The sequence below is a fragment of the Triturus cristatus genome, chromosome 1_1, assembly GCF_964204655.1.
Source record: "Triturus cristatus chromosome 1_1, aTriCri1.1, whole genome shotgun sequence".
In the NCBI taxonomy this organism is placed as follows: Eukaryota; Metazoa; Chordata; class Amphibia; order Caudata; family Salamandridae; genus Triturus; species Triturus cristatus.
Window position 1 is genome coordinate 383491173 of NC_140579.1, and position 144179 is coordinate 383635351.

The following is a 144179-nucleotide window of genomic DNA, read 5'->3' on the forward strand; positions in this document are numbered from 1 at the left end:
CAATACACACCCTGATTTCATGTCAACAGACTGTATAGTCATGTAACTGCATACAAAACTAAGATAGCCAAAGGGAACACACACTGTCACGCACATCCCAGGACTGATAGGAATGTTCAGGTGCTGGTCCAGCCACCAAGATGTTGTCTCTCATGGAAGGAATAGGGTTCAATTCCACCAGATACAATGCCCACAATTGTGAGTCAGGTGCCCAAATACCCTGCATAACATGTACCATTTGTGTGGTAGGCCGTGATTACACACATGCATAGTGCTGAAAAGGGCCAATTTGTCCCTGAAGGCATTCCTACATACCCAAAACAAAAGTACAGTGACTAGCAAGGATGGCACAGACGATTCAGCAGGAGACATCGGTGAGCAGGCATGGCCATTGTTGAAGGGATCCGTCACCAACAAAGAAAATGTGGACACAGGTCAGCACAACAATTGTGCAACTGTTTGCAGGGAAGATGTCAGGTGCCACAGAGGAAGGGACACTCCTTGGGACAATGTCTCCAAACTAAATGAACACACACTACCAATGATTCTTTGCAGAGACATTGTGATGGCACACAGATACCATGGACCACCTCATGACCATCATACAAAAACATTTCTCAGAACCCTAACACATTACCAGAACACCAACTCCAGGAGCCTCATCACCAACATCAAGTATCTGAAATGCAATAGTGTTGAAAGTAAAAGAAAAGGCTTTATTCAGCACCAATTTTTTTTTTTTTTTTTAAAGAGGCTATGTACAAAGGCCAATGGCCAGTCCATTTCTCAAGTCCAAGGGTGGACGTAGGGGACCGCATCCACCCCTACCTTGCCTGCACAACGGAACCTCAAGGTTTGTCGACCGGGGGGGGGCATCAGTTGTGACAGGACCAGGCACCGCAGGGACATGAGGGGGATGGGTAGGTGTGGTGGGTGCAGGGGTGGACGTCTCCACCACAGGGGGTGGGGCAGCGCCAAAGGTGGAGGTGAGCTCGGCCTAGGGCCTCCATCCGAACCCCTGCATCTGAAGATACCCCAGGGCCAGGGATGGGGTGGAGCGCTCTTGGGGGAAGGGGTGGACATGGTGGGGGACTCAACTCCTGTGCCCGGGGACATCCTCACCCGCTTGTGGGGTGGTGGTTCAGTGGGGGCGAGGCCCAGCTCAACCATATAGGTCTCCTTGGGGGAGAGTTTGGCAGGGGAGCTAAGGGGAGTGGTTTTGGAGGAACAGGGTTGTGAGGACTGCGGACTGCGACTGTGGCTGCATGTATGTCATCTGCCCCCAGACCCTGTGGGTGTGCCTACATCCCCCTGAGTGTGCGTGCCAGGAGGCGTGCGCTGTGCCTTACTTGGGGGTGTGCTGGATGTGTCTGGTGGGGTGCGTGCCTGTGACTGTCTGGGTGTGTGTTGGGCAGGCATGGGAGAGGGCAGTGTGGATGGGTCTGGGGTAGGGGGGAGACGGAGCGCTGCAGGAGAGAAACTGCTGCTGTCAGACAAGAGTCCATGGACAGCAGAAACCTGCGTTGGTCAGACATCGTTGCTGACATGCCCTCCATGAACGACACCATCTGTGTGAGCAGTTTAGTGTGTCCATGGAGGACATTCAGCACCGATGCCTGCCTAACCTGCAACTGCCGCAGTATGTCCACAGACTCTTCACTGAGGGCAGCAGGGGTGACAGGGGCAGGGGGTGCGGTGCCTGGGCCGAAAGAGACATGGTGGGACTCTGCACGGACAGAAGGGACGGGAGCAACTGGGAGGGCGGAGATGGTAATGGAGGAGGCGTGGACAGAAGTGGGGATGCTACCAGTTGGTGTTGCAGCCTCCACCTCCTCAGGGAGGTCAGCCTCTGACCCGTCGGCGTCGTAGCTGCTCTTGCCTCCAGACAAGTCCTCCGACTGACTCCCCTTGCCCTCCGTGCCACTAGCTCCTTCTGACTCTCCAGCACTGGTGGCACTGTCGCTGGGTCCCTCCTCCAGGTCCATGCAGCTGTCTCCCTCGGTTGCGGATGATGATGCTGTGGGCAAGGAGAAGAAACTGAAATGCATCAGTCACCTGTATACATCTGACACATGAGCACAAAAACAATTGGTCACAGTACATATCAGGCAATGCATAATGAGTAACAGCTAGATAACTCCGCACATATGTAAGCCCTGTACTGCCCAGTTGGTAGACCCACTATGCCACTTGGACACCAGGAAAAAAAAGAACACAAAAGGCCACAACTTGAATGAGAAATACACTAAGAAGCTGGTGTCTGTGAACCGGTGAGCACAGCAATACAATGAAGTCATGCCACCTCTTGTTTACCCTGAAAGAAACAGTAGTGGTGCACCCAACGTAAACTGACACACCTCAATACTCAAGGTGTCACCACACTCAGAGACCTGTAAGTACTTTTGAACACAAAACGAAAAAATGTTGCTACCTTGGGACTCACAATACTTTACACAATCTACATGTTTTGAATGTGCCAATTCGCCATTTCGTGAAAAGAACACTCATGTGCCTGCATGAAATATGTCGCACAAGGCAGTGCACACAAAGTACATTTACACTGTCATTGAAGAAGCTGGCACCTTTTCTAAGAAGCCACTGTTAGAAATTAATGGTGTTGCAGAAAGTACATATACATGGGCCACGGAGGTCTTGATTTCTTGAGACTCGTCAGTTTGTATCACCAACAACAAAGGAGTATCACAAAATCAAGAGCACTGTGGGAACATGTATATGGAGAATCTGCAACACTGTTTTATTCTAACAGTGGCTTCTTAGAAAATGTGCCAGTGTGTTCCATGAAAGTGGAAATGTCGTTTGGTGTGCACTTCCTTGGGAGACTTTTTTCATGCAGGCACATCAGTGTTCTTAACACAAATCATCAAATTTCCACATTTAAAACATGAAGAACTGTTGACAAGTGCTGTGAGTGCCAAGGTACAATTTTTTAAGAGTAACAACTTGAATTATGTCAGTTGTTACATGGCCATCCGTCACCTGATTACACAGTTGGCTACACATATGACCTACTGCCTGTCATCTTGAGTGGCACACATGTCCACACCCAGGACAATGCATAAGCTAATGGGCCTGCAATTGAGTTGAAAAAAAGCCTAGCTGTACTGTGGGGACACGCTCATGGCACACAGATGTCAGCACACAAAGTCCAAACAGCGTTGCATCTGAACCACACACAGGTGCTAAAAATGTATGAGCAGGAATCATGTTTTTAAAAAACTGACACAGGCTACAAAGCACGAACATTAAGCACTGGCCAGCATCACAGGGGCACTGCACAGTGATTCTTTGTACAGCCAAGTCTCACACACAAGTCAGACCTGGCAATGAAAAATCAGGGTTGCACATGTATGCCTCTCCCGCACACCCCACCCCATGCCTGAGTCAATGTGATTGATACAGATCAAGAAGTGACACCTCTTATTCAGGGTTACAATAACTGTGCTTGAAAAATAGCTTCATTTACACAACATCACCTCGTGGGGCTGGCAACACATATTTGTGACAAACAACCATCAACAGATTGTTGTGAATAGCCACATAGGCACTGCCCAGTGTGAGTATGCACAAGCAAAATAGTGTATCCCTGTCCAGAGGACACATGTAGCACACATTTGCAAAATACTAACTAGGCCAGGGAACAATGGCACAGAGGCAGACCTATGCTGAACCCACAGAGAATGTGCACAGTGTTGGATGACACACACGATTAGGAGGCCAGAGTGTCTCAGGGGACTGTAGTGGGCACACTGCTCCGTGGTCCTGGAATGAGCTGACTGTACCATGTTCAACCGCCATGGCAATATGCATATCTCCCACTCATGCACATCATGTCTGAGGCCACAACATTGGTCATGCATGCTGCAAGCGTGTTCAGTTGAAAGCTCATACTCCTATGTTGAGAATCATCATCAGTGACAACAAATATGGACCCCCAACATAGTGAACAGGTCATGGCACAGGCAAGGTACCAACACAAGTCACAGACCACCCTCCCACATGATGCAGAAAGCAATGTGCACTTAGATTTACTGGCACCCTAGATGACCATGTGCAAATGTGATTAAACACAGACCAGGGGACACATGTCAAGGAGGGGAAGGGATGAAAAAGAGCACCAGGTGACATTGGGGAACCGAAAATGCACTGCACATATTAACTCTGGGAGTGTATCCAGGCTACAGAGCACTTCCAAAAGCTGGCGACACATAACACGACAAACAGCCATGTACCTACCCCCTCCTTGCTGCAGTCTCTCCTGTAACTGCCTATCGAGCTCAGGGAATACCACCGCCAGGACACGTTTCATGTGGGGGGTCAGGCATCGGTGGCCACAGTGGGGGCGAGGACTGTCGATCCGCTGCTGGACCCGGGCGATCCGCCGGGTCCAGCAGCGGATGTCCTGCCACCTCTTGCGGACCTGTGGCAGCTGCCGACTACGCTCCCCCTCAGATCTCACGGCCCTGACGATGTTTTTCCAGATCACCCCCTTCTCGTAGGCAGTTACCTGTCAGGATGACAAAGTGACACAACATCAATACACCTGCTCCATGTCCCAGAGACACACATTTGAACATCATTTAAATGTTGAACAGGGCATAGGATGCAGACAGGAATTACATCATACACAATAAGAAATTGGCCTGTGTGCAAGCCCCAATGCACTACATGGCATTGAAAGTCAACAGGTTGGCATGAGGGGTGCGACACACTCACTGATCATGCCACACACTGTGCAGCACATGCAACAGCAGGCTGAAGGCCAGCACGTGCCAAGCAGTCACATGTCCCACTCCACTGACGCACCATCAGCATACTAGACAGACACACCCAAGCACAGATCACTCGCCTGTCATTGACAACAGCGGATACAACCCTCACTCTGCACATGTGCCACTTGCCAGTGGGGTGTCACAGGTGTCATGCTAGCTCTGCAAGTCAGACACACAGCACGGCTTATTTGTCACATCAGATGGGTTGATCTGTTGCCTCCTCCATGCAGCTGTGGTGCAACACTTCACATAGACACTCACCCACATAACAAGGAACATTCACACACATCACTGTCCATGAGGTCGTACACATCATTTGGACACTTTCACCACAGGGCCACTCAACTCATACACATCTGTGGGTACAGTCACCTGTCACACCGGGGGGACCACTGAATCACCTCAGGACAATAGGAAAAAAAACCACCAAGGATTTGCCAGGCTGAAAGTGCCATGCACTATGCAGTGAAAGTCACAGTGAGCACAATGCAAGTGAAGAGTGCACACAGGAACTACATCATGCTCTGCATGAGAGACATCAGCATGTCCCCCCCCTGGGACCCATTCTAAACAACTTTGCATGTCTGTCCCACCTGGACACAATATTAACAGTCACACAACAGGTGCATGGGCAAAGGTAGTGGACTCAGCACTCACCTGCTCCCTTGGTCTCCCATACAGCTTGGTGTACTGTAGGAGGAGGATGTCCAGCAAGGCTTCATTCTCCTCCTGGGTGAATGGCTGGGCCCCCTCCACAGTATGTGACATGGTCCAGAGGAAGCAGAGACAGCAGCAGTGTGGTCGACTGGAAAGTTGTGCAGGCAAGTGCCCTCTCATGGGTTCCTGCTGCCTTATATCTGTCTTGCTGAGGGGCATTCATTTAGAGGAGTACATAGTGATTGGTCAGACTCATTCGCATCCTACGATTACTCCAATCCCTTTAAACATACACCAATGACTTTAAACATACACCAATGACAGCATTCGCATCGTTCAAATTTTGAGCATCATGTCAAGTCAACAACCACTTTGCAACATTGTATTTTGTGGCCAACTGACTTTTCCAGGACACATGACCGACACTTTTCAACTGAAAACTCTGTCTCCATGACAACCAGCATGCATTTAGGGCCTAATACTTGTCCCTTATGTGTCCCCTATGTAATTTTGAAATCCACACACAGGTACGGTGCTTTTCAAACGTACCCCTACGGCACAAGTACAATGGTGAAACGAATCATACACACGTGATGATAGCGGGTGTACGGTGCGTTTCACCGCTCCCCCTACGGCACAAGTACAATGGTGAAATGAAGCGTACACACGCAATGATAGCAGGTATATGGTGCGTTTCACACGTACCCCTATGGCACAAGTACAATGGCGAAACGAATGGCGTACACACGCGATGATAGCGGGTGTACGGTGCGTTTCACATGTACGGGTACGCACTAGTTCACACGTACGGTTACGCACTAGTAGTAAAGTGCGTTTGACACCTACGGGTACGCACTAGTTCACTCGTATGGGTACGCACTAGGAGTACAGTGCTTATGACACCTACGGGTACGCACTAGTTCACACGTATGGGTATGCACTAGTAGTAAAGTGCGTTTGACACGTACGGGTACGCACTAGTTCACACGTACGGGTACGCACTAGGATTACAGTGCGTTTGACACCTACGGGTATGCACTAGTTCACACGTACGGGTACGCACTAGTAGTAAAGTGCATTTGACACGTACGGGTACGCACTAGTAGTAAAGTGCGTTTGACACGTACAGGTACGCAGTAGTTCACACATACGGGTACGCATTTCACACGCTTACAATGGTAATACAGGCGCACACATGCCAGGAATGGAGGGCTACGAGTCGCACAAGGATGTCCATCAAGTACTTGTCATTGCATACTGTCATGTGCAGGCCCTAGGTGTGGCAGCCAGTGATATTGCACAGGTCATCTCATCTAGTTGCACAATTGATGTGTGATGACCTGTGGACACATGTCATGTGTGATGGGGCACTATGTGGCACACATCACCTTGACACTTGCCACATTTGTGTCTGTAGTCCAACTGTGTCATGCACAGCAGCAGTGGGATGGCACAGTCATCAACACCCGCACCTGTCTCCTGATGCCTTTCTGACTATGTCAGGTGTGTGTTATGTGTTCCCATGAGCTGGATGTCAGTGTTCCGTCAACTGCATCTGCTGTTGGTGCATCCAACATGGGTCTGTGTGGAGATGGGCATGGAACACATCTACGCACACCATGCCACATGTGGATTCCCACCGCCGTAGGGTCTGTGTGCATCGGACATCATATTTTCCCAGTCATACATGTCTGTGTTGTCTCAATGGCTGTGTCTTTCTCTTGTCACATGTACCCCTTCATCGCAATGTGTTTGATATGTACATTTGACATTACATGTGACCTGTGCGTGTGCCTTGCAGTCAGCTGTGTGGATGAGATGACATCCTTCCAATGCAGCTATGTGGTTGTGTGTCACTCCGGTGATATCTGTGGCTCTTCACTCAGACTGGCCACCAACTCATTTTAGGGCATGTCATGTAGACTTGACAATCAACAGGTGTATCTGGCTTTTTGTAGGAGTGCCAGCAAGCTGGCATATGTGTCCTGTATGTATTGCACACACCCGACTCCATAGTTACCTGATGTGTATTAGCAGTGCAGCATGTGCTATGTTCATTGACATTGATATTGGAAGACTCTCAATCTTCATTCTTACAAACAATGTCTTGCAGGGCACGGCCTGTCCCAAGAACAATGCCAGACTTGGGTGCCATGAGGGAACGTGCCTGCATCCGACGTTACAGATTCACTCAACAGTTGATTGAGGACTTGACCGACAGGCTGGCACCACACGTCCAACCGCGACACAGGTATCCTACTGCGCTGACCCCAAAGATGAAGGTGATGGCAGCCCTACATTTTTTTGCCACAGGTACGTTTCAATTCACTATAGCTGATGTTGGTGGCATGTCACAGACAATGTTCAGCCGTGTCCTGTGTGATGTTTTAGCAGCCATGTTGGAGCACCTTGATGAATTCATCACATTTCCTACTCCTGAGGAGTTGACAGATGTCAAGGGTGATTTCTATGCCCTGGGATGGATGCCCCATGTAATTGGGTCCATTGATGGTACACATGTGGATTTGGTACCACCACAGGCACAGGAACAAGCCTATCGCAATAGAAAACATTACCACTCGATAAATGCCCTTGTGGTGTGTCTTGCTAACATGCTGATTTGCCATGTCTGTGCACGTTTTCCAGGATCAGCACACGATGCCTACATCATGAGGCGTAGCAGGGTGCCACAAATGATGCTGTGGCTGCACAACGAACGAGCATGTCTTGTTGGTGGGTATACTCTGTTTGTCCTGTGTGTTGCGGTATTTTTGGCTCTTACGGCATCTCCTGACCCACTTTTTTACATGATGTTTCCATGTAGGGGACTCTGGCTCTCCCAATATGCCATGGCTGCTGACACCTCTCCGCAACCCAAGAATAGCTGCAGATCACCGGTACAACAATGCACACGGGCAGACCAGGCGAGTGATTGAGATGATGTTTGGACTCCTGAAGAGCCGATTCCGGTGCCTGGACAAGACAGGCGGGTCCCTCCCTTATGCCCCGGAGAAGGTCTGCCGAATTTTCCTCGTGTGCTGCATGCTGCACAACATGGCAGTTGATAAGGCAGTGCCAGTCATCCTGGATCCGGATGAGCAGGAACATCCACCCGTGGAGGATCAAGGGCTTGCTCACGAGGCTAGTGATGAGGAGGAAGAGGAGGATGATATCCGGAGTCAGCTCATACGCAACTTCTTCTCATAATGGTGAGTCACTGGGTATGAGTGTGTAAGCTTGTTGCATTGAGTGGCATGTGTTGCAATGTGTGTGTCCAGCTGACTGAATGCAAAGGGACTTTGATGTGTGTTCTGATGTGTCACTCGAGTGATGATGTCATGCCACACAGTTTTGCGGAGAGACTTTCTTTGAAATTTACATGTGTCCAACATTGTTCATGTTTTGTAAATGTCCATGTGTGCGGCGAGAATTGTTTTAAGTGACTTCTTGTGTGTCTGTCATTCCCAGGTTTTTGCGCATGTTGTCTGCTCGTGTCATCGTTGTCCTCCTGCCATTCCTCATGAGGATTACAATGTGTACTGAATCAGCGTTCCATGCACGGACATGTGGAAATGTCAGTTTGGGTAAGGATTGCAGCAAGGTTTTTTGGTGGTGGATGGGTTGGGAATGTGTGGGCCTGCTTCTGTGCATATTGTGGTAGCATGCATACATGTCTCCTCACCATGGAGCATATAACATGTAGCATCACTCCCATGACATGATAGTCACCCTTCTTGACTGTCATCTGTAGTGGAGTGTGGCGTCTGATGAAGGCATCAATTTGTGTTAACCTTGCCTCTGAAACATTGCGGATGCTACGGGTGGACATAGTGTGGGACATCAAAAAAACAGGCTCTATGGGGAATTGCATCCTCTCCGTGTACAGCAAGATGTGTTTGGCTCATCCCCTTGACTTGTGTGCCAGTTCATTGGGATTGACATCATCCGTGTCATGAAGGGGGGGTCCAGCGTATGTCCCACATGTTCTGTCAACTGACCTGTGAGTCTATTCACATGGATGCATTTCCTTCTGTGTGTGTATGTGGAATAAAGGTGTTCAGCACAATCCAAAGTGCCTCATCTCTGTCACTGCCGCTCTCTTGCCAGTTTGCATGCGTCATCTATGGCATACTTGTCAAATATTGAGCATATATGTATGTGTACTTCGGCAACATGCATGCAGTTCTTCATGGCTAATAATATCTATTGTGCATGAAGTCCCTGGTTGTGTAAGTATTTGTGCAGGTTGCTCCCCACAACGGGACGTGAACACATGCTGATGGTGTGTCTCCTGTGCGCAGCTCGCATTTTGTTGCCTGACCCTGTGAACGTCATTTTTGGTGATTGGTCATACATTTTCTCATAGTGATCCATGAGTTACCTGACACTCCTTCCTTTACATACACCTGTTGCACTGTGCCTTTCTGACCTCCTTGTCTTTGTGTGCTACTTTTTGCATAGTTTTTCACCCCTTCCGCCTGCTGCTGCGTCACCTGCGGCACCGCCCTGCCGAGTGCCCTGATTCTGCAACCCTCACGCCTCCAAAATGCTCCTCCCTTCCCCCCTCCACCCAATCTTAATGCAGCCAGCAGCTTGTCTGTGCCACTGTTGCGCCAACGCCATGCCAAAGGCAGGACCGTCTGCGCCTGCAACGTGCACAGTGCACAAGCCTCTGGTCTTTGCATGACCCACGTCACACAGCAGGCTCATGCTGCAGCCAACCTCCAAGCAATGTCCTCCAGACAATCATCCGCCTGCTATCAGGCAACCCCTAAGCGCACACACAACACCTTTGCATGCTGAGTGTGCAACTCCAACTGCCTACACAGCGCTGCCCAGCCTTCCAGACCCTGTCAGAACAACCAGGTCATGTGCCTCCTACTCCACACCCTTTCCGTCCACCAGCACGCCATTGGACTCTGTTACCTCCTCAACACAACAGCCCCACACATCACCTTCATGACAGTAACCTGGACATAAGCATCCTCAGTACACGACTTCTTCATTGCCATCTCAGACGGATACAAGATCACCCGCAGGGACGGCACCAACAATCCCGGAGGATGAATTGCAATTTATTCACAAGTACACCCTCAGAGTCACAAATCCGGGTTTGCAGCAACTCCCTGGCAACCCTCAGAGTAACACTCATCTACAGATATCCAGGACTACAGCCACAATTGTGCTAAGCCATCAACACGTACATCTGCACGCACGCCCTCACCTCCACAGGCTACATGTGGCTGGGGGCCAGTAACTTCTGGCTGGAGGAGAACCACACCACCATCCATCATTGGTCCATCAACATTTTAATCGACGTCTCCGACAAGCAACACACTGACCCACACCCTGCTAACGATCCAGCAAAGATGCTTGATGTAAGTCACCACAGACAAGCTGTGTGGGACACTCAAAACAACACCAACGCAACACCCTGAAACCTCACGCACTGGATCAGCAACTGATCCAACAATCTTGACACATTGACGGACTTTCCTGTGAAGCACAACAATAGTTAAGGCACCTGGGACAAGGCAGACCTACTGGACTCCTACAGACCTAGCCGGACTCTTGTGCACACCTTGCAACACAAAGAGCCATCATTTACCTTACAGGCCTGGAAAAGACCACACACAGTCATCACCATATCATCAGCAAGGACAAGTGGAGATCCTTCAGATAGTGCCTATACATCAAAACACACGACATCAAGGAGCTCATCAGCATTGTGAGTGAACTGACAGCAGATCTCCATCCAAGACACCCCACCCTTGCAAGGCAGATCACATCCCTTGCAACTTTGTACCACTGCTAGCTCATGGCCATACACAACAGTCTTGGCACACAGAGGCAGACAGCACTATTATCCACAGGACAAACCACCCTCAGGTTCTGGACTCCCGTCAGCAGCAAGTACACCACCTGGCTCATGTGCACCATCCACTCTGGCTCTCCATCAGGCCCCTTCCCACACAACATCTCAACCACATCATTCCCCATCCTTGAAGCCCACGTCCAGTGTGTCCTGAATGTCTCCTTTGAGTTAGCCACATTCCATGGGTGCTGGAGGCATGCAGAGACCCAGGCCCTTCTTAAACAACGGACGGCAGTACCGCAGGATCTCCTGGTACATCACCCTGTTCCCTACCCAGCAAATGTAATCCGGAAGACACTCAACAAGCAACTGACAAATTTCCTCCACTCAACCAGCTCCAGGCAACCGGCACCAGACCATATTCCATAGTAATCACACCACTGCAACCGTCATCATTGCCACCACCAATGACAACTTTGCCCTGCTCAACAATGGTGAGCCCACCCCCCTTGACCTCTCAACGGCATTGTACACCATGTGCTACCACACTGTCAGCTCACACATCTCCAACACTGGTATCCAGAGGAGGGCCCAGGATTAAATCAGAAAGTAGCTCACCAGCAAGGCCCAGGGAGTCGGCCTCCACCCTGCAGCATGTAGTACACTGGGGTCATGTGGCACATGCCCCAGGGCTCTTCTCTCAGCGTGACGATCTTCAATGTCTCCATGACCCCCCTCTCCACCATCACATGCGCACACGACCTCATTATCATCTCGTATGCCATTGACACCCAGCTGCTCCTCAAACTCACCAAAGAGCCAGCCATTGCCAGATCCAAACTTCAAGAAGGCATGAAATCTGTTGACGAATGGCTGAACATCCACCACCTGAGGCTGGACTTGGACAGGACTGAGGTCATCATCTGAGGATTGTCCCCTTACGGCTGGGTCAACTCCTTGTGTCCCACTGGTCTGGGCACCGCACCAGCACCCAGTGGCCACGCACGCAAGCTGGTGTTCATCATGGACCCATCGCTCACAATTACCATGCAACTCACCACCATCTGTACCTCATGCTGCAACACCCTCCGCATGCTGCAAATGATCCACAGATAGATCCACTACAAGGCAAGACAGACCGTCCCCCAGGTCCACGACACCAGCCGGCTCAACTACAGCACCGGCCTCTACGTAGAACAACAGCAAAACTGCAGGAGAACTTGTCCACATCCAGGGTGCATCCGCACACCTCATCTTTAACATCCCCAGCCCCAGCCACATCACCGTCCACCTGAGATAGCTAGAATGGCTCACTGTCTGCTGCAGGATCACCTTCAGACTCCTCAACCACACTCAGGAGGCAGTCCCCAGACCCAAAAAAAACCTTGTACGTCTGTCATCCAACACCCCGTTGTCCCAACTCCATGCAGCCCACCTTGCCCTGGCCACCATTCATCACATCCACATAAAAACTGCATGCAGGAGATAGTTCTCCCACCTCGCCAAACAGACCTGGGACTCCCTCCCCGGGCACATCAACATGACCCATGACCTCTACACCTTCATGATACTCTTCCAAATTGGTCTGTCTGAGCAGTATTGCAAGCCCCCCCCCCTCAGCAGCTTGAGGCCATCACGGGTGAGTATTGGGCTAAATTGTCTGTATTTGGTGATACATTGAGACACATGTGTGTCCACGACCGGACTCAGATCCAAGTGTATGGATGGCTGGAGTTAGTTCCACACTCAGGCATACTTTGACATATCCCCACACGTATGTTGTGGACTCATGCTAAATGACTGCAACATAAAATTTCACGTATTAGTTATATAAGTATAGCTCTGTGGCGTGATTTGTGCACTGAAAAAGGTGCAATGCAGGGACCATAGAATCCAAAGTTCACAGGGGGAGATGGGATCCTTGCCATTTGAAGTCATCAGAGTCCAGACCACAGTGTTTGGCATTATTAGTCATACTGTGGCCAGCAGGTCCATGTGGCAGATGATGTCAGTCAATGAGGTGATGCTGTCGCACATGAAGGCCAGGTGCCAGGCCAGGTGACCTGGGAGATCTGGATGTGCCGCTGCCTCTCACGGTCTTTTCCGTGGACGACCCACCTTCCTCAGGGGACCCTCAGATGCAGGCCTTGACGATGCTTGGGATACTCCGTCGGATGAATCCTCCTCCTCCTCCCTACCTGTGGCTGGTGGTGGTCTTCGCCTGGTGGCACAGGGAGGGTTGGCCATGTTGTCGGCGATCCGACGGAGTGAATGGCTTATGTCCCTGTGCACCGCCAGGAGCTCAGCCAGTCTTGCCTCCATCCATCCTTGGTGTTGTGGTTGACTGGTGTGTTGCTCGGCCTGCTGGTTCTTGATCTCTGTGAGGGTCACCACTACCTGGCTGAACTCCCTGGTGTCACGCTGGTATGCCACCATGATGTTGTGTATGTGTGACATACCGGTCCCTTCAGCTGGCTGGTCAGGTTCTTGCCTCCACCTGCCTCCACTCCCACCACCCCTGCGCACACGAGCCTGGCCTGCCGTTGTGAGTACATCGGGTCTACGGGACCCCTGAGGGATGGCAGTGGCAGTGTTGTCTGCCTCCTCCTGGGTGCCCGGCGCTCCTTGTCCCTCCTGGTCAGACTGGCTCAGTTGTTCACTGTGGACAGGACTCCTCGGTGTCTCCTGGGATGTGGCAGGAATGGGGGTGTTGGTTGGCACAGATGGTCCTGAACCAGGTTCTGCAGGGGCTTGGACACCAGAGGGTCCAGGTCGGTCGGGGTCATCCGCGGAATGTTGAGAGGCGTCGCTGCCGGTGGGATCAGGTTCCTCCCGGGCCAGGGACTGTGAATCTTCACCCCCATTGTTGGGGGTAGATTCATCACGTTGCCCTGTGTGTGAGAGACAGACAATGTTAATGCTGTTTCATGCAACATGCATGTATCATACACATTCAAGTTGGCACTGTTCCTCCAGGAAGTTGTATGTGCCTAGCATTCTCCTCAATGTTCACTTGTGGATGGGTATGTTGCGGGGGACAGATTGATATGTTCTCATGAGTCTTTGACATGTAGAGTTTTGGCTTGGATGCTTCTTTGGCTATGTATTGGTGTTGTTGTGTTACATGTCCATTGTGACAGTGGGTAAATCCATTGCCTGTCCCGGGGGTGTCTGCTTGGGGTGTGTGTGACAGGGCCTGCTGGTGGGTGTAGTGTGATTTGGCACTGGGGCTCCCAGGTGATGTAGCTGTCCCCCCATGGAGCATGCTGCCATGACAGTGAGTGTGAGTTTGTGCCCTAGATATCTGACCTTGTTGTGTTGGTGTATGTGTTTGCACTGGTCACAGGAGAGCCTACACCCGGGCCGAGTGTGAGCTATCTTGTCAGTACTTTCCCAATCCCTGTGCATTGCGCATGGTGCATGGGTATGTACCTGGGCCATATGGGATGAGGACAATTGTGTCTGATTTGGAGTTCAACAATGTCTTTTGTGCCACCCACCCTCCCAGCATACCGGACATCCATTCTTGGGTTGCTGCTTCATGTAGCATGTGACATAGCATGGCCTTGCTTTCTCAATGGAGCATACACATGTTAGTGGCATTAGCGTTATTTTTTACTGTGGTTCTGGCCGGTGAGGGCTTGGGGGTAGTTGCGTGCATTTGGTGTAGTTGGGGTGTGGATGCCATTACCCCCATGTTACCTAAGTTGTTTGTGTACTCACCAGGCTCTGGAAGTCCTTGCAGTCCATGTACTCCCACCGGCGGAAGCAGGGCCATCACCTTATCCTCCCAGGGATGGAAATGTACTGGTCTGCGGGGCGCACCACCTCCAGTGATGTTGCTCTGGGCGTAGTCATCATTCATTTAGCGCTTGACCGCCCTCCGCAGATCGTACCACCTGGCTTGGCATTCATTCCTGGTCCTTCTGATGGGTGCAACAGCATTCACCCTACCGACGATCCTCTGCCACAGGCATGATTTTTCAGCTATGCTGGTCTGTCTGACCAATGTTCCAAACAGCTGTGGCTCGACTCTGATGACTTCATTGACAAGGATCTCCAGCTCCTCCCTTGTGAACTTTGGATTCTTGTCTGTGGGCATGGTGTGGGGTAAAGGTGTGGATGGTTGTGGGTGTGTGGGTCTGAATGTGACGGTGTGGGTGTGAATGTGACGAGGGGGTATGTGTGAAGGAGGTTGTGTGAAGGTGTATATGTTCAGGTGGATGGGTGCAGTTGTTGGTGTGTGCTCTCTAGCTGCAGTGAGTCTGTTGCAAAGGCTCATGGTTTGTGTGTGTGGGCCATTTTTATTGTTCCATTTGTGGGTGGGCCTCAGTTTGAATTTTTGGTGGGTGTGTTATAAGGGGTGGTTGTGAGTTTGCCCCTCTGTTTGCCTGTTTGGATGTGTCCAGGTCAGTCATTTCCATTTTTAGTGCACTGTAGACGTGTTTTGTGGTGTTGTGCGAGTCGAATAGACCCTTCTGAGAAGTTGGCCTGGCATATGCTGGTCACTAGTTATAGTGGCCACCTTGCACCAGTCCAATTCGACTCTTGGTAGATAGGTTTAAAGACAACCTTTTAAAGAAAGCTATCCTAGTGGTAGCTGTGGAGAGCAGCCTTCAGGCTAAGTCTCTGAGGAATGTAAAGCAGCTTGTTTTACCTTATAATCTCTTGAATTACCAAATGAAAAGATACCACACAGGTATATATATCAAATATATATGTATTTATTTCTAAATATACTCTACTAATCTCTTTTTGAGATTAGAGCCAGGTAAACATTCAAAAGATCAACAGTTCTCAATAAATTAAGCACAAATATGGCTGTAGCCCTAGGGGCGTACCAGACCATATACTAAAAAAATGGTGTATCAAACTCGACTTGCAAAATGAAGAGGCCTAGGGGCCTTGGGAATCGCTGGGGCTTCACTTCTGCAGTGTTAGCAGGTAAGTAATCAGCCCACGTGAGACGCGTGCAGTGTCTAAACACACATGCGGGTTTTCTATACGTTTCAATGGCAAATGTTCGCGGTTTGTAAATTACAGTTTCAGGGCACTTCGTAAAAGTCAACAAGCAAGCAACTTACAGAGTAAGTATTTCGAGGGCCAACACACACTTGGGCACCAGAGTGCACGAGTTACCTCACCCAGGGAAGCCGGGTGCATAGGTGTCCTTTGGTGTCGGGTCGCGATGCTGTTTTCAATAGAGAACACTGAAGACTTGCTGCTGGTGACGACTGGAGAGGTGTCCGTTCGAATCCGAAGATGGATTGGAGTTACAGAAGACCTAGAAATTGAGGGGACAGAGATCAAAGTCACTTGCCAGTGACCGGTGGCCAGCAAGATGGATGACCACAGCTGTCGCGTCTCTTCAGGTCAATGATGGTGTTTTGTCTCTTCGCTCACGAGGACCAGGAGGGATCGAAGATGACCAGCAGCTGGCTTCGGAGGTTCCCACGACGTCTGCAGCTGATGACAGTGTTGGCACCCGGATTGGAGCCAACAAGCCTTGGCAACTGCAAGTCTCGTGTAGAGTGAAGATTGGCAATGGTGCAGACCAGCAAAGTCTGATGGACTTACCCAGCAAGGGTAAGTGAGGGAGGCCCAGAACAACCAGGCGAGCCCTTGAAGTCGATGTGGAAGTCTTCAGGAGAGTTACTAGCCAATGGGCAAGCAACCGCAAAGACGCCTTTGCAGGAAACGTTTACCAACAGCCCACGGTCACTCGGGACAGGGTAGGCCGCTGATTTTTGGTACTAGACCTGCTCGGGACTTGGACAACAAATGGTCCAAAGCACAACTTCGTTGGACGTAGATTAGGGCTTGCACTCGAAATCAGTGCACGGTTCCCTGGTATTGCTGTTCCTCGTCACTCGTGGGGTCCAGACGCCACAGCATCGCTGGGGACTCAAAATGGCTGTCGAGAGGTCAGGAAATCCACTTCAGGGGACGCAGGGACTTCGGGCTCCGGCGGGAGCAGTAAAGTTTGCAACCGTTGTTGAAGAGTTTTGGTGCCTGCCGAGCAGGGGAGTCACTCCTTGACTCCAAGGGAGATTCTTCAGTCTTCCAGAGATAGTGGAACGTCGAAGGGCCAGGATTCTTCTATGTAGAGTGTCGTCCAGGTGTAATCTAAATTGCATTGGCAATATGTGGTATCTTATAGTGAAAAGATGGGAGGGACTAGCTCTATGACCACTCCTCTAGGAGGGTCAGGGTAGTGGGTGGTTACACCCACTTCCCTTTGTCTAGTTTCACACCAGAGCAGGGGCAGGTAGCCCCTGAACCGGTTTGAGCTGGCGTATGCACAGGGGAGCCTACTGCTCCCCCAGTGCAGGACTTCAAAGCACTCTAAGAGTGCACCCACCCAGCTCCAATACACTAAATCCTGTCTGGGAGGTGGTGACACCTCCCTGTGACAGGAAACCCTCTGTTGGGCTCCCTCCACTGCGAGTTTCGGTCTACAGCAAGAGGGCAGCCCGGTGTCTGTGCTGGTGGCATCCATTTTGTGATGCTAGGGCTCTAGATGATTTCTACCGTGTAGTACAGTGGGTACATGTCGTCCCCTCTAGAAGGGTGGGATCCTACTCCCACACCAGTTACTGGTGTGGGGGTAGGATTCCAAGTTGTTTGACACCAAACACAACATGTTTTGATGCAGTCATTCCAAAGTTAGCATTTACCGCGAGGTTATAATGCACTTAAGAGTATATGGTTTAACCGCATCCACAAACAGCAGCAGAGAATAGACTCTGCCAGCTGCAGAGGGGTCCTGCTCAGGCAGAAGCACCCCCTCACATAGTAAACCAAGCACCCTGCCCTTGGGATTGATAGGGCCTACCATAGGGGTGACTGATAGGTTTATATGTGTGTGTATGGTGAGATATAGGAACCTATACCTCAGTGAGGAGTGCTAACACTACCTCACACAGGCTGCAGTAGCAGGCCTGTGGTGTCAGATTGTGAATGCTTCCCAGGGGTGGCATAATACATGCTGCAGCCCCTGGTAGGCCTGTGAAGTACCAATGCCCTAGGTACCTAAGGTACCATATACTAGGGGCTCATAAGGTACCACAGTATCCAATCACTAGTGCATCTAATATGCACACCAATCATTTAAGGGAGTAAGCAGATAGGCTGGGGTCCTGGATAGCAGGATCCCAGCCAGACTCGTCAAAAACCATTCAAACACCAGGAAAAAAGTGGGGGCAACCATATAGTCAGATTCCACCTTCCTACATACCCCCCCCCCCCAAACGAAAGGAGATAAGGCTAACCTTGCCCAGTTAAGCCTTTATTTCCTGAGTGGCCATATAAGGAAGAACCTGCACTAGCATGGTTGCTCCCTGTCTCATGGTCCACTTGGGAAATCCTACCCCAAGGGGTTTTGGAGTTCCTCCAAAGTCTAGGGAAATTACCTGTATTGTTTTCTGGTACAGAAGTAGGCTGGTGGGGTGTCTGAGTCTGGAAGTGAGGCCCTATTTGGGGTGGTCTCAACTTCCTCAGCACACTGGTCACCATGGAAGCCTTTCTGTCCATGACTGTGTCATATCTGGCCCTAAGGGTCAACCTCTGGCTGCCTACAGCTGGGGGTTGGGTCCCTCTGGTTGGAGTAGTGGAGGGCATTGGAATGTTTGGGGCAACTATGCCCCAGGTTTCCCTGTTCCCAACAAAGTCCATCTGGGGGGTACCTGTACCTAGGGGTAAAGGGGATCCCTCAGTTTGTAGAGGAATATTCACCTGGCTAGAACTACTCTGCTGGGTGTCCCTAATCTGCTGATGAGGGGGTTCCTCTGGACAGGGGCCCGTTAAGGGTCCACTGACCTCCCTGACCTCTGCAGCCCTGGGCTGACTGAGGCAGGGTAGAGAGGGGCAGGGTACCTGCTCCAGACTGGGTGCCACCGTGGAAGGATCCCCTGCCATCAGAGTTGTGGCCAGGACAGGCCTGACCACTTCTGGGGCAGTTACTTCACAAGGGGCAGGGGCAGTTCCCTTAGAAAGCTGACCCATACCTTTAGTCTGGTAGGGGGAGGACTGTTCCTCACCCCCTATGCTCTCTGTTTGTGTGGAGTGATCCATAGTTTCAGGCTTCACTCCCCTTAATTTCTCCTGGGGTGGAGGTGAGGCCCTCAGGGTCTCATCCACTCTCTCAGGGATGCCTAACATTCTTAAATGGGCATTGTGGTCTACCTCAGCCCAGGCTGAGATTTCCAGATCATTCCCCAGTAGACAATCCACAGGCAAGGTTGGGGACACTGCCACTCTCTTTGGGCCAGTGACCCCTCCCCAGCTGAGATTTCCCACTGCCATGGGATGGTCTGTCCTAATTCCATCAATATTGGTCACCTGGTAGCTAAACTCAGGTAAAGGCTGTTCTAGGGGCACTAGTCTCTTTGTCACCATGGTGACACTAGCCCCTGTGTCCCTGTAGGCCACAGCCTTCTGACCATTGATCATGGGCTCTTGTCTGTACCTGCCCAAGATGTTGGGACTCATGGTAAAGTTGGCAAACCCCATGCCACCATCACAGATTAGAGTAGCTTGTGTAGGTCACCTGGTTAGGCCAGAGTCCACCTGAGTTCCCCAAGAAAGCCCAACTAATTTTTTGGGTGCACTCCCACCACCTGGGGGATTACTACTGGTAGTAACAGGAGGTGTTGGAGCTGCAGAGGGAGGAACATTTTCTTTATTGCCATTCTTTGGACAGCTGGAGTCAATTTTCCAGTGTCCAGGTTGCTTGCACACATGGCAATATGGTTTCTTATTGGAAGAGGAAGGATTTTGGGACCCACCCCCAGAACTGGGTTTTTGGGGCCCTTCAGAGGACTTTTCTGTTTTATCATCCCCACCTTTCTCTTTGGGCTTAGTGGAATCGTTCTTCTGGTCACCACCTTGGTTCTTGGGCCTAACCCTGGTTCTGACCCATTTGTCTGCCTTCTTTCCCAATTCTTGGGGAGAGGTCAGATCAGAGTCCACCAGGTACTGGTGTAAGAGTTGGTTTTGACAATTATTAAGGATCTGCTCTCTCATAATCAAATGATACAATCCTATAAAGTCAGTGACTCTACTGCCAACTATCCAACCCTCCAGAGCCTTGGTAGCACAATCTACAAAGTCCACTCAATCCGGAGTCTGTGCTTTCTGGGTGTCTCTGAACTTGAACCTGTACTGTTCAGTGGTTAAGCCAAACCCATCTATTAATGCACTCTTCAGGGATTCATAATCATTAGCATCCTCTTCTCTAACAGTGAGGAGCTTGTCTCTACCTTTATCTGAAAAGGAGAGCCAAAGGATTGCTGCCCACTGTTTCTGGGGGACCTGTTGAACTTTACAGGCCCTCTCCATAGCAGTTATCCATTTGTGGATATCATCCCCACTCTGGTAGGGAGGAACAACCTTGGACAGGTTCCTATGATCTGGCATGTAATCTCTGCCTCTAGGGACACTGTTGCTGCCACCAGGGGTATCTAACCCCTCCTTCTTAGAAGCTCTTTGGAGCTCGAAGGCTTCCCTATCTAAGGCCAATTGCTTGGTTCTGAGGGCAAGCCTAGCTTCCTCATACTGGAGCATCTTGAACCTTCTTTCAGAGGAGGACTCCCTGGGAAAGTTGGAGTTCCTCTGGTGAACAGATTCTCTTCCAGAGTGGTATGAATGGTCAGAGTCCCCTGAAAGGGACCTAGGCCTCCCTCCCACTTTGTCAGTTCTCTTAGGGAGAATTCCTCTGTTCTTTTCAGACCCTTCTGGGTCTGGCCCTTCACCCACAGACTCCAGGTCATCTTGATTTTTATCATCAGACCCAGAGACTATGTTTGAACCGCCCCCTGATGCAGACCCACTTGCTCCTAGAGCTTGCCTCAGGTCATCTGCTACTAACAGATCTATCAGGTGTTGTGATGATGGACTCCTGCCCACCCTCAGTTGTCTTTCAAAGCATAAGGCCTTCAGTTCAGTGTAGGCTATATCTTTGTACTGAGATGGGGTGGACCCACTGGCTCCACCATGGTGAGACATACTAGTGTTGTGCAGTGTTGTACTACCTACACTAGTTGAGGCCTACTGGACCTAGCTTGAGCTGTAGCAAGGGTGTGCTTATCCCTTCACAAACAGCTCTAAGTTCAGTAGAACTTATTGATACTAGCTTGACTTTATATGTACCTTGAGTACCTTTAGTGGTTTTCAGTTAGTAATTCAAATAGAGATTTTCTGGTAAAACAATGGCAAGCTGGAATCCCACACGCTGCCCACCAATGTGAGAAGTTGGCCTGGCATATGCTGGTCACTAGTTATAGTGGCCACCTTGCACCAGTCCAATTCGACTCTTGGTAGATAGGTTTAAAGACAACCTTTTAAAGAAAGCTATCCTAGTGGTAGCTGTGGAGAGCAGCCTTCAGGCTAAGTCTCTGAGGAATGTAAAGCAGCTTGTTTTACCTTATAATCTCTTGAATTACCAAATGAAAAGACACCACACAGGAAATATATATCAAATATATATGTATTTGTTTCTAAATATACTCTACTAATCTCTTTTTGAGATTAGAGCCAGGTAAACATTCAAAAGATCAACAGTTCTCAATAAATTAAGCACAAATATGGCTGTAGCCCTAGGGGCGTACCAGACCATATACTAAAAAAATGGTGTAACAAACTCGACTTGCAAAATGAAGAGGCCTAGGGGCCTTGGGAATCGCTGGGGCTTCACTTCTGCAGTGTTAGCAGGTAAGTAATCAGCCCACAGGAGACGCGTGCAGTGTCTAAACACACACACGGGTTTTCTATACGTTTCAATGACAAATGTCGCGGTTTGTAAATTACAGTTTTAGGGCACCTCGCAAAAGTCAAAAAGCAAGCAACTTACAGGGTAAGTATTTCGAGGACCAACACACACTTGGGCACCGGAGTCACGAGTTACCTCACCCAGGGAAGCCGGGTGCATAGGTGTCCTTTGGTGTCGGGTCGCGATGCTGTTTTCAAGGGAGAACACTGAAGACTTGCTGCTGGTGACGACTGGAGAGGTGTCCGTTCGAATCCGAAGATGGATTGGAGTTGCAGAAGACCTAGAAATTGAGGGGACAGAGTTCAAAGTCACTTGCCAGTGACCGGTGGCCAGCAAGATGGATGACCACAGCTGTCGCGTCTCTTCAGGTCAATGATGGTGTTTTGTCTCTTCGCTCACGAGGACCAGGAGGGATTGAAGATGACCAGCAGCTGGCTTCGGAGGTTCCCACGACGTCTGCAGCTGATGACGGTGTCGGCACCCGGATTGGAGACAACAAGCATTGGCAACTGCAAGTCTCGTGTAGAGTGAAGATTGGCAATGGTGCAGACCAGCAAGGTCTGATGGACTTACCCAGCGAGGGTAAGTGAGGGCAGTCCCAGAGCAAACAGGCGAGCCCTTCAAGTCGATGTGGAAGTCTTCAGGAGAGTTACTAGCCAATGGGCAAGCAACCGCGAAGACGCCTTTGCAGGAAAAGTTTACCAACAGCCCACGGTCACTCGGGACGGGGTAGGCCACTGATTTTTGGTACTAGACCTGCTCGGGACTTGGACAACAAATGGTCCAAAGCACAACTTCGTTGGACGTAGATTAGGGCTTGCACTTGAAATCAGTGCACGGTTCCCTGGTATTGCTGTTCCTCGTCACTCGTGGGGTCTAGACGCCACAGCTTTACTGGGGACTCAAAATGGCTGTCGAGAGGTCAGGAAATCCACTTCAGGGGATGCAGGAACTTCGGGCTCCGGCGGGAGCAGTAAAGTTTGCAACCGTTGTTGAAGAGTTTTGGTGCCTGCCAAGCAGGGGAGTCACTCCTTGACTCCAAGGGAGATTCTTCAGTCTTCCAGAGATAGTGGAACGTCGAAGGGCCAGGATTCTTCTATGTAGAGTGTCGTCCAGGTGTAATCTAAATTGCATTGCAATGTGTGGTATCTTATAGTGAAAAGATGGGAGGGACTAGCTCTATGACCACTCCTCTAGGAGGGTCAGGGTAGTGGGTGGTTACACCCACTTCCCTTTGTCCAGTTTCGCGCCAGAGCAGGGGCAAGTAGCCCCTGAACCGGTTTGAGCTGGCGTATGCACAGGGGAGCCTACTGCTCCCCCAGTGCAGGACTTCAAAGCACTCTAAGAGTGCACCCACCCAGCTCCAATACACTAAATCCTGTCTGGGAGGTGGTGACACCTCCCTGTGACAGGAAACCCTTTGTTGGGCTCCCTCCACTGCGAGTTTCGGTCAGCAGCAAGAGGGCAGCCCGGTGTCTGTGCTGGTGGCATCCATTTTGTGATGCTAGGGCTCTAGATGATTTCTACCGTGTAGTACAGTGGGTACATGTCGTCCCCTCTAGAAGGGTGGGATCCTACTCCCACACCAGTTACTGGTGTGGGGGTAGGATTCCAAGTTGTTTGACACCAAACACAACATGTTTTGATGCAGTCATTCCAAAGTTAGCATTTACCGCGAGGTTATAATGCACTTAAGAGTATATGGGTTAACCGCATCCACAAACAGCAGCAGAGAATAGACTCTGCCAGCTGCAGAGGGGTCCTGCTCAGGCAGAAGCACCCCCTCACATAGTAAACCAAGCACCCTGCCCTTGGGATTGATAGGGCCTACCATAGGGGTGACTGATAGGTTTATATGTGTGTGTATGGTGAGATATAGGAACCTATACCTCAGTGAGGAGTGCTAACACTACCTCACACAGGCTGCAGTAGCAGGCCTGTGGTGTCAGATTGTGAATGCTTCCCAGGGGTGGCATAATACATGCTGCAGCCCCTGGTAGGCCTGTGAAGTACCAATGCCCTAGGTACCTAAGGTACCATATACTAGGGGCTCATAAGGTACCACAGTATCCAATCACTAGTGCATCTAATATGCACACCAATCATTTAAGGGAGTAAGCAGATAGGCTGGGGTCCTGGATAGCAGGATCCCAGCCAGACTAGTCAAAAACCATTCAAACACCAGGAAAAAAGTGGGGGCAACCATATAGTCAGATTCCACCTTCCTACAACCCTCCTTGTGCTGTTTTACAGTGTCCGTGGTTCAGTACGGTACAGGGGTACGAGTCGTAAAGGCACACACCCCAAGGTGCATACACGGCCATTGTTATGTACGGTGCGTACACCGCCATTGCATATGTACGGTGCGTACACCGCCATTGCTATGTACGGTGCGTACACCGCCATTGCGTATGTACAGTGCGTACACCGCCATTGCATATGTACGGTGCGTACACCGCCATTGCTATGTACGGTGTGTACACCGCCATTGCGTATGTACGAGGCGTACACCGCCATTGCGTATGTACGGTGCGTACACCGCCATTGCTATGTACGGTGCGTACTACAACATTGGTGCGTACAACAACATTGCGTATGTACGGTGCGTACACCGCCATTGCGTATGTACGGTGCGTAATACAACATTGGTGCGTACAACAACATTGCGTATGTACGGTGCGTACACCGACATTGCATATGTACAAGTCATTCCCCGTGTACGGGACGTTTTCTGTACGATTCGTAAATAGGAAAGCCGGTCCGGATCGTACTTGTACGCTCATACTGTATATTTAAGATTCGTACGGAAAAGTGTCCGGGTCCGTCTCGTACAACTTTTCCCGCTACGATTCGTACGGATAGGGACAATCCAAATGTACTTTTTCCCGTACGAATCGTACTTCACGGGTCGGACGTGACTTGTACGATTCGTATGGAAAAAAATACGGATACGAGTCGTACGGGAAAAAAAAATACAGGATCGGAATCGACCCCTCAGTGTCTTCAACACCGAGACAACTCATGTGTAAGATCTCGATTTTCGGCTACAACATACCCGTTTACAATTTCAGCTTTGCATCAAGCGCCACAATCATTCATGGACTTTAACCACTTCACTCCACTCAATGACACACAGCCATTTCAAAAACTGAAATCTTTGCAAATGGAATAGCAATATGCATCCCTATTAATACTCACACTCCTTCACTGCTACACATTGACTTCATCAGGAAGCATACTCCGTCAGCACTCCATCAAGCCTTCTCTTTGCTGAACAAAATATTTGGGCTCTTGGGACTTTGACAATAATTTAGTTGTCTTTTTGACACTCTAAAACTTCACTTCTGAAGGCAAAAAGATTTGAACTATTGTAAGTGGTATAAATACTTCAAGTTTAACTTCCACTTCACTACTTACTCATCTACGCCTCTAACTGCACTAGGCCCCCTACAGTTAGATGGATTACAGCATTACCCTCACCACAGAGGCAAATGGTACTCTGGCGTATGTTTCTCTGCTGATAGGAGAGGTGGGAATTAGAATGTCCAAAACACAAACGCCAGCCAACCAATGAGGACCACTTATGGGTTTATAACTAAATATTTGAAATAAGGTTCTAATACACTACTCTGAGGACCATACTGTAAAAATAGAATATTACAATGGGGAGACCCAATCGCCTGAAAGAAATTAAGTCTAACCAGTATGACACAAACTGCAAGCTCTGCTACTGTGACACAAAATAGGAGAAGCAGAACTTGATATTCTGAAAAGATTTACTGATTTTCCCTACAACGCATTTAGATTAATAAAGTAGTTTAACACAGTTGAAATAAAGAACATCATTAAACGTTAATAAATTTAGGCAATTTATTGTATTAATTGTCAAAACTTTCTACAAAAAAGCAATTTCTAAAGCATCTCAATCAAAACATGAAGTTTTAGACCTCACATTTAGTCAGAACTTCCAATCAAAAGAGGATAGTTTAAAAAAAACATCAGATACGAGATACAGGCTTCTTCCATCATTAGAGGCAAAGGAGTAGGTTCACTGATAGAATATCGAAGCCCAAAATATCCCCATACACAAATATCAATGCAAAAAATGTCGATGTCAAAAATATCGGCATCCTATATTTAAAATTGTAAGTACAAAAATATCGAAACAAAAATATCGATGTCAAAAATATAGATGTACAAAATATCGATTTTTTTATTTAAAAACAAATGAATGTTAGATATATTAAATAATAAAATGAGCTTTTAGAAAAATTATTCAGATTTAAAATACATTTAACAAATATAATAAAATTAATTTAAAACATATTTAAATATTCATATATAAAATGTAATATATATATTTCCTTTAAAACAATTAATAAACTAATTTTTTAATTTATTTTTTTATTTTATAAATATATAAAAAGTTACAAATAAATATATATATTTACATACACTTATAACATAAAATCTAATAAAAACATTATATTTTAAATTAAAACATTGAAATATTTAATAGTCTTTCAAATTGAATTTTTCACTCCTTTGAGTGCAACAGTAGGTAAAGTGTTGGATATCGGAGGGGTAAAAATTACTATTCCCACTCCAGTAAGTGCAACAGTAGGGAAAGTGTTGGATAGCGGAGGGGCAAAAATTACTATTCCCACTCCAGTGGTTGCAACAGTAGGGAAAGTGTTGGATAGCAGATGGGTAAAAATTACTATTCCCACTCCAGAGAGTGCAACAGTAGGGAAAGTGTTGGATAGCGAGACGTAAAAATTACTATTCCCACTCCGGTGGGTGCAACAGTAGGGAAAGTGTTGGATAGCGGATTGGTAAAATTTACCATTCCCACTCCAGTGAGTGCAACAGTAGGGAAAGTGTTGGATAGCGGAGGGGCAAAATTTAATATTCCCACTCCAGTGAGTGCAACCGTAGGGAAAATGTTGGATCGCAGATGGGTAAAATTTACTATTCCCACTCCGGTGGGTGCAACAGTAGGGAAAGTGTTGAATAGTGGAGAGGTAAAATTACTATTCCCACTCCAGTGGGTGCAACAGTAGGGAAAGTGTTCGATAGCAGACGGGTAAAATGTATTATTCCCACTCCAGTGGGTGCAACAGTAGGGAAAGGGGGGATAGCCGAGAGGTAAAAAATAATGTTATGAAAATCTATTAATAAGCGTTATAACTGTTGAGCAACCTATTTTCTCCTTTTCTAACTCGTTCAAGCATGCTTTTTCAGTGCTGTTACTTCAATTGCCTCTATTTTTGTATTACTTTGTGTATTTTGTGCAATGTGCACATTCAGGTTTTTGTGTCTAAATCGATAAAGTGTCATGTAGGGTGGTTTTGAAATATTTGCGGTATCAGAGTCGATTCTGAAAACACTGTACAAAACACAAAGTGAGACAATTCTCACAAGTCCTAGTTACTGTGATACTATGGCACTGTACTGATTTATCCCATGGTGTTTTAGTTATTGTTAAATAGCTCTAAAATGACTTCGCCTTAGAACAAAGCATGGCATAAACTGTGCATGTAATTGTGCTGGAATATTGCTAACTGTACCATAACATTATCATTGCTGAAGGAGCCGAGGGGTATCGTGAGGTACTCCAAGCATGGGCTCGGTAGGCAGATGGAAATTACAGCACAAATGCACACCTTTTGCTATTCTTCCTCCACCTACAATAGGTAAAAGAAAGGTAAACTGTAGTAATTCAACAATAGTTCACAGTCAGCTGCAAAATTATTGGTTCACAGTGGTTTGCAATTTTGGGACATTCTGTCATTTAAGCATGCTTGAATTGTAAATCCACATGTTACGCAAGTTTGTCTGCAGAGCACATTTTGGGTAATACTTATTCCATTTTTTTGTGAAGGAAAACTCAAAAAAGGGCAAGATTATGTCATATATTTTTGACAGTTTTATCACCCAACCCTAAGTCCAAGCACCTCAAGATGCCACTGCTCTTCTTGTGCACAACACAATGGCAGCTGATGCCAATGCTGAAACAGATACAAGGTCCTTGACTGCTGAGGAAGGGACGCACCATGTAAAACCAAGAGTTGGTGAGCTGTGGCAAATCCCTGGGTTCTTGCCTGCACCGGCTCTGCTCCTCCCAGGGGCTAGAGACTTCAAGTCAGTGTTCAGTTAGATAGGTAGAGAGAGAAGATAGGTAGATGCTTTAAAATATTTTCCCAGCCCCTAGTGCATCCACTCAGAGTACTTATCAGTGCAAGACAACTGGCATGATCATGAGGCAAAGGCTCGGCGACTTTGCACATTTGAGATACCCAGCTGGGTTAGGGCACCTGGGATTTGCTGCTCTCTTGCTTAAACTAGGGCAGCACCTAAGACATCAGTTGAACTTAGTTGAGAATCAAATGGCTCAAGAGTAGAAACAAAGTGGTAACAGAGCCTCAGAGGACATGGACAAAACACAGCTGGAGGGTCAACCCAAGAACAACCAAAAAACAAGCGAAGGCTCCACACTTGATGAACAGTTTTCTTCCGCCATGAACATATTCTGTACCTGAATGTCCTTCGAAGATGGAAGACTTATCTACCCTAACAAGGGGTGAAAGGATGTAATTGGCTTTTAAAGAGAGAGTTCATGATATGGTAGGTGCAGTAGAGCAAATGATAACAACTGTTGAGACCTAGATGAAGAGTGCTGACCTGCAGCTGGTAAGAGGGACTTTGTTTACCACAATTAAAAAGTGACTTATCAGAGACTTTTGTTTTTGTTTTTGTGCTTTGGCTTAAAATCTTTGTCTCTGACACCAGGTGAAAGGCAAGACATTCTGCATAGATTCAGAATGTACGTGGTTGTGGGATGTCTCCAAATGGATAACAATGTGCAGGCCAGTGAGACAAAGGATAACATCCCATTCTGAAAGACCATTAGTACCCCTTTTGTTAGACCTGTCAGTCTTAGGGTGCTCTTCCCCCAAAACCATTTGCCTGTTTACCTCCTCTTTTTGTTGATTCTTTTTGTTGGCCTTCGGACTCTTAGTACTTTACCACTGCTGACCATTGCTAAAGAACATGTGGCCTTGGTAACATTAGTGTATACACAATTGGTGTATTTAGTTTACGTGTAAGTTCCTTGTAAGGTGTTAAGCCATATACCCAGGGCCTGTAAATTAAATGCTAATAGTGGGCCTGCAGCACTGATTTTGCCACCCTCACAAGTAGCCCTTTAAACATGATAAAGCCTGTAACTGCAGAGCCTGTGGGTGCAGTTTTACTGCCACTTTGACTGGGCATTTAAAACCCTTTGTCAGGCCTTAAACTAGGGTAGGGCCTAGGTAACTCATAGGTAAATTGTAGGACATGTACTTTTAAGTTTTGCATGTTCTAAAAGTGAAAAACACCCATATTTGTGTTTCACTATTGACTCTGTCAGGCCTAATTCTCTTATAGGTTAACATTGGGAGTTCCTTAATACGCATTGCAGCTGTAATTCCTGATTAGAAACGAGTGGCGGTATCATGTTTTATATCTTTGGACTGATAATGATAAATCCTCTTTACTGTTAAAGTTGGATTTAACATTACCATTTTAGAAATGACACTTTTAGAAAGTGGACTTTTCAATACACACCTCTTGGGTGGGTAACAGCTACATTTTGTGCATTTCCTCTAGACAGCTATAATGTTTTGTGAATTAGTAATGACTGTACCCTTTTGGTTCCTGATGGACTCAGTAGAAGTATGACGTAAGTGTTCAAGTATGGTGAATAGAGGTCTTGTTTAGAATGTTGAGTTTGCAGTTACATGTACAGGAATTAAGACGTGTAATACTAAGCTCAGTGTGTGGCGTATTCATTTACTAGTACCCAGGCTTGGGAGGATGCTACAACTGGTGATAAGATAGCGGATACGAAACTAGGGGTGGGCAGTAAACTCCGCTCTGTTGGCGGAGTTCTCAGAATTTTACCACTCTGCGTTCTGCTTGGAGTGTGGAGTTCTGAAAAAATCTGCCAACTTCTGTGTGGCAGAGTTTAGCAACGATCACCTATTAGGAACTAATATTCTATTGAAATACATTGGGTTCAACATCATACTGTGTTACCTATCACCGTCCTTGTGTGGGTTGTCCTCATTACAGACTATTTTTTTCACATGTTGCTCTTTACTTCCGGGCAGCACATGATTCCAGGTTTTTTAGTAGAGCAGTTTTGTTTCTCATTAGCATTGTGTACTTTGTTAATGCATTACGGTTAAGAAGCTTGGCATTTCACCCCCTAATAATGGGCTGGGAAATGTGTTGTGAAGAATCGGGCCCGTGTGGTGGAGCACCTCCTGCCTGTTGTACGCTGCTGCCTGACACCTGCCTGTGGATCTTTTTTTTTTTTTTATACCCACTACACCTGTAAAATCCTTCCTTTGTCTGTTCCTCATTCCTTTCTTATTGCTTTCTTTAAATTTGACTTCCTACCTACCTCCCCTTCCTTCCTTCCCTCCCTTCCTCTTGGCATATCTTCATCGCTTACTTCACCCTCCCCTCGTTCCTCCCTTCCCACCCTTCATCTTGGCAACCTCCATACTTTTCTTCAGTACTCCCTCTCGCTTGAATTCAAACGCTCACAGCCTTGCCCTTAGAGACCCTAGTGCTAATAACTCCATTACATTCCCCTTGTCACAGAGCTGACATACATGGAAACAGTGCAGAACTCTATGTGCTCTCGCAAAGGGCCACCTTTAGAGGGCTCATACTTATCACTTCTTAGTCCATACCTTCTCACAGGTTCGGACTTACAGGATCCAGTATTCTTTTCACCTCATATGCCCCTGCATTGTTAAATTTGGCAGCACTGTATGAAGAGGTGTAACCCGTGGCCCTGTGGCCCCTGCTGTGCAGAGGAGCCCCTAACCCTTCAGGTGTCACTGAAATCTTCTTGGGGGTCCCATTCAGCTCCAAGTTAATAAATATCATAGACATATGGGAGACTCAGAGACTGTTCTTCACCTTCTGCAGGGTGGGAGGTAAGTTTGCGTTACACCACAGGCTGAATGTTGTTTGTGTGCACCAATAATTATTTCTTAAATTGTGCCCAGAGTGAATAATGTACATGACTTTATATTTACCATCTTTCACACAACATAATTCTTTTATTGGTATATTTCAATGTTTTAAGGGACTGTAGTGGTACAAGTGGTTGACATTGCCCAATGGCATATTCTTCTACCACTTTAATGCTCTAAATGTAATACTGATACCTCTGCTTTTTTATGCTGAATAGAATTCCACCTCTTCCTTATTTTGTAAACTCCTATCATACTTTTCATTACTGGGGCACTCTCATCTGTCTAGAATAGTGTCCCCAAAGATGAAACTGACACCTCACTGTAGATGTGTGAAGAACACTGGATTGCACATGTAATCACTAATTAAAAGTTTAACTCAGCAAAGAACTACAATCGTCTGCATTTCCACATACGTTTTTAGTTAGAATTCTCTGAGGTAAACTGCACGGCACGATCATATGAACCACGCTATTTTCTAAACTGTCTTGAATTTGGTAAACAACACAACTAGTAGCCAAGACATTTGTAATGGTACATTTTCAAACATATTCTTAAAATTCAAATTGCGTGTTTCTTAAAAGTTGTAGTCATTGTCTGTATAATGAAAGCTGGGCTGCGCCAGTTTTCTATCAGTTGTATGCATCGTACAGCATGCCGTGCAGCATTATTGACACTAAATCCAGTCAGACATGCTAGTTTATACTCTGTTTGAAATACAAAAGAACAGAAGTTTTGGTGCTACAGCAGTTAGTGCTCTTGGCTGGGAACTTCAGAAGCTATGTATATGCTGCGGGTTTGGGGCATGCAATCAGACTAAGCCACCTTTAGCAAAAGGTTTGCTCACCAGTGCCAACCAGGTTATATGAATCGCACAGGTCTTCTAAAGCTGCGCCCTGTCTAGGCGGAGAATTACAGGCGTGTACAGTCCTCCACAATAGAAGGGACAGGCAACCCGTTCACTGGCAGAAGTGGGAAACGTGCAGTACATGCACACTCCTTCACATCACAACCAATGAACAGCAGGCAAACATTCAACTATCTAATTGTAGGAGAGTGGCATCGACTGCATAGTTGCCCCCAACTTTTTGCTGATGTTTGGACTGTTTTATGACTCTAGCCAAGCTGTGGCCCTGCTATCCAGGACCCCAGCCTATCTTCTTCCTCTCTTAAACAATGTGAGTACCCTTGGTACAAACCAATTGGATACTGAGGATGCCCTGACAGTCCCTTGTAGATGGTACCCTAGGTACCCAGGGCATGGGTCCCTCAGTAGGCCTACCAGGGCTGCAGCACTTATTGTGCCACCCTGGGACAGCCATACAAACTGACACCACCAGACCACTACTGTAGTCTGGGTGAGGTGGTGCTAGCACCCCTTACAGGGATATAGGTACCCTATCTCCCACCCCATTACAACACATATACTCTCATAGGTCACCCCTATAGCAGGCCTTGCTAATCCTACAAGGCAGGGTGCTGAGGTATGTGTGAGGGGGGACCCCTACCTGAGTAGGGCCTCTCTGCAACCTTTGTAAAATCATTGCTGGGTTGTTTGTAGTGTAGCCATACCATATACTCTTAACCGCATTATAAGTCTATCGCGATAGCGTGATAACTTGAGAATGGCTACACAGAACCATATCGTGTTTGGTGTCAAACATGTAGGAATCCTACCCCCAGTCCAGCCATGGGCATGAGGGCACGATTCCCCCCTGCTAGAGGGGCGATATGGGAAAAGCAGCAGAATTTAGACACCAATTTAAAAGTGCACACGTAGTACAAAATGGCTACAACCCGCCACCCACACGACTCTGGCTGGCTGTTGCTGGGGAAAATCCCAGCCTCGCCAGCTGGACAATAGGGCTCCTGTGGCAGGGAGGTGCTAGCAGCTCCCCAGACAGGGTATGTGGATTGGAACTGGGTGGGTGCACCATCTGTTGCCTTTCAGAGTTGCACGTAGGCTGCTACAGCGCCTACATTCTGCATACACCGCCTGGAACCGGTTCAGGGGCATCCTGCCCATCGCCCAGGCGGGAAACACACAAAGGGGAGTGGTTGTAGCCACCCTTTCCCGCCTCAACTCTCATTGGTAGGCTCTGATCAGGACCCTCCCCTAATCTTGGGGATAAAGGTGAATACTGTGTCCCCAGAGCCTCAGATTAATCTTGGACTTCACAGACTTGACCTTCGATGAGCTGCTGCCCAGCTGACTGAAGAAATCTCTATGGGGTAAAGGAGTTACCCCCCTGCTTGGCAGGCACCTGAAACACTGCAAGTGACCCGGTTGGACCTTCGCTGCTCCTACGGACTTCGTCGACTCCCAGTAACCTTGAGGTGGGTTTCCTAAGCATCCCAGAGGCCAGTGAATGTGCACAGCAAGTCTGAGCACCGTGGACCGCGTGGGTGCAGAGATTCCCAATACCCCAGGACACCCGCCCCCTCTTGCATAGCAGACGACCCTGACCAGTGGGGAAGTTGTGCTTTGGCCCAATATTGAGCCAACCACTCAGCAGCAATTGTACCAAAGATCAGCACCCTAGCCCCCTCCGGTGGCCCGTGGGCTCCCTTTTATGCACTCCATTTTGCTGCCTTCCACGGTCCGTTGTTTCTCGACTTGTGGGCCCTAGCAGAGGACAATCTCAACTTCCAAGAATTTCCCTGGTTGCTTCAGGCCTGCTCTATAGTCTCTCCAAAAGAGAACTCTCACAGACCTCGTGAGTCTGCACCAGTAGCTGATTTGTTTATCTTGCGTGGGTTGCGGTTGCCAAGGCTTAGTGGATCCAATCCGGACACTAACACAGCAGCGATCCTCATCTGACATGGGTCTGTTGCTCTCCCAAAGCTGGCCTTCCTTGAAGCCTCTCGAAGCCCGTGGCTGCAGATCCAAGCTATACCTCTTTCCACTTGAAGCACCCGACATTGAAGGGCTCTTTCCTTTGAGCTCCCTGGTCACTGTGCCGTGACCCAGACTCTGTCCCCTCTGCTTTCAGGTTCTTCTCTACAATATCTACAACTTCAATCTTCACGGCATCATCGACGCTTTTGGCTAGCAGCAGTTTTGTAAATGTTCCCATTGAAAATCAACCCGCGACCCGACATCGAAAACGACCTATGCACCCGGCTTCCCTGGGGCAGGTAACAGTGGTAACTCGGTACTCCCGTGGTAGTGGGATCCTCAAAAGCTTAACTCTAAGTTTTTAACTTTGAACTCCTGCTAGAAGTGTCTTTAATCTGTTTAAATCAAACCGCGACATTCTCCATAGGCTTTATTAGAGATCCCGATAGCAGCTATATCCACTGCACGCGCCTCCCGCGGGTCCCCTTCCTCATAACCTGGGGTGGATTCTTAAGGGGCCAGCGATCCTAAATGCCCTAGGCATTGTCTGTAGAATTGTCGTGGTTCTTATACCACTTTTTTAATATATGGTTTGGTCCCCCCCGGGGGCCCTTTGATTCCAGTGCTATTTATTGTATCTATCAATGCTTGTTTGAATTGTAAATTTGCCTCAGCCTCATAAAGAGACTTGTGGGATTCTGTCTAGAATAAATACATATATTTTATATATATACCTGTGTGGACTACTCTTTCATTTGGTCATTCAAGAGGTTATCTGTGGTAAAACAATAAGCTTAACACTCCTTCAAGACTTAGCCTGAAGGCTGCTCTCCACAGCTACCACTAGGATAGCTTTCTTTAAAGGTTGTCTTAAATCTATCATCAATAAGAGTCGAATTGGACTGGTGCAAGGTGTCCCCTATAACTAGGAGACAGCATATGCCAGGCCAACTTCTCACACTAATCACAAGCCATAATACAGTATCTAATCCCCAGCAGCCAGACAATATTGAGGAGTACAGGGCTCCCACAACTTTTCCTCGCTTCATGGCTTTTTATCATATATCTTGGCAAATTTGTCAAATTTCGGCAAACAATGCATTGGTAACTCAGAAGGGTATGCAAACAAAACCCTAGCTTTTAACATGTAATCATGCAAGCCTACCTTGCTGAATGGAGGGCTCTAGTGTAAGGGTGGGCAGAAGTCCACGGAATCTTGCAGAGTTTTTATTTAACCCCGCAGAATTCTGCTGAGTAAAACTCTACAAGTTCTGCCCACCACTATACATAACCTGAAGATTGACAGTGCACTTCCAGAGAGTTTGCCATAGTCCACCAAACTGCTCGTGCGTGCGCATGTGCCTCAGTCAAAGTGAAGATTGAAGTTTGCTGTATGTGTAGTCAAAGTGCCAGTCCAGCCAATGTAAAGTATTTGATGATAGCAAAAGCCTCACTGAGAAGGTTATTCATTGTTGGCCAGAAACCTGCTGTCAAGGCTGCAAAAGAGGTACTGCACCATGATGCAACACAGAGCCATAAGACCTACAGAACTTCAACTCTAAAGACAGAAACAGCAACAGACAAGGGCCAGAAAATGGTAGCAGTAAAAATACCCAAATACAGATTAGGGCTAAAGGCAGTGAAAACTAGGTTGAGAATGATTGTGGTACTTACCAAGAGCAGAGTAAAGAGAGCCATTATACCACAGCTGTGGGAACCATGACCCAAGTAGAAGACCCAGGGTTGTGAATACAGAGCTGTTGATCCCTGAGGCGGACACCACCAAAGGTGCAAGGTGATTTCCGCACAACTCGAAAGTCCTTCAAGAAATGAAAAGCTCCGATGGCTATGCGAAAAGAAGCTCTACCCATTTTGATTGGCCATAATTACCCTGAACTAAGCATGTTGCAAAGACTTGCCGATAGTATCAATGGTGCAAGTCCTGGTGAGAAGCGCAGACTCTCAACATCAGTAAGTTCCAACTGGTTATACAACCACCACCTCAATTTAATATTGCTAAAAAGATATACATTGATGACAGATGGAATGCCTGGATAGAATTATTTGATCATTTTATTGATGCACTGGAAGAAACAGATAATAACAAGATTGCCAAATACCTTTAAAATCTTGCCGATGAATGAGCAAAAGAGGTCATAAAGAAACTGCTGGGAGCTGATGAAGTCACATACCGTCAAATCAAAGAATAAAAGATATATTTTCAGTCAAGAACAACACAAAGCTGGTGAAACAATTGACAACTTTCTTGAGAGACTCAACACACTCATCAAACACTGGAAGTTCAATTAATTCAATGATTGAAGAAGTTATTCGCCTCCGAGCCATCAATGGAAAAACAGAAAAACCCTTAGTCTAGAGTGAGTTCTCATGGTTGCTAGAGCTGAAGAACATACTGATCAACAAGCTGCTGACATGGAGGCCGGAGGTGCCCAGAATGAGTCAGTCATGAACGTGAAAAGTAAGCAGAAACACAAAGCTGAAGGACACTTGGGGCCATATGTATCAAAGGGTTTTACCCATTCTGTGTCTATGGGAAAATGTGTTCATACATATGGCCCAAAGTGACATCTCTAAAGAAAAATAAACTGTGCTTTAGATGTGTATTTTCATTTCCACACAAAGGTGAATGTCCCACCAATGGACAAGTATGCAAAGGCTGTGGAAAGGAGAACCATTTTGTAACGGTTTGCAAAACGAAGGAAAAGCTCAGTGCATCACGACAAGAAAACAAATTGAACCCCGGACGTTTTCAAAAGCAACATTTTACACATGCTCACAAGGGCAAGCAGCAACATCTGCTGAGTCAAATCAACACTAAACAAAGTCGATTGTCATCTAAATCTTCATCCAAGAGTTCTTCAGTTTCACTGATCGCTAGAGTGGTGAAACGTGAAGCTGGGGAACCGGGTTCGAGTCTCGGCAGGGATGCTCAACATCCAGTGATTCTGCGCAAATCACTAAATCTCCCTGTGCCTAACAAAAAAAAATGTATCTGTCCATCTGTAACGCAACTGGTGCTCATGTAAAGCGCCCTGTTACTGGTCACAGAAATGTGAAAAAAGTTTTAAGAAAATCATGCATGCAATTGAGAACGCCATCGAAAGGGTCCAAAACTTTATACAGAGGTTGTTGTTGATGCCAGCTCGGTTGGGTTAGCATGATCCTTGCCCGAAACAGTGGACACCCAAATGCTCGAAGGCATGTTGTGGCATGTGCAAGCAGAAGTTTGTCACAAACTGAACATGCCCATTCACAAACAGAGAAAGAAAGCTTAGCAGTGGTGTGGGCTTGTGAACATTTCCACGTATTTCTAAACCTTTCACTCTTGTAAGCGGTCATCAAGCATTGCTTACCATTTTTGGAAGCCCAAAAGCCAAGATGCCTCCTAGAATTGAACGTTGGGGTATGCAACTTCATGAATATGACTACACTGTCCTGCACTGACCAGGGAAAGATCAAAACCCTGCAGACTACTTTTCACTAGTGCCATTAGAGTGCCTTGTCAACCCTTCCAAAGCAGCTGAAGCCCACATTAACTTCATTGTAAGGTCCAATACACCTGCCGCTATTTCATTAGAACTAATCATTGCTGCAACAAGCAGAGTTAGTGACATGTTGATGCTAAAAGACAAATATTGCACATCAGTTTTGGAAACATCACATTCAACCTCTCACACGTGACAACGAATATCAAAAGTTCAAAAATGTGAAAGATGAGCTGTCCATTACTCAAGAAGGTATTGTCTTTTAAGGTTAAAGAATTGTCTTACCGGAGAGTCTACAACAACAAATTACTGAAGTGGCCCATAAAGGACAATAGTGGAATTGTTGCCACAAAATGAGCTCTCCGAGATAGATGAGAGAGTTGCGAGGGAGTTGAAGGCCGGTAATTTGTGCAATTGTGTATATCCCAAAACTGCTCAACATGCCTTGAGTATGTCTGATTTGCCAAAACATATATGGGATAGAATCGCTGTTGATTTCTTTGATTCTCTTGACAATGGATATCACCTGATGGTGGTCATCAATGAATACTTCCGTTTTCCATTGGTAGAAGGCCTCTCATTGACCACTCAAAAAAGAGTCATTGAGAGGTAAAATGGCATTTTTGCAACATGGGGTGTTCCTTCAATTCTAAAGTCTGACAATGGCCCACCATTCAACAGTCAAGACTTCAGAGACTTTCTCAATGTGAAGCATCAGAAAAAGCAAATGGCAATTCGAACTCTTCATAAGCACACTTAAAAAGACCATCCAGAGTGCTACACTGGAGAAGCTTAATCTGAAGTCAGCTCTCTATGCTGCACTTCGAGCTTACCAGTCGACTCCTCATTCAACAACAGGTGAAAGTCCTGCCACCTTGATGTTTGGGAGAGCCATGACGACCAAGTTGCCACAATGGACTAACATAACATAACTAAACATAATATGTATTTGTGAAGCGCATGTTCACTCATAGGCTTCTTGGTGCTGAATAATACAAGTTTATTGTTACCCGAAAATCTACAACAGATGATGAACTTTGTCAAACAGACTTGTGCCGTAAGCAAAAGATGGAAGTATATGCCAATAAACATTGATGTGCCTTGAACATTACTTTCAATAAAGGTGACTGAGGATTGGTGCGACAACAGGCAAAACACAAATCTGATGCTCTTTCGAGGCTGAACCTTTCAAAGTTGTGACTAGTAAAGAACACATGGTGACTGATCATCGTCCTGGAGGAGATGTAGTGTCTTGTTAGTTATGGATGACGGGACCCTTTTGTTTCCTGATGGACTCCGAAGAACTATGACGTAAGTGTACGAGTGTGGTAAATAGAGTTCATGTTTAGAAATTGAGTTCCCCGTTACACACACAAGAAAAAAATGTATAACACTAAGCTACGAGTATGGTGTATTCGTTTCCAAGTGCCCAGGCTGTGGAGGACACCACAACAGCCACAAAGACAGGAAGGTTAGGTGTTTCTGAGTACTCATCTGCATTCTGATGGCTCTTCCTACGCAAGAAGGGAGGTAGGAACTGACACTTACACCTGAATAGGCAGTGCCCTGTCCCCACACAAAGGGTTGATTACCCCCTATTGATAGTCTTGAGTCAGTGCAGGGAAGAAAGGACCTCTGTTCATTTCAAAGACCCTTCTGTGAAGTCACCCCTTCTTTAAAGGCACAACTGGGTATAAGTAAAGGACCTCTGACCCCACCAAATCAGACACTTCTGGACGTACAACTGGACTCTGTCAGAAGAACTGCTGTGCTGCATCAAGCACTGACAATCTGCTAGATAGATAACCTGTAAGGCTTGCTTTTCTTTCATGCTCGACATCGATGCATTGCTCGCCTGCCCCTCGCATCTCGCTATTGCGACCCAAGAACAAGGTACTCTGTTCACCAGACCAGCGTGGTTCTTATCCCTGGCCAGTTCTCCATATTGCATCTAAGCTCTCGAAACACTTTTATTCTTTGAAAATGAATATCTCAACTTCTACTTTTTGGATTTTTGTCATTTTGGTCTTGATCAATTTATAAATTGTTGTCTATTTTTCTGAACCAGTGTGGAGTCTTTTTGTGGTGTTTTCATTGTGTTACTGTGTGTGCCTTGTACAAATTCTTTACACATTGCCTATTTAAATGAGCCTGGCTGCTCCGTGCCAAGTTATCAGAGGGTGAGAACAGAGTATGTTTTAGTGTGTATCTAGCTTACAATGACTAGAGTGGTGGTGCATACCTCTGCCAACTAGAGACCCAATTTCTAACACCTTTCCTTAGAGATATGTGTGCATCTAATCTTGAGAGTTCAATTGTGGCAGAGGCATGGGTGGATCATTTCCGTTCGATCTTTATGCCATTCATAGATTCAGACCAAAAGGGAGGGGTGCTGATGGATACAACTCAAGCTTGTATTACTTTTACTGTAGAAGAGGTCCATAGGGCACTTGCCAAATCTTCACTGGGCAAGGCACCAGGCCCATATTGAGTTTCTGTAGATGTGTAAAAATATCTCCCGGGCCTAGGGGCCCCTCGGCCCACAATAGTCGTAATGCAGTTGGGCCGGGCAGTGCACCCTCTACATGGTCTGAATCTTTAATCATCCCAATATTTAAGAAGGGCTCTGAACAAGACCCAAAATGTTACAGACCCATTTGACTGCTTGATTACCCAGCTAAAATCTTAGAAAGGGTCCTGCTGGAAAGATTAGAGGAATGGGCTGAGGAAAATAACATTCTCTCACATGTGCATTAGAAAAGGCTTAGGGACCGTGGAACAGTGCCTTAATTTAAATCTTCTGATGGGAAAGTACACAAAGATGAAATGGGTAATTTATATCTGGACATAAGCAGTGCTTTTGATATGGTGAACCTTAACAAACTGTGGGAATGTATGTTTGCTCTAGTGGCTCCAAACGATTTAACGCTAGTGCTTGCCCATATGTGTAGTTTCTGTAAGAGTACGGTACGGATCACCGGGTGAATCAACTAGACCATTTAGGATATATAGAGGAGTGAGTCACGGATGTGTTTTAGCTCCCTTTCTTTTCTCAATGTATATTACTTGAATAGATGAACAAGTGCAGGCACTAGGAGTTGATACCCCCAGAGTAGGAACTCGCCCCATACTGATTCTGCTATAAGCAGATGATGCTGTTCTCCTACTCCTAAACTCAGTGAGTTTGTAGGCTTTTATTAACTCATTCAATAATATTATGGAAAGTTTTGATCTAAAGAGACATTTGGGTAAACTTCCATTATGTCATGCTTAGGTAAGAAAGGAAAGGATTATCACTTTTGTCTTAAAAGGCATCAAGATCTCAAGTACGAAGCAAATCTCTTACTTAGTCTTGCGATTCTCCACTGATGGGGGTTGGAAGACACATAGTGGAATCAGTGCTTCCAACATGTTAAGGTATAACAAGGGGATTTTTAGATTCACTGCTAAACTGAGTACCAAACCGATACAAGAAATCATAACTCTATATACAGCCAAGATGGCAGCTGCCACAACATATGGTGCTAGTGTTTGGGAGTTGGGGGACATTAATACTTTGCAAAGGCAGGAGGATACATTTGTGAGAATGCTGCTGGCAGTGCCATATTCAACCCCTAGAACTATTGTTCATATGGAACTGGGCCTCCACCCCATTTCGGATATTATAGAGGTAAAACAGTTACTATTATGGCGCTCGGTGTGGTCAAAACCAACGGCTCAGCTCACTCATGAAATTCTTCAAGACTGTATGGTAATGAACCAGGTTCAGAAAATTCCTTGGAAATTCTATATTAAAAACCTACAACTTTTAGTTGATATGGAAAGGAACTTGTGGAAGATGCCAGAGAATATAATGCAATTCCCTAAAACTGCCCTTAAACAATACGTTTAGGATAGAAACTCGAGAGCAATTGAATTCAGGGATTAGACTTTAAGTACTGTGATGTATTGTATCACAGATTATAGTTACCCTGGATAACAGAGTTATCCTAGCAGGGTTGGAAATGTTCATCATAGATTCAATCTGATAAGGTTCCGATTTACCATATTTTATCACCTGGTAGCCTTTCTAAATGCGACAAAGTGGGCCTCAAACGATGTTAAAAGTCCATGTAATATTATCACGAAACAATCAACTCTGCAAGTAACTTTGTTTTGTAAATTTGATCTTGAATGCAGGAAAGAATATCTAAAGCCTTTGTTGTTAAGTGAAGGACTCTACAACTATCAAAAGTCATATCAATTTCTGATGGACATAAATGACATTAAGGTTAGCAAAGTATTTTGTAAATAGAATAAGAATTAGGAAAGGACTGTAGAAAAACGATGTTATTTTTATCGTTATCATGTGTACGTTCTTTAAACATGGGAATCCAGTTTTAAAGATGAGAAAGGTTTTTAACTTTATTATGTGTGCTTCATTCAGAAATAATCCATTTAAAGAAGATGATTTGAAAGTTTTATACCTCAACTGGACCTGTTACTTAATGGGAACGGAGAAAGTTTTTAGTAGTATTATTTCCATTATATTTAGAATTAATCCATATAAGGATGATGTTTCAAAGTATTATGAGGCACCCTGATTGGAGCTATTACTGAATGAGAATGGAGACCTGATTAGTTTCATGTTATCCTCTTCTTCTATTATGATTGGTTGTATTAAGATGATGTGCTTTATGGTTTATTGACGTTATGAACCGAATAAAGTTTAATTGAATGGAATTGGATAACAGTGTGGACCTAGCGATGGCGCTTGTGTCATTTCTCTGCCCAAGGGTTCACCTGATTTAGAGGATGCTCTTCTGGCAGTAAAAAAAATCACAGGAACGTCAGCAAAGAACCCTTGCAATGGAGATAGAGTAGGGCGTATAATCATGGTGACTCTTAGAAAGGATGACTTGTGAGAGAATATCATGAGCAGCAGTGGAGAAATGAACATTGTTATATTAGGGGAACCACATTCCCCATCATATGACCATCACCATGGTGCAAAAGTAGAGGCATTATGAAAAAGCATTTTAGAGCGGTCTCTAGAATCCATCCATCCAATCCTGTCTCATCTGAGGATGACTGCAGAAGGCAATGTGTCCTTCTGTGCCCTTGGACATGTAAGGAACGGGTGTTGAGACAGAAAAAGGGAGATATGCCCAATTTGTTGCACTGTAGATTATACGCTAGGACATTTGTTGCTGTACTACATCTGTAGAGGATCTGAGGCATTTTCATTCTATTGGATTCGGCTGAACTGCCACGCACTCCCTCTTCCCCACTACTGGATAAAATATGGAGAGCATGCCACATTCTCTCCTATCCCTCTCCCTTCTACAGCCCGCCTCCTGTACGTGGATGTGGGCATCGTCACTGGAGACTGTCCTGCCTTTTAATGTGCCCTCCATTACTTCCCTGAGGTTTGGTATGGGGGATGGGCCCTGGATGCTACTAGGTCACCACAACCCCGACATTTATTATCGCATAGGTCTACTTCTGTGGGGATTCTTTGCCACATAAATATACTGTACTCCAATTTGGCGCATAAATATACTGTACTTCAACGCTGTTGCAGAAAATTGCTTTTCTCTTTAGAGTTTGCTAAGTGTGTGCCTCTCTTGGTACGGATTGTGCTTTTCTTTATATTGTTCTACAAATGAAAAAAATAACTTTTCGGAGCACTGCTCTGAAGCAGCATGAACTTGGTGCTCTTGTCTTTCTTGTAATTGGGTCTTTCCTCGTTTATGTGCTGTGCCATAGTCTTCTGCTTCCTGGTGAGGTGCCCAGATCTGTGCCTTGTTTTCTTCCTTTGTTGCTTCTAGCACTGTTTCCTCTGCACGGTACCACGCGCTGTGTCATATTCCCTTCACCTCACCCCACTGCTGTAGTTTTAGCTCCTTCTCCTGCGCCTCACACCAACATCCTGATCCGCGATACACTGTGGCCTGCGGCCTTGTGAGAAGAAACTATCTGACTGGTGAGTGAGACACGTGAGTGAGGAGCACTATCCAATATTGTGTTGAGCATGGCAGTCAGACACTCGCTCGCTCAGACCAGGCTCAGTGCTTTGGCTCCATCCTTACACTGATGCTCTTGCTGCTGGCCCCTTTTGTACGCCTGTTCAAGGCTAGAGGCTGCTAATGCGATTGGGGAAATGTGTTTCTCTGTATCTCTTTCCTCTAATTAGCACTCTTAGGCATTCCCAAACGTTGGCATGTATGATGTCATGTGGGAGGTGATATGTGCACTGGAAAAAGGAACGTGTTTAGGCGCTGGCAGTGTACAGAGTTGTGTGCTTGGTTCTTCATTCAACATCTTCCCTCACATTCAGGCTTTGAACGGAGACAACATGACTGCTCTGCCAACAAGTGCGCACCAGTGTTGCTACAAATAACAAATAAAGTTAGTGGAGAAAAGGAATGTTGTCTGTTGGAGGGTCCTGAGTACAAATTACAGCATTTGTGAACATAGAGAGATTGTGTGATGGGAAGAGGGGGGGTCAATAGATGCTCTATAGCTTGCATTGGAAAGAGACATATTGTTTAGAAGGAAAAAGTAAATCGGTTTGCAAACTCGACATTTTGCCTAAAAAGAATGAGTCGCCCTCCAAAATAAGAGGAGTCTACATGCATAGTGACTAAGAAGGAATTCGACTGGAGGAGAAAGCATGCCGTCAGTGCCTTGGCAAGGGCGCTCGCCGCTGTTATGCTATCAAGTCCCTGCCACTCCATTGTGTAGCAAAAGACAGCCATAGTTGGGTGCAATGGGAACCTTTCATCCAGAAGCCCCACTGCCACAGCACCTGATGTGCTACTGGTAGCCTATACCCCCATGCATATAAATGAATGAGATTAGTGAGAGAACATGTGAGGTGGCATGCAGCGCTGACATAACAACTGTATACAATATAATACTGTTAACTCAATCTCAGAATTAATATTGGTCGTGCCCTATGACCTTCATAAACACAGGCATTCAGAATTCTTTGTTAATGAACAATATACACACAACACACTATAGCTATTATCAATAGATGCTTTGGTAATCTTTCAGCCTATACTGGTATTTGAACCACCTATTAGTTTTATATCTGTTTTATTTAAGTCAGTTCTATCCAATTAATTTTGTTCACAATCATTATATTTTGTCTTTTTAGGTCTCAGCTACAGCCAGAACTCGCTGCCTTGGCCACACCCATCGTTTCCAATTTAGTAGAGAGGGTTTTCGGTAAACCCCTTTCTCGTGATGGACAGCTTTGTTCTCTATCTCACTTCTCTGTCCTCGATTTGATGGTTTTCCTCCCTACTCTTCAGTTTGTCCCACCAGGAGCATTTCAGTATCTCATTGCTCTGATTGTTTGACTTTTATATTTTCACAGCTGCTGTTGCTTGCATTGAGGGAGCTACATTTTTCTTTTAAGAAATACTAGTTAATGCATGTGTTGTCTTGTATTTGTAAAGCGCAACATTCATCCCAAAGGATATCACGGCGCTGGAAAAGCTATGACCTGAAATGAGGATGGTGTGATACTGGGGACATCTGCGAAAAAAAGAGCCTAGGCAATAGGCTACGAAATGTCGACAATTACTACCTAGGGAACAGATGTGTTTTCAGGTTCTTTCTTGACCACTCCCTGCTTGGTACATTTCCTTCTCACATTTTTCTGCCCTCAAAGCCCATATGTTGCTTTACTCGCCTCTCCTGGCATTTATGTTTTTACTTATATGTTTTAAAAAATAAAAAATAGAGATCCTCCATTGTGCCCCATTTTACTCTTGATGCTTAGCTGCATTTCCTCCTTCACATCTGCGCCCACTCTACTGTTTCCTCCATCCCTGTAAAATGTTTAGGTCTCGGCTAGCGATAGCAGTGCATGCACTGCTCTCGGCATTCGAGAGCTTCTTGAAATCAATACAGTTGAGGAAGAGGACTTGAAGCCCCGCCCCCTCTTCCCTTTGGCTCTCTTCATTGCTTAGACTAAACGCTGGCATTCTATTTTTAAGGAGGCTTTTTAGTCCCTCCTTGTTGCCGCCATGTCCACTTTTGGCCCCGCCAACCGGGACTGGATCTTTTACTGTTGGCGTTAGACTATGGCCTTTAATTACTGGGTAAGCACTATTTGTTTCCCCTTCCCTCTGTCTCTCTCCCCGAGCAGACCCTTCCCTTTGTCTCTCTCAGAGACACAGCTGCTTGTTTTTCATTGGTATTTACTTAATTGCACAAGCGTGGTCTGTTTCAGCCACCCTTGTAACATTGTGACTTGTTTATTTCATTTATTTGCCGCGCGGGCCTCTTTCACCGCGCTTGTTTATTTTCATTTTCATCGGGTCATGCACAAGCAGCGGTCCGCAACGGCCGCACTTGCTTATTTACTTAATTTATTTTTTCTTTCCTGCCTTCACTGAGACAGTGTGTGGATGCGAGGCCTCCATGCCCCCACAGAGGGCTTGCACAGAATAGTAGCAGCCGCCAGAGCCGTGCTGAGGCAGCCACAGGAAGAGAGCTATGAGCAGCCATTTTTAAGAGCTAAGGGAGAGCCCTGCAAACAAAGAGAGGGCTCGCCGCACCGTGCACTGCCCCCTGACGGCAGAGCCCCGCTAGGCCTCGTCTGAAACCTCCTCGCAGGCTCGGCTTTTCTGAGAGTCTTGCAGGCCACTGCACAATGGAAGCCTGGCCCCTCCTACCCTCTGCAGAAATCTGCTTACAGGCTTCCTCCTTTATTCCCCGTGTACCTCCTTTGTGTGCCTTTGTTTTGTTTTTTAACCGGCTGAACACTTGTGATGTTTTTTAATTACAGGCAGATATAATGAAGCGAAACCTAGAAGTTTTCACGGCTGCTGGGACTGTAGGCAATTAAGTTGTATGTTTTTTTAATTACTATAATGAGCGCGGCGCCCGCTTGGGACACCACGCTCACTTTATTTGCAATACACGTGACCTCATTGATTTGTAATCGACGTGTGGGAGTCACCAGATGAATCGTTTATAGATATTGGTCCTTGGTTATTTAATTATCATTGCTTTTACGGACTTCTCCGACCTCCCACACGGATTGATCGAGTTACGTTATTAGATACTGCCCGAATTCATCCGCTTCTACTGTTGCCACATTGATCGGACACCTTTTTCCAATCGTCAAATTACTTTGGGCTGCCTACTTTGTGGCGGATCTAACTTGAGTGCAGCGTCTAACGGATTGTTGATCCTATTTGATTTTTACAAAGGCTAATCATTGGATTTACTTCTGCCATTTTGTTGCGGATTGATTTGAAAATTCATATATTTTTATACAGAAACATATGGGAATATTTCAAGCACCTCAGATACGACGACAGGTATACTGCTGGACAACGAGCAATTACATATCAGATAGAAATACGCTGTGACTGGTATATTGCCAAATGCCACATTTTTTTCGCCCTGAGGAAGCTCCCTATGTGGCAGCGAAACGCGTTGGCTGATGATTTTGGATGGAATGTTTTTAAAGTGAAACAATTTCAAATAAAGAAGTGACTTTTTCTTATAATCTGGCCTATTGGACTTTGTGAGCTGCGCACCCCCATTTGTAATATTTATTTATTTATATTTTCTCGGCACTTTAGGTAACGCGCTTGTTTATTTTATTGATTGGCCGCGCGGGGCGCTTTCACCGCGCTTGTTATCCTTACTACGGTACTGTGTAAATATAGTAATTCCTATGGAGTTGACTACAGCGCGGGCTTCATCACTGTTACGGTGAGCGAGGGAAACACGACCTCGGAAGACCCCGGGCTGGGTTTGAGCCTCGTGTTAAGATGTCTCGACACTCCTCTTTGCGGGAGTTCTGGCGAACCTGGAGGGACAAAATGTAAACACATATCAGGCAGCCTGGAGGGGGACCTCTGAGGAGTAGAGACCGGTAGGGGAGAAGGACAGAGGAGCATCGGCGACAGGAGAAGGGCCACATGGAGCCAGTGCGTGAATGGAGCTCCTTACCCGTGGCTTTCGTCAGGTGCCCCTCCTCCAGAGGCTCTGCTCCTACCTCTGTTCCATACGTGGGGCCCCTGCGGTGTCTTCCTGTGCAGTTCAGCGGAGGCGACCGGAGCGTCCCCGGCCGGGTTACTTGGAGCTGGCCAAGAGCCTCATGCAGGGGAGCAGGAACATCAACAGGATGGAGGCTCCAAAGGATCCCATACCCGAGATTAGAACCAGCCGAGGAGTGGGACTAGTGGAGCAGCTCATCAGTGATCTGGTAAAAGGCCTTGGTGGGCTGGGGTCATTACTTTACATTCACAAGAAGGGTGCAGTGGATCATGACAGGTGCACTTCCTAATGATAATCCACCTGACCCCATTACTGCTAGTTTAAACATTACTGCACGCCAACTCTTCATTGCAGCTACTTAGAAGTGCTGCACTGTAGGTTGAATGGCTCATTAAATTGACTTCAGTGCACGCTTGAGAGTGGACATGCACACTGGCAGAGATGCTAATCGAAGTTACTACCATCAGCATGTTTACTGTCAACATACTTATTTAGATTAGCAAAGTGTCACTACGCACTGATACTATTTAATGCTGTCAGATGTTTCTGTCAAAACTGTACTGCACGGTACGTTGTCCCCAGTACTGCTCACTGTCTTACCACCAACGTGATCACAACTTCTTTATGGGCATTTTAGTACCATTCAATTATTACCAGCAACCACGTGGACATTCCTGAATGTTAACCGCACAGTGGACAGTACGCTTACGTCACTCTAACATTTCATAATGGCAGTGTGGTTTCTCTTTCATCAGTTAGCACGTAGACCCCATACACAGACAGCTGTTGTCTGCTGCACGAACCACACCAGTGCCCTCTAACAACCACTAACTTTTATTTGCCTGTGGCAATGTGTTACATTATCTTTTACGCGAAGCGCTGTCTCTGCCTCCTATCCTAAGTAAACAATTAAGTTAAAGCCATTTGCTTTGCTATACAAAACCATTAGCAGAGCAAACGGCTTTAACTTAATCAAAGGCGAGACCTATTGCATTTTCAATGCTTGTTTTTTTTTTTGCTTTGGCCCAGGAGCTGCAATTTGCTGTCAGCCCTCTCCTTTCTCAACATGTATATATATTTTTTACCGCTTCCAGATATGTGTCTGCCATTCTGAAATGTTAAGTTAAATAAAATAAAACAAACAAACAAAATAGCGGTCCTGTCGTGATGCATGTGCATGCACACATCACGATGCATGTATACATGCATGTTGTGATGCGTGCCTGTGCATGCACTTTGACGCATGCGTTCGCGTGCTTAGTGCAAAGAAGCACTGGCAATGCCGATAGATAGGCAATTTAAAGCTCGGACTCATTGTCTTTGCTAATTCTTGCTTGCAGCAGTGGTTGAAGTACACCAGGCGACTGGACTCTCCAAAATAAATGTGCCTGACATTTATGTTCACTAGCTTCACAAATCTTGTTTTAGATATGAAATATTATAACTGCATTTCTAGCAGTCGTATGAAAAGAAACAAATCCCTTGCCATTATTGCGGTGAACATCATGGCGCAGCTATAGCTCATGGAGCCAGACAATGACTGAGCACAGAGGCCATTTCAATAAGTCATTTGAAATACCAAAATTCTGCTTTAATAAATTCCACTTTCATTCCTTGATATGTCCGCTGAGGTTGCCTGGGCAATTTTATTTTCTGCTGCTTGTTGAATGATGCATTCCCTTCTGCCATATGCAGTGAGCATCAAATCCGAACAAGGACCACTCATAAATTCTTAGCAAATCCAATTATTTCGATGCTAGCTGTTTGACTGCACGCTGTAAAGAAATATGTTTTTGTTCTTCCGTCCCTCGTACTGTGAAAAGCGTAAATGGGAGGCGAGCTGATCTGAGCCATAACCCCAGTGAAAGGTTAATTAATTGCCTTCGCGTCTGCAGTGGCATAACGAAACTTGAGGGGCCCCCCCTGCAAAGCACATGGAGGGGGCCCCCCCTCCCCCGGCGGCGCGGCCCACCATCTACCACTTTGCTCTAGCGTATTTTGATTTGAAACCTCCAACATTTAAATGAAATGCCTCTATATTGTCTTTCTCTAAGTTCTAATGAGAAAGTGGGAAACACTCTTAACATACAAGCTAAGCCATTTGTAACAATACTGTCAAAAGCAGATTATTTAACTGAGGCAGCAATCAGAACAATGCCAAGGAGCGATCCTATTGTCTCAGGAAGTGCCTATGGCTGAAGAACAAATAACAACTATAAAGGGTCTGAAATAGAATTGACAATACCTTGAAACTTTGAAAGACCAACCCAAACCTGCAATTCCATAAAAACTCGACTGACAAAATACCTAAGAAGTACACAAGATATAACTTAGTATCCTACAAAAGTCAAGAGAAATAGACTGGTGAATTATATGCATGCCACACACTAGCGACTGTCAAGGGTTGTGCATGATAATAACGTGAACTGAGGAAGCTTCAATTTCTACCATCATGTCTTTATTAGTAAGCACTGCAAAACAGGCAGGCAAACAAGGCTGAGGAAGAAAACTGTTTGGATGCTTCAGAACATTGATGCAGATGTTTGTCTGTTTTAATTTATCATTTCTGTAGTGTAAACAATGCTAAATGCAAGATTTAAGGCACACATATTACAGACAAGTGCAAGCAACACCATAAATAAGACTGCATGTAGAATAAAAACAGACCATATCAGCAAATACATAATGACAATCTATACAAACTGTAGTTGGAAAAGAAAAAGAAAAAGTGCACATACTTTCAAAGTGCAAAATAAAGCAATCACCTGACCAGCAATATACAAAAATCAAGCATGTTTTGTAAAAAAATCCAACTTTCTTCTTTCATCAAGGTGAAAATACTTTCAAGGTGCATGGTAAAAACAAGTCCAGCAGCTTCCCTCACAAGGACTGACCTGAACCACCAGACTGGGCCTTACTTCATAACAAACAGAGGCCTCAGACCTCAGTGTGTCAACACTGGCGGTATTTACAATTGACTAAGAGTATAGACACGCCTGCTAAATTACAGATTCACCATTGCCTCCTAATGCCTCTATCGTCACGTGTGACACCACCAGGCAGGCCTGGATTTTAAGCCAACAGCGCCTTGCATTCTGGGAGTTGTGCTGTGACCATTTAAGTAAGGGGTTAAACATTCCAGCATGCAAAGTGTTGTTGGATAAAAGCTACGAATGGATACGACATGGTGCCAATGTCACTTGGCAGCTATGTTTTATATAAGCACAAGGGTATGTTTAATTTCCTCAACACAAGCCGCAGAAGTCTGGCGTCAAATAGCAAACGCGTTGTGCGGAGAACCCAGAAACGTGCTGTGTTTAGCCCCCTGTGTATGGACCTGAGGTGTCATTCTCTAAGAGACCCAGTGGTAAAAGCCCACAGTTGTCTCTAATGCATGTTAGTGCCAGGCAGTGGACGAAGCGGGGGAAAAAAAGTAGGGGAACTGTGGGAGGAGAATCAGAGGGCGGGAATAACCAATGGATTGGGTCAGTGGGCGGAGTGAGACGTGTGGCAGAAAGAGCAAAATATCCCAATTTTTAGTATTCCTTTCCCATTTCACTGACCAGTTACAGCCTATTACATTATTTAATTTAACCAATAGATACACATGTTTATTTAAGGTTAAATATGTGTTATTGACATTAAAATACATTCACAAAGTGGGATACGTTCCCAATCACAGAATGTCCCAAATATCCTTAAAAGTGGAATCGCAAGCCATTTGTCTCCCAGCAATGGAGTTTCTGTCATCAGCACTTCTCCTCCCTTTTTCCACAAGAGCAGTTCAAACATGAATGGCAAATTATCCTAGTTTGCAAATGTTTTTCACATAACTATGGCTTTGCCATATTTGCCACATAATACATCATCTGCTGCATAATCTGACGATTTTAACTAATAAATTGTTAATAGCTCCAACACATCATGTTACTAAAAAATGTGACTTGTGCTGCTGTGAAGTAGAGGGCCCTTTGCAAAGGTTGACTGGTCACCTTTCTCATTGCTGCAGTTGTATGTTCCACAAGTACTAATAAGGAAAAATCTTCGCAGAGACTGTTAGCATGTGTAAACAAGTATCAGCAAATTTACAGCACCACTAATACCAGTGTAGGGTGTCAGAGCACTTTACATCACACATATTACACAGAGACAATCATTCATATGTGTGTAAATCACTGTGTAGGAAATGTTACATAAGACAAAGGACTACAAGGTGTAGGAGTCACATGACAAACATACTAGTAAGCAGCATAGTTTAATAGTGATTGGTCTGCAGAAAAATAAACTCAGAATTAAGAACATAATACCGTGGTTGGGGGTTCTCTTTAATAATCAGAATTGATTTCTACCCAAATGAACCCTTTTTTGCAACATTAGGATAATCGAAGACTGGGGAAAAAAACATAACGCTGTAATTTATACCTTGGAGTTTGCATGCAGCTCTTACATGACAGTAAATAGCTCACTGTTCTATGTTAGGATTTTAACTTATTAACTGCAAGTAACAATAGGGTCTCTCTGACAAAAGCAGTAACCCACTGACCTATTCACATTATGTGCACTTTGTGATCTGCATGGCACATTTTCTTAGCAGCATGCACATTACACCTCTGCCATTCCTTTTCATGAGTCAAACCTTCCACTAGACAAAACACCATCTCTTTCTACTAAGAACATTAATCACTGGAATTGTCAAGACATTTTCATTGTTGCACAAAAATGTTGGAGGCCAGGAAGAAGGCAGCAAGGGCATTTAAAACCATATTATACTTACAAACACGAAGCCCCCACCTGAAGTTAGCGCCCAGTGTGGTCGCACTGCCCTAGAGCCACCCTGCTCAAGGGTCCTGTGACCTCAGTGACAGAGTCACCGCCACTCTATGGTGTGCTGCTTCATAGGTCTGTCCCCAAGACTGGAGGTGAACTTCATGGATAGTGGTGGACAGGCCTCCAAGGTTAATCCACACTTGGCACCGCTAGGGTCCACCTGCTGATGCTAAGACACCAGGGCTTTTAAGATCTTGCGGCGCCTTCTAAGGTGTAGCACAGGAATGTGCTCCCTCAGGAGAGTGGTCTGGGAGCCTGGTCATAAAGGCTGAACCTGGTTCACCAGTTCCACTTCAGCAGCTCTGACCATAGCGCCACATCCTCTCCCCCACTGAACACCATACTGCCCCACTTAGAGAAACTTGCACTGCACTGACCCGCTATAAACACCTGGATGTGACTCAATTCTAATTACGCACTTGACAAGAGCAATATGTTGCCTAAAAAAAATTAACAACATCCTAGAAAAAGCAAACACTCATAGGGAATGCAAGATTAAGTAAAGCATGTGAAATGTAATCAGTGAGTGCTTTTGCATGAAAAGGTAAGGCCATGAATACAGGTTCCGGAAAGGACCCGTTTCAGTGCCCATTGCTTATATCCTTTCAAAACATGGCAGTATGGTTTAAAAAGACCACATTTGTAAACACACAGTCGCTGTACACATTTTGTTTTCCAATTCACCCATCAAGCAGGGATTTCAGTACCTCCAGGCAAGGTGCACTTTCCCACACAGGGAAAACTATGTTGTTCAAAGAGAGAGGAGTAAACAAAAGTATCACTTCACTAGCAAACTCTGTAAAGTGGCGCTAATGTGTTTAGGTGTAAATAAATCAATCTGGCCACCGTGCAACCACTCTGTCTTGCTTTAATAAGTTATTTATTTTTTACATTTGGAATGTTTTATTTCTGTCCACCCCGAGGCAAGACAACGTTTCCTGGAAAAATGTTTTCATTTTTGGATCCATTTCACAGGGGAGCAAATAAATGAAAGGAGGAAAACGAAGGTAATACCTTTTTCCTGAAATCTTGGTTTTCACTAACTGAGGAGCGAAACAGAAAGAGAGGGAAGACGCGGAGGCTTAGAGGCCGTCACCGGAGCATGCTCTGGCAGTTTAATTTATGGGGACTTGGGGAGGCCGTGCGGGCAGAAGCACCATTTTATAAGAGGCTTGCTTGCAGGCGCAGCCGTCTCCCTCTGCTGAGAGTGAGGGGGCCCCTGGAGCGTGGGGGCCGCCCGCACCGCGGGGGCCTGTTTTACGCCCCTGCGCGTCTGAGAATGTCACTGCAGTTTTTTGAAGAACCTATCATTACTCACATGCACTCAGTACTTACAAACCCTTCCGCGTGTACATATTTTTGTTGTGGATCAGGAGGCATCTTATTGGCCTGTGCTGAGAGGAGCGTGTGGACTGAAGCGAGGTTTTATTGTGCATTAGGCAAGAAAGTGGGAAAGCTATCAAAAGCTGTGAGTGAGTCCTATCTCTTCAATGCCAGCGTGTGTGATCTTTGGTAAATCCTTAACTTGCTGGGACTTAGATGCTCAGCTGCCCCTTCCCTGGGACAGCGAGGAAGGAGTGTGCACGCCTGAGACTGTAGTACACAATCGACCTCGACCCTATGAAACTATCCCCCCTCCAAGCACTGCATTACTGTGTCTTTGTGGTGACATGGGTCATCGGTGAGCTACCTTCCGGCTAGGTTCGCACTAGAACATACTCTCATAGCAATGCATTTCAAAAAGCTTTACTCCACCCACAGATTCATAAACGGGACTCACACTGGACAATTGACTTCCAACATCAAGGCTCTGTAAAGTACTAATTCGTATTCGTATAAAAAATGTGGAACTTAGCTATGGAGCTGTTTGTGTAAGTTTGTTTATAATAAATGAACAAAAATGTAGTACAAACATGATCCAAGTGTCTTCTTAACCTAGACCCAGAGCAAACATAGGAGGCAAAACGATACATCTAACAAGCAATAGGCAGCATGATGTGGGAGAGTGATGCCCCGATTACTTTCATTACTCCGAGTATAGTCTTCCTCGCCATATGACTAACACAGTGAGCTTCAGCTCCACAACAGAACCCTCCAAAGCAAAAAGTCAGCATCCCATGCCTCCCATCCCTTCCCAATATGGCCGACCCATTACACCCATGACCCCTATAAGAGGCGGGCCGGCCCAACCCATCAGCCTGAAACTACCAAGCACAACATGAAGCCGATAGCCAGACAGGGAGGGAGGGATGGGAACTCATGTGGCGAGGAAGACTATACTCGGAGTAATGAAGATTACCGGTAAGTAATTGGGGCATTACCTCCACGTTAGTCTTCCTCGCCACATGACTAACACAGTGAGCACATACCAAAGCCAAATGGCTTCATGGAAACTCACAAGAAACCAACAGACCAGAAGGGAATGCCCACGAACGAGGGTCAAACCCAACAGGCCAGAACGAGCGGAAGGACCACCCAGGGGAGAGGCAACCACGAGCAGGAAGAACCAGCCCGGGACCTAAAGACACCGGGAAGGACAAAAACCCGGACCCCAGAGACACGAAGTGCCGGCAGGAACCATGCCGAAAGCAAAGGCCCAAACGGGACAGAGAAAAGCTCCAGACCAGACCGCACGGAGCCAAAGGCCACAGAAATCAGAGCCCAGAGATCAAGCCGGCCAACGGACATCCCGAAAGAGGGCAACAAAAAAAAAAACCCTTAAAAAAAAGGGAAACCGAACAAACAGAGGGCAACCCCACCACAGCGACCCAACAAAAAAGGCACAGCAGAAAGGGAGAAGCCGAATGACAAACACAGCAACCCCGCAAGGGAGAACACCACTCGCGAGAGAGCCGAAACCACAAGAGGAACGGGGCAGCGGAACCAGACGAAAGCAAACTGGCAAGTGCCGCAAGAAAGGAAAAGGGGCGCAGAAGAGAAACAGAAGGGTAAATAAACCCCAGTCACACAAAGGACCCCCCGGAAGGGACCGCGACCCCAAGGAGAGAACCCAGGCAGGAACAAGGGAACAAACAGACCCAGGAAGGTGACAGAAACGACACCGAAGAGACCCGGCCACCAAGGGGACTCAACCAGGCCACCGCAGAAAGCGGAGAACCCACAAGACCACCCACGCACAGAAGGCAGGGAAAGGCCGCGCCACGGACCCAGCCCGCCCCACACAGGGACCAAGCGAGTCGCCGAAACGAGCGCCCACCAAAGGCGAGAAGGGCAGAAGGGCAGGGCGATCCAGAAACTCCGGCAGAAGAAGGAATGAGAAGGCCGAAGAGCCAACACCGGAGACCCAAAGGGAGCAAACAGCACCAAAGGGACCCAGAAGAACACCGTCACACAGGCAGCCACAAACAGGGGCGAACCCAGCAAACACCCGGGAGCACAAGGCAGGGCAGCAAGGCAGGGGAAAACCCCAGAGCAACCAAGGAACGGCAAACAGAAGCCGGACTGGATAAAATCACCCAGAGTGAAAACCACAGACCCAGCCCAGAACAAAAAAGCCCACGACAACCCATACGGGAATCGGAGAGCAGAACAGCAGAAGTGCGTCGCCAACCAACAAAACGGCCTACAATGCAACAACCACAAACGGACGAACGGCAGAGGGGACTCAACAGGATCAGCATCTGCGACTAAGAAACCGAACCCAGGCCCCTGCAGGAGACGCAGTAGTCCATAGCAGCACCAAAACCTCCCAGCCGTACCAGGACAGAAGCGGGAAGAGGCCGGGCAAACCGAACCAAGGAAGGACCAGAGGCACCGAGACCAACCGGAAGGAGAAATACAGCCAGGCAACAAGACTGCAAGGAACGTCACACGAAAACGCGTGGAAACCGAGTGCAGGGGACAAGCGAAAGGCACCGAAACGTACCAGGCGGAGTACACCAGCCGCCGAAGCGAGAACCCAAAACACCACACTAGGAAGGCCCCAACCAAGTCAGACAACCTCAAAAGAGAATGACAGTGTGCCAACTCATGACACATAGACAGCATGAGCGTGCCACGAACCCATGTCCTGCGAGAACCCATACAACCACAGGCACAAGACAAACCACTGAGCCACAGCACCTGGTCCAACAGAAAAAGGGGGGCAAGAACCAACCGCCGAGACAGGGAGCATGAAGAGGAGGGAGCAGCACAGCCGCAGACCCGAACACGACAGGGAGAGTCCAAAAAGGACCCTAAAGCCCACGGCACCCGGAAGACCCAGGCGGGCCCCCAACCGGGCACAAACCAGGCCCGACCCTGCACAATTAAAACCTACCCTCTCAGGTCACATGGACAGCATAGGCAGGACTTGAACCCTAGACATGGGAGAACCAGCGCCACCAGAGGCACAAGACGTACCATTGAGCCACAGCACCCTTCGCAGAAAGTAGACCAGGCCATGCGAAACCAGGGCGGAAAGGGACGAAAGAACCGAGGGTACAGAGCGGACACCGCCGGCAAGCCGAAAGCCAACCGAGCCCCGCGCCCCAAACAGACAGAGGGGGCCGAGGGACTCACACGCACCTAGGCACAACAGTCGGAAAAACCTAGAAGCCCACAGCCGCCCCCACAGAGAGGGGCAGCCAAACGCCAAAACCCAAACCCCAGAGCCCGCTATAGCAGGGCATCAAGCACAAGGCGGCGGGGGAGGGGGGAGCGCAGGGCAGGACCGCGACGGCCAGAAGGAGGAGGAACCAGCAAGAGAACCCGACATAGCAGGGCCCCCACCCGGGAACCCCGAACCAACCGGGGCAGAGCAGTAGGAGTGGGAAGAGAAGGAAGGCAACACATCGCCAGCGCGCAGGAAGGACGACAGCGAAGCAAAAAAAAAAACAACCGCCTACAACCTCCACCGCCCGCACCCGAAGGGAAGGCGGGCGGCGCATCCCACCCCCACATAGCCACAGCGACAGAGACAGATCAAGAGGAGAAACAGAGGCGCCCGAAGCGGACGTAACAGAACACCAAGCCACCAGGCCAACGGCACACAACAACGCACCCAACGGGGCGACAAGTCCCGTATGGCACAGTAGCCAAGAGAGGGAAAAAACAGAACCGGAGGAGGAAGGGGCAAGCACTCAGCCAGCACCCCCAACCACCAGGACAGAACACGCGTACCGGAAAAGTGAAGCAAAGCCTCAAAGCAGAGTCTCGAAATACCGCCAACCCACGACACCGTGACAGCGATATGCAGGACTCGAACCCAAGTCCTGAGACAGCCTCGACAACCAACCAGAGGCACAAGACTAACCAAAGAGCTAAAGCTCCAGGGTCATGAATCCGAGAAGCCCCAGAAGCAGGACAAAACAACTGCATACATGGAACGCTACACAAATTAGCATATGTGCTGCCGAAGCGAGCACCACAGAAGGATCACAAAAAAATGAGACGACCGGCGTCCCAGAGCAGTAAGAGTGGACAGCGTACATCAAACACCACCACAAAAGAAGAGCCAGAAAAAGTAGCCAACTAATGACACTTAGACAGCGAGTGCGGGAATCGAACCCCTGTCCCGTGAGAGCCCCGAGAACAAAGAACATTCTGCATGTGGAACAACCACACAGAACCTGCGTCTCCGGAAAGCGCACTTACACCACTACAGGAATGCCGGCGCTGAATAACAGAAGATTAGGAGACACCCAACTCAAAGGGACTCAACATAGCGACCCCAGACAGAAGAAAGGACCGAGCGGACCCGCCGGGAACTGAACCCGCGACCCGTGACCAAGACCAAGGAGGGATCCAAGCAAGGACAGAACGGGGAGGAGAGACCTGGCAACGAGCGCAGCGCAAAAGCCCTCGAAACAGCGCTCTGAACCCTGTCCTGAAAGGACTGCAGGGCAATCGCGTCAGGAGGAGCCCGGGAGGGCAGGACCTCCCCAACTAACATCATGCAGGAAGCGCGAAAAACATAGTACACCAGCATGATACCCTCAAAAGCAAAGACACAGGTTACAGAAGTGGGATACGAACCTATGCCGCCAGAGGAGACTGTGGCAGAAACACAGCGCCTCACTCGGCGCCCAAAAAAGGCAAGGAAGGCGGAAGAAATACCCGGCGGGACACGCCTGAAGCCCCGCCCCCGGGACAACGAGCCGGCCCACAGCCGCGAGAATCAACAGCGCGCAGCCAGCAACGCCGCCTACCCCGGAGCGCTACCAAGCCAGAAGAGTGCACCTGGACTCAGGTAAGCCTGCCCTCACCAAGGCTGCCCCGGTGCAAAAATCACCGCGCCGGAGCCGCACAGCGGCCTACAGCCGGACCGAGCCCCGCAGAGCCGCCGCCTCCCCCAACGCCATGAGGGGTAGGCGGGGAGTCGAATACGCGGCTCGGGGCAGGAAAGGTCAACGGGTACGAGCAACTCGCAGTGTAGAGTACCCGCCCGCAGGAAATGTCAACGGGTACGAGCAACATGCAGTGTAGAGTACCCGCCCGCAACACGCGGAAGTGCACAGCCGCCGCCCGCAGGATACAATGAAAGGCGGGCGGCGAAGGGAATGCCAAAGTAACGACACAAGGGAACCGGAAAGACCGGCCCCCACGCAATCCCCCCCCCATCCCTGAAAACCCACGGCTCGCTAAGGCAGAGCCTCACCGGAACAAGCACAGCAACCGCCAAACACACCGGGGGTAACAAGAAGGGGAAGCAAACAAGGTCCAAGACCCTAGGGTCCGCTAGAGCAGGACCTCCAACCCTGGACCCACGCACCTGCTACAGCAGGCACCACTCACCTGATGCGCTCTGGAGAGAGAGCAGAACAAAAAAAACAGGCTGATGGGTTGGGCCGGCCCGCCTCTTATAGGGGTCATGGGTGTAATGGGTCGGCCATATTGGGAAGGGATGGGAGGCATGGGATGCTGACTTTTTGCTTTGGAGGGTTCTGTTGTGGAGCTGAAGCTCACTGTGTTAGTCATGTGGCGAGGAAGACTAACGAGGTGGTAATACCCCTCTCAGCGGAGCCAAAATGATCTCCAAGTATATGTTAGGAATTAGTAACAGTTGGCCATGCCAACCTCCATCCAGTCCAATCTAACCTAAAAATGTTGACCCTACTTCTCCACTTGGGCATCGAGACAAATAAATCAGTGTCTAACAATTTTAGATAAGTAATGGGCCCTAGGAATGTCAACTCTTTTCAAAATAAAAAAAACACTTTTAACTAAAGCAATCTACACCTGCTTTCCAGTAAATGATTGTCTAGAGAGGCACAGCGTTGTAACTGTACTGTAACCCACAAATATACCGCAGGATGACCTTAAGGTGCTAAACGAAATAAGAAGCAAAATTTAATAGAAGCCTACCAAGAAAGATAAAGGTGCGTGCATTTTGGTGAACAACTCCTGGTCCATTTGCCGCACTAAGACAAAGAAATTAGCTATATGGATGTCTCAGTATTGGTGCAAGTTATTAAGTACAGTATTAAGTGTCAGAAGGGAGCAAAAAAGAGCTAGAGCAACTGTTTGCCCTCTCTCTCTGAAATGATCATGCAGGGCCGGCTCTAGGGCGGTGCCATCGGTGCCATCGCACCGGGCGCTGACTTGGGGTGGGGGCACCATGTTTATTGTTTTACAAGCCCTTGATGCTGCGTTCCTAGTTCCAGCAATAAAAATGTCAAGATAACTCATTTGATCAATGTTCTTCCTGGAGACAGACCGGAGCTTTGTCTAAGAAATGTTGACTCTGTTGTGCAGAGGGTTAATATGCCTGTTGCAAAGAACTTGTCCCATTCAGATCACAAAGTGCACATAATATAAATTGGTCAACTGCTTACTGCTTTTGTCGGAGGCATCCTCTTGTTTCTTGCAGTTTATAAGTTAAAATCCTAATATATTGTCATCAAAGAGCTGCATGCAAACTGCAAGGAATGTATTAGAGCTATGTGTTCATTTGCCCAGTCTTTCGTTATCCTTATATTGCAGAAAGGGTTAATTTAGGTAGAAATCAGTTCTTATTAAAGAAAGCCCCTAACTTTGGTGTAACATGTGTTTTTCCAGACCAAGGACTCTTAAACTATACTGCGTACCAGAATGGATGACATGTGACTCCTGCACCTTGTAGTCCTCTGTCTTATGTAACATGTCCTATACACTCATTTACACATTTATGATTGTCTCTGTGCAATGTTTGTGTGATGTAAAGCGTTCTCACACCTAAAACTGGTATGAGTGGCGCTATAAAACTAAATTATTCAAAGAGACAGTGGCTATAGAGACTTGAGGGGCACTATCAATGAGGGAATCTGTGGCAGAAGTGGTCATTGGGGTGGTGCCAAAAAACATTGTCGCACAGGGTGCCATCAGTGCTAAAGCCGGCCCTGCGATCATGCACCCATAGGTTCTTTAGCGCTAGCAGATGCAGAACCTAGAAAGCTACTGTGGACAGTCAGTTTTTAAGACATAAAAAATTACTTTAAAAGGGAATGAAGCGAAGTTAATATGTCATTCCATAAGGCTGAAGTCTGTAGAAATGGGGCTCATATCAGTAAAACATCACATTTCAGTGGAATATCTAATTTGGAAATTGGGTTACTGGTTGAGGAGGCTGAAACCCTACTCAAGCGGCAGCTGCAATATCTGTCAGAGAGAATTCACAACCATGCGAGCATGCAACATACATCCAACTGGGTAAAAGAAATACGCAAAACCCAATCTGTCAGTGCTACCCCTCGAGTTTTTGAAGTGTTGGAGTGCGAGCACGGGCTGAGGGCGGGTCCTTCTGCGCCCATCATGGGCAGGGCCACCCCCCTTAGTTCTTATTCATTTTGACGACTTGTGGGTAAGATTTTGCACTATAGAGACGGTTTCCATTTGTTCCCTTCCACAGAGGCAGCATTTAGCAAAGTACTTGATAATTTTATGTTACCATCTGTCACTATTTGTTTCTTTGCACCAGGACAATAAAGGGAATACAATTGGAGGGCTTATTAGTCCCCCATCGATCATTTTTGATCAAACAAGACTTTATTTCTAACTGTCCTGGATAGCAGCTGAGTTTGGTTATCATTCAAGCACTTTAGAAGAGCGGAAATTACCAACCTAGTCGATTAACTAATTTGAGCCCGACTATTGTGAGAATAAGATCTTGGGAAGATGATGTAAAGTATACAAAGTATATAACATATATTGCTGCTCTTATCCTGCATTCATTTGACTTGTTTTAATATTGTTTTAAAATTGCAGTTCCCTTTTATGGTAATTTCGTTAGCTGTATTAACGGGATCTTACCGTGTTTACTCTTTGATTGCAATTAGAATGTAAGAGACCCCTATATTGCACTTGCACCGGCACTTTACTATTCAAATACAACTATCTTAAGACCCTATATTGCACTTGCACTTACACTTGCACTTGCACATTATTATTATCAATCAATCAAATAGCTTTATTTCGATAATCAAGTATCATAAAAGCAAAATTATCATAAAAAAAGTAATAAAAACAAGTATATACAATAGGTCTAGGGACAGTTTACAAAAATGTGATTATCTTGTTAGTGAACTAACAGTTATATGCTAATGCCCCATCCAAGAAATTTCATTTGTATACTTAGTAATTTTTAAGCAGAATATAATAAGTAGATTTAATTAAAAGGAGAGTAAGAAAGAGCATACTTCATATACAGCTATTTGATGTCATTTAAAAGGATAAAAAAAAGTTGAGGAAACCATCATAGGGTGGTACAGTCACATTTCCATTTTACACCTCCCTACGCAAAGATTTAGCTCTAATAAGCCAGATACATCTGAGGTACTTTGCCACACCACATACAAAAAGAGCTCTAGTGTCTGATTTCAAGATCCGCAAGGCAGTAATATGAGCTGTGGTGCCCAGTTGTCTGCAAATTGGTTTAAGCCACTTTGATCTAGCCCTTGAGTATACTGGGCATACAAACATGAGGTGGGCCACACTCTCTTTTAGTGCCTCACAGCAGGGGCAGTCCGCGATTGTCTGGCGCGGAATACTCCATTTTGCAATAAGCTCACGTACCAAAAGCGAGCCCACTCTAAACTATATGTAGAGTGCCCTATCTCTTGGAATTTGAATAAAATCTAGGTACGGCTCTAAAAATATATGTTGTTTAAACTGGTAAAATTCATCTGTCATCCTCCCTAGATTTGGGTTACTGAGTTCCTGCGTATCAACCCAAAGCCAGTATGCTTTTTTAAGTTCATCTTTATTGGGCGGGTTCTGGCCTTCCCAACAGCTTCTGAGTTCCAATGCAAGCACAAGTTTCTTGACATTATTAAGCCAGCTAACCCTATGAGTGCAGTCCAGACCAATTACCTCCATGAGTGCGGCGGCATAACTAGCGAGTTCAGGAGTTCGTTGCAGCCGGGCCCAATGAAGCAATGGCCTTGATCTGGCAATATCTTTAAAAGAGTGTCTTCCCATGTCACTCATCAGAGGCTTAAGTGGAACATTATTATTAGAATATAATTACTTTAAGGCCTCAAGATGGTAAAGAAGAAGACACTTGCAAAAACTCCTGTAACTAATCCCCCTGTGCAACCATCGATTCCTTCCTGGTACGTGAGGTTTGAGCAATAACTGATGAAATAGATAGAACTGAGTGTTGTCTCTCTATTGGGCTAGGTAGAACAGAGAACGGGTCACCAGTAGATGTTACTGGTTACGGAAGGTGGTACCACCCTGGAAAAATTAACCCCTATTGAATGGCAGGGAGCCCTCGAAGTCCTTGAAATTGCACTAGATCATGAGCCCAAAGTACAAGCTGATACCCGCTGTGTCCAAATGTCAAATTGATGCAACCACCAGGATTCATTCCACGACTCACTCTGGTCCTTTTAGGGTGAGTGCCATCACCCTTCGCATTCTCATTTTGTATCTCTGTCAGATGAAACACACCGTCCGCCCGCCACCCTAGCGGTGCTGGAACTGGACGCCAGTGGTGCGGCTGTCCTGCACCGGCAATTAGGATGTCACCGCGGCAGTGGCATCCTCTATTCCCAGCATTGTGGTGGGAGGTGCTGTGAGCACCGCCCGCCACAATGCTGGGAATGCGCATCATACCTTGGCATGCACAAGGTGACAGTCACTTTGTCCATGCCAAGGCAGGGGGGTACCATAGGTACCCCTCATGTGCCCCCCAACATCCTGTGGGCCCGCAACAGGTCCCCAACTGAAGAAACTGCATGCCTTTCCGTGGCGGCAATGCCGCCATGGAAAGGCTGCTTCCCACAGCCATCCTGATATGGATGGCGGTGTCTAGCTAGACACTGCCACCAAATCAGGCCCCTTCTCCGCCCGGTCACCTGTGTGACTTGCGGAAAACCGGCGGACAGTCTTTCTGTCTGCCGGGGTCCCCCCGCCACACTAATATGGCAGGGAGCAAATGGCATGCGGGTGGAGGAGAATGTCGGGCGGATCGCCACCGCCATCCAGGCGGTGGCGATCCGCCCGACATTCCCCCTGGTGTCTTGACCCAATATATATAGATGGATTTTCATCATATTGGTTAGAGGCTGTAACATCAATTGCCGGAAAAGCGAGAGGGGGACTATTGTCCCTCATCTCAAAGAACTTACCAGTAACTACAGATGGATCCCGACAAACACGAGGAAAACAGTCACCCAGGCCCTAGTCAGCAGCAGACTCGACTACGGAAACGCCCTCTACACCGGAGCCCCGCTCAAACTCATCAACAGACTACAGAGAATCCAGAACGCCTCCGCACGCCTGATTCTCGACGTCCCACGCCGCGACCACATCACCCCCCACCTGAGGAACCTGCACTGGCTCCACGTCGACAAAATAATCTCCTTCAAGCTCCTGATCCATGCACACAAGGCACTCCACAAAACCGGCCCAGCCTATCTCAACAGTCGACTCTCCTTCTTCGTACCCAACAGGAAACTCCGCTCCGCTGACCACGCCCAGGCCACGGTCCCACGCATCCGAAGAACAACTTCCGGAGGCAGATCCTTCTCCCATCGCGCTGCCAGGAACTGGAACACCCTCCCCCTCTACCTGCGACAAACCGAAGACCTGCTGACCTTCAGGAGACAACTCAAAACCTGGCTCTTCGACCAATAGCGGCCCCCCCCCTCCAACGCCTTGAAACCCTCACGGGTATGTAGTGCGCTTTACAAATTATTGATTAATTGATTGATTGACTGTTAAAAAAGTTGCTACGATTGGGGCACACTCACAGATTATATGGCTGCACTGTAAAGAAAAGAGGGATGTGATTTTGGTCAATTACTATAATAATGTGTTTGACACTAACAGGAGTAACGCAATTGAGCTGGATAAAGGGCTAGGTACCTTTATAGATTCCATTAGTAATAATGTGGTACTTATATGGGGTCGGGATTTTAATATCCAAACATGTCCCCTGGCAGCTACCCATGTTTGTGGCGTTAAGAATGATAAAGGGGACGATTGTATACATTTTATACACAACGGATATGGGGAAGTGCTAAACACAGTGATTGCTAAATATGATTTTGAAATATTACAGTGTGCTTGTGATATTGACGGGGACCCGATACCAACATTTATAGGGCGGAATGCTACTTCAATTATTGATCATGCTTTAATTTCATCTAACGCTACATACATGTGTGATACCCCACGGGTTTCCCAATTATCACTAAGTGATCACAATTGTATTGTTATGTCATTCCAAATGTGGGGCCCAAAAAGATCAATGCATCAAGGTATCGTAGTAAACATTGCCCCACATAGACCCAGTGGGACCCGTATTAGATGAGATGGTGTGGAACCCCAAAAAATTACAAATGAAATTGTTTTAAAATGTAACAAAGAGATTACCTATTGTCTAAAAGAAGAGGTAGACCCTAGGGAGCTGATAGTTAATTTTACAAATTTTAATAATACTATTGACAGGATTTTAATGGTTCCCAATAAGGAGGGAAGGAAGAAAAGAAAGGAGTAGTTCGACCATACTTGCACTGAAGCATTAAAGCAACTGAAACAAGCCTTACACTGTAAGATGAGAGACAATGTATTAATTAAAAACCTAAGATATAATTACAAACTTGCCCATGATATGAAGAAAAGGGAGCTACAAGAGATAGCATGGGATAAACTTTCAATTACTGCAAATACTGCAAATACTAAGCTATTTTGGGACACTGTAAACATGCCATTTCTGAAGGATGATTCACTCCCGGAATTATTATCCCACGTTACATGCAAAGCCTGGGTATCACATTTTAGGGACATTTTTAATCCAATAGGTGTTGATATATCCATGGCACCTAATCCAAAACAGAGTGAGTGGCATGCCATACCATTAAATATTACAGTGGAAGAAGTCCAGGAAGGACTGAGGGGCAGCCGGGGTGGGAAAGCTCCGGGCCCTGATGGAGTACCAGTTGATGTATACAAAGCTGAGGCCCATTTGTGGGTGCCAATCCTTACAAGGGTTTTTAATCTAGCGGTGACAGAGCATATACTCCCATCATGGAGTCAGTCAGTTATTGTCCCTATTCATAAAAAAGGAGAGAGGTCAGAAGCTAAAAACTATCGCCCCATATCACTTTCAGATTCATCCGTTAAAGCGACGAGTAAAGTTTTATTATTACGACTGGAGGAATGGGTAAATGATAATGATATACTCTCTCCAGCGCAATATGGTTTTAGAAAAGGATTAGGGACTATAGAACAATGTATTAATCTAGAGCTGTTAATAGACAAATAAACACATGCCAAAGAAGGGAGAATATACCTATGCTTTGCCGATCTCAGTAGTGCCTTCGACTTAGTTGATCATACCATTCTGTGGCCTACCTTACTAAACATGGGGGCACCTAAAGGCATTATCCATTTTCTTGCAAGGCTTTATGAAATGCTATATTGCAAAGTGAGATATAGACAACAGGGAGAGTGTACTCCAATTTTTGAAGTAAAACGTGGCATTCGCCAAGGCTGTGTCCTTGCTCCCTTACTTTTCTCGCTTTTTATTAATGAGATTGATAAAGTGCTGCAGAAGGAAAAGGCAGATGCACCGTTAATACATGGCAATCCCATACAGATTTTATTATACGCAGATGATGCGGTACTACTGTCTAGGACCCCGATTGGTTTACAACGACTCATGGATAAATTTAACATGTTCATAGGGGAAAGAAAACTGTTAATGAATAAAAAAAAACTTTTACCATGATATGTGGCACCAAAACAATGAAATGTAAAACCTTTTATATTGATAGCACCCCAGTTCAAACTGTTAAAACATTTTGATATCTAGTGGTAACCTATTCGGGCAATGGGAAATGGAATTAGGAATTATCTAATGTTTGTTCCAAGATGGCTAAGAATGCACATGGGGTTTTTAGATTTGCATTTAAATTAGGTAACTACCACGTAAAGAAAATGCTGACAAAATACAAGGCGATATGTGTTACTACAGCCTTTTATGGTGCAGGGGTATGGTGCTATCATTGTTGCCAAGCCCTACAACCAGAAGGATTCATTTTTGTCATACAAAAAAGAAAATCGCAAGAGTTTCATGGAGAAACAATCAAGTTTTAAATTTTATCAATCAATTGAATATAAAAGAGGAATTCAAGATTATTTGACTATAGTGAATAAATCCACACATCGTTATGTGCTGACTAGACTGAGATTAGTCTTAGTACATCACTTAGTTGCATTTCCAGTTATGAAAATATGCCCATTGGATTCTACCCCCTGCCCTTGTGATGAGTCCTTCAAACAAAGCACTGTGCACTTTATGCTCTTCTGTAAATTTTATTTCTATTTGAGATGTTTTTATCTGAAACCGCTTTTTATAAAAAACAATGTAAGATTGCATCATGCTGCTATGAATTTACTTCTTGGACCGAACAATCCTTAATTGACTAAGAAATTATATATGTGAGACCGCATAATGTCGATATGATTAGCCATTGTTTTTTTGTTTAAATCTCTTTTATTGAGTTTGTAAACAGAGAAAAAATATTAACAACACCAGGCAATAGGCAGAATTAGTCAGGCAAGAATACAGCGTATACAGCGTTGCTCCACATCAGTGAGGTAAAAAAATATAGAGCACGCCAATTAGCCACCCAATACAAGGAAAGAAACACTCGGTAAACCATGATTGAAAGGAGGGGACCCCTCCCGGCTCAGAAGCACCAGTAATATCGAAGCAGAAAGGGGGCCCTCTATTGCTCGAGCCTAAGCCATTGTTTTTTGAATGGTTATGGAATCTGGTATTATGCTGTGGTATTAATCCTATAATGTATGTTACCATTACTGTCTTCTATGGCTATGGAAATTGTGACTAATTTATATAATTGATTTTAAATGTGAATTTTAACTTATGTAAATGCTTTTATGGTTGCTCTAACAAACCGAATGAAGTATATTGAATCGAATCGATAGAGCGCGAGGCATTAGCTTGCATGTGGGTCAATCATTATTTCATATTTATTTTTTTGTGGGGTTTCCCCTTCACAGTGAAAACAGACCACAGGCCTCTGGTTTAGCTGTTTGCCTGCAGGCATGCAGAGAACGCCATCCCAAGGATAAAGGTGGGTTGAGGGACTTTGGGACTACAATTTTGAAGTAGAGTACTTATCGGGAAATAGAAACATACCAGCTGACTATTTGTTTAGGATGCCTTTAGCAAAGGCAAAGGTCTTGGATGCTGAGCATCCTATATCATGGGTTAAAGAGCCAGCTCTCAATAAGCCAAAATGGGAGGCTGGAGTCTCCAAGAATGAAACATGTAAGCAGGTGTTGGATTTTGTGGTAAAAGGTCAGCCCATCATTAGCAAGGTACCTGAGGGCATGAAAGCACTCTGGAATGTTTGAGAGGAGTAGAGCATAGACAATGAAGAACTGTACAGGGGTGAGAGGCTGGTTCCGGAGGAATTACAGGGAAAAATCACTTGCTTAGCCCATGAGGGTCATCTGGTCCTTAATCTAACCAAGGCCAGAGAGAATGAGAGAGTTCCACTGGTGACCAGGAGTGAACAAACAAGTGGAAGAAGTGGTTAGGGATTGCATAGATTGTGCCAGCAATGACAAGTCTAGGTCTCTCAGAATGGTTCCTTTGTCTCCTGTGGAAATTCCGGATGAACCTTGGTCCAAACTAGCCCTTTACATTGTAGGTCCTTTTGAAGTACTATCTCCTGGTGAGAGATTTGTACTGGTGTTGGTAGATTACACCTCCAAGTGGGTCTCAGCATGCTGTGTGAACTCCATTGTAATGAAGAGTGTTTTGGAATTTCTGAAAGAATCCTTTGCGTGTGAGGGCATTCCCAAAACAATTGTGATGGACAATGGGCTTCAATTCACTTCACAGGAGATGAAGGAGTTCCTAGAAAATGTATATATTACACATCTTCTCATCGCTCTTTACGAGCCACAGGCCAATTGCCTAGTGGAAGGCATGAACCACTTAGTGGGAGCAATTGTGCAAATGACAGTGGAAAGCAGAATGCCATTAAAAGGGATTTTGCAAGAGTAATTGTGGGCCCAGCACAATACTAACAGTGTCACAGGGGTTTCACCATTCCAGAAACTTAGGGGAAGAGGTGCTGGATCTAAACTCAACCTGGCATGGTTAAGTAATAACAGGAACAAAGTGTCTTTTGTACTCACACAGGATCAAATAATACCTGGAAAAATACAAGAGGTGGTTTGATGTGAAGCATGGGTTGAGGCAAAACAAATGGGCGGTTGGGGGCATGATCTATGTAAAGAAACATGTGTTGGCCCGAAGGGGGAAACTAAGTTCCTGGGTCCAAAATAAATAATTGATATCAAGAAGAATGTCATGGTGATGAGTGGGGGAGAGGTGTAGAGCATGTCTAGATTATCTAAATGTAGTCACAACCAAGATATGACCAATATGAGAGATAGTTGTGTACCAAGGGATGAGGGGACCGGAGTTGTTCCACATGATTGGAACACGGGGAACGTTTCATTCACAATACACGCTTTCTAAACAGAAGCACCAACATCACAATTGCTGTGTCCACGAAAACTGTGAGGAGAAATTCATTTCATCGGGCCTTTGTTTGGGAGGAGGAATGAGCAGGAGCAGGGTAGACAAAACACCAGAAAACAGCTTTCATTTCTAATACAAATGGTGTCGCACTCGAAAATGTGACATGACTAAATTATGTTTTAAGAACAATTGATGGACTGAATGCTGAACAATGTAAATATTTGCCCCGTCAATAATCTTTTTGTGTTGCTATAGTCGCCCTAAGTGGGAAGGGTATGCCCAGACATGGGTCCCGTGCTAACTGTGCCACTGGATTAAAATTATCCTGGCTTATCAGGGATGATACCCCGAAACCAGTTCTAGGATGCTTGTTTCCGGTCCAATGAGGACCTGGCTTGGCAGTTCAGGCTGGACTGTTCCCATGAGGCACAGGGTCAAGACTGATATGCATATGGCTGGGTACAAAATGGGATAGCATGGTGAGCAAAAAAAAGATGGATTTAACACAGATCTGTGACTGGGGGTGAAGGTTAGACAATGTTCAGCATTCCGTTCGTTATTTTTTTGTGTTGCTAAATTATGTTTTAAACATCCATCTGAATTTTTGGGATTTTTCGTTTTAAGTGCAATATCACTAGTTCATCAGTTCCGGCTATATACAGCCTAAAAATCTGAAATTCGCACAAATATTTTGTCACACAAAATTGTACATCAGAATAAGCTTGACATGCCTAACGCCTTTCAAAAATGTCTGGCAACGGGTGCATGGCCTTAAACAACTTTAACATGCACAAACCACTCCTATCGCAGCAATCAGCCAGCCTCGGGCATTCTAGCTGTCCGAAAAACGGAGAAAAATTAGTTATTGATGCATAAAGACCACAGAGGACAGTGGCTACATCCAGTTCCTGTGAGGCACGTGACCCTGTAGCGTCGCACTAGCCCCCCTCCAAATAAAAACAGCACTTGCAGGGACCTGCACAGAAACACGAGTCAGCTCCTAACATCCCTTCCATACAAGGTTACTCACATTTTGTGCTGTACAACAAAAATATAAAAAGCTGCAAGGCCGCGATGAGGTAGATGTGATGAGTCAGACTGTATTTTTCTTTTTTGTGGCAGCTGCCAATCTAGGCGCTGGAATTTAAAAAGATATAAACATATGCAGGGAAGCTGTTCTGGAATGAATAGGGAACCTGCGGGATCCCTGGTCTGGCAGCTATTATTTAGCAGGATCGGGGATCTGTCTGGCCCAGTGAAATCTGAGTAATTGGTCCCGCTGTAATTTGCCAGCAAGGGGACACAAGTCAGCAGCACCCACAAGTTGTCTGCTTTCTGTTTGCAGCAGCTATGTGCAGGCAGTTAGGGGGCTTATTTATTTCCTCTTTCAGCTGAGCAGAAAACAAAGGGTACATTTAAAGGACCATCAGCACTCCTTTTGTTCGAGTATAATCCTGCTGGGAACTATCTACACCTTAACACCTAGATGCCAATGCAATGGGAAAACAAACGCCTATCTTGTGGTATCACTTTACTGGTACTGAAGGGAAACTACGATTTGGAGGCAGGATTTTTTTACTTTGTGCAACCCCTATATGTAAGAGATATGCATGCACTGTACGAATGTCAGATGTATCAGTATATACAAAGTATTTATACAAATAACATTGAAATAGCACTTGAATTTTGTTTATTTAGTATTTAAATAGCGCTATTTGTACCACTGTAGGATATCGGAGCGCTCTACATCATACTCACACATTACACATTGACAATAAATCATACAAGTGTGTAGTGTAAATCAATGTACAGGATGTTACATAAGACAAAGAGGGATTCAACACATTGCCTTTACTGGTAGGGATGATATGCTAAGATTAAATAGCTGGGAGAAAAACAAAGTCAGGATTTAAAATATAAGACACTGGTTGGGGTTGTCCTTTATTACTACCTAAAGAAACCCTTTTCAGCAGCGATATAATAACAGATTGAGAAAAAACAATAAGATTCTAAACCCATGTCTTCCAGTTTGCATGCCGGTTTATAGCTCACAGTGCTGTATTAGAGATTGCAATTTATGAACTGCCAGTGATAAAAGGATCAAATGCAGTGAACCACTTACCCATCTACATAACATATTAATGTGTCACATCTGCATGTTACATGATGTGCTTTCAAGGAGACACATTAACCCTTATGCAACACACATCTGTCCAGCAAGTGTTTTAATCACCAGAGTTATCTTAAATTATTATTATTCCATGATATGTATTGGGGACATAAAGCTTTGAGCAGCAGGTGCTTTAACTCCAAAAGGTATTCTAAAATGCAGCCTTTGCAACAAATTAAGCCAGATATGTTTACTGTCACGTTTCTCCTTGGTGCCAATGTCTTCGTGACAGAGTTCTAAAAAAATGTGTAAGTTGACTGTCAGACTGCTTTTCATGACTCTGCCCCTTGTGACTTCACACCCTTTTCGCTGCCCACCTTGATCCTCAATTTATGGGATTGCAGGGTAAAACGTTTTAAAGAAAAGCAAAAGGAATGGCCTGGTAAGAAATTGGGCCTGTCTGGCCCTCCAAAGATGAAATAAATACATAAACAAGAGCACACAAAAAATGTAATGTACAGGGGCATGAGATAAACAAAAGAGGGAATGGGAGAACTGAAAGCAGGGAGGAAAGGGTGGGGGGTGGAGTAGCAGAGAGCGAACAGTGGGGAACGAGCAACTGAGAAGCATGAGGGGGGCTGAAAATCGATGGAATGAGGCACAATGGAGAAGAACATGGAGCACAGGGGGAGAAGCACTCAGGAAAGCTAGCCGTCCACAATAGTGACCACAACATGGGAAACAGGGGGAAAAAGCAGGCGAGAAGGGAAAGAAGAATGGGGGAGCATACAGCCAAGAGAAAAAGAGCAACTTGAGTGCAGGTGGGAAGAGGATCACATGAGCGAGAGAGCACACCATTGAAGGGGGGTCAAGACACTCGAGTGCGACAGCTGGAAAGTACACAGACTCTCATGGAGTGCTTAAACAAAAAGAAAAATGTAGCTCCTTAAAAGTGAGAAGCAGAAGTATAGAAGCCAGTCAATCACAAAGGTGGTTAAGAGGCTATGCTCCATAGTAGAGGAAAACACATGATTGACAAGCTGGGACATGAAAGCCATTGAGTAAGAAGCAGGCAAATAAGAGTGACAATAATGCCAACCAATGGTAAGCAATAGGAGGACTGAAAGCCCTTGTATGTTCTTAGTAAGCTCTCAATATGTCTTTCGAAGAGCTCTCTGGTAGGCCTGATCTAAAAAGCACAAATCCATGTGCCTTAAGAAGGTTAACAAGCATTGGCATTGCCAATAGGTCTCGCCTTTGGGACCTTATAAGTGTTTAGCCATGCAACAATTCATGTTGTTGCACCAAGGATATTGTGCTGCATAACTAAATACTTATAAGGTCCCAAAAGCGAGGCCTATTGGCTATGCCAATGCTTGTTAAGGAAGGGGACAATGATGGCCCCCTGCCAGGTTTTAACTAAGAGTTCCACAGTAACAATTCTAATGAAATTCGTAATAAGTGCCGTCTAGAATTGCGGTAGTGATTTGTAAGCGTCTACAGGGATTCTATCTAGCCTTGGTGCTTTGTTCGGAGGGACTGCTCTCAATAGCTAAAGTAACATTTGACACATCAATTGTTCTACTAAGGGCAATAGCTGCATTCAAATCACAGGGTGCTACAGAATCCATCAGCACACGAGTAAGCTGAACTCCCAAACCAAACATTTTGGAAAAATGAGCGATCCAGTTTTTAGCTAGTATTGGCATATCTACTTAGGGTAGTTAATGTCCCAACAAACTTGGTGAGTTAACAACCTGCCAAAAGGCTCTAAATTCTTTCAGTGTACTTGCTACCCAAAGATCTTCCCCGGCCTTCTCCCTTATTTCGGCCTTCCTTGTGGCAACTACTTCTTTATATGGTTTTCTGGCCAAGGCTACTCCTGCATTCTCAGGACGTTTAGCAAGTGCTAGTTTTAGTACCTGATGGGCTTTGGAGCAAACATTATTGAACCAGCTAGGACTGGAGCTAAGCTTAGTGGCACTTTTGGTTACCTAGCTGCCTTATAGGTATTGAAGATGGAGTGGGCTTAAATAACAGCTGTTGGATTTGCATCAGCCCATAAAACCGTAGCAATTTAGTGCTGATTATTGGTAAAGAAAATCTTACTAAATTCAACTGCAAGTTGCCGAACATCCTTAGTATTTCAGAGGGAGGCACTTTTTAATGTGAAGCAGAATTGTAGCCCTACTTCTGTGTTTGCAAACTGTACAGTTTTTTTTTCAAAATCTGGTCAGCCTATTTTTGGTTCATATAGGATTCGATAAAATGGAAAAATCTTAAAACAAGCCCCAGAAGGCGGAGTGCCAAAAAAGTCAAGACTGGCTGAAGGTGTCACACATGAAAGAAGGGGAAAGATTTCCAATAATAAATTTGTGTATAACATTCACATTCGTGAAAGCCTGCAGGAAGTGCAAACACACATCTCTGGTGATTGATAGGGCAGCTGCCCTGCTGTGACCGATGACAGCTTGCCTGTGTAAACAGCAAGTTACAGATAGTTTCCTGTTGCAGAGGCCGTGCACGCACCAGTGCAGCTTCTCAACAGTTGTTAAATGTACAATGCACCGGTTTAGAATGGTGTAAGCCAATCGTTATTTACATTATGGGCTGAGTCACTGTAGTGGCAGAGTGAGGGAGGCGAGACGTAGATGCTGCTAAAACAACTTTATTGCTTTTATGCACAAATGTAACGGCCCACGAGGAGCAGGCGGGGAGACAACCGCTCCGTAGGGATTCCGCGCTCCGTCCGATCCGCCCCGCCCCCCTGACGTCACGGCCGACCTCGAAGTGCGATTGGCCATGACGTCAGGAGGCCAGGCAAACAGGGAGGAAAGACTGCGTGTATCCCCGCGGCGCTAGTCCGCTAACATCACGTACGACATCTCCCTTATTAACAGAAAGAAATAAGTAAAACACATTTTCATCTCATAACAAAGTCATCAAATCTCTTGGGTGCTCTGACATGCCGTGTCGGCCTGCTAAGGGTAACATACAGGGTTTGTGCCACCCCACCAGCACCAGTACCGCTTTGGCTTGGGCTCCCCATGCTGCGACTGTCACACCTCACTGGTCTGGAGCCTGTGCCCATCTGCCTCTCAACACCTCCTGTGCCATGCCATGTGCTCCCACTCACGTGTGCACTTCCGCATCCGGCCCAAACTTGTGCGGGAGAATTACCCCCAACCTCATCATCGCACACACTTCCGCCAGTGACCTCATTGTCTTGCCATTCAAGCGCATTATCATCGCTCTCGGACTCACGCATGTGACTACTTTTCATGATGATTTCCTATTGCCCAGCTTTGAGCTTGACTATGTCGTCTTTGCTCCGCCATCCCCCACCTTCCAGACACACTGCCCCTCTGGTCGCTCCGTGTACCCGCAATGGGGCTTGAAATACAGATTCCCCCTTCATTACTTTGTAGGGCTTCTTCACCAGTACCCAATCTCCTTGCGCAATTTCCTTCGGTTTGGCTCTGTTAACCATGTCAGCATACAGTTTATTGCTCTCTTGCTTAGCCACTATTCGCTCCTTGACTCTCAACCCCTCTTCCTGTATATCCTCAGTTCCGTCCCTCATGTCATACCAATTGGTGAATTTGGGGGTAAGCTCGCTCATGCACCTTCTCCCTCTCATCAAATAGAAAGGCGTGTGTCCTGTGACTTCATTCGGCGTGTTATGGAAAGTGTGCACCTTATCAGCCAAAAACGCCTTCACGTTCATTTGAGACGCAACAGCCTGTTGGACACCTTCTTTGAGGAACCTGTTCATCCGCTCGACCTGCCCATTGCTCTTCGGACTGTACAGTGGAGTCTTCTCCTGCTTGATTCCTAGCTTGGCCTGGAATTCCGTCATCTGCCGGGACACCAACTGGGTACCATTGTCGGAAACCATGATCTTCGGCTGCCCCTCCGTCGCGAAGATTTTCTTCAGCACCTTGATCACCCGGTCAGTTGTAACCTCCCTAACAAACTTGTAGTGGATCCACTTGGAGAAGTAGTCCGTAAGAACAATGAGATGCCTGCAGTCGTCCGGCAGTATGGTAAACGGGCCTGCGAAATCTATGGCAATCTTGCACCATGGGCCGGCTGGAATGTCCACCATCTGCAGTTCCCCCTTGGCCGTCTTCCAATGTTTGTCGGCTCTCAAACACGGCCCGCATCTATCAATGAAGCCGCAGACGTCGCTGCACATCCCCGGCCACCAGTAGAATTGCTTGAGGAGATTTTTGGTGGCGGTACTCCCCGGGTGGCCCCTGTGAGCAATCCTGATTAACTTGTCCCTCAGACCTTCCGGGGGCACAAACAGTTCATGCCTTTTCAGGAAACCATCTTCAATCGTAAGTTCAGCGCTTATTGCTGGAAACATCTGAGTGCCCCGTGCAAGTTCCGGACCGGAGGCCACTGAGTCGTCATGTGGTCCACTACCCTTCGGATGATAACGTCCTTTTCCTGGGCAGCCAGCCATTCCTCCTCAGAGATAGATCCCTCGCAAATGGCCGTCGCGTCTACCATCGCCACCACACACTCCGTGTCGTCCAGGGAACCCTCTTCTTCGCCGGCGTTTGGCAAGCGCGATAGGCAATCCGCCCTGCTGTTGAGGCCACCCTTGATGTGTCTGATGGTGAAGTGGTATTCTTGCAATTTGGACAGCAAGCGCAGGAGTCTCGAGCTGGCTTTTCCATTACCGGGGCCTTCGCCGTCCATCATATAAATCAACGGTTTGTGATCCGTGACTAGCTCGAACTCCTTGCCCCACAGATAGTTCTTCAGTTTCTCCACTGCCCAGGCGCACGCGAGCGTTTCCCGCTCGATGGTGCTATAAAGTCTCTCGGCGTCGCTCAGCGACCGGGATATGAACGCGATGGTGCTTTCCTTCTTCCCTTGGAATTGGCAAAACACTGCGCCGATACCCTTGGCGCTGGCATCGACAGTGATGACATTCCGGTGATCCTTGTTGTATGGCTGTAACACTGGAGCCGCAACAATGGCCAGCTTAACAGATTCGAAGGCCGCGCGTTGTTCCTGCGCCCATACGTACTTTTCGTTCTTTCGCAGCAATTTCCTAAGAGGCTCCACCGTGAGTGCGTAACCCTGCATGAACTTCGAGTAATATTCGCTGAGCCCCAGGAATGACCGTAAGGCGTCCTTATCTCCGGGGCATGGGGCATCTCGAATGGCCTTCACCAGGTCCTCCTTGGGCGCAATACCATCCGGAGTCAGAACGTGCCCCAGATAGTCTATCCTGCCCTCCATGAACTTGCACTTGTCTTTGGAGACCGTCATCCCTTTCTCCCGCAGAATCTCCAGCACAGTGCCCAGCAGCTCCAGGTGCCCCTTCTCATCCTCCGTGTGGATCAGGATGTCATCCTGAAATGCTTCGACGCCCTTCATGTCGCAGAAGAGCAAGTCCATCAACTTCTGGAAGACACCCGACGCCGATGCAAGGCCGAAGGGGAGACGGACGTACCTGTACGCTCCGAACGGGGTGATGAAGGTGGTCAGTTTTTTGGACTCCTCCGTGAGGCACACCTGGTGGTATGCTGATTTCAAATCTATCATGGTGAAGAACTTGGACCCTGACGTGGACGACAGAATTTCTTGGATGTTGGGCAGTGGATGGCAGTTCACTAGGATATTTTTGTTCAAGGATCGCAGGTCTACACATAGACGAATGTCCCCTGTCCTCTTCTTCTTGGACACCACTATCGCGGACACCCATTCTGATGCGCCTGCCTCCTCTATCACACCTTCCTGCTTCAACTTATCGAGGACCACCTTCAGTTCCCCTCTGACGGAGAGAGGGACTGTTCTGACCTTATGCTTTATCGGTATTGCCCCTTCTTTCAACTGTATGGCGTGTACAAACCCTCTCACACGCCCCACCTCATTTTTAAAAACGGACTCAAAGTTGCCAATGACCTCAGCCAATCCCCCATGCACTTCGCCTGGTTGTATGTAGGCGACCCAGTCATCACGCAGAACTATGGGATCGTCAGCCCCCGGGACTAGCATCACACCTAGCTTCGCCAGGTCCTTCCATCCCACAAGGCTTCTCCCCTTCTCAGGGACATAGACCTTCGTCATCACAGTGCGCCCTTGAAAGGTGAGTGTATCGCAGAAAAACCCTTTCATCACTATATCCTGCTCCCCAAAGGCCTTGGGATTCACATCAGTCTCACGCAACCGCACACCCTGCCATTTCGCATCAAACGTGGTATCAGATATCAGGGTTATCGGTGAACCAGAATCAGCCGTAAATTGCAGCTCTATAGCACCAATCATAACACAATGTCCGCACTCGCCTCCGCATCGCTATCACTCACCGAGCTCACTTTCATACCCCCGCCCGGTTTCCTCGTTTTGCACACAGCTGCAAAGTGGCCCACCTTCCTGCATTTCGTGCAGCTCTTGGTCAGAGCCGGGCAAGACCTGCTATCTGCCAAGTGGTCCCGCGCCCCACATCTAAAGCAGGCGAACGGCTTCCTGCCACCCCCTCTATCACTTGCTGCTTTGTCAGGAGCCCTAGACACACTTTTACTTTTGTCCTGCACGTAGCACACCGTCGAAGCCTGACTTGTGCAGGCAAGCTCCCTCGCGGACACCATGGATCGTTCAATGGCCTTCGCAATGGCCACCACATCCTTCAGGGAAGGGTTCCTACAGGACAGCAATCTCTCCTGCACCTTCTTAGAGTGGCAATAGAACACCACCTGATCTCTGATGTAAGTATCGGTCATCTCCGCAAATTCACAGTCTTGAGCCAGAACGCGCAAGCAGGCAATGTACTCCTCGATAGTCTCTCCTTCCTCCTGTCTCCGCAAAGCAAACTTATGGCGCCCCACCATGATGTTACCTTCCTCGGAATACTGCAGTTAAAGCCGTTTAACCGCCTCCTGATACGCATTCAGAGGAGCGGGAGCCCCAGGGGGGTCCACGAACACTGGCAGACTGTCAAAAACTGGCCTTCCCCAGCAGTCCGAACAAGAGTGCCTTCTTGCGCTCGGGGCTATACCCCTCACCGTCTATGGAAACGATATAGTTCTCAAACGCGTGTAGCCACCCCTTCCATTTCATGCACGGCTTACCAGGAGAATCGAGGAACAGGGGAGGCACGCAGATGTTGACAGGCTGCGCCATCGTTGAAGATCAGGGACCACAGCAGGAGGACGACGACCGCAAGGACAGCCACCGAACTGGCACGGCTGACAGCACGGCCTGGAACCTCAGCACGCAGAACTGGACCACGCCAGCAGATGCACCGGCATGTTGGGCCCCACACCCACCGGAGCACACTGGGTGGGACAGGGAAGTACGATCCTCACGGCACACCGCCTGGGCATAAGAGACAGGAAGGTCCAACACTCCAGCCCCCTCAGCAAGCAGCAGACTGTAACACCGGGGTCCAGAGGGGACAGGCAGCACCCAGCCAGCAGCAGGACGGGCCAACACGTCGTCAGGAGTCCCTCGGGGTAACAAGAAGACCAGCAGGGGGCAGCACCGCAGTAATGGAGGAGCGCGAGGAGCTCAGTGCACCAGATTCCCTCGTGGGCCGCACAGCGTTAATTAACCCTCGTCGCCATTTGGAGTGGCAGAGTGAGGGAGGCGAGACGTAGATGCTGCTAAAACAACTTTATTGCTTTTATGCACAAATGTAACGGCCCACGAGGAGCAGGCGGGGAGACAACCGCTCCGTAGGGATTCCGCGCTCCGTCTGATCCGCCCCGCCCCCCTGACGTCACGGCCGACCTCGAAGTGCGATTGGCCATGACGTCAGGAGGCCAGGCAAACAGGGAGGAAAGACTGCGTATATCCCCACGGCGCTAGTCCGCTAACATCACGTACGACAGTCACTAAGACTTCCTTGTGCCGGTACTTGTATGGACGTCAGCTGTCTACGCCAGGCCAAGAGGACTGTCACAAACGTCCGTTTTGTTAAGCACCCACAGAATTTGCTTACGAGACAAAAAATTCTCAGAACAATTAAAAAGAATAAAGCTTCAAAATGATATCAATTTGGCTCCATTTCAAAAAGAAGGTTCTTGTCACATTTGCAACAGGTGGACTAACTTCAATAGATGCAGCAAGGCTTCATGACAAATCAACCAGCAAAGAAAATATGAGCACCAGGAAGAAAAAAAGCAAAGAAAATCAAGATGTGAGGCCCTTTGGTTAATCAGATGTTCATTTCGGCTACATCATGAATACTAACTCGGCATAAAGATTTTGTTTTTTAACCTCACTGAACCCACACTGAAACGTCACCATTACCCTGCACGGTGTCCAGCGCCTCCTCCATGTGGGCGGAGGAGCGTCGCCCCACTGCTTTCTTGCAGTGCGAGAAGCAGAAACATAAAATAGTATTATAAATACCATTTTATGTTTCTGCTTCTGGCACTGCAAGAAAGCAGAAAGGTTTGGTTGGGGGGCGGGCGGGTCTGCTCTAGGGCAGGGGAGGAGTGGCTTGCCCACTGCTGAGGGCGCTGACTGTTTGGTCGGCCCTTTGGGGCCGACCAAACCAGTTATGTACACTCTGCCTTTTCTCCATGTAGGCAGCCTACATGGAGAAAATGGCCTTCCCATAGATGCCTGGCTGGTTGGCGTCCCGAACAATCACAACGCTGCCATGACAACGTTGTGATTGGCTTAGGGGAGGGGCGGGAGGCTGCCGGCTTCCTGTTAAGGAGAGGAGCAGAGAAGCAGAGACAGCGCGGGACCGGACCGGAGAAGGCAAGTTAACTGTTTTTTCTTTTTTTTAAAATAAACCTCCCTCCATGGGTTTAAGATAAAAACAGCTTCCAAAATATAGATTTTAGCAATACCCAGACTGTATGTAGTACACATTTGTTTATAACAGTCTTTTAAAAGGACATCGTTCACAGCTCAGATGGTAACTCCCTTGCAATACCACTCAAAAAAATAAATGCCTCATCAAGAAGCTTCAAGTGATTCTTTTAATTAAAGCCAATACCTGCTTCCAAGCACCCTTTACATTTTCAGATTGACCATTTGTGCACATTTACATTTCTTTCAGGCAAGGAGGTACCCTGGCAAGAAGGCTTGTTTAGCTGTCTGCACCTCCCTCGGTTTCACAGCAGATTCTGTCTTACACTTCAGCTGAATCATTTAAACTATCAGAATTAACCGTCCCAGTACGGCTGTCTTTCACATAAAGTTGGAGGAACTGTTATAGATAAATGCAAAAAGTAAGGACATGTCTCGCCCCTCAGATTCCACCCACTTTGAGCACTGATAAAAGGAGAAAACTTTCAAAATGCAGGCAACTAGACGGTTTCTGATTCTTAGGCTGCTTGCAATGTGGACTAGACTCCGACTTTCTAACTGTTGGACGTCTTCTAATGGGGATAATGAAAGTAGAGCAGAAGTAAATAGTCTACGTGTGCACTGGTAAGAACACACTGGCAAAAAGAGGACATAAGTCACCTTGTACAAACTACAGCCCAAGGTCAACAGTTTCTAAATCAACAATACATTGAAATAGTGGCCCTATACATCGACTGTTACCTGTCATTAGTTTCTGGGCTTCATATGGTTCCATGTAGCCGTTGTTTTCCCCTTTCCCCTCTTTGTTCTTCAGCTCGCTCTTTGCATCAAACGGATCAGAATAGTTGTCAGCTATTATAACCTAGCATTGGGTGAAAAAAGACAATATTTTGTTAGGACTATTTCCTTGTCCAGATTAACATGCTAGCTGGATCTATATTATACTGTGCACCATCCAGAGAAACACTCCTTCAAGAGACCCACATAACAGCAAGGTTTCTTTTCATATATTCGGCCACTGTATAATAACGTATAATGCCTAGATCACAATGCTGCACTTTTTTTTAAAAACAGCCACTGATCAAGAAAACATGTTAAAATTAAAAATGAATTAAATGAATTCCTTTGGGACGTAGACTTATTGATGCATAAGTTCAGCTTGGTCAACACAAAAGTCTTAGCCTTTACCACGACCATCTACCAAATACTGGTGCTTAGGAAGAACTAATCAGCAGCCCCTTGCTAACAAGTTCATGGAATTGCTAAAGGTAACTCTGCCCTCTTTACTTCATTGTCTTGGGCTCTAGTCACAGGAATGCACTTCAGCTGTCCGAGGAAGGTATACTCAACCCTATCTTATGACATGCCAAAGGGCGGCGCATCCAAAATTGATCACACATTGCTTGCATAATTAATACTGGGAGACAAACTTTAAGGGTGAACATCAGAAAACATCCAGTATTTGCAGAATCTCCTTTTTGATCGTTGCAGTATTTACCAAGTGTACATTCTGAAATTGCTTTGATCATCAAGTTACAGCTGCATGTGAGCGCAGCCCTAAATCTCTGATTACTTACTTCTTTATATACATGTCGAGCCTTTTCTTTACGCTTTCTGATCCTGAGCAGATTAGATGATCTACCTGAATCAGTGGTTTAGCAGTAGCCTGTAAGGAGGTAGTCTGTTCACCTGGTCAAGTGCAGTGACTCTTAACTGGTGGTCCGAGGACCCCTGGGGGACTGCAAGGCCTAATCAGGGGGTCAGCAATCGTTTTACAAAATTAAATAATATTAAAAATTAGTAAAGTATAGACAAATATAGAAGCAAAGTTAAAAATATTAACACCTTTTTCTGAATTTGATCGTGAATTGAACATCAATTTTAAATATTTCAGCATTTGCACTGTATATACTTGTTTTAGATTTTTTTTTGCATTGAAGTTAAAATCATAAAAAATGCTTAGTGGGGTTCCCAGCTTCCAATAATGATTCAGTGGATTCACAGAAATCAGAAGGTTAAGAACCTCTATTCTAGTGTTTTTCAAAATTACTAACTAAGGGGCATATCAACAAGGGCTTTATCTCTGCTTTTTTGGCTTTAAAAGCCAAAAAAGGAGAGATAAAACTAGCGCCCTATCAACAACAGGGTGCTAACATGCAAATTTGCATGTTAGCACCCTTTTACTCTACGCTTCCCCTTGCATCTCTAATGAGATGCAAAGGGGGCGTTCCAGAGTAAAATAATAGGAGAAATGTCGCTAAGCGACATTTCTCCTATTATCAAGAATGTCGCTAACCCTGTTAGAGACAAAAAAAGCAGCGCTAACCGCGGTTAACGCTGCTTTTTTACGTCTGGTATTATTCAGACTTAGCCATGATATCCTATGGAAGGAGGATATCATGGCCAAGTTTGCCTGTCCCTATCAAAAAGGTAACGTGAGATTATCGCTGGGTTTCCAGCGATAATCTCACGTTAACCTGTTAGCGTGAGGATTTTTATCGCTATTGAGATAAGCGTTGCTAATAGCACGCTATCTCAGCGATAAAAATTCACGCTAGCCGGCGATAACTATCCTAGCGCTAAGTGCGCTTAGAGATAATTATCGCCGGTTGTTGTTGATATGCCTCTATATTACTCTTTTATACCCAAAAATGTTGTTTCGTTCTACAGTTTTGCATCCTCAGACAGCATGCAATCTAAACAAATTCTACTCAGTATCTCCATTTGTCTATTACCCACAAGTGCTCAAATAGCACCCAACCTGCTACCTACCTCAGAAACACCTCAGGAGCCCCCCCCTTACATTAGGGTAGTAGCTCGCAACTTGATCGTCAAGACCAGTGCCAGTTTGGGCTCAATGATAAAGCAAGCCACCCATTGAGTTGGTGAGGGGATTTGTCATGAAAATAACAGAACGTATCCGGTAGCTACCAGAGTGTCTGCATTCTAGCAAGGAGATTTTTTGTGGCTACTCAAACTATCAGAAGTATTGCAAAAAAGCACTTCAATTTGATTAATCGTTTTTGAAAACTGCCTGATCAGCTTAACAGTATAGCATACACACCATATTGGATGTGCAGTTCATAGCTGTGTCATCTTTCAAAGCTGCCAAACTGATGATGGTCAAACGGTCCCAGTTGGCATCTTTCAGTTTTACATTTTTTATTTCATTATAATATTGAATGGGTGTGAGCCTTAATAGCATGGCTACTCGTGCGCCATACAGAGATTTGCAATAAAAACACAGATTACGCAAAATAATAAAAACAGGAGAAAAATCACTAGGCAGATTTCGTTGCCGAACAACTAAACAAAATAGTTTAGGACGATGACCTACAATTAAAAAACAAAATTACTGGAATATCCCTACAATAGGAAGGTCTGTGCCCTAACTAAAATATGGTAACCCAAGAGGGAAATGTACAAGTGGAACCACTTTTGCAGTACAGCAAATGTCTGCCAAAAATCCCTGTGGTTTATTGCCTCTGGAGGTGAGTAAGCATCTCCTTTTGACTAATTACCAAAGATGCCTTTACACTTGAAGAAGTAATTCATTTCACTTAACATTGAGATGCTGCCTCTGTGTGTAATTGGCAGCTGCACACACTGGATGAAATGGAGGGTTCGTTAACACATCATCACGTGGCTTTCATGGACACGCAGACTAAAACTACAGAAGTCTGTGTTGACACGAGCATGAAAGGACAACCGCCTGCCAGAAAATGTCCCACTCAGAGCATCTTCTACAGGAAGCTGCCGCCGGAGTGTAGCTTGGACACCCCTCTGCCCACCTTATACGGGACAATCCAATGTATACCAAAAACAACCCCCTTAATGACCTCTGCCCTATTCAGCGTCGTACAACCATTCTCTCTCTCCAGTGATGTACTACCGCGACACACTGGGTTTGCTGAAACGTTTATAAAAAATACATTTTTTTCCCAGAGTGCTCGTGAAAGATATGTGCAGGTCAGAGATGGGTGTTGACTTATTAAGTGTGAGTGTAGATGGTAGCCCCCAGGCATTCTCACAGGAGAGAAACTCTGAAGACTAGGGCTCGGTGGGATAGGGCGAGCACATCAGAGAGAAGGCACTTAACAGATAAGTGACAGAGGGAGGAACTGTCAAAGATTTAACAATACTGTGTCCGACTACCTATAAATGCAAAGGCTTACAGGCCTTCAAACGTGCAGGGGCAGGTTGGAGGTTTTCACATCAGAGCTGCACAGCTCAAGTTCGGGCAACGCCCGGCGCATCATTCAAAGGCTCACGATGCAACCAGGATATTCTAGGACACAGTGGGAGAACAGGGCAAAACCACAAACGAGATTAACACACTACTGTGCCGAACACTTTCAGCCGACAGTGCCCTTTCAACATCTTTTATTTTCCGATCAGGCTCTAATTGCAATGAATAAACGGATTGGCACGTTATTCCGTATTCCCATGACTCCTTAATTCAATTTTGCAGTGCCATTTTGTAGACACGTGCATACACAGGGATTCAAAGGGATCTAATATTACTAATGCTTGATGCATTACTGAGCAAAATACTGGAGCATTGAAGCTGCATTAAACGCCAACGCAACTGTTATGGCAAGAGAAATTAGTATATTTTATGTATTTATTGTACAGGTGAGGCTTAAATAACCGACAGGATAACCCAATGAATAACCGTTTGTAGCACACATCTGTAAGTGACCTTTCAATTACAAGCTCAAACCTTAGCAAGGTCAACTGAGCCATTTATTATTCCAAGGTTGACAAGTTAAGTAGTATAAGTTGAACAATAGTTACCAACCTTTAGTTGCATCACTTAGAACTGAAAACCTGTGATGTGATAATCATCAAAATGCACTAAAAGACACAAATCAAAATAAACAAGCGCACGCGCGCCTCACACGGCAGCAGGGGGAGGGGAGAGAGGAGGGGCCTGCGCGATTCACTTGCGGGAGCGAGCGGCTGGCGCCGTGATAATTGATAACATATGGCGCCAGCCGCTCGCTCCTGCAAGTGAATCTCCACACGTGCACGGTTTGCCATTGAAGGCAATAGAACGCTTGCACGTTTTTGGCCGCAAAGCTGTGCCGATGACTAAAGGTCTCTCCTATGCAGCGAATGTGCGCTGCGTAGGCGAGACCTAACAATGAGAAACACTTGAGGAAGGTTGGAATTCTTGCAAATCTGCAATAAGGGATCTCAGCAGCAGACTCACTAGTATGAAATGCATCATCAATTTCAAAAAATTATGAGGTTTGTTTTTGTTTTGTTTCTGCCAGCATTCTAATTTAAAACTAGCAATTCTATGTGTTATTAAATTTTACAAAACTGGATGAATATGCATTTATGTTAGTGAAATCATGTCTATGAATCTTCTTAGTATGATAGTACTAATGTGACACCTGTAGAATCCTGCGTATCTCCATCCCCAGTACGCCTGTGCTGGAATGCTGTCAGTGAATGATTCTATAGAATGTTGGTGTGTGGAGAAGAGTGGAAGCTAGGAGATAGGGACAACTGGAGGGAGGATAGAACCCTGACTGAATATACCTACTGGTACTATAATCTAAGGGCCTAATACTGAAATAAAGAAATTGCCACCTACCTGAATGGCTCCAAACTCTTGCGTGAAGACACTGGCCTCTTATTTCAACATTTTGGCAATGAGTTTTAAGGGCTCTAGTGAAAATGCAGGAAGACTCTGGTGGCAGCCAGGAGCCATTTTTGGCAGAGGAGGAGGAGGCCTGCAGTGAGAAGGATGATGGCTCTGGACCCTGAAGAACTAGTTTGGGGGAAACCAAATCCACCAGCAAGAGTTGTTAGCTCAGATAGCTGGGCAAGAGGCCCAGTGAGAAAAGATAATACGAGTGCATGATGACAGAAGAGAGAGTGGACCCCCAGAGCAGCTGGTTGAGACCATAACAGTAAGTTCTCAAGAGGTAATGGTTTCAATGACCTAGGAGACTTACTGTTTCTTTTTCTACAGTGGCTGGGGAAGCGGCAGAACTCCCTGCAGCCCCCTCCCACAACATTCAAAATATTTTTGATGGTTCCCATTTTAGGGACATCACCTAAAATTAAAAAAATGTGACTGCCCTTGCAGGCCATTATGGGGCACTCCTTGAAGGAGCAGTAGCCACTCATTTATTATTCACTTTTTACATGTTTTTAAAAAACTGATTTCTGGGTGTCCGTATCCCACCCAGAAAACCCATTTTCTTTTTTAACAGGCCGCGGGGGAGCCCCAGGGCCTCCCCTGCCCCACCATCTCTCTGCAAGTGTCCCTATTTCATGAGGCCATGCATGAGCCAGCATTTTTTAATTGAGGGTGCCCTAGTGCCCACCTGGGGCACCCCACACCATTATCCTTGTTGAGGGTTGTGAGGGTAGCCCCCAGGCCTTTGCAGTCCTGTCGGATCCCTCCTTCTTACCTGCTGACCACATGATTTTTTTTTATTTAGTGGGATGTCCTGGTGCCACAACTGTTGCCTTATTGGTAGCTGCGGGGGGTGGCACAGGGTCCCCTCAGCCCTGCCAGCTCCTCTGCTTCCACCGATGGAGGGTGCAGTGGGAGCCGGCATTGCTCCTGGCACCTCGAGGAGCAGTTTTCTTTTGCTCCCACGGGCTGAGAGCGATTCAATGTATTTTCTCTGCCCGAGAATCGGGCAGGGAAAAAGTTGTGATCTCCCACCGGGCAGGAGCAGCTTTGTGCTCCTGCCAGTGGGAGAACATTAATCTTTCCTTGCCGGCACCTGAGGGAAGGGAAGAAGACGGTGTCCCAGGGGTTGATGGCCCCAAGATACCGTACCTGAGCCGGCCGTAGGTGATAGGATCCCTGGGGCAATAAAATGGAGGCCTACCTCCCCTTTATTGAATTGATGGCCCTGGGGCCTCTTAAAGGTACAGGGAGAGGGACTGCTTGAAAAGTGTTCAACATTGGAGGGGTTTGATTTACTATTCCCACTCCAACATGGACAAAAGCACTCCAATGTAAGCAACAGTAGGGAAAGTGTTGGACCTTGGAAAAGTTAGCTTTACTATTCCCCCTCCAGTCCAAATTGGGAAAGTGTTGGACTTTGGAGGGGTAACATTTACTATTCCTTTTCCAACGTAACCAAAAGCAGGGAATGTGTTGGACTTTGGAAGGGTTAGATTTACTATTCCCACTCTAACGTAAACAAAAGCAGGGAAAGTGTTAATCTTTGAATTAGATATACCAATCCAATTCCTAATAATTTTTAGAAAAATATTTAAATACCTAACACCATGATAATATGAAAATATACTTCAATTAAAAATAGATGCATCATACATAAATAAAATTATATGCAATAGAAAAAAACGAACAATTAATTAGTTAAAATAATTTAACAAATGAGAAATAAATATGTTTAAAATATGCTGAAAAAAGCCACCAACAAAAAAATATAGAAATAAAGCATTCATAACATTAAAATAGTAACGAAAACAAACAAATAAAATCGAAAGAAATAATGAATAAAATATTAATTTAAAGACGCTGATAAATACAATTATCAATGAATTAACAATTAACAATAAATCACTTAAATAAAAAACATAATGAACAATTAAATATGTAATTAACATAAACAAATTTAATAAAAAAATAACAATAATATGTATTCGAAATAACTTTCCACTCTATTCCACTACAAACCCATTTATCCCTTACTAAATTATAAAATATTACTTAAACTATAGAACAATCAAGTTACATATCAATCACAAAATACTCTTAAATTGTTCAAATACAAGATCGGTCAATTAATTCATTTACATCATAAATCACAAAGTAAATATCTAATTAACCAAACAAATTATTTAAAATAAAAAACAATAATTTATCATTTCAATAATATCCTACCCTGTTCACCTACAAACCCAGCAACCTGCTACTAAATTATTATGTATTAATTAAATATAAAACAAATATGCAACTTATTGGTGCGAGCTCTCCCCTAGACCGAACCTGGTTTCCCCATCTCGATGAGAGAGTTGAAAGAGAATTGAAGGCCTGTCATCTATGCAACTCACTTTCATCAAAACCCACTCAACACATCTTAAACAAGTCAAATTTGCCAAAGCATGATGAGAAAGAATTGCTGTTGATGTTTTCGGTCCTCTTGACAATGGATATCACCTGATGGTGATTGTTGATAAATACTTGTGTTTTGCATTTATAGAAGATCTCTCTTCTATCACTCAAGAGTCATTGAGTAATCAGCCAGCATCTATGCGACATCGGGTGTTCCTGCAATCCTAAAACCTGACAAAGGTCCACCTCAACCTTAAAACTGTTTTAAATTGTGCTCTTCAAGCTTACAGTTCAACTCCTCACTCAACCACAGATAAAAGCCCTGCAACCTTGATGTTTGTGAGAGCCATAATGACCAAGTTACCTCAATGGTTTGTGTCCTAGCAACATGTCCTACATTCTCCCCATGGTTACCAGCATCCAAGGGTTCTGGAGCTGGACCAGAGAAGAGGAGACTGTTACTGCTGACAGGATGTGAAGAAGCAGTCTCCAGACGGTAAGTCGTTAATGGTAGGTTCTTTATTAATAGTATGGCATAAGCGACACCGGAGACATCTGCTTTCAACGCTCAACATCAACCGTCTCACACCGAATCCCCGACTCCACATTCTTACCGCACACATTCCACATACCTCACACGACCCTCACGTGACCAACATTGACTAATACCACACACCTACCCCCTTCAAAAAACCCACACAACTAAAAGAAAATGACAAAAGCAGAGAAACATCGACCCTACAAGGATCCATAACTAAAAACAAGAAAGAACAAGAAAAAAAATGTATATCAACTAGAAATCAGCAGAACAGGCCGGGATCCTCCTCAACCTGAACAATTATGTCAACTTAAAATCAGCAAAACGAGCTAGGAACCTCCACAACCTGCCACCTCAACGCAGAACATCACCATCAACACCGGACCTGTGACTGGCTGCTTCTACCAATCATCATCACTACTACACAACTCTACTCCACAATCCTTCCCCAACATGTAACCACTGCACCCCTCCTCGATAGGCACCATACCACCCGGAACACTATTCTGACCATTACAGAAACTCAACTGGCAAAGCTTCCATCTCATATCATCTTCCAACTGAACTTCACTACCCAACACCTTCCGCACTCTCAAAGGCCCTGACCAAACAGCTTCACCTTCCGAGACACCTCTTGGATTTCTCACACGTACCATCTGACCCACTTTAACAACAGGCCAAAGGTAACTACCACCACGAGAACGAACAGTGTGCTCCCGGAACTCCTTAACTTTAGATTTAATTTCCTTATCAAGCACACTTCCATTAGACCTCATTCTAGTATTTGTTTTCCTCAACCACCACAGTCGAAGGTTTCCTCCCTCTCAATACCTCAAAAGGTGTCTTACCGGTCACCGAGTGAGGAGTAACACGATATGCCATAAGTCTCTCTTGCAAGGCCTTCCTCCAAGGTAATCCTGAACTCAAAGCCAACTGAATCGCTTCCTTTACCACTCTATTGAAACGTTCCACCTGTCCATTCCCCTCGGGATGATATAATGATGACCTTACATGCTTGATACCCATCTCCATTAAAAATTCTCGCATCTTGTCTGATACCAACTGGGAACCATTATCCGAAACCTAATCTCTGGTACACCTTCCCTTGAAAACACATCTTCCAAAAATTCATGACCACATCTGTAGGCACACTACTAACCATCCTTACCTCCGGTCATTTGGAGTAATAATCAATCAAAACGATAGTATAACAATCTTTTGCCGATACCGCAGAAAATGGACCCATAAAATCAATAGCAATTTTCTGCCACGGTCCCTCACGTAACTCCACCATGGTCAAGGGTATACACAAAGGTTTAGCCACCTTATCACTAGCACCACCAATCTTGCAATCCCTGACCCAACGATCTACCATAGAATCAACGCCTGACCACCAAAAACACTCTTTAATTCTTCTTTTGGTACTTGACATACCACCATGACCCTTGTGACTCCTCTCAATGATACCATTATGCATGCCTAACTGAGGCACAATCTTGTCCCCTCTCAAAATGATACCATTCGACAAACACAACTCTTCCTTAACCTTCCAAAAAGCAGAACACTCTCCAATAAAGTATATACAGCCGAATGGGACTCCCTAGGAGGCAATAGTGACATCTGTCTTTTCCAAGAGACTTGGGCGAGGGAACCGCTGCTTAGAGTAGGATACGCAGTTTTTGAGACTAAAGCAAGTTGGTCTGGCAAAGGGAGGCCCTCGGGTGGTCTGGCGGTTTGGGTAGCTTGTCACATTGGGTGTAATGCAGAGAATGTACCCACGCTTTCGCAGGACATACAATGCATTCTACTCAGGTGGCCTAATGCTATAAATTTGGCAATTATCAATGTGTACTCTCGCCCAGTCAGTGCGGCCATGGAATCTCCCACATTAGACGATCTTTTGTCTTTTTTGGGACATCTTCCTAATGACTGCAAGATAGTGATGGGCGGGGATTTTAATTGTCATTTCGAACCCCTGGGTGGTCTAAAGGAAGGTGCCCTTACCGCTGACGATGACTTTTGGGGTGTCCCGCAGTGCCAATCCCCTCACCCCAAATCCTGGTCTCCTCTTGCAGTTCAAATCATGTCCCTAACATTATATTTTGCACTGAGGGCATGTAATGGACGCACTCCTTCCGATATTCCCTCATCATGCACCTTCAATAGGAAGGAACATGAATCGCGGCTGGATTACATCTTTGTAGACATTGGTCTTTGGTCCAAGGTCCAGGACTTTAGAGTGATTGTAAGAACGGATAGTGATCACAATGCACTCCTACTGGATTTGGCGCATCCTGTATGTGCCGTTGGACTACCTTCTACTGAGTCCAGCGAGGGTCCAGGTAATTTGGTTCTCAGCTCCAATAGACGTAGGGTTAAATGGGGGACATTGGCAAACTCTGAAAAGAGTTTAAGTAAAATATATCAGCTTGCCCTCCCCAAGTTAGAAGAATTGGATGTACTATTAAACCAGCCTGGATTCTCTGATTCCTATGAGAAGGTAGCCCAAATTCACGTAGACTTAGTGGGAGTTCTGGGTGAGGTTTTTTATCCTGTGGCACCCCTAAGGAAGAAAAAGACCCGAACCCCCACCTGGTACAATTCCACCTGTAAAAAGATCAAGACAGAACTAATAAACACAATAAAAGCAGGTTCTGATAGGCCCAAGGTCTCCGAGCTCAGAAGGAAATACAGGAAAGCTATGGAACTGGCAAGATCGGAATGGGATTGGAATAGATGGCAGGATCTTTCATTAGCATTAGAAGCGAGGGACTTGAAAAAATTCTGGTCCCTCGTAAATATCGGCTCAGGGGAACCCAAAGACGCAGTGGAGCCAAATATTGCAGCTTCTGTTTGGGAGGCTCATTTTGGTAAATTGTACCAAGAAACCTCCGAACATGCTAACGACGCGAAAATCGCTGCCCCATCCAATCCTGCAGCTGGATTGGAATTTACCCTTGGCGAGGTGACCAGTGCAATAAGGGGACTGGCGACGGGGAAGGCCCCGGGTCTCGATAGATTGCCAGGTGATCTCTTTCGTTATCACCCAGAGATCTGGGGTCCTTACCTCCTCATCCTCTTTAATTCCATCGCGGGAGGTATGGAGATCCCCTGTACTTGGCTGGGGGCAGAGATTGTGCCTATTTTTAAAAAGGGCTCTCCTCTTCTCCCAGTCAACTACAGGCCGATCAGTCTTATAGATGTCTCACAAAAACTATTCTCCCGCCTCCTTTTGGACCATCTTCTAGACTGGATGGAGGAAAAGGAAATCCTCAGCCCCCTTCAGGCTGGCTTCAGGAAAAAAACGTCCACCATGGATCAGATCTTCCGCCTTGTTCTCCTCTATTGGAAAACCGTGAGGATCGAGGGGGGGAGGCTGTACATGGCGTTCGGGACCTGAGGTCAGCTTATGACCTAGTCCCTCGAAAGAAATTATGGGAGGTCCTAAGGGAGCTGGGTGTCCCGATCCATCTATTAAATACCATAATCAGGCTTCACGATAACAACTACGCACAGGTCAGGTGTGGGAGGGATGGAGCGCTGTCATCCAGGTTCCCAGTTCTCAGGGGGGTAAGACAGGGTTGCGTCTTGGCGCCAACCCTGTTTTGTCTCTATGTTAATAATGTCATATCCCATCTTGACAATATTGGGGACAATGACGCTCCATCTTTGGGGGTCAGGAGGGTACCTGCCATCATGTTTGCGGACGATACCCTCCTGCTCTCGAAATCCCCGATGGGGATTCAACGGATATTAGATGGATTTGGTCTTTTCTGTAGACAATATGGTCTAGAGATCAACACAGAGAAGACCAAGTTCATGATATTTAACCCCTCACTCAAAACTCGACCTAACCCATTACTGAGCTCAGTAAGATTGGAGAGGGTAAAAACCTTTCAGTATTTGGGGGTAACCCTGCAAGAAAACCTATCCTGGGAACCTCAAATAGCAAGATGTCGGCTAAAGCTGTCCCAACTGTCTGGGGCAATTCTGAAGGTTGTAAACACTTCTAGTTTTAAACCCATTAGCCCGGCAGTAGAAGTGTATAAAACCCAAGCCAAAGCGGCCGCATCTTATGGTGGAGAGCTGTGGGGGTACAAAGCTGGGGTAGAACTGGTCACTGTAGAAAATAGCTTCCTCAGACGCCTCCTGGCCCTTCCCCGTGGCACACCCCTGTTCCCCTTGAGATTAGATCTGGGCCTTCCCTCTATAGGTGAGGATTTGGAATTAATGCCACTAAGATTCTGGCATAGGCTCTGGTCCACTGGCGAGCTCGTACACTATAGGCATGAGCTCACTCACGTAATGAATTTGAATCAGTGTGATAGAATCCCGTGGTTGGCTTTTATAAAGAAAGAACTTTACCGGCTGAGACTCCCTGAGTTATGGGAGCTTCCTGAACAAGGCTGCCAAAGGGTCTCACGTAAAAGACTTGCGGAGATATATAAGGAGAAAAGTTTAGCCTCCCTGGTCTCTGCATCCAACAACGGTATTCTAACCGATCGATTTTTGGATTCCAAAAATTCCTAGCACTTTGAGGGTTTTCTGGACACAATTTTTCCTATTTTAACTAGAAAATTGTTTATTCAACGGAGGCTAGGCACTTTGCCCATCAAAACTTTCACTTGTAAATGGACAAAGAGGGATGACAAAATCTGCCCAGGGTGTAGTAACCATGAGGAGGACGAAGTACACGTACTATTTTTCTGCCCAGCCTACAATAGACCAAGGAATTATTGGCTAGTACCACTATGCAGAAACCTGGGCATAAGGAGCTATTTGCACTCGTATAGAATACTGAAAACAAGTACCCTCCCCCATATAGTTTTCGCAGTTGCTAAATTTATAATGGCCATGTGGCAGATAAGGAGTAAACTATTAACTGCTTAAATATTATTAATATGAACTGTAATTTCTACCCGTGATTAGACCTCCATTTAAATGTACTTTTATGATTTTTATCTAATGTTCTTATCTTAGTGTGTGTTTATGCTGATATTATATTGTTGTATCTTTTATGGCCTTACAGGCCGAAATAAAGAAATAAAAGTGAAGTGAAAGAACACTCTCCTCGTAAAGCAGATTCCCTCGACCAACCACCCATGATATACTTCTCAACCTCTCTCAGAACAACATCCTTGTCCATTTCATGCAACCATGATTCTGAAGACAATACATTACACACTACGTCTTCCCCATCTTCAATAGACAAAATATCCTTGAAAGTAAAAGCAACTTCAGACTCATTGACATCTTCCACCACATCAGTTGCAACCATGCTAGGCAATCGTGAAAGACCATCAGCAACCAGATTCTCCTTCCCAGGTATATATTTGATTTCATAACTAAACATCTGCAATTTAGAAGCTAAACGGGCCAACCTAGGAGTCAAGTTCCTTCCTCCTTCAGGTCTCAAAATATTCACTAAAGGCTTATGATCAGTACAAATCTTGAACTTTCTCCCCCACACATACATTTAAAATCTCTCAGCAGCCCACACAGCAGCAAGTAATTCTTTCTCGATCACAGAATAATTCCGTTCAGATAATGTCAAAGTACGTGAAGCATATGCCACCACCCATTTCTCATTTTTAGTATGTTGTGAAAACACAGCACCAATACCGTAGCCATAAGCTTCCACAGACAACACGCAATCGGCTGAAGGCATGAAGGATTTCAAACATTTCAAACAGGATTTCAAACATGGAGTTACAGAAATTTCCTTCTTACCATTTTCAAAACATTGTTTCCGTTGTTGATGCCACACACATGACACAATTCACAATTTAAAGCTTTTATTCGATTTGTACATACAAATCATACAAGCAAAAAAAAAAAAAAATACATAATAAAATGTTTAAAATCACCATATGACCACTTATATAAAACGATGATAAGACGTTGTGCAAAAGTCTGAAGTGCAACAATTAAGGAGTAATCTTGCCAGTTTGGGTCAACGTACTATTATAAAAGCAAAACGTACATGAATGAACAGACAGGAGATCAGTAGGAATTACTCAATGGGCCTTTCCTGGCAGCTGTACATCAAAATTTATAAATAATCATAATATACTGTGGACATCAACAAAATAAAAATAATACTTTAGTTACAAAAATAGTATAAAACTTGAAGACGTATATATACAGACAAAAATGTAAACAGTAATAGCAGCGTAATACAATACCTGGCAGCTGTATAACATAGGTACAGACAGGTAAGTATAAAAATATTATAGTACAATACTTTTCCTGACAACTGTACACTTCAGAATAAAAGTAGCCAGGAAAAAACAGATCTCCTCGTTCTCTAATGAGGATAAAAGTATCAGTGCTGTTTCTGTAGTACGAATATTATATTTAATAAAAATTGGCTTAAGGTATTTTAACCTGAGAGAATGATAAAATTTACAGAGAAGTAAAAAGTGGCAACTATTCTGCCGAGAAATACTGTCACACGGACAGGGTATATCTGAACTGGTTCTTGTGTTTGGAAATGCAACCAGATGGTGAACAATACCCAATCTGACACGTGTTAAAACATACTGATGGGAGGGACGGGTCACATACACAAGATAGGATTGGAACCCCGAAGTTAAATTTAAATCTTTATAAAATTTCACGGTAATAAGATTACCAGAAATTTTATCTCGCTCTGCCTTTCGGAAGTTTAAGAACGTTGTCTTAATTTCTTTTTTTGAAATAGAAACAACCTCTTCTGGCTCGCGGAATACATCAATATTAAAAAGAAGGAGATACCAGCGGTGGATGTATCTCAACCACTGTATGCGTGAGGAGTGGTCCAAGCCTATACAATCAAGAATGATATCCTGAGTAAATCGAGTCTCTGGTTTAGCCCAAATAGAACGCCACAATAAAAGTGGCCGGACTGCTGCTAAATCAGAAATAAACTCGATCCCAACTTCTTCATGGATCAGCAGAATGGAAGCGGAAGGGGGGACACATAACAACCTCCTTAAAAACTTATTTTCCTCCTTCTGCAGGGATGTACCCACACTATGGCCCCATACACCTGCCCCATACAGTGCAGAGGGGACACAACAAACATTGTATATGTTCATCATGTCTAAAATGCTTCGTGAGCCGAGTTTAGAGGCAAAACGAAAAATACTACCAGTAGACCGCAGCATTTTTAGTCTGATGGAATCAAATTCCGAGGTCCAAGACCCGCTATCGTTAAATGTAATTCCTAGATAACAAAAGGACTTGACAGGAGTCAACTTTTCCTTATCCAGAAAAAAGGTATGCTTTACCTGCTTAGCTGCCCGTCCACATGTCATAACATACGTCTTAGTTTTGTTCACGCGGAGCCGCCTAACTTGAATAAACTGCATAAAATTATCGATTAGGCGCTGAAGGCCCATCTGTGTACGGGATATGAGAACAGCGTCGTCCGCGTAAAGTAACAGCGGAACAGGTTTACCACCAATCAAGGGGGCATCTGCTGGGATGTCAACCAAGGAACGGTCGACGTCATTAATAAAGAGGGAAAATAACAACGGGGCCAAAACGCATCCCTGGCGTATGCCCCGAGACACTTTGAAAAACGGGGTACATTCTCCAAGGGTGCCATAGCGGACCTTACAAGAAAGTTTTTCGTAAAGTCTAGCTAAAAAATGGACTATTTCCCTCGGTGCCCCTGCGTCTAGCAAAACCTCCCAAAGAATAGTGTGGTTAACCAAATCAAAAGCACTGCTCAAATCAGCAAAACATAAAAAAAGGTTGCCATTTTTAGCCACAGTATATTTGTTAATTAAAAGGTCCAAATTTACACATTGGTCCAATGTGCCCAGGCCTTTCCGAAAGCCATATTGGACTCTAGTTAAGATATTAAAATCAGCTGCCCAATCTTCCAGCCTCCTGAGCAAAATCCTACTCATCACCTTCACAGAGGCGTCCAATAATGAAATTGGACGGTAGTTAGAGGCCTCTGATTTATCACCTTTCTTATGTAGAGGGATAATGACCGATTGACCCCAAGTAGACGGGAAATTAGTTTCTGCCGCACAATTGAATATCCTCGCCAGGATGGGAGCCCATAAAGCTGGTTCATCTTTGTATAAATCCAGCGGAACCCCATCGGGGCCAGGGGCCTTACCTCCTTTGCTTAAAGAAATTGCTTCATGGCTTTCTTCTAATGTAATTCCCAACGGAAGGGGTAGCCATGAGATAGACTCAGGTAACATTGACTCAAGAGATAACCCTTCTGGATTGAAAATTTTGGAAAAGTGACTGACCCAATCGCTACATGCCACATAAGATGTTAATTCTGGTACATCTTCTTTATTGAGAAACGGGCTGTTAATTGTTTCCCAATACAGTTTGCAGTTTTTGGTCTCGGCTGCTTCCTTCAACTTATCCCACGCCTCGGTCTGTAATACCCTTTTCCTAGTATTGATTGCTATTTTATATCTTGCCCTAAAAAATTGTATATCCGTCTTAACGCGTGGATTAGTGCCCAAAGCATTCTTTAAATCACGGAGGGCGACTATACAGGTCTTATCAAACCACCCCTGCTTCGGACCGCTATTAGATTGCGAGGCCTTAGTAAAAATACCATCAATAATACTATTCATGGAGACAAAGTGAGCTAATAGGCAGCCTAAGTCACAGTCATCATCCAAACAGAAACTAATTTGGTTCTTACATCTGGTAAGAACCTCCTTCTGCTTAACCTTAGAATTTAATCCAGTCCATTTAATCCTTAGACCCTTCGGTCTAATAGGTACTAAATCAGTAGAACATTTCCCATCTGAAACCGTCGAGGTACCATGCCCCAGAAGGGTAACACGAAGGCTGTTATGGTCGCTGAGGCTTTCTTCATTTACATACAGATCGGTAAAGTCTCCACTGCTAGACAACAGAATATGATCTATAAATGATCCTGCATCTCTGCCTGTAAATGTAGGGCATATTATTGCCTGGTTGTTTGTGTTACAGTTTAACAGGGTCATGTCTAGTGTGACTAGCATATTATTTAATGTGGAGCCATAACTGCAATGTTGGAAGTGAGGAGAATCCTCCCTCACACCCAAACCCCCCCAATGACTACTCATTGCTGCACCAAAACCGCAGATGTTCCCGTTGGACAAATGGCAGGGCTGCAGGTTAAAATCCCCTGCCCAGACAACCTCGGCCTTTCTTTTCGAAATACCAAGGGCTTTAGTTATTTCCCTTTCTAGAGGCGGTAGGATATCCCCTCTAGTTGCATCAAAGAGATTGTTGTAAAAATTTATCACAACTAAATCAATATTCTTCCTGCACTCCACCCTTATAACTTGACTATGGGTCCCAACTGTCGTGCTGTATTTAACCAAACAATCGCACAGCTTGGTAGATAAAAGCAACAAAAGGCCCCCCTTAGCCCTACCCGAGCTTGATTTGGTGGCTCTGAGACAGTAGGATGCGTACCCTTCGATGTTAATGGGGTCCAGACACCAAGTTTCCTGTAACAAAATTAGGTCCAATCCCTCCCCCAAAAAACTGGTCCAGAAGGGTGTACCTAATTTGCTGGCAAGGCCAGCAATGTTCCAGGAAACAAGAGAGAGTCCTGCTGGTTTGCCAGAATCACCAACTACAGATGACTCTGGCTGAGTTGCTCGTAATAAGGTAGGACCATCTTCCCGAGAGATGATATCTGGGCTTAATCTGGGAGTAACAGTAGCTGTACATGCATCAAAGCTATCCCTGTTTTCTAAACGCGAGAGGGGTATTAACGATGACACCATTGGGGGTTCGGGGAGTGCGGCTAAAGGTGTGACAGGAGGAGCACTCGCCATATCTAAATAGGACAAAGAGATGTTTAAATCCAAAGCTTCAGTAGAGCTCAGTCAATCTACCTCGTCCAACACAGCATATCTGTTAGGATGAGCAAGTTGTGAGTACAGGCAGTCTTGGGAAGGGGGCAAGTCCTGCCATGTTTGTTGCCACTGGGGTTTAACTGGTTGGAGTGGCTGAAAGGGTTGCTGCCACTGATGGGCAGACTGAAATAAGGGTGGTGGAAAATGGGGAGGATGTGACCAATGAGGATTAACATGGTGCAGGGGAAAAGATGGAGCATGTAATGGCTGCTGGTGAAAATTAACATAATGTGGAGAAAAAGAAGAGGGGTGTGGTGGTTGCTGCCAGGGTTTAGTAGCATGTTGCGGGGAGTACACAAATCCTCTATTACTTTGAAAGGTGGAACAAGGAGGGTTTGGTCTTGAAGGCATCGGTAAGAAATAAGACAAGGGGAGTGGGTTAATTTGAGTCGCGGGACCACTATTGGGTACATTACATATATAACTAACTACCCCTGTATCTCTAAAATTAACTGTAATAACATCCCCTACTATTGTTTTCTTGCTTCTACCCACCCAGTCCCCTCTACGTACAGTAAGAATTTCACCGTTCATACTGTTGGGCAGAGGTTTATGTAAGTGGAACCATTGAGCACATTTATTTCTTAGCTCAACGTGAGTTTCTTTTACTCCCTCCTTCAACGGGGGGACTGCTGTCAACACGACCACAAAAGGGGAAACCTCTGGTGGTAAATTGATTGACCTAAAACGTGCCTGCTTTGGCTTAAGACCTTCAGGTTTGTTCGTAGAAAGAGGTGCTAGAGGGGTATTAGATTTCCCTACAACATCTTTTACTTGAATAGTGGTGGTATTATTACTAACAACAGAGTGTTGGGGAGTCAGAATAGAACCCACCACCTTCGGAGTGGGTATAGATGTGGATTGAACAGAATTACTCCCAGTTTGCAACAAATGAGGTATAACTGGATTCCCGGGGGCTACGGTTACTTGAACGTTATTTAATACATCTTTAGGGGGCTGGATACATGGTGAACATTTAGGGGCTAGTTCTGTAATCCCTTGTGGCTGATCAGGCCCTTGCCCATTCGTTTTATGTGGCCATTTCGAATGTATTAAAGACGTAAGCCTATCCAATTTGGAAATTAGAGGCTTGATTTGTGCTGCTATTGTGGCTTCAAGGTCCAGTTTTAAATCTGTTACCATGTTTTGCACCCAACAAGGAATACCTGATGTCATTTGTGGGTTGGGGGAAATCAAATTATGATTCCTAACTGTAACTTTAGCTTTGTTTTTACTCTTAGATATAGCCTTTGGGAGATTGGTAACCCTTCCCCGAGAAGCTATAGGTACAGGAGCTGTTACCACATCATTAAACCCGCTCAGACATGGAGCCGCTTTGCCAGAAGACTGACAGGCCTCTAGGTCTGGTGTTACCTCCAGATCCACAAAAGACGGGTCCGAGCCTGATAGGGCAACCGATAAATCAACAGTATTTGGTACAATCGGAGCACTATTAGTGGGCATGGTTAAGGGTAGGGAACAAATATTCGAAGACTGCAAAGCGGGTGATTTGGCATTAGCAAGAGAACCCAAGGATGAGCGCTTGGCATTTGCAAGATCCGTGGAGACTCTTTTTTCCAGTAAAACAATGCTTTGATCAATAGTCTCATTTACACGGGAAATGAAGAGATCTATAGGTCCTGTCACCTGTGCTACCACCGTAGCTTTTTTCGCACAACTTCTAGTTCTATTGCGCATGGCCGACATCTTAGACGTTTAATGATGATTAAGGGCGACAGGGCAGGGGTTCAGGGCCAGGGCCGTCCTCAGCCGTCCTTGAACGGCCTTAAACGGCCCGCTCTTTGCCCGGTCTTCGCCCCGGGCTGCGTCCCGCGCGCGTCCCGCGTTGCGCGGTCCAGAGCGCGCTCTTTAAAGGGTAGTAGATTGTAGGGGCGTGTCGCTGTGAGGGGGCGCGGCTCACGCGGGAAGAGGACCAGCTGGAGCTGTGGAATGCTGGACCTCGCAATCCCGGGGCCTGCGCCTCACCCTCCTCTGCTGCTATGCAGTTAGTGCCGGCGTCCCAGCGGCTCCTCAGGCACAGGGTGGATTGGTTGTGCTACTCCTGTAGCGTGGTGAGAACAGCAGCGAAGAGACAGACTGAAACGAGTGGCACCCGCGAAGCGGGTGCCGCGAGTATTTGCAGGGCTTTGGCTGGGGGCGTGTCGCTGTGAGGGGGCGCGGCTCACGCGGGAAGAGGACCAGCTGGAGCTGTGGAATGCTGGTCCTCGCAGTCCCGGGGCCTGCGCCTCACCCTCCTCTGCTGCTATGCAGTTAGTGCCGGCGTCCCAGCGGCTCCTCAGGCACAGGGTGGATTGGTTGTGCTACTCCTGTAGCGTGGTGAGAACAGCAGCGAAGAGACAGACTGAAACGAGTGGCACCCGCGAAGCGGGTGCCGCGAGTATTTGCAGGGCTTTGGCTGGGGGCGTGTCGCTGTGAGGGGGCGCGGCTCACGCGGGAAGAGGACCAGCTGGAGCTGTGGAATGCTGGTCCTCGCAGTCCCGGGGCCTGCGCCTCACCCTCCTCTGCTGCTATGCAGTTAGTGCCGGCGTCCCAGCGGCTCCTCAGGCACAGGGTGGATTGGTTGTGCTACTCCTGTAGCGTGGTGAGAACAGCAGCGAAGAGACAGACTGAAACGAGTGGCACACATGACACATTTTTCTTGAGTAAAGCCCTCAATGGTTCCACTTTGGATGCATAATTTTCAACGAAACGTGACTAAAATTCAGTGAGGCCCAAAAAGGACATTAACTGTTCCTTGTTCTTTGATTCTAGAGCAGACAAGATTGCCTCCACATGACTGATTTTAGGTTGAATACCATCCTTGGATATAGGTTCTTTATTAGTAGTATGGCATGAGTGACAACCGAGATATCTGCCTTCAACGCTCAACATCAACAGTCTCGCACCCAATCCCCAACTCCACATTCTTACCGCACACATTCCACATACCTCACGTGACCCTCACGTGACACACACCGACTAGCCCAATACCACACAGAACGGGTCTAGGGGTTGTTCCTCTCTACTTCAATAAAGTTCCTGCACTGTCTGCGCCTCTTAAAAGTGGTGATAAGGATGAAATGTATTTTCCCTGAGGGCAGACTGGTCAAGCAAAGTTGCTGTGATTTTAATCCCTAGACAATTTATTGTTTAAATGTTGGTTTGTGCCGCTGACATTGCATTACTGGGACGTACTACTATACAAGGTTATCAGGAGACTGATTAATGGCAAGCATCGACATTCGGGAGCAACCAGGAACTCGGTGTTGCACTACCAAACCGGAATTGTTGCTGGAGGACCTGTTGACACTCTACGTGCATGCCGGGGAAACACTGGTCCTTCTAAAGCACTGGTAAGAACTGTATCCTTGGAACTAAGTGCTGTGTAGTCTTGAACCGTATCATCAGCTAAGCACTATTTACGCCTGGTTTCAGAAACTTTGTGTTGGACTGTTGATGCTATGGGAGCCATTTGTGTACTGAGGGCAAGTGAGCTGAGCAAGTTGCGGGAGTGTTAATCTGCGGGATTGCCTGACTGCCTACCCTAATTAGGCCAGAGACTACAGTCTAGCTGAGCGCTACCCGGACCTAGCCCCTAATCTACCGTTGGGACCGGGAGCTCAACCACCTGCGCCATTTACAAAATTGTTATGGTTTGAACTTGACTCACCGGCTGCTCCTTGCGGTTGCCTCTACCTCCATTCCAAATCTTGTTGTTGTGTGTCATAGTGAAGAGACGCGCAGCCACGCATTCGACAGCTGGGCTCCTGAATATCAACATGTCACAGACGCGCAATGTGGGCACTTCGCTGCGTTGTTGACATGCAACGTGTCCTGACGCTCGCAATGGGACGGCATGTGGTTACTATGGCAACTGGATACTGTAACGCAATCTGACAAGCGGGACCGGCGCATCAAGAAGTGAGGCAGCAGGCAGGGACTGAACTGTTTGTGTGCAATAAAAGGCAGCAAGCAGAGACTGAACTCAGCGCGTGTGACTTTCAAGACCTATTTACTGATGCCTACTACATGGACTACGGTGACTACATATATTACTATATAACTATATTTTGTTAGTTTTTGTTTTTCTTTCTCTCTTTTAGATAGCCTCAAAACCAAAACTAGTGAATATTAATTGTTATTTCCACCAGGACGTTAACAGTGTTTATACAAAGCAAGTCGAAACATTTGGCTTGGAATACTATTTAGCAGTTTACGTTCTGTGGTTAGGAAATACTCATCAGCACAGACATGTCATCCATTATAGCTCCGCCCACATTTTTACAAAGTCCTGGGGAACCCATTTTACCGTGGGAAGATTGGTTAGAGTCCTTTGAGACAAACTTAGAGGCTATAGGTGGTGAAGATTTTATAGCTTCCCGGAAGGTGGCATTACTCAAGCATAATTTAGGTATAGAGGGTAGAAAAGTACTAAAAACACTACCTATTAATACTGAAAAGAGACATATTATTCTAGAAGAGAAAGCAAGCGACAGTGAGGGTAGAGATGAGGGTGGTGATGCACACTACGATGATGTAGCTCCTATCGATGAATATGTTGAAGTAATCAAGGCACTAGAAGAAAACTATGGCAAGAAGGTTAGCATTGTAGTAGAAAGGCCCAAGTTTTTCTCTCGATCACAACTATCTGGGGAATCTGTAGTGCAATACATTTCCGTATTGAGAACTCTTGCTGCTACCTGTAAATTCATGGACCTGCATGAGGAGATCATAAAGGATCAATTCATAAATAGAACGAGCAATGTTAAAATCCAAGAGAGATTGCTAGATATTAAAGTTCCATCCCTACAAAAAACGATAGAAGTAGCAAGGCGGGTTAAGAACACATCCAGATATGTTAAAGAGCTAAGCACGGAGAAAGCTGACACAACTAAAGTATATGCTCTAGAGAAGAATCCATTAAAAAAAAGGAAGGGAATACTAAAACCATTATTCCCAAAAACAGTATGGCGTGTTACAGATGTGGTAGTACGAGACACACTGCAGATTCCGACAAATGTTTTGCAATTAAGGAAAAAAAAAAAATGTAATAAAATTGGTCACTTGGCACATATGTGTAAGGCTGGATCCTTACCCACTCAAAAATGGAAGCGCCCCGTGAATGTTATAAGAGAATACTCTGAGGATGACAATTCTGCTAACGAAGGGGAAGTTGAAGTCATGGTTATTTGTGATAACGTTATCAATGACGTATCTGAGGGCTACAATCCTCCTAAATGTGATCTTGGCTTCAATGGTACCAAAATAACAGTCTGGGCAGACTCTTGCTCCCCTTCTACCATCATAGATAAGAACACATGGGAGAAAGTAGGTGGTCTCCAATTGAATTCTCCAGATGTTAAGTTAAACCGGTGGGTTACTGTGGCGTTAAACTCCCATTATTAGGTTTCTTCAAATGCATATTGTCCCACAAAATATTGGTCGGCTTACACAAAGTGTTGGTATTTCAAGATGATGTGCTAGTGTGGGGGCGAATCGCTGTGAGCATGACACGATACTGGCAAAGACTTCAGACAGGTTACTAAATACAGGTTTAACTGTGGGAGTCAAGAAATTAAAGTTTGGTGTCAAACAAATTGATTATCTAGGGCACAATTTGTCGAGGGTCGGAGTTAAACCAAAAAAGAAATTATTGGATGCCATTACAAATGCACCATCACCATGTGACAAGGAGCATTTGCGCTCATTCCAAGATCTTGCGGAATTTTATTCCAAGTTTGTTCAGCATTTTGCTGACAAAGGCCATATCCTCAGAACACTAATGAAAAAAGGTATCAAGTTCGAATGGACAGACAAATGCCAAAATGTCTTCCTGTCCATTAAAAAACAGATTGTTAAAGCTGTTGCGTTGAAACCATTCAACCCATCACATCATAGCATAATCGTGGTGGATACTAGTGCTTATGGTCTGGGTGTAGTACTCATGCAAAAACATTTGGGAAATGAACGAGTAATGGCCTTCGGATCTCGCACCCTCAAGGGTGCAGAGGCTACGTATTCCGTCATCGAAAAAGAGGCACTTGCATGCTGGTGGGGAGTGAGCTACTTCAAAACTTACATCTGGGGGAGCCATTTTGAAATCAGATCTTACCACAAGCCACTCAGAGTTGTTCACCACCAAGGGAGTCGGAAAAGCAACCCCCAGGATTGCTAAATGGCTTTCCAGGCTCCAAGGGTGTGACTTTTCCTTACAGTATGTTCCGGGCATTTGCAAAGTCAACGCCGATTGCTTATCCCATTTGCCATTAGAGTGTGATGATGATAACGGTGACTCCAATGAAGATTGTGTGGTAGCAAGTGTATCTGAATCTTGTGAGGGTGCCATCTCTATTGACGAGTGGAAAGCAGCAATAGCGACAAATCCCACTGTTAAGGATCTAATGATTGAATTGTCTAATCCATCTGGTCCCAGTTTTGTCCTTAAGAAAAAATTTGGAGAGTTTTGGACAGTCTGGACAGAACTTTTGGTTGTGGATGGTGTGATGTGCAGCAGCGGTAGACTAGTGGTTCCAGCAAGTTTGCAGTCCAGACTATTAAAATTGCTGCATGAAGGACAAAGCGGTATGTCCGGTATGAAGAGGAACGCTAGAGAGACATTTTGGTGGCCAGGCATGGATAGGAATATAGAAGAGCATGTATGAGGATGTGTAGAGTGCATGTGTAGTGACAAAACCCATCGGGTAGAGGAATCCCCCATCGCCTCCACTAATTTCCAGAGCAAACCATGGGAAAGAGTGGCTATGAATATTTGTGGGCCATTTTCGGCCAAGGGAATAACCAACACATACGCCTTAGTGCTAATTGACTATTATTCCAAATGGCCAGAAGTGGCATTCACTGGAGACATCAAAGCTTCTAATGTCATCAAATTGTGTGACCAAATCTTTCGAAGGGAGTGCTGTCCTGACATGTTGGTCACGGACAATGGACCCCAATTTTTAGAGGAAGAATTCAAGATATATCTTACCAAAATGGGCATTTCTCACCATACAACCGCCGTTTATAATCCCAGGGAAAACAGCCTTGTTGAGAGATTCAACCAAGTCTTGAAGGAGTGTGTCCAATTGTCTGAAGGTAGCGGTGGGGATTGCGAGGAAGCAGTTTGAGAAATGTTGTGGAGTTACCAAACCACATCTATTCTTTCACCAAGGAGTCCCCATTTAGACTCCTGAAGGGCAGGCAACCAGAGATAAGAATTTCTCCCACATGGTTGTTCAAAGATTTTCCACGAAATGTGTGCGGCAGAAGTCTAGATTGTAGAGTTAAGAAGCACCAAGAGAAGTCTGTGTCTAGGCACAACGACAGATTAAAAAGTGTTAAACGTGTATTTGCTGTTGGAGATTGGGTGAGGACATACAGTATGGGCGTTCAAAAAAGAGGTCTGTCAAAATGGTCATTACCCAAGTGCATAACGAAGGTCGTGGGTAACAGTGTTTGGCTGAGTGATGGCAAGAAGTGGAATGTTCGAAGTGTCACATTTTGCATTGCTGCGGAACTAAATGCTTGGTTGGAAAGGGCGGGTGGTGGTCAAATGGAAAAAGGTGGTAATGATGTGGGAAACTACAAACGTGTTAAAAAGACTCCCAAGTGGCATAATGATTATGTGATTTATTGATGTCACCAGTGTCGCTCATTAACCGTATTTTCTTCTCATACTTTGTTATGTCGTCCTGTCTCATGTATGCTTGTATATTCCTGTGCACATTCATTCTATCAGTTTTGTTTTATTATTAAGAAGGAAGATGTGTTGTGTCCTAGCAACATGTCCTACATTCTCTCCATGGTTACAAGAATCCCAGGGTTCTGGAGCTGGACCAGAGAAGTGGAGACTGTTACTGCTGACAGGACGTGTCAAGGGGTTGTTGTTTTCTCTACTTCAATAAAGTTCCTGCTTTAAATTACACTGTCTGCGCCTCTTAAAACAATGGACCAACACAAGATCAAGGACTGAGGAAGAAGCCCGTATAACAGACTTGAATCGTAAGAGAAAAATGAAGACCTATGCAGACGTGCGCCAACATGCAAATTACATTACATTTACTAGACGAGATCAAGTGCTTGTCTGTCAGCCTAGAAAATGGAAATCTGATGCTCCCTTCGATGCTGAGCCATTTCATATTGTGACCAGCAAAGGACACATTGTGACTGCCCAACGTCCTGGGAAGTTATTACGGGAGACTCCTCGCATTTCCGACATGTGGCTTATCGTTCATCAGACCCTGATGTCAGTGAAGACACTGGGCCTGAAAGGACAATTGGAGACCCCTAACTGCTATTGATACCTACATCGTCAATGCAGATCATGGACACTTCAACTGCCTGTCCCCAGTTTCCGAAGGCACGGTGGGGATATGGGATCAGAGCGCCACAAATACTCATTGAGGAATTATGATTGTGTTGGAAGGCGGACCCCGAGGAGTCGGTGAGACCACCAAGGGGGGGCCCTCTCACTGCACAAAGTAGCCGAGCGCTGCCGAGAAGTCTCCTGAGAGATCCTTCTCCTATCCCGTACTAGCACAGTAACACCACCACACCGGACTCAAGGAGGTTGTCTCAAGACAAGCAATTCTTTATCATCAATAAAAGGTTACGAGTTCAATATTTACACGAAGGGATCGAGGGATCCACCAAAAGTCTCAATGTCTCTTTGGAAGGGTAGGGGTAGCGGGACAGTCTTTGGCAGGAGTGTGGTACGAGGGTACCTGGGGCCCAGTTCTTATCCTCACGCTGGAGGACCTCCGATCTCGGAGGGGTCGAGCCGCGACGGCGTCAGCAGGGCTCTGGCGTACAGTTCGTGGAGAGCCGCGATTCAATCAGCAGGGCTCTCAAGATGGTTTCTGCTCAGCTCGAGCCGCGACGTCGTCAGCAGGGCTCCGAGGAAGGTTCCAGCGAGGTTGGGCCGCGACAGCGTCTGCAGGGCTCCGATGTTCCAGGTGGTTCAGAAAAGGGTTCACAGGAGGGAGCCGCGACGCAGTCAGCAGGGCTCGTGATGGTTCCGGCAAGAGTTCGTTTCCGTAGGGTCAGCTGCGATTCGATCAGCAGGGCTCTCGACTCCGGGATACAACTGCCGAGCTGTGGTGGGGTCGCCCCAGATATAGGTCTGGAGCCCTTTGATGTCCGGACCTATGCGCCCGAGGGGGCGGAGTGGCCGGGTGGAGGTGGCCAGACGCCCAGCAGGAGAGGCGCCAGGCCCATGGGAGTTTGCAGGGTGATCACACCTCGAGAGGGGAGGACAGTTGGGGGTCCCATCGATACTGTCCTCCGCCGGGGCGATGAATGGTTCCTGCGGCACCCCCTGGCCAGTTCGTGGTGCCTCGATGTCGGGGCTTCGTTGGGGTCGAGGCTGGGTTGAGCGGGGTCGCGCCGGCTGGGGCACGGTGTGACGTGGATGCCAACAAGATGGCGGAGCCACGAGGAGTATGCGACCACGTGTAGCTCCGGGTGAAGGGCCTTGGTGCAGTCCAGACGGGTGGCCCGTGACGGCCGGGGCGGGGAACGGCCACAATCCAGGGGGTTAAGGACCACGCCACGAGGCCAGGTCCAACAGGCGTCCCCCCCAGCCGAAGGCATGGAGAGTCACCCATCTCCTTGGGGATTCTCCTCGTCAAGGCGGAAGAAGCGGGACAGGCCGTCGGCGTTGGCGTGGTCATTGCCGGGCCGGTGTTCGACGTCAAAGTCCATCCCTTGTAGCGAGATGGACCATCGCAGCAGCTTGGGGTTCTCGCCCCGCATTCGCATTAACCATTGCAAGGGCCGGTGGTCGGTCTGGACCCGGAAGTGGGCGCCAAAGAGGTAGGGCCGGAGCTTCTTGAGGGCCCACACCACAGCGAAGGCCTCGCGCTCAATAGTGCTCCAGCGTTGCTCTCGGGGCAGTAGTCGCCGGCTGATGAAGGCCACTGGTCTGTCGAGCCCCCTTTCGTCAGTTTGGGAGAGGACGGCCCCGATCCCATACTCGGAGGCGTCCGTCTGTACCACGAACTCCTTCTGGTAGTCCGGGGCTTGCAGCACCGGAGCAGTACACATGGCCGTTTTGAGGGTGTCGAAGGCTGTTTGGCAGCGGGGTGTCCAGTGTACCTTCTTGGGCTGTTTTTTGGACGTTAACACTGTGAGGGGGCCAACAATGCTCCCATAGTCCCGGATAAACCGCCGGTAGTATCCGGTGAGGCCCAGGAAGGCCCGGACAGCGGTCTGGGTAGTGGGGGGTTCCCAGGTCTGGATGGCATCTATCTTCGCTTGGAGGGGGGCCACCTGCCCGCTCCCCACTTGATGGCCCAGGTAGGTCACGGATCCGTGGCCGATTTGGCATTTGCTGGCCTTGATTGTGAGCCCGGCCCGCTGGAGGGCGGCCAGGACGGCCTCCAGGTGGAGGAGGTGCTCGGCCCAGTGGTTGCTGTACAAGGCAATGTCATCTAAGTAGGCCGCGCTGAAGGCCTCAAGCCCAGCCAAAACCTTGTTCACCAGTCTTTGGAAGGTGGCCGGGGCGTTCTTCATTCCGAAGGGCATCACCCGAAAGTGGTAATGCCCATCCGGAGTCGAAAAGGCGGATCTTTCTTGGGCGCCGGGGGTGAGCTGGATTTGCCAGTACCCGGCGGTGAGGTCCAGCGTGCTCAAGTAGCGAGCGGCCCCTAGGCGGTCGATCAGTTCGTCGGCCCGGGGTATCGGGTGTGCGTCCGTCTTGGTTACTACATTCAGGGCTCGGTAGTCCACGCAGAATCGCAACTCCGGGGGGTGACCGGGAGCTGCGGCCTTGGGCACCAGGACGACAGGGCTGGCCCACGGGCTGTCGGAAGGCTCGATGACCCCCAGGGCCAGCATCTTCGCTACTTCGGCCTGGATGCAGGCCCGCACTCGGTCAGGCACCCGGTAGGCTCTGTGTCGTATGGGGGGGTTCTCCCCGGTGTCGACGTCGTGGACGCACAAGTGGGTCACCCCCGGGGTGAGAGAGAAGAGGGCTGCGTAGTCCCGCAGTAATCGCTGGCAGTCGTTGCGCTGCTCCGGGGTCAGGGACGAGGCGAGTTGGACCCCTTCGATCGATCCATCGTGACTGTCGGATTGCAAGAGGTCGGGCAAGGGCTCGGAGTCGTCCTCGCCCCCCTCGTCGGTCGCCAGCAGCAGGCTCAGTTCGGTCCGGGCGAAGTGGGGTTTTAGCCTGTTCGCATGTAGGACCCGGAGGGGGTTCCGGGGGGACTCCAGATCGACCAGGTAGGTGACGGGACTTTTCTTCTCCACCACCTTGAAGGGCCCGGTCCACTTGTCCTGGAGGGCGCCGGGTTCGACCGGGGCCATGACCCATACTTTCTGACCTGGCTCGAATTCTACCGTAGAAGTGTTGCGATCGTACCACCGCTTCATGTCCTCCTGGCTGGCCTCGAGGTTGGCTTCGGCTATGGCTCGGAACTTGCGGGTCTGGTTTCGGAGGGTCAGGAGGTATCGGTAGACGTCAGGAGGGGCGCCTCGGGGCTTCATCTCCCAGCCCTCCTTGACCAGGCTGAGTGGTCCGCGGACCGGGTGCCCATACAAGAGTTCAAACGGGCTGAATCCCAGGGACTTCTGCGGGACCTCCCGATAGGCAAACAGGAGGCAGGGCAGCAGGACATCCCATTTCCGCCTGAGGGGTTCTTCCAGGCCCTGGATCATCCCTTTCAATGTTCGGTTGAACCGCTCAACCAGCCCGTTCCCCTGAGGGTGATATGGGGTCGTGAACTTGTATGTGACCCCGCATTGTTGCCACAGGGACCGCATGTACCTGGAGATAAAGTTCGTGCCACGGTCGCTCACCACTTCGCTGGGGAATCCCACTCGGGAGAAGATCCCCATCAAGGCCCGGCCTACCACAGGGGCCGTTATAGTTCTGAGCGGGACCGCCTCCGGGTACCTGGTGGCGTGGTCCACGAGGACCAGGATGAAGCGGTGGCCCAGGGCGGTTTGGGGGTCCAGGGGTCCCACAATGTCGATTCCGACTCGTTCAAACGGGGTGCTGACGGCGGGAAAGGGCTGGAGGGGGGCCTTGACCCGACCCCCCGTCTTTCCGCTGGCTTGGCAGGTCTGGCAGGACCGGCAGTGGTTGTCCACATCTCTCCGCATCCGGGGCCAGTAGAAGTGGGTCACCAGACGACTGTACGTTTTGTCTTGCCCCAAGTGTCCGGCGAGGGGCACATCATGGGCCAGGTTGAGAAGGAACTCCCGGAAGCGGAGGGGGACCACCAACACGCGGCCGGCCCCGAGTTCTGCCACTTTCTGTTCACTGTACAACAGGCCCTCGGCCCAGTAGATCCAGTGGGTGCCGGTCTGGTCACCGTCGGCTTGCGCGGTCGCCTGCTGTCGGACCCCTTCGAGAGAGGGACAGGACTGTTGCTCTTGCTGGAACTGCTCTCGGGTGGGGCCCCCTTCATGTTGCCATTGCGTTAGTTCTGGTAGGGCGCTCGGAGAAGCCATCTCTTCGGGGGAGGATTCGCTGGGCCCGGGGTCGGTGTCCGCCTCCTCCTCGCCGCTGGCGGGAGGGGGTGTGAGCCCCTCGGGTCGGGCAGTCCCGGAGGTCGAGGAGGAGCGGGGGGCCTGGGCGGTCATGGACCGGGTGATGGCGCAGGCCCAATCAGCCAGTCCCAACATTCGGAGGTGCTCTCGTCGTTCTACTTGAGCCCAGGGGGAACTCTCCAAGTCGTTACCCAGGAGGCAGTCGACCGGGGCGTCGTCGCGCACCGTCACCTTCAGCTCTAGGCTCGGGGAGAGATGTGGCTGCGGTGGCCCTCGAGGGGGGCTCCTGGGGGCCCCAGCGGGAGGGTCTCGGTTCCTGTTCGGCCCTCCCCCCCACCGCGCTGGCGTGGGGGTCCGTTGGGGTTCCTCTGGTACTCCCCCATTGAGCTCCGGGGGACCCGGGAGTTGACCCATCGATCGGCCTCGACGGCAAGTTTTCGCGGGTCGGTCATTTTGCTGTCGAGGAGGTGCTGTCTCAGTTCCACGAAGCAATTGTTGGAAAGATGTTCCCAGACGATGAGGTCGACCAGTTGTCCGTAGGTGGTTACTTTGCTGCGTTTGATCCACCCTTCTAGGGCCCGACTGAAAAAGTCCACATATTCCACCCATGTGGTACCCGGGATTTTCTTGCAGTCTCGGAACCGCTGGCGGTACATCTCCGCTGTTAGCCCGTAGCGGGTGAGCAGGGCCTCCTTCATGTGATCGTAGGAGGTCATCACCTCCTCCGGTAGCTGGAGCAGCGTGTCCCGCCCTTCACTCAGGAATCGCCCCCACAGGCCTGCGCCCCAGTCTTTTCGGGGCACCCGATGGGAGGTCATGGCCACCTCGTAGGCCTTGAACCATTGTTGGATATCGTCTTTCTTGTAATACTCCTTGACGACCTCCTTCGGGATATGCACCTTGGCCTCGGGGGGCGGTAGAGTGTCTCTAGTACTGGGGGTGTTGGCCCCTCCGTTCTTGGCCTTGATCTCGAGCTCCTTGAGACTGCGCTCGTGCTCAAGAGTTAGTTTCTTTTCCTCCAACTCCCGGTGTCGTCTCTTCTCTTCTATTTCTTCTTGAAGGCGTAGCTGCTCGAGGGCCAGTTTCTTTTCTGCCAGCTGGAGTTCGCCGTCCAGTCGCAGTCGGGCGAGCTCTAGCTCGTGGCTCCGGACCTTTTCCCGCTCTCGTATTTCTTCCTCGGAGAGGCCGGTTTCTAGGCTCTTTCTTCCTCCGGTTGCCGGGTCAGTGCGGTTGCTGTGGTCTCCGTCAGGGGCAAGGGCCCTTCTTCCTGGGAGGGGCCTGCCCCAGCCTCCAACCATGCCCTCAGAGCTTTCTGCATCTCTTCCTTGGTACCGAGGCTGGTGGTTGCAATGCCTTTGTCTCTGCAGAACTGTTTTAATTCTTTGTGCGTATATTCTTCCAGCCGTTCGGGCTGGAACTCCATTGTCGCGTTGTTTTCCTGGCTGCTCATGATGCTATTCGTTTGGATGGGTAGCTAGTGGGTACTGGCTGGTACGTACTGCGTTCGGCTCGGATCCCGTCGCTGGCCACCAAATGTTGGAAGGCGGACCCCGAGGAGTCGGTGAGACCACCAAGGGGGGGCCCTCTCACTGCACGAAGTAGCCGAGCGCTGCCGAGAAGTCTCCTGAGAGATCCTTCTCCTATCCCGTACTAGCACAGTAACACCACCACACCGGACTCAAGGAGGTTGTCTCAAGACAAGCAATTCTTTATCATCAATAAAAGGTTACGAGTTCAATATTTACACGAAGGGATCGAGGGATCCACCAAAAGTCTCAATGTCTCTTTGGAAGGGTAGGGGTAGCGGGACAGTCTTTGGCAGGAGTGTGGTACGAGGGTACCTGGGGCCCAGTTCTTATCCTCACGCTGGAGGACCTCCGATCTCGGAGGGGTCGAGCCGCGACGGCGTCAGCAGGGCTCTGGCGTACAGTTCGTGGAGAGCCGCGATTCAATCAGCAGGGCTCTCAAGATGGTTTCTGCTCAGCTCGAGCCGCGACGTCGTCAGCAGGGCTCCGAGGAAGGTTCCAGCGAGGTTGGGCCGCGACAGCGTCTGCAGGGCTCCGATGTTCCAGGTGGTTAAGAAAAGGGTTCACAGGAGGGAGCCGCGACGCAGTCAGCAGGGCTCGTGATGGTTCCGGCAAGAGTTCGTTTCCGTAGGGTCAGCCGCGATTCGATCAGCAGGGCTCTCGACTCCGGGATACAACTGCCGAGCTGTGGTGGGGTCGCCCCAGATATAGGTCTGGAGCCCTTTGATGTCCGGACCTATGCGCCCGAGGGGGCGGAGTGGCCGGGTGGAGGTGGCCAGACGCCCAGCAGGAGAGGCGCCAGGCCCATGGGAGTTTGCAGGGTGATCACACCTCGAGAGGGGAGGACAGTTGGGGGTCCCATCGATACTGTCCTCCGCCGGGGCGATGAATGGTTCCTGCGGCACCCCCTGGCCAGTTCGTGGTGCCTCGATGTCGGGGCTTCGTTGGGGTCGAGGCTGGGTTGAGCGGGGACGCGCCGGCTGGGGCACGGTGTGACGTGGATGCCAACAAGATGGCGGAGCCACGAGGAGTATGCGACCACGTGTAGCTCCGGGTGAAGGGCCTTGGTGCAGTCCAGACGGGTGGCCCGTGACGGCCGGGGCGGGGAACGGCCACAATCCAGGGGGTTAAGGACCACGCCACGAGGCCAGGTCCAACAGATTGTATATATTTGTAAAAAGAAAATCTTTTTTTATTTAACAGAGGGGAAGATATAGTGTAGTGTGAGTTAGCAATGAGGAACCCTTTTGGCTCCTGATGGACTCCGCAGAACTGTGACGTAAGCGTTAGAGTGTGATGAAGTGAATGCAGGTTTAGAATGCTGAGTTTGCAGACACACAGAAGAATAAAGTGTTATACTAAACTCCATGTGTGGCGTAGTCATTAGTGGGAGGCTGGGGAGGATGCTACAGTGGACTGTCATATTTTCGCTGGTGGTGCCACTGCTGGCAAGCTGGCAGACACCTTACACCGACAGCCCGATGGACTTTGGATCATCTGAGTAAGTACATCAATTTGCCCCACCTATTTAGAACGGTTGGTTTGAGGTACTTTATTTTCTCATCATGACCACTGGTAAAAGCATCAGAGTCCCAAAGAAAAAAAAAATGTTGAGTCCTTCCTTGGGCAAAATTCTTACCCTCCAGGTACACATCAATACAATGCAAAAGGGGCACAATTTCAACGTAGACTCCTCCATGGAATCAAACCTCCGATACCCGATATAGTTTTTAACTTAATAATCAAATCATTTTATCTTTTCAAAATGTTGTTATGCTGATTTATACAGTGCATTTCTGGCCCCACAGGGGCTTCCCAGCACGTCCTGCTTCTACTATAACCACCTCCAACACAAAACCAAGCTTAGGCTGCAAACAGCCAAGTCTTCAGTTGTTTCCTAAAACAGAGGTGATTAGAAATGTTCCTCAGATGTGTAGACAAATTAATCCATGGTCCTGGAGCTATGACTCGAAAAGGGCGTGCTTCCCGCCTCGCCATTCTAAAGTGGGGTACTACAGCTAGATTAGAGCTAGCTGATCTTAATTTAATGACCGGGTCGGCTTCTAGAGCTGGAGCAAAGGCCGCAGACTGGGCAAGCCCTGCTTATTCAAGATCCAGTGGACCCCCCACAGAGCTTTGAACTGGATACGCTTCTCTACGGGAAGCCAATGCAGTTTACAGAATTGCTGAGAGACTGAGCAGCATTTAGACTGGTGCCATTATAGCATTGCAACAGCATTCTGGATAATCTGCTGTCTGTTTTTTACCCACCTGCTGGTATCTAAATACAGCATGTTGCAGTAGTTAAAGCATGAGATGATCACAGACTGAATAATCATCTTCCTCACCTGAGGACAAAAGAGGCCAATAATAATTTTACGGCTTCTAAGGGTACCAAAGCAAGCAGAAGTCAGAGGTTTGACTTGTGGCTCAAAGGATAAAGAATTGTCTAACCAAACGCCCAGATTTGTAACAGCAGATTTCAGCCTGGGTGGAGACCAGGCACACTGGGTCACTAATGATCGTCCCACATATGTGGGTGATTCCCTAGCAGGAGAAACTCTGTTTTATTTGCTTTTCACTTTCAGGCAGTTAGAATGCATTCATTCAGCAACAACTGTCATACAGCTTTTAAAATTGACAGAATCAGCTTCAGTCCCCGCAGACATTGATATAATAAGCTGGGTATCGTCTAGGTATGAACATTAAAAACTCCTTACTTATAGAAATTTCCAATTTGCATCTGGCTCTCCTCAAAGCAGGCCTCCAGTTATAAGGCTACACACAAGCACAAGAAAGTTCACACCCCACCTATTCTGTTCTCTCTGAAATGGCTATTGCATGAAAGTAAATTATATCTTCAAACTAGCTTTCATTATGCATAAAGACATGCTTTTGGCATGCCCCTATCTACCTTGCTCGGAAATTGATCATCCTGGGCAGACAACTCCTCCTACAGAGCAGGGGCAACTGTTTCTATGAAACAACATGATTAAGAAGGCCAAACCTCCCAAAAAAACAAACTTCAGTTATTGTGTTGAACTCTATCCCACTGGATTTTAAGACAATTCCATCCTATTATTTTTTTAAAAACACAGAAACCTGCTATTTCTGCTTCAGCTTCCACTATGAAAGACCGTTTTCACTTTGCTGTTGTTAGACAGTGTATACACATTCCATTGCCTTTATGTAAATGTTTCACACCATTACATTTATTATTCTTAGTGCATTTAATTATGAAGATGCTAAAAAAAACTGATAAATGTTAGCCAAAGCCATTAAGTCAAGTATTTTTTTTATTTCTGGAGGGGTCCTAGGTGGGTTGGAATGAGCTCTTCCTACGAGTAGCAGGGTCAGTACTGATTTGCAAAAAGGCAGCAGCCTCTGTCCTGAGTGGCTCCGTGGGTGCAAAACAATGGGTTGGAATGCTACCCAGAATGATTGGTAGTGGTTTAGACTATTTACAAACATTCCCGCAATTACCTTAACACAAACGTCTACCAAGCACTGTGTGGGAGACATTCAATCGCCAACTTTAGGGTTCTCTCCTTGGGAAAAGCAATAGGCATTATAAATGCCCCATTCTTACATGGTATGGCATAGAAGCCAGTACTGTTTATTCCACTGAGGTGGCTCTGCATCATTGGCATCCAAAATTTAGCGTCGGTGAGCCAAACTATAAGCTAAAAATGAGCCCATCGATCGATTAAAATCTAATGTGCATTTCTCTGTTACTGACTGTAGCGTGCACCGGGCGTTGCCACGGTGGGCCGGAAGGGTGGGTGCCGGTTTTGTTACAGGTGGCCGGTTTTGCAGCAATATTGGCCGCCTGTTACGAAAAGCGGCAGCGGGTGTGGGGCTTCCCACTCGCAATCCCCCCCCCCCACACTCCCTACCCCTTGCCCCTTCGGGCTGGTCGAGGTGATTTCAGTTCCCAGTGCGGCCGTGCTCTGTTATTGCTGGTTGTTTCGAATGATGTATTTCGCACAGAGAAAAAGGGATGGTTTGGGCACACCTCCTCTAAGACCTATATGGTAATAATTATTATAATCAAAAAGCAGCATAGTTTCATTTGGTTGAAACAACATGCTTTATTTGCGTGAAAATGGCTGCAGGAAAGGAGAGGGAACTCCTACTTCAACTATCAACCTGCAATGCGCCTGCTCTATGACTGGTATTGAGGAAAAACGAGGCGAATCCCCAGGTATAATAGCTTTCTGGAAATATTCTCTCCAGCTTAAGGTCATAAAAAGGGCCAGCTTGTGACAGATGGAATGCAATTACAGCAGCTAATTTAAATCTGCACCAGCTGCAGTATAATATCAACTTTTCCCACTGGCCCCATATCGCCATCCTAAACCTATTTCCATACAATTCCTGCAGCTCTAGAGGCCTGGTCGCATTTTCTATCTTCGTTGCTACATTTCTTCAGGAAAACCACAGGTGTTACTTCTTTGTCTGCACCAGGTATGTGGCTTAAAAATGCAATAAAAAATCCCTGAAACCTTGAAGTTTCTCTGATGAGACAACCTTGTTTGCGTTGATATAAGTGAGAGATACCTGTACCATGTGTCTCATTATAGTGACAGTGGACTAAAAGGAGTGGGTGTAGGTTATGCCTTTCCAAAGTAAGGGCAACATACTTATAGAGCAATTAATGATACTGCAGGAACACTTAATAAACTGTTAAAACTCTGTGAAAAGCAAATAGCAATTTTGACAGTGGAAAAGCTATGGTAGAAGTTGTCAGTAAATCAATCCTCTGACATTAGGCACCAATAGGACAACTGGACCATTGGCTGTGCAGAGTGAAATTACAGCAATCACGTACATGAGATTGCATGCCATAATATAGAGTTTTATATATCCTGCCTAAACATGCTCTGCAAATGATTTGCATGGCTGTTGTGCAAGTTATGGATTCTGATTCCAACCACAACTAGAATTTCTGTTCTGTTTCCATTATAGACTGCAAACATATCTGTAACCATAATTGGTTTTAGGTATATATGTATAATAAAAAATATAAACTAGTGGCCACCACTGGGTAGTTATAGTTAGGTCAGCCGTTCCATAGTTGTTTTTATTGGAAATAAAGCAATACCAGTCAGAGATATAACAGTGATCAATACACAATCAGACACATGTTGTCTACAAACTTTACCAATCAAAATCTCGGCCTTACTCAGCCATCCGTATCCCTCCTGGCCCATCGGAGTTCCGTCATTTCCATTTCTGTGGTCGGCGAGACACACCCCTATAAACATTTCACTTTTCCCACTTTTTATCCCACTTCTTGGGGCAACCTCTGGACTTGAAAACCTCTTTTTCTGCGACCATACACTTATCTAGGTCCCTTGCCCAGTTTCCGGAAGATGGAGTGACAGCTGCTCCCCACTTTGTAGCTATGTTCCGTTTTACCAATGTGTATCCCAGTGCGACCCACTGCTGCTCCACTTCGGTAAGATCTGTCGCCTCCCAAATGTTGAGGAGCCCCAACTGTGGAGTCAGTGTGATGTCTTTTTGTAGTGCTCGTTGCATGTGCTGTGTAGCCCTCTCCCATAAGGCCTGTTTACTAGGCGAACATTCCCATATGATGTGATAAAAGGTTGCCTCCCCGTTCCAACAACGGAGACACAAAGAGTCTTGTCAGCTCCCAATCTTAGCAAGGGTGATACCTATGAGGTATGTTCCATGAAGGACCTTTAGTTGAACAAGGCGGAGCCTGAGAGGGATAGCCACTTCCCTGGGGGACATCAGTGCAGTTAGCCAGTCATCATCCTCAAGCTGCCCCAGATCCGCTTGCCATTTATCTCTGAGGGATTGAAACGGGTCTGGTAGATTATTGCAGAGCTTCCGGTATGTAAGCGACACTGCTTTTTTTGGCAGTGGTTCAGAGAGGAGACGATCCTCGAGGGGAGATGATTCCCGCAGTTCCTCAGCACCCTGGAGATCTGTTGTGAGAGCGTGACAAATCTGGAGATAACGAAAGACCTCTCTCTGTGAGAGTTGATACTCCTCTCTCTGTTCTGTAAATTGCAGTATTTTACCCTTTTTCCACAGGTGACTGTAAGGATTTGATGTTTACTTTAGAATGTATGAGGTCATTGATGACATAGGATGGAACCTGGAGTTTGAAGAGCAACAGCTGGTGAGCTGTGCTGAGCTGGAGATGTTGTTATGTTATGTTAAGCCGAACTTTTTGAGCGCACGGCTACCCCAAAAGGGTGTCCCGGCGCTTTAGCAAAGAGGCCCAGAGAAACAGGAAACCAAAGGCAAACCTACTACAGTCACAGCGGATTACTTGGTAAAGAGCAGAGTCTTCAACTCCTTCCTGAAAGCCAGGAGGTTGTTCGCTTTCCGAAGGGAAAGTGGGAGCTCGTTCCACAAGCAGGCTGTCACGTATTGGAAGGAACGACCTCCCATCCGAACACGTTTGACCACAGGCACCTCCATTTTAGCCAGGTCCGCCGACCTCAGCAACCTCCGCGGCACATAGAAAGCAATACGCTTCCTCAGATAGTTAGGGCCAATTGCATGGAGGGCTTTAAATGCCAGAGTGAGGAGCTTAAATCTGATTCTCCCCAAAATTGGCAGCCAGTGCAGCCTAGCCAGGAGCGCAGAGGCGCTAGCTCTCCTGGGCAGCCCATAGATGGCTCTGGCCGCCGAATTCTGGGCAATCTGCAGTCTGGATAACAGATACTTAGGTAGGCCTGCAAAGAGTGCATTAGCATAGTCCAGGCGGGAGCCCACAAGCGCCTGGACTACATTCCTACGATACTGCAGATGCTGTTGAGTTCAACCTGTAAATCAATATATTGATCCTAAACTTCAAGATTCAAGGGTACATGAATCTTTAGATTGGCGACGAGTTAAAGAGGCTACAGGAAAAAGAAAAGAAATTCAAAGAAAAGAAAAGTCAAGGCTGTGCAAGGGGCAGACGTCAGCATCTTCACCCTTGGAAAATATATGGACTGCAAAACTCAGGCAAGTGAGACTCATAGAACTGAATATTGATGAGACATTTTCCTTATGTCTTTAATCGCTATATTTTCAATTTCGTTGATTTCACCGTTAACTACGCAAATTGCAGCGCGAGCATTGTGCAAGGTTCATTAAACAATGGATGAGCGCGTGTACTTCAGCGTGTGAGGCAGCGCGTGCACTTCAGCGCGTGGGACATTGCGAGTATTTCAGCGCGTGTACCACACATATACCTCAGCGTGTACCTTGACCCTCGTATCACCCCATTAACAAGAATCATCAGCGAAGCACAAATAAATGTAATTTAAATGCTTACAGTGCGCGTTGTGAATCACGTTAACACCTAATGAAATAACGGCGATTTAAGTGATTCGAGCATGTGAAGTGCGCACATGAATACATCTTCATCAGACAATTCAAAGCACAACTATATGCGAATTCAAGTTTCACTTTCATCTGAACGAGCACATTACCAGAAATAACCGAAGAGAAGAGAAGAATGTCACACGGAGCACGCCTGACGTCACTTACCTTGTGTGGGCGTTTTTGATAGCATACTCGGCCTCTGCAAATGTTGGAAATAATATTCAAATTGTAATTGCAAGGGAATTGCAATTTCTTTCGGCGATTTCAATCGGAGTGTACATCTCCTACCCTTACAAGGAGCAGCAGCTTTCCTATCGTCTGATCCCAGGAAGTGAAAAGAAATAATTAGAGGAAAGACCCTTTCAGAAAATAGGAAAATTAGAGGAATGAACCTTATTCTGTATAAAGTAAGGTCTGCAAGAAGAAGGAACAGCATAAAATGAAAAAAGAAGGAATATTGGAAAGCAAATTTTCTTGTTTCACATTTTTATGTTAGTTTATTATATTATATTGTTATTTTAAGCAATTACTTTAGTTTGTTTCGTTGCCTCATCATGGGTGATCAATCTATGTCTTCACCTCCACCTTTTCTGTCATCGCCTGGTGAACCACCTGTACCTTGGAAACAGTGGAAGAAACTCTTTGTAACTTATCTTTTAGCAATTGGTGGTGATCGTTACGGACCTCTCAGGCGACAAGCAATATTGCTTCACCATCTCGGGATTGAAGGAAGGAGGATATATGAAGATTTGCCTGAAGTGTCTTTGGGCATGGGTGATGGACAACCAAACTATGTGTATGAGATGTCTATGCAAATGCTTGAGACCGAATTTACTCCTTAAACAAATTTTGTATTGAAACGACATAAATTCTTCTCTAGAGTGCAGAAACAAGATGACGACATAGCATCTTATGTCGCTACCTTAATGGGTTTGTCTTTGTCATTTCAATTTGAGCAGTTGACTGATTCCTTAATTAGAGATCAAATAGTTAGATGTAAGAATAACAAAAGGATTAAAGAAAGGTTGTTAATGAAAGATCGTAATTTATATGAAACTATCAAAATTGCTAAAGGAATGGAACACACAGCAGTATGGCTGAAAGAAATTTATAGTTCAAGTGGTGACAAAAAGGAAACTCTGGTTGCTGAGGTAGGAACAGTACAAGGTAAAGAAAAAAGTAATGTGAAAGTGGGAATAGAACACAAATCAAACAAGCATTTACAATGCAATGGTCTCGGCATTGTTAAAGTTAGAGCTATTGTCATTGCTCATGACATTTTTGTTTATGTTTTTAAAACATTTAAAGAAACGGCATTGTTATTTACAATGTCAATAGCTTAATCTCTCTCAAATGCGAGACCTATTGTATTTGCACCCACACAGAGCCACACACACAAAGCCACCCACACACACAGAGCCACCTACACAGAGCTATTCACATAGAGCAACCCACACACAAATAGAGCCACCCACACAGAGCCACCTACAAAAAAAGCTACACACATACACACACACACTGATGACGTCTGCTGACTGCTGGTCTCTGTATATATAATTAATGGTCTCATTGTCTTTTCTTGCAAAGCTTTGCTTCCTTCAAATTGCGTCGCTTGGCAAACGAGCATTGTTTGTGCCTTTTGTTGTGTGTTTAGCTTCGCCTCCTCTATTCAGCGCTCATCTTGCACCAGTACGGTTTGTAAAAATACATTCGTTTGATATGAAGTAGCCCAGATAACAGGTCAGGTCATTACAGTTCGGTGAAGTATATTATTCAAGTCACTAGACCTGCAGGTCTAGTAATATATTTATATGATTTTTCAAGGCCTTATCAAGTAATCTTAGACATCAGTTTTGTGGAAAGGGTGGGGATGGGCGTGTTCCAATTCCAGAGAATACATTTGGCAACAAACTAATCACGGACACAGAAAAATATATTCAGCCCCTATGACGGCCTGACATTCAAAAGCGTCTATGCAGCACACCCAATGGCAGACCTCCCTTTAAAAAAAATATGGATACCCGCAACTACATGAAATCCGTTGAAGAGCCCAGAGAAGAGTTCGCTTCCAAAATCAAATCTTCTGCTACTTACAGTTAAGACACACACTAACAATTTAGTTAGCACATGAGGGAAAGCTGCTCAAATTTACCTCTCTGGAGTCAAAATTCACAATATCCAGACTACCAATCCATAAATGCATTAGTCAGACAGTCTCTTGGCTTGTGCTCCCCCCCCACCCCAAACTTCACGAATGAGTTAGGGGCTGGAGGTGGTAGCTGGTATGGCACAGAAGTTATTGTAATATGGAGCAAGGTATGTCCCAGAACTAAACAAAACAACTGCTGTCAGTGACTATAAAGAAAATTTTCAAGAAAAAAAAAGTGATCATTTAATGTCTCCACTAGCTTTCACAGGATGGAGGAAATTGTAATCGAGAGAAAGCATAACAAATTATTTTTAAGCCATGGCCAACTAAAATTATGTGACTGTGGCATTTTTGGCAAAATTATGGATTTCCCTTACAATTTATCATTTGCTGCATAATTACAAAAAAAGTGTTTGTAGCGGAAACGGTTAAAGGTTTCTAAAAATGCTGCCACGTGCTTAGTTGCTTATTGTAAGGCAATTTGCATAGGATAGTTGACCATTTCTAGTGGGTGATTTCTCTGTTTAAGTCGTTAACGGATACTAACGAAGTGAAACTTTAGCCCAGTGTCCAAGTTGTAAAAAGGACAACATACAACAGACTGCCTCCACTTGTGCCATAGTACATCGCATAATATCCCTTTTCTTGCCACATAATATAGTCCTCTCTGGCGCTAAATTCTAGTGACTTTTATTAGCTTACAAAAATGTGAATCTCGTGCTAAAATTGCCCATATTGATATGTATGGTGAATTTCCAAAAGAAACATGACTCAACATCTCTTTTTAGAACAGTCACAATATTTGTTTAGATGATATTCTTAGACAATTTACGGTTAAACATATCTTGTCATTACACAAATCTTATGACACTTGCATAGAATATTTTTTGCGCCTAGAATCGCCACTTACCACACTACTCGTTTTTAGGCTGCCAACAACCGTCATGCAAACCTCTGCGATCGCTAAACTGCGAGTTTCCTCAATTCCATTTGCTTCACGAAGCCACCCAGACGTTTCCCTTCTCGGTGAAATTAAATACACGCATGCTCCACTATGGGGTAAGAGGCAACTGCCACACCAGTGCCACACAACCTCCCATACAACCTTAGAGGCTGAAACCTTCCACTGTGGACCATTATACTTGTGCAGTTAGAACCCATACTGGGCCCAAGTAAAAGTGGTATGAGAAGTCCCTCAAGTATGGGTTTGAATTCACACGCCCCTTTACCAACATCAGCCCTCATTCCCCTTCGTCCACAGGCCTTTACCCGGCCTCATTTATCTTCACTGGACCCATGGCGGCCTGAACACTACCGATGGTAGACTTTCTAACCAGCACACTGCACCCTCACAGCCCTTGACCGCCAGCCAGAAACCTGAAGCCAGACACCCACCAATAATCCCTCCATATCACCGCTTCCTCTGGCCCAAAAGCTCCACTTCACTTTCTCATTCACGGGCCCTTTACACCTTACGCACCCCCGAGAGTAGGGATCCTCTACCCGCATCCTCTCCCTCCGGCTCCCCCGCTCTCTTTCCTCCAATGACCTCGCGCTCCCGCCTCCTGCGCCAATCACACTCATGGGCCGGTGTCACCTTGGCCAATTAGAGCCCACCCCGCCGCAAACACCCCTGGGAAAGGCTGACCGTCACTAACCACTATTGCTGCTTTCTTCTTCTTTCCGAAGGCCCGTATCCCCACGCCGCCCCGTCTCCGCCGCTTCTCGGGAGACTCAGATAGGTAGCGGACAGTGAAGAGAAAGAAACAAAATGGCGGTAGCTATAGCCCCGCCCGCTTGCTGCCTATCATGAGTCCCTCCCAGGCCATCAGCCCGCCCGCACAGGACATACTGTGCAAGTGCAACAGTCATGTTGAATACAGTCATGGACATGGAAGAAAGACCACTTATGAAAAGTACGAACAAAGGAAGTAGAAAAGAAAATAAGACGCGGGCAGTCGAATTGATCGCTGTAGGAAGCCACATAAAACAAGATTTTGTCGCTAAAATTTGTGTTCAGGGATGTTGGACGAGGCTGGCATGCTGTACTCAGAGCTAATGCCATTTATTCGACTTGAAAGTGCTTTTTGGCAGTGACATTTTATTAGGGATCTCAATCACACCGAGCTGCCCAGTTCCCGTCAGAAACACTACGTAGTAAAAAAAAAATGCAAGGACAACTAAGAAGAGGTTTTCAAAATGTATTCTTATCCCTAAGGATTGGCTGTCTCACCTGTAAAACAAGCACACCACTGCCTTTCTCCGAGGCGAAGCAGAAATGCCTCGGAGAAAGGCAGCGGCGTTTCCGGATTCGGGGGCGTGTTTTGCTTTTCTCTCCTCTTGCCATGGCTGGAGGAGATAATTAGAAAAGTTGAAAAAAACACGCCCCCGAATCCGAAAAGGACGGGGCCTGTTCGGAGTGACGGACCTCTTTTCCAATGGCTGGCCAGCATTCAAGAGGCCAGCCAATGGAGAACAGGGGAGAAGAGGGGCGGGTTCAAGCCCCTCTTCTCCAAGTCATTATGTCTTGCGAGCGAGACTGCGCAAGCGCAGCCTTCGCTAGCCGAGACCTAAAAATGACGTTCAGGTTAGACAGTCTAGTGGAGATTGGAGAGAAATAAAGTGTTTTCGTTGTGGTGCTCCGGGTCATATTGAATCCAGTAGTTAGTGCGCTGCGAGAAGCTCCATTTGCAGGAAATGTGGCAAAAGGGGTCATCTTGCGAAGATGTGTAAAACCAAAATGGAGTTTACGAATACCAAGCAAATTCAACATGTTGAATCACAAATGATTGATTCATGTGAAGATGGTCAAGAACTAATTTCTACGGTAGAGATTATTTCTATGGTAGATGGTCAAGTACAAGGGGGGAAGTGTGTGATAAATCAGAGCCCTGATGGAGTGAAAGTAGAGAGGACCGATAAGTTGGAGAAACCCCATTGTCAAGTACTTCTTGAAGGTGTGCCCATACGAGTCCTTGTAGATTCTGGAAGCTTATTTACTTTGATATCAAAAGAAGTATTTGAAGTTAGTTGGGGTATCAACTCATTACTCAAGTCTGACATAAAAGCTGTAGGATACGCTGGAAAGAAAATTGAAATTTTGGGTATGAGATGGTTAACCATTGACTTCAAAGGTATGAAGGTGTATGGTAGAGTATACATTAGTGATTTTGGTTCCAATCTATTGGGTTGGCATCACCAACGCGACCTCGGAATATTTATCAATCCTAATGCCCCTGAGCCTGTGATGTTGTCTGTGCATGAAGAGATAAACGAAGTTGATGTTACAGAAGGTGAGGACCTAATTGACAAATATCCAGATGTATTCTCTGATAAATTGGGTTTGTTAAAGGGATTCTCACATAAAATGATATTGAAGAAAGGAGCAAAACCTGTGGTACATAGAGTGAGGAATGTTCCTAATGCCATGAAAGATCTCTTGAAAGTAGAGTTAGAGAAATTATTAGAACAAGAAATTATCCAGCCTATTGAAGCCTCTGAATGGTTGGCGCCAATTGTCGTAGCGCCCAAGCCTGAAGGAAAAATTTGTTTATGCATTGACCTCCGCGATTTAAACAAATCAATTTGGGTGGATAGGCATCCGCTTCCTAATATATCTGAAATGTTGACGATGAATGGTGGTGGGGTCGTTTTCAGTGTTCTGGATATGTCGCCTGCTTACCATCAGGTGGATTTACATAGTGAATGGAGGCATTTAACATCTTTTGTGACGCCCTTGGGGGCTTTTCGTTACAAGAGGATGCCGTTTGGCCTAGCCTCGGCGTCTGCAGTGTTTCAGAGAATAATGAAGAACATTTTTGGGGATCTCGGTCATGTATTGTGTTTTCAGGATGATATATTAATTATAGGAAAGGGTGTTTCTGAACACAATGCGTTGTTTAATGAGGTGATGTTGAGGTTACATAAACATGGTATGACAATAAAAAAAGAAAAATGCCAAATTATTGAGAATGAGGTGACTTATCTTGGACATACTATAAATGCTAAAGATATAACTCCGAAGAAAAGCATAGTCACTGCAGTTGAAAAAGCAAGTAGACCACGTACTAAGGATAAATTAAAAATATTCCTGGGTTTAGCAGAATATTGTGCTAAATTTATAAAAGGATTGTGAGAAGTTGGCCTGGCATATGCTGGTCACAAGTTATAGTGACCAGTCCAATTAGACTCTTATGGTAGATAGGTTTAAGACAACCTTTTAAAGAAAGCTATCCTAGTGGTAGCTATGGAGAGCAGCCTTCAGGCTAAGTCTCAGAGGAATGTTAAGCAGCTTGTTTTACCTTATAATCTCTTGAATTACCAAATGAAAGGACACCACACAGGTATATATATCAAATATATATGTATTTATTGCTAGACACACTCTACTAATCTCTTTATGAGATTAGAAGCCAGGAACACATTCAAATATCAACGTTTCACAATAAGTTAAGCACAAATATGGCTGGGGCCCTAGGGGCGTACCAGACCATATACTAAAAAAGAGGTTTAGGAAAGTCGTCTTGCAGAATGACAAGGCCTAGGGCCTGTAGAATCGCTTGGGCTTCACGTCTGCAGTGATAGCAGGTAAGTAACAGACCCACGGGAGACGCGTGCAGTGTGAGAACACAGACGCGCGTTCCCTATTGATTACAATGGAGCAAGTCGTGGTTTGATTTTTAAAGTTTTAGGGTACTTCGAGGAAGTCTACAAGCAAGCCACTTACAAGGTAAGTAATTCGAGGGCCAACACACACTAGGGCACCGGAGTGCACGAGTTACCTCGCCCAGGGAAGCCGGGTGCATAGGTGTCTTTTGGTGTCGGGTCGCGTCGCTGTTTTCTATGGAGACCAAAGAAGACTTGCTGCTTGCGGCGACTGAAGAAATGTCCGGTGGAATCCAAGGCTGGATTCAAGATGTAGAAGACCTGAAAATTGAAGGGACAGTGTTCACAGTCACTTGCCAGTGACCCGGGGCCAGGAAGATGGATGCCAAACCTTGGCAAAAGCAAGTCTTGTGTAGAGTGAAGAAAGTCAATGGTGCACACCAGCAAGGTCTGAGGGACTCACTCAGCAAGGGTGAGTGAGGGCAGGCCTGGAGCAACCAGGGAAACCCTTTGAATTGATAAGAAAGTCTTCGGGGGACCCACTAGCCAATGGGCAAAGATGCCTCTTGAGGAAATGCTTCACAGGAGCCCACGGTCACTCGGGATGTGGTAGGCCTCTGATTTTTGCTGCAAAACCTGCTGGAGGCTTGGGCCACAAATGGTCCAAAGCACAAGTTCGTTGAACATTGTGAAGGGGTTGCACTCGACAATAGTGCATGGTTCCCAGATGTTGCAGTTCCTCGTCGCTCGTGAGGTCCAGATGCCACAGCTTCGCTGGGGACTCAAAATGGCTGACAAGAGGTCAGGAAATCCACTTCTGGGGTTGCAGGGACTTCGGACTCTGGCGGGAGCGGGAACGTTTGCAACCGTTGTTTCAAGTTTTGGTGCCTTCCAAGCAGGGGAGTCACTCCTTGACTCCAAGGGAGATTCTTCTGTCTTCCAAAGGTAGTGGAACATCAAAGGGCCAGGATTCCTATTGTAAAGCATCATCCATGGGTTATCTAACTTGCAATGGCAAGGTGTACCTATCTTATAGTGAAAGTCCCCCTTTGTTCAGTTTCACGCCAGAGCAGGGGCTGGTAGCCCCTGAACCGGTTTGAGCTGGCATATGCACAGCGGAGCCTACTGCTCCCCCAGTGCAGGACTTCAAAGAAATCTAAGAGTGCACCCACCCAGCTCCAATACACTAAATCCTGTCTGGAAGGTGGTGACACCTCCCTGTGACAGGATGCCTATTGTTGGGCTTCCTCCACTGTGAGTTTCGGTCAGCAGCACGAGGGCAGCCCAGTGTCTGTGCTGGTGGCATCCATTTTGTGATGCCAGGGCTCTTTCAGATTTCTACCGTGTTACCACAGTAGGTACATGTCATCCCCTCTAGAAGGGTGGGATCATACTCCCACACCAGTTACTGGTGTGGGGGTATGATTCCAAGATGTTTGACACCAAACACGACATGTTTTGATGCAGTCATTCCAAAGTTAGCATTAACCGGGAGGTTATAATGCACTTAAGAGTATATGGTTTAACCGCATCCACAAACAGCCAGAGAGAATAGACCCTGCCAGCTGCAGAGGGGCCCTGCTCAGGCAGAGGCACCCCCTCACATTGTAAACCAAGCACCCTGCCCTCAGGATTGATAGGGCCTGCCATAGGGGTGACTGATAGGTTTATATGTGTGTGTATGGTGAGATATAGGAACCTATACCTCTGTGAGGAGTGCTAACACTACCTCACCCAGGCTGCAGTAGCAGGCCTGAGGTGTCAGATTTAGTCTGCTTCCCAGGGGTGGCATAATACATGCTTCAGCCCCTGGTAGACCTGTAAAGTACCTATGCCCTTGGTACCTAAGGTACCATATACTAGGAGCTCATAAGGCACCACAGTAACCAATCACTAGTGCATCTAATATGCACTCCAAGTCGTTTAGAGAGAACAGAGAGACTGGGGCCCTGATTAGCAGGGACCCAGCCTGACTATAGCCAGAAACCAGTGTATACATCAGAAAAAAAGTGGGGTCAACATAAGTGCAGATCCTACTCTCCTACAAGGATTTACTGAAATTGTGGGACCATTGAGGAAATTGTTAAAAAAAGGAGCTGAATATGTCTGGTGTAGTGAGTGTGAAAGAGCATTTTTGCGTATAAAAGAAAGTATTAGTCATGCTCCAACACTAGGGCATTTTGATGTTACAGCAAGAACATATGTAACGACAGACGCTAGTAAAGTGGGAATTGGTGCTGTCCTCACACAGGTTAAAGATGGTGTTGAAAACATAATTGGCTTCGCATCTAGGAAACTGCAAGGAGCGGAATCTAAGTATTCTGTAATTGAGAGAGAAGCTTTAGCTTGTTGTTGGGGGATCAACGGATTCAGGTTTTATGTGTGGGGAATTCCTTTCAAATTCAGAACGGATCACAAACCATTGACATTCATTTTCAAAGGCGGTAGAGGACTGGAGGGAAATGTCACTCCACGCATCTCGAGGTGGTTACTATCTGTAATGGACTATAACTTTGAGATTGAATTTGTGAAAGGCATAAAGAATGTGATTGCGGATTTTTTATCAAGAGTACCTGAAGACAGTGATGATGAGATTGGAGAAGTGTCTAGTAGTAGTGTAATTGTCAGCGGTGAGATGGCTATAATGCCTGAAGAATGGATGGTTGCCAGAGGACAAGATCTTGGAATGGATGTTGTTGTACATGGATGGGATGGAAGTTGCGAAATGAATACCGAATTACACGAATATTTCAAAGTCAAGGAAGAATTGAGTATAATTGATGGGAAGTTGATGAGAAGGAATCAATTAGTACCTCCAGTGGGCATTAGAGCTAGGATTCTCAAATTTTGCCCATGAGGGTCATTTGGGATGTGGTGTTGTAAAAAGGAAAATTAGACAATCATATTGGTGGCCAGGTATGGATCGGGATGTTGAGGAAAAGGTTAAGAACTGCTCAATATGTGCTAATAGCGATAAAACAAAAATGGTTAGAGAACCTCCATTGGATATTGTGAGTTTTCCAGAAAAACCTTGGGAAAAATTAGCCATTGATATTTTGGGACCTATAGCAAGGTTAGGATCGAACAGCAGATTTATTTTAATTTTGGTAGATTATCATACCAAATGGTTTGTGTTCAAAGATGTGGGTGAAGTGAAGACTTCACACATTATTTAGTTCTTGGAAAAAGTTTTTGTGGAGGAAGGTGTGCCCAAAAAATTGTTTCGGATAATGGGGTCCAATTTGTGTCTAGGGAGATGCAGGATTATTTATCTAGCATGGGAATAGAGCACGATAAAGTAGCTCTTTTTCGACCCCAAGCCAATGGGTTGGTAGAAAGAGTGAATCGATTGGTGATGGACAACATACAATTGTCCCTTGATAATCATCTTCCATGGAAGAGAGAGTTGAGAAGGATGTTGTGGACGCATAGGACTAGTCCTCATTAAATGACGGGAGTTTCTCCTTTTGTTTCCTTAAAAGGGAGAAATCCTGGAGTAAAAGAATGTCCGATGTGGCTCAATGGAGTGCTAACTAATATCAGCGTAGATCGGGCAGAGATCCAAAGGAATGTTTTAAGATCACAAATCAAAAACATGGAGTATTATAATAAAAGGAACAGGGTGAGGCCTTGTTGTTTTAAACCTGGAGATTGGGTGGTTGTCAAATTAAGAGGGTTGGTTTGTAAGGGTCAGAGTAAATATTCTCATCCTTACAAAGTGAAAGAGGTCAAGCGTAATGTGGTAATTTTAGAAAATGGTACCACGAGAAGTATGTGTGATGTTTGTAAAGTCCAGGGTTGATAATGTATTTTATCTGTATTTTATCAATATGTTTATTATTCCTTTCCCTCTATGCAATGTATTGTGTTATAACCCTTGTTTAGTTTTATCATTTTTCATCTTTAATATGTTAGAAGGGGGAAGATATGTAAGGATTTGATGTTTACTTTAGAATGTATGAGGTCATTGATGACATAGGATGGAACCTGGAGTTTGAAGAGCAACATCTCGTGAGCTGTGCTGAGCTGGAGATGCTGTTGAGTTCAACCTGTAAATCAATAATTTGATCCTGAACTTCAAGATTCAAGTGTACATGAATCTTTACAGTGACCTATAGTCGAGATACCAATAGTATCCCATCTGTTGAAGCCAGGCTGGTTGCAGAGGGTACCCAGTTTTTGGGCTGACCACAATGGGGTAGCCCTGGTCAACACATCAAGCCAGCCAAGTCTTCGATTGGCCCGACACCAGACATCTACTGTAAGGGTTGTAGGGCCCAGATAACGTCCCCTACCAGCTTTCGAATAGAGGGCCCCTAGATAGCCCTCTCGACCCATTTGGTAACTATCTAGAAGAAAGACGCGGTCTGTCAGGGTGATACAACCATTGGTTCACCACCACCTGCTGCGAAGCCCAATAGTACAGATGTATATCTGGGAGCGCTATACCCCCGTCGTACCATCCCTTAGTCAGTTTAGTCAAGTCGATACGGGATAGCTTTCCGTTCCACAGCAGAGTCCGGACCTCACTCTCAATATTTTTAAAATATGTGTCGGGGATCCTGTATGGGCAGTTCTGGAGTATATACAGGAAACGGGGGAGAGCCAACATCTTGTAAAGCGTGGCCCAGCCCAACAGGAAAAGGGGTAGTGTTCACCAATGTTTGACATAGCTGCATTATCTGTCCAGAGGCGCAGCTAAGTTTTTAGTATGGAACAGTACAGGATATGGGGTGACATAGATCCCTAAGTATCGAAAACTTTTGGTGGCCTTTTCAATGTCACAGTTGGGTGGAAGTGCAGGAATCCGGCCGTGGAGGGCGAAAATCACGGATTTGGACCAATTAATGGAGTAACCCAAATATTTACCAAAGTTGGTGAAGATATTTAAAAGTCTATGCACTGATCTTGTTGGAGACGCCAGATACATTAGAATATCATCAGCGTAGAGGGATATTCTGTCCTCCCTCCCTTCTGCCCATTTCAGCCCTTGTAACACCGGACTCCCCCTAACCCACGATGCCAGTGGCTCCAAGATCAAGGAGAAAATCAATGGGGACAGGGCGCAACCCTGTCTTGTGCCCCGTCGTAGCATTGATTGGAGCAGAGTGGAGTAGCGTTAGAGTGGAGTAGAGTAGAGTGGAGTAGCATTGATTAGAGTAGAGTAGAGTGGAGAAGAGTAGAGTGGAGAAGAGTAGAGTGGAGTAGCATTCATTGGAGTAGAGTGGAGTAGAGTAGAGTGGAGTAGAGTGGAGTAGTGTAGTGTAGAGTGGAGTAGTGTAGAGTGGAGTAGAGTGGAGTAGTGGTGAGTAAAGTGGAGTGGAGTAGAGTGGAGTAGAGTGGAGTGGAGTAGTGTAGAGTGGAGTAGAGTGGAGTAGTGTAGAGTAGAGTAGTGTAGAGTGGAGTAGAGTGGAGTAGTGTAGAGTGGAGTAGAGTGGAGTAGAGTAGAGTGGAGTGGAGTAGCATCGATTGGAGTAGAGTGGAGTAGAGTAGAGTGGAGTAGAGTGGAGTAGAGTAGTGTAGAGTGGAGTAGTGTAGAGTGGAGTACAGTGGAGTAGAGTGGAGTAGTGTGGAGTAGAGTGGAGTAGAGTGGAGTGGAGTAGAGTAGCGTAGAGTGGAGTAGAGTGGAGTAACGTAGAGTGGAGTAGAGTGGATCTCCTCGTAGAGTGGAGTAGTGTAGAGTGGAGTAGTGTAGAGTGGATGTGAGAAGTTGGCCTGGCATATGCTGGTCACTAGTTATAGCGGCCACCTTGCACCAGCCCAACTCGACTCTTAAGGTGATAGGTTTAAAAGACAACCTTTAAAGAAAGCTATCCTAGTGGTAGCTGTGGAGAGCAGCCTTCAGGCTAAGTCTTGAAGGAGTGTTAAGCTTATTGTTTTACCATAGATAACCTCTTGAATGACCCAATGAAAGAGTAGTCTACACAGGTATATATATAAAATATATGTATTTATTCTAAGCAGAGTCCCACAAGTCTCTTTATGAGGCTAGAGGCAAAGTTACAATTCAAACAAGCATTTATAGATACAATAAATGGCACTGGAATCACAGGGCCCCAGGGGGGGACCAAACCATAGATTAAAAAAGTGGTATAAGAACCACGACAATTCTACAGACAATGCCTAGGGCATTTAGGATCACTGGCCCCTTGAGAATCTACCCCAGGTGATGAGGAAGGGGACCCACGGGAGGCGCGTGCAGTGGAAATAGCTGCTATCGGGATCTCTATTAAAGCCTATGGAGAATGTCGCGGTTTGATTTAAACAGATTAAAGACACTTCTAGCAGGAGTTCAGAGTTAAAAACTTAGAGTTAAGCTTTTGAGGAACCCACTACCACGAGAGTACCGAGGTACCACTGTTACCTGCCCCAGGGAAGCCGGATGCATAGGTCATTTTCGATGTCGGGTCGCGGGCTGATTTTCAATGGGAAAATGTACAAAACTGCTACTAGCCAAAAGCGTCGATGAAGCCGTGAAGAATGAAGTTGTAGATCTTGTAGAGAAGAACCTGAAAGCAGAGGGGACAGAGTCTGGGTCACGGCACAGTGACCAGGGAGCTCAAGGAAAAGAGCCCTTCAATGTCGGGTGCTTCAAGTAGAAAAGGCGTAGCTTGGATCTGCAGCCACGGGCTCCGGGAGGCTTCAAGGGAGGCCAGCTTCTGGAGGGTAACTGTCCCACAAAGGGTGAGGGTCGCTGCGGTGTTAGTGTCCGGATTGGTTCTACTAAGCCTTGGCAACCGCAACCCACGCAAGATGAACAAATCAGCTACTGGTGCAGACCCACGGGGTCTGTGACAGGTCTCCTTCAAGGAGAATGTAGAGCAGACCTGGAGCAACCAGGAGAACTCTTAAAAGTAAGGATTGTCCTCCGCCAGGGCCCACAAGTCGAGAGACAAGGGACCGGGGAAGGCAGCAATTTGGAATGCGTAAAAGGGTGCCCACGGGCCACCGGAGTGAGCTAGAGCGCTGATCTTTGGCACAGTTGCTGCTGAGAGGTTGGCTCAATATTGGACCAAAGCACAACTTCCCCACTGGTCAGGGTCGTGTCCTGGGGTATTGGGGATCTCGGCACCCATGCAGTCCACGGTGCTCAGACTTGCTGGGCACGCTCACTGGCCTCTGGGATGCTAGGAAACCCACCTCAAGGCTGAGAGGAGTCGTCGATGTTCGAAGGAGCAGCGAAGTTCCAACTTGGTCACTTGCAGTGTTTCAGGTGCCTGCCAAGCAATGGGGTAACTCCTTTACCCCAAGGGAGATTTCTTCAATCATCTGGGCAGCAGCTTGTCGAAGGTCAAGATTGTGAAGTCCAAGATTAATCTGATTCTCCGGGGACACGTTATTCACCTTTATCCACAAGATTAGGGGAGTGTCCAGATGTTGGACCCGGCCTCGTGGCGTGGTCCTTAACCCCCCTGGACTGTGGCCGTTCCCCGCCCCGGCCTTCACGGGCCATCCGTCTGAACTGCTCCAAGGCCCTTCACCTGGAACTGCACGTGGTCGCATGCTCCTCATGGCTCCGCCATCTTGTTGGCATCTACGTCACCCCGTACACCAGCCGGCGCGACCCCGCTCAACCCGGCCTCGACCCCAGCGAAGCCCCGACCTCGAGGCACCACGGACTGGCCAGGGGGTGCCGCAGGAACCATTCATCGCCCCCGGCGGAGGACGGTATCGTTGGGACCCCCAACTGTCCTCCCCTCTCGAGGTGTGATCGCCCTGCAAACTCCCATGGGCCTGGCGCCTCTCCTGCTGGGCGTCTGGCCACCTCCACCAGGCCACTCCGCCCCCTCGGGCGCAAGGGTCCGGACATCAAAGGGCTCCAGACCTATATCTGGGGCGACCCCACCACAGCTCGGCAGTTGTATCCCGGAGTCGAGAGCCCTGCTGATCGAATCGCGGCTGACCCTACGGAGAAGAACTCTTGTCGGAACCATCACGAGCCCTGCTGACTGCGTCGCGGCTCCCTCTTGTGAACCTTTCCTGAACCACCTGGAACATCGGAGCCCTGCAGACGCCGTCGCGGCCCCACCTCGCTGAGACCTTCCTCGGAGCCCTGCTGACGACGTCGCGGCTCGAGCTGAGCAGAAACCATCTTGAGAGCCCTGCTGATTGAATCGCGGCTCTCCACGAACTGTACGCCAGAGCCCTGCTGACGCCGTCGCGGCTCGACCCCTCCGAGATCGGAGGTCCTCCAGCTTGAGGATAAGAACTGGGCCCCAGGTACCCTCATACCACATTCCTGCCAAAGACTGTCCCGCTACCCCTACCCTTCCAAAGAGACATTGAGACTTTTGGTGGATCCCTCGATCCCTTCGTGTAAATATTGAACTCGTAACCTTTTATTGATGATAAAGAATTGCTTGTCTTGAGACAACCTCCTTGAGTCCGGTGTGGTGGTGTTACTGTGCTAGTACGTGATAGGAGAAGGATCTCTCAGGAGACTTCTCGGCAGCGCTCGGCTACTTCGTGCAGTGCGAGGGCCCCCCTTGGTGGTCTCACCGACTCCTCGGGGTCCGCCTTCCAACATTTGGTGGCCAGCGACGGGATCCGAGACGAACGCAGTACGTACCAGCCAGTACCCACTAGCTACCCATCCAAACGAATAGCATCATGAGCAGCCAGGAAAACAACGCGACAATGGAGTTCCAGCCCGAACGGCTGGAAGAATATACGCACAAAGAATTAAAACAGTTCTGCAGAGACAAAGGCATTGCAACCACCAGCCTCGGTACCAAGGAAGAGATGCAGAAAGCTCTGAGGACATGGCTGGAGGCCGGGGCAGGCCCCTCCCAGGAAGAAGGGCCCTTGCCCCTGACGGAGACCACAGCAACCGCACTGACCCCGGCAACCGGAGGACGAAAGAGCCTAGAAACCGGCCTCTCCGAAGAAGAAATACGAGAGCGGGAAAAGGTCCGGAGCCACGAGCTAGAGCTCGCCCGACTGCGACTGGACGGCGAACTCCAGCTGGCAGAAAAGAAACTGGCCCTCGAGCAGCTACGCCTTCAAGAAGAGATAGAAGAGAAGAGACGACACCGGGAGTTGGAGGAAAAGAAGCTCACCCTTGAGCACGAGCGCAGCCTCAAGGAGCTCGAGATCAAGGCCAAGAACGGAGGGACCAACACCCCCAGTACGAGAGACACTCTACCGCCTGCCGAGGCCAAAGTACATATCCCGAAGGAGGTCGTCAAGGAGTATTACAAAAATGACGATATCCAACAATGGTTCAAGGCCTATGAGGTGGCCATGACCTCCCATCGAGTGCCCCGAAAAGACTGGGGCGCAGGCCTGTGGGGGCGATTCCTGAGTGAAGGGCGGGACACGCTGCTCCAGCTACCGGAGGAAGTGATGACCTCCTACGATCACATGAAGGAGGCCCTGCTCACCCGCTACGGGCTAACAGCGGAGATGTACCGCCAGCGGTTCCGAGACTGCAAGAAAATCCCGGGTACCACATGGGTGGAATATGTGGACTTTTTTAGTCGGGCCCTAGAAGGGTGGATCAAAGGCAGCAAAGTAACCACCTACGGGCAGCTGGTCGACCTCATCGTGTGGGAACATCTTTCCAACAATTGCTTCGTGGAGCTGAGACAGCACCTCCTCGACAGCAAAATGACCGACCCGCGGAAACTGGCCGTCGAGGCCGATCGATGGGTCAACTCCCGGGTCCCCCGGAGCTCAATGGGGGAGTACCAGAGGAACCCCAACGGACCCCCACGCCAGCGCGGTGGGGGGGGAGGGCCGAACAGGAACCGAGACCCTCCCGCTGGGGCCCCCAGGAGCCCCCCTCGAGGGCCACCGCAGCCACATCTCTCCCCGAGCCTAGCACGAAGGGTGGGCCCGGCCCGACCCGGACCACGGCCACCAGTGACCTGCTATGGCTGCCAACAAACCGGACACTTTGCCAGCGACCCGGCCTGCCCTCTGAACCGAAGAAACGGGGCCGGCGGGCCCCCGCCCCGGCAGCTGACAGCCGCCGCCTTGGGGGGAGGAGAAGAGGAAGAAGAGGCCCTCGACCGAGAAAACACTGAGTGGGAGCCGGCAGCCATGTCCCTGGTCTGCCTGGGTAGCCGGGAGATGGTACCCTGCACCCCCATCCCAACCAACACCCAGAAGTACCGGCAGCAGGTCACGGTCAACGGACAACGGGCCGAAGCCCTTCGCGACACCGGCGCCAGTATCACCGCTGTCCGCTGCCACCTGGTGACCCCTGAACAGATTCTACCGAATGTGCTGTGCCCTGTCCGGACGGCCGACAACAGTGAAAGCCTATGCCAGATGGCCCTGGTCCCCTTCGAGTGGGGAGGGGTGACGGGCCTGCTGAAGGTGACAGTGCGCGACGACGCCCCGGTCGACTGCCTCCTGGGGAACGACTTGGAGAGTTCCCCCTGGGCTCAAGTAGAACGACGAGAGCACCTCCGAATGTTGGGACTGGCTGATTGGGCCTGCGCCATCACCCGGTCCATGACCGCCCAGGCCCCCCGCTCATCCTCGACCTCCGGGACCGCCCGACCCGAGGGGCTCACACCCCCTCCCGCCAGCAGCGAGGAGGAGGCGGACACCGACCCTGGGTCCAGCGAATCCTCCCCCGAAGAGATGACTTCTCCGAGCGCCCTACCAGAGCTGACGCAATGGCAACACGAAGGGGGCCCCACCCGAGAGCAGTTCCAGCAAGAGCAACAGTCCTGTCCCTCTCTCGAAGGGGTCCGGCAGCAGGCGACCGCGCAAGCCAACGGTGACCAGACCGGCACCCACTGGATCTACTGGGCCGAGGGCCTGTTGTACAGTGAACAGAAAGTAGCAGAACTCGGGGCCAGCCGCGTGTTGGTGGTCCCCCTCCGCTTCCGGGAGTTTCTTCTCAACCTGGCCCATGATGTGCCCCTCGCCGGACACTTGGGGCAAGACAAAACGTACAGTCGTCTGGTGACCCACTTCTACTGGCCCCGGATGCGGAGAGATGTGGACAACCACTGCCGGTCCTGCCAGACCTGCCAAGCCAGCGGAAAGACGGGGGGTCGGGTCAAGGCCCCCCTCCAGCCCTTTCCCGCCGTCAGCACCCCGTTTGAACGGGTCGGAATCGACATTGTGGGACCCCTGGACCCCCAAACCGCCCTGGGCCACCGCTTCATCCTGGTCCTCGTGGACCACGCCACCAGGTACCCGGAGGCGGTCCCGCTCAGAACCATAACGGCCCCTGTGGTAGGCCGGGCCTTGATGGGGATCTTCTCCCGAGTGGGATTCCCCAGCGAAGTGGTGAGCGACCGCGGCACGAACTTTATCTCCAGGTACATGCGGTCCCTGTGGCAACAGTGCGGGGTCACATACAAGTTCACGACCCCATATCACCCTCAGGGGAACGGACTGGTTGAGCGATTCAACCGAACATTGAAAGGGATGATCCAGGGCCTGGAAGAACCACTCAGGCGGAAATGGGATGTCCTGCTGCCCTGCCTCCTGTTCGCCTACCGGGAGGTCCCGCAGAAGTCCCTGGGGCTCAGCCCGTTTGAACTATTGTATGGACACCCGGTCCGCGGACCGCTCAGTCTGGTCAAGGAGGGCTGGGAGATGAAGCCCCGAGGCGCCCCTCCTGACGTCTACCGATACCTCCTGACCCTCCGAAACCAGACCCGCAAGTTCCGAGCCCTCGCCGAAGCCAACCTCGAGGCCAGCCAGGAGGACATGAAGCGGTGGTACGATCGCAACACTTCTACTGTAGAATTCGAGCCAGGTCAGAAAGTATGGGTCATGGCCCCGGTCGAACCCGGCGCCCTCCAGGACAAGTGGACCGGGCCCTTCAAGGTGGTGGAGAAGAAAAGTCCCGTCACCTACTTGGTCGATCTGGAGTCCCCCCGGAACCTCCTCCGGGTCCTACACGCTAACAGGCTAAAACCCCACTTCGCCCGGACCGAACTGAGCCTGCTGCTGGCGACCGACGAGGGGGGCGAGGACGACTCCGAGCCCCTGCCCGACCTCTTGCAAGCCGACATTCACGATGGATCGATCGAAGGGGTCCAACTCGCCTCGTCCCTGACCCCGGAACAGCGCAACGACTGCCAGCGATTACTGCGGGACTACGCAGCCCTCTTCTCTCTCACCCTGGGGGTGACCCACTGGTGCGTCCACGACGTCGACACCGGGGAGAACCCCCCCATACGACACAGAGCCTACCGGGTGCCTGACCGAATGCGGGCCTGCATCCAGGCCGAAGTAGCGAAGATGCTGGCCCTGGGGGTCATCGAGCCTTCCGACAGCCCTTGGGCCAGCCCTGTCGTCCTGGTGCCCAAGGCCGCAGCTCCCGCCCACCCCCCGGAGTTGCGATTCTGCGTGGACTACCGAGCCCTGAATGTAGTAACCAAGACGGACGCACACCCGATACCCCGGGCCGACGAACTCATCGACCGCCTAGGGGCCGCTCGCTACCTGAGCACGCTGGACCTCACCGCCGGGTACTGGCAAATCCAGCTCACCCCCGGCGCCCAAGAAAGATCCGCCTTTTCGACTCCGGATGGGCATTACCACTTTCGGGTGATGCCCTTCGGAATGAAGAACGCCCCGGCCACCTTCCAGCGACTGGTGAACAAAGTTTTGGCCGGGCTTGAGGCCTTCAGCGCGGCCTACTTAGATGACATTGCCGTGTACAGCAACCACTGGGCCGAGCACCTCCTCCACCTAAAGGCCGTCCTGGCCGCCCTCCAGCGGGCCGGGCTCACAATCAAGGCCAGCAAATGCCAAATCGGCCACGGATCCGTGACCTACCTGGGCCATCAAGTGGGGAGCGGGCAGGTGGCCCCCCTCCAAGCAAAGATAGATGCCATCCAGACCTGGGAACCCCCCACTACCCAGACCGCTGTCCGGGCCTTCCTGGGCCTCACCGGATACTACCGACGGTTTATCCGGGACTATGGGAGCATTGTCGGCCCCCTCACAGAGTTAACGTCCAAAAAGCAGCCCAAGAAGGTACACTGGACACCCCGCTGCCAAACAGCCTTCGACACCCTCAAAACGGCCATGTGTACTGCGCCGGTGCTGCAGGCCCCGGACTACCAGAAGGAGTTCGTGGTACAGACGGACGCCTCCGAGTATGGGATCGGGGCCGTTCTCTTCCAAACTGACGAAAAGGGGCTCGACCGACCAGTGGCCTTCATCAGCCGGCGACTACTGGCCCGGGAGCAACGCTGGAGCACTATTGAGCGCGAGGCCTTCGCTGTGGTGTGGGCCCTCAAGAAGCTCCGGCCCTACCTCTTTGGCGCCCACTTCCGGGTCCAGACCGACCACCGGCCCTTGCAATGGTTAATGCGAATGCGGGGCGAGAACCCCAAACTGCTGCGATGGTCCATCTCGCTACAAGGGATGGACTTTGACGTCGAACACCGGCCCGGCAATGACCACGCCAACGCCGACGGCCTGTCCCGCTTCTTCCGCCTTGACGAGGAGAATCCCCAAGGAGATGGGTGACTCTCCATGCCTTCGGCTGGGGGGGACGCCTGTTGGACCCGGCCTCGTGGCGTGGTCCTTAACCCCCCTGGACTGTGGCCGTTCCCTGCCCCGGCCTTCACGGGCCATCCGTCTGAACTGCTCCAAGGCCCTTCACCTGGAGCTGCACGTGGACGCATACTCCTCATGGCTCCGCCATCTTGTTGGCATCTACGTCACCCCGTACACCAGCCGGCGCGACCCCGCTCAACCCGGCCTCGACCCCAGCGAAGCCCCGACCTCGAGGCACCACGGACTGGCCAGGGGGTGCCGCAGGAACCATTCATCGCCCCCGGCGGAGGACGGTATCGTTGGGACCCCCAACTGTCCTCCCCTCTCGAGGTGTGATCGCCCTGCAAACTCCCATGGGCCTGGCGCCTCTCCTGCTGGGCGTCTGGCCACCTCCACCCGGCCACTCCGCCCCCTCGGGCGCAAGGGTCCGGACATCAAAGGGCTCCAGACCTATATCTGGGGCGACCCCACCACAGCTCGGCAGTTGTATCCCGGAGTCGAGAGCCCTGCTGATCGAATCGCGGCTGACCCTACGGAGAAGAACTCTTGTCGGAACCATCACGAGCCCTGCTGACTGCGTTGCGGCTCCCTCTTGTGAACCTTTCCTGAACCACCTGGAACATCGGAGCCCTGCAGACGCCGTCGCGGCCCCACCTCGCTGAGACCTTCCTCGGAGCCCTGCTGACGACGTCGCGGCTCGAGCTGAGCAGAAACCATCTTGAGAGCCCTGCTGATTGAATCGCGGCTCTCCACGAACTGTACGCCAGAGCCCTTCTGACGCCGTCGCGGCTCGACCCCTCCGAGATCGGAGGTCCTCCAGCTTGAGGATAAGAACTGGGCCCCAGGTACCCTCGTACCACATTCCTGCCAAAGACTGTCCCGCTACCCCTACCCTTCCAAAGAGACATTGAGACTTTTGGTGGATCCCTCGATCCCTTCGTGTAAATATTGAACTCGTAACCTTTTATTGATGATAAAGAATTGCTTGTCTTGAGACAACCTCCTTGAGTCCGGTGTGGTGGTGTTACTGTGCTAGTACGTGATAGGAGAAGGATCTCTCAGGAGACTTCTCGGCAGCGCTCGGCTACTTCGTGCAGTGCGAGGGCCCCCCTTGGTGGTCTCACCGACTCCTCGGGGTCCGCCTTCCAACACCAGATCAGTGTCCACCAATGGGAGTTGAGACGGGAAAGGGTGGCTATACCCTCTCCCCTTTGTGTGTTTCCCACCTGGGTGAGGGGAAGGATGCCCCTGAACTGGTTCCAGGTGGTGTATGCAGAATGTAGGTGCTGTAGCAGCCTACGTGCAACTCTGAAAGGCATCCTATGGTGCACCCACCCAGTTCCAATCCACATAGCCTGTCTGGGAAGGTGCTGGCACCTCCCTACAACAGGATCCCTATTGTCCAGCTGCCGAGGCTGGGGTTTTTCCCAGCAACAGGCAGCCAGAGTCGTGTGGGTGGCGAGTAGCATCCTTTTTGTGATATGTGTGCACTTTTAAATTGGTGTCTCAATTCTGCTGCTTTTCCCATATCGCCCCTCTAGCAGGGGGGAATCAGGCCCTTATGCCCATGACTGGACTGGGGGTATGATTCCTACATGTTTGACACCAAACACGATATGGTTCTGTGTAGCCATTCTCAAGTTATCACGCTATCGCGATATATTTATAATGCGGTTAAGAGTATATGGTATGGCTATCAATCAATCAATCAAAACACTTGTATAGCGCGCTACTCACCCGGAAGGGTCTCAAGGCGTTTGGGGGAGGGGGGCCGCTACTGCTCGAACAGCCAGGTCTTGAGTTGTCTCCTGAAGGCGAGGTGGTCCTGGGTCAGCCGAAGGTGGATGGGGAGCGAGTTCCATGTCTTGGCCGCCAGGTAGGAGAAGGATCTGCCTCCGGCGGTGGCTCTTCGGATGCGTGGTACGGCGGCGAGGGCGAGGCTAGCAGATCGTAGCTGGCGGGTGGGCGTGTGGAAAGTCAGGCGGTCGTTGAGGTACTTGGGGCTCAGGTTGTGGAGAGACTTGTGTGCGTGGGTGAGGAGTCTGAACATGATCCTCTTGTTGACGGGGAGCCAGTGCAGGTTCCTCAGGTGGCTGGAGATGTGGCTGCGTCGAGGGATGTCCAGGATGAGTCGGGCGGAGGCGTTTTGGATTCGTTGTAGTCTTTTCTGTAGCTTGGCTGTGGTTCCGGCGTAGAGGGTGTTTCCGTAGTCCAGCCGGCTGGTGACGAGGGCCTGGATGACCGTCTTTCTGGTTTCGATCGGGATCCATCAGAAGATCTTGCAGAGCATGCGGAGGGTGTGAAAGCATGAAGAGGAGACAGCGTTGACTTGTCTAGTCATCGAGAGGTAGGAGTCCAGGATGAAGCCCAGGTTGCGTGCGTGGTCTGTCGGCTTGGGGGCGGTGCCCAGGGCTGGGGGCCACCAGGAGTCGTCCCAGGCGGAGGGTGATGGTCCAAGGATGAGGACTTCTGTCTTGTCTGAGTTCAGTTTCAAGCGGCTGTTCTTCATCCACTCGGCGACGTCTTTCATCCCTTCGTGGAGGCTGGTTCTGGCGGTGTCGGGGTCTCTGGTGAGGGAGAGGATCAGCTGGGTGTCGTCGGCGTAGGAGATGATGTTGAGGTTGTGTTGGCGTGCGATGGCAGCAAGAGGTCTCATGGAGACGTTGAAGAGGGTGGGGCTGAGTGATGATCCTTGCGGGACGCCGCAGATGACTTCGGTGGCTTCGGAACGAAACGGGGGGAGGCGGACTCTCTGTGTTTTTCCAGCGAGGAACGAGATGATCCACTTCAATGCCTTCTCTTGGATGCCGGTGTTGCTGAGGCGTTGGACTAGGGTCCGGTGGCAGACAGTGTCGAACGCGGCGGAGAGGTCCAGGAGGATGAGTGCTGCTGTTTCCCCGTTGTCGAGAAGGGCTCAGATGTCGTCAGTGGCTGCGATGAGGGCGGTCTCGGTGCTGTGGTTGGCTCTGAAACCGGACTGCGAGGGGTCGAGGGATCCATTCGTCTCGAGGAAGGCGGCAAGCTGTCTGTTGGCGATCTTCTCGATGACTTTGGCAGGAAAAGGGAGGCGCGAGATGGTGTGGAAGTTTTTGAGGTCGGTGGGGTCCGCTGTTGGTTTCTTCAGTAGGGCGCTGAGCTCGGCATGCTTCCAGCTCTCCGGGAAGGTGGCGGTGTCAAAGGAGGTGTTGATGACGTCTCGGAGTTGGGGTGCGATGGTGGAGTCGGCCTTGTTGAAGACGTGGTGGGGGCAGGGGTCTGTAGGAGAACCGGAGTGGATGGTGTTCATCGTGCGGGCTGTGTCTTCGGTGGTCACTGCGGTCCAGGTGCGGAGGGTCATGGTGGAGTGCGTTGGTTCGACGGTTGGGTGCGAGGATGGTGTGCCGAAGCTGTTGTGGATATCGGCAATCTTGCGGTGGAAGAACGAGGCGAGGGAGTCGCAGAGGTCTTGTGAGGGGGTGATGTCGTTGTTGCCTGTGCTGGGGTTGGAGAACTCCTTGACGATGCTGAAGAGTTCCTTGCTGTCGTGGGCGTTGTTGTCCAGTCGCTCCTTCAGTGATTTCTTCTTGGTGGTGCGGATGAGCTGGTGGTGCTTGCGGGTCGCGTGTTTGAGGGCGGTCATGTTGTCAGTGGTCCGGTCGAGTAGCCAGGCTTTCTCGAGGGTGCGGCAGGTCTTTTTGGAGTCCTTGAGTTTGTCGGTGAACCAGGGGGCCTTCTTGCCTCTGGGTTTACTGGGAGGGTTCTTCAGTGGTGCGAGGTCGTCGGCGCAGGCTGTCAGCCATTGCGTGAAGTTGCAGGCAGCTTCGTTGGGGTCCGGTGTGCTGGCAGGTGGGTTCTGGCTGAGGGAGGTGGTGAGCTGGTCGGCGGTGATCTTGCTCCAGCTTCTGTGGGGAACCTGTTGCGGGTGGTGGTGGGTAGTGGTTTTCCTGAAGCTGAAGTGGACGCAGCTGTGGTCGGTCCAGTGAAGTCCGGTGGAGTGGTTGAAGGCGATGTGCTTGCTGGATGAG

At 47.5% G+C, this 144179-nt stretch overlaps 1 long non-coding RNA gene across 1 annotated transcript; it reads right to left on the bottom strand.

Moving 5' to 3' along the window:
* Positions 1–873: 873 nt before the first annotated feature.
* LOC146870251 (uncharacterized) lies at positions 874–120248 on the bottom strand. Its single transcript, XR_014959365.1, has 3 exons — positions 120105–120248; positions 80838–80958; positions 874–2017 (listed from the first exon to the last, which is right to left on the bottom strand). It is a non-coding gene; the product is annotated as an uncharacterized LOC146870251 (long non-coding RNA).
* Positions 120249–144179: the final 23931 nt, after the last annotated feature.